General features: G+C 39.0%; 3 protein-coding genes across 5 annotated transcripts; 2 read left to right on the top strand and 1 right to left on the bottom strand.

Moving 5' to 3' along the window:
• Positions 1-14916: 14916 nt before the first annotated feature.
• On the bottom strand, positions 14917-43497 carry MOV10L1 (Mov10 like RISC complex RNA helicase 1). Its single transcript, XM_054177836.1, has 25 exons — positions 43410-43497; positions 40857-41041; positions 40060-40216; positions 39710-39822; positions 38735-38925; positions 36518-36655; positions 35381-35622; positions 35068-35263; positions 33037-33231; positions 32274-32385; positions 31010-31187; positions 30403-30473; positions 29501-29592; positions 28769-28904; positions 25992-26088; positions 24720-24898; positions 24084-24230; positions 23436-23557; positions 22537-22636; positions 21964-22128; positions 19992-20165; positions 19193-19342; positions 17589-17696; positions 15786-15923; positions 14917-15012 (listed from the first exon to the last, which is right to left on the bottom strand). Exons 1-25 carry the CDS (start codon positions 43495-43497, stop codon positions 14917-14919), a joined length of 3570 nt encoding a protein of 1189 aa, XP_054033811.1.
• A 5538-nt stretch (positions 43498-49035) lies between these two features.
• Positions 49036-66731, top strand: MLC1 (modulator of VRAC current 1). 3 transcript variants are annotated; one of them, XM_009903077.2, is made up of 12 exons: positions 49036-49173; positions 49875-50058; positions 52191-52280; positions 54245-54298; positions 54388-54489; positions 58125-58226; positions 59080-59151; positions 59585-59701; positions 60639-60695; positions 61726-61848; positions 63346-63513; positions 65188-66727. In XM_009903077.2, exons 2-12 carry the CDS (start codon positions 49879-49881, stop codon positions 65260-65262), a joined length of 1140 nt encoding a protein of 379 aa, XP_009901379.1. In that variant the 5' UTR covers positions 49036-49173; positions 49875-49878; the 3' UTR covers positions 65263-66727. The 3 variants fall into 3 exon arrangements, with proteins under 3 accessions (XP_009901379.1, XP_054034765.1, XP_054034766.1); XM_054178790.1 differs by lacking the exon at positions 54245-54298 and having other exon boundaries at positions 54403-54489; positions 65188-66731; XM_054178791.1 differs by lacking the exons at positions 54245-54298; positions 54388-54489 and having other exon boundaries at positions 65188-66729.
• Positions 66732-72273: 5542 nt separating this feature from the next.
• On the top strand, positions 72274-118952 carry IL17REL (interleukin 17 receptor E like). The gene is made up of 17 exons (XM_054178789.1): positions 72274-72375; positions 90629-90656; positions 95505-95654; positions 96291-96400; positions 98119-98233; positions 99522-99566; positions 100387-100526; positions 100691-100762; positions 103292-103346; positions 107040-107203; positions 109902-109949; positions 110644-110701; positions 111041-111186; positions 113787-113846; positions 114865-114922; positions 117204-117258; positions 118925-118952. Exons 1-17 carry the CDS (start codon positions 72274-72276, stop codon positions 118950-118952), a joined length of 1434 nt encoding a protein of 477 aa, XP_054034764.1.
• The last annotated feature ends 25227 nt before the right edge of the window (positions 118953-144179 follow it).

The raw sequence follows: 144179 nt of genomic DNA on the forward strand, positions 1-144179 counted from the left end.
AAAATAAATGACATCCACATGTAATTTAAATTTCTCTTTTGAAGCTTGCTTCATTATGATACCATTATTGATTTAATCATATTGATTCTGTGATCTTGCTTGGCAAGATTCTGTCTGTATAGCAAGCCAAACAGACAGTCAAGATGTAACAGTGCTGCCAGACCAAAATGTGGGTAAATAGAAACCTGTAGCAGGGCAGAGACTGGAATGTGGAAAATTTCTATCATAATTTACAGACAAACACCATTACCAGGTTTCTCAGCTATAGCATGCTGTCATGTATGCTGCTGGATAACCTAGACAATAATCAGGCTGTGATAATAATCCTGTGCTAATAAGTATTTCACAAGCTGCTGGTAGGGTCAGAAATTAACTTACAGATCAAAGTGGAAAGTCATGTTATTGAATTGTAATTACCTCTAACAAAAGAGAAAAGAAAGGAATATTATTTTTAGACAGTTTGAATAAATAATGTGGTATTATATGAAATATATAGATTCTTGAAGGTAAAGTGTGTGTCTTTTCAATGCCTTGTTTTCTGAAATTCGGGAAGTTTGGAAATTCAAAAGAGTAAAAGTGAGAGATTGATTGCAAAATCGAGAGATTGACTGCAAAATCTGTCAGGGAGACCTGTAACATCAAGAATTTGCCTTCTAAGCTGAGGGTTCACTATTCAAGATGCACAGTGAGTTTTTTCTGTTCAAACATGAAAGCATTTGGGTTAGCTATTGCTGAGCACTATTCCTGAATCATGTAGGAGGAGAAATAACTAAATGTTACAGTGTACTGCGACCAAATGCCGATATCCACTTCAAAATGAGATAAATAATTTCCACATTGTAGGTGTCCAAAGTTTAACACATGCATCCCACACACTGTCTCTTACATTAGAGCTTGTCCTAGCTTAGCCTTTTCCACATGGGTGACTGTCACTTGCTAGTCACTTGGGAATTGCTGCCTTCTTTTCATCTAGTGGTTTATCGTCAGTCACACTACCATGAATTCTTCATGCAGTGCTCCCCCCCTGATGCTTTTATGGAAAGGATGCAGCTTCCCTGATAACATCGTGGAGGAGCAAAACGCTGGTAAGCAGCTGTGGGGTGTTTCTTGCCTTCAGCCAAAGCTGTGACACTAATCCACGTAATCTTTACCTCATTAGCCCACCTCAGGAGCCACATCACTCACCAAGTGGTGGTGCGGGGGGCAGTGTGGCCCTTGTGCAAAAGCTACTCCATGGTTGCACAGATGCTCTTGCTAGGCTAGGTGTGCAGTTAGTGCAGTCACAGCTCTGCAGGTACTACAGGTCTCTGCGAGCAGCAGTCATCCTTTTGGTAAGAATAGTCATGCCTTTGCAGATGCACCCAGTGAGATGAGACTGTATAGGGTTGGCAATGGGAAATGGCAGATGGCAGTGAGCTGTGACAGTGGAGCTTAGCACTGAGGTTAGGGTTTTGGCAGTAAAGTGAAGTGAGATGCCAGATGATAGTGAAAAGTGGCAGCTGACAATGCAGCCTGGCTATGGCTACTGGCACTGAGATGAGGCTTCGGCAGAAGAGGCTTTATGCTCCCTGTCAAGAAAAAGTGATTCTGAACAGCAAGATTTGATACTCTCGCTCACACTGGTGAATTTTTTTTTTTTTTTCAGCAGTACATATCTCCTTTCTAATGGATCTCTTCTGGGATTGTTTAGAACAGACTATCAAGTGGAAGAGAACTACAATGATCATGTAGTCCAAACTGCCTGACCAATTCAGGGCTGATCAAACACTAAAGCATATTATTAAGGGCATTATCCAAATTCCTCTTAAACACTACAGGCTTGGGGCATTGACCACCTCTCTAAGAAGCCTGTTCCGGTGTTTGACCACTCTCTCAGAAAGGAAATGCTTCCTAGTGTCTAGTCTAAACCTTTCTTGTCACAGCTTTGAGTCATTCCTGTATGTCCTGTCACTGGAGGACAAGACAGAAGAGAATCAGGGAAATTGTGTCAGGGAGATCAGCACCTTGCTTTCCACTTCCCCTGCTCAGGAAGCTGTAGACAGCAATGGAATCAACCCTCAGCCTCCTCCTCTCCAAACTGAACAGCCACCAAGTCCTTAGCCATTCTTCACAGGACATTCCTTTCAGCAACTTTGTTGCCATTTTCTGGATGCATTCAGGGACATTCACACTCTTCTTAAATTGTGGGGCCCAGAACTGCACACAGTGCCACAGCTGGTGAGGCTGCACCAACACTGAATACAATGACATGATCTCCTCTTGACTGGCTGGTCATGCTGGGATTTGCCCTCTTGGCTGCCAGGGCATACATGCGTAACTGCTTTGCTCAGCAGAGACTGCAGTCAGGAAGGTTTTTTCAAATTCCACTCTCAAGCTTGCAAAGCAAAGGCTTCATCCTGCCAGGCAGTGGTATTAAGGATCACATGGAAGGCCATCATAATTCCAGTTCAGTGTAGCAAAAAGCATTTAAAGTTCATGTAAACTTGTCATGCAAATGACTAAGTAAGTACAGATGAGACAATGATGCTTTCCCCCTCCCCCTTTTTTACATTAAACCCTAAGCAAAGGGGTGTAAGAGCCCCATTTTCTGCTGCTAGTCTTGCTTGTTTGAGTATCACAAGATAAAATACATAAATATCATTTGGAACAAGGAACAGAACTCTCCAGGACTCATAAACAACTGAGAGTCCTCATCTTGCTGCGCTACACACCACTGTCCTATTGCTTGTCCCCTCTCTGCAGTCCGATGAATCTTGCACTCTCTGCTGCACATTGGCTCTGCTTCAGCATAATGGATGGAGAACACCACTGCTGTAGCCTATTTTGTAGCATGATTAGGCATTTATTGAGAAGTACAGATTTAGGTTCTTCAGGCTGAAGTGGGCCTAAAGCTCAGATTTTTCACTTCTCAGGGAAGTGTTCTAACACCTAGGTCATCATGTTATCTACTCTGCTACAGGATGTCAGAATTTTCTGTAATGAAAAATGAACACTAATGTTGTAATTTTACAAAGGCACAGAGCAATCGGTTATGCTCAGTTATTGTCTTGCTGTTTCTGTGCATCAGCCTTCAAACAGAGGGTATATTAAGAGGAAGATGTACAGAAGCAGCATCCTTCTCTTGGATGTTTACTAAGGAATTGTAGCTGGTTGAGTTCTGCACAGAGCTCTGAGATCTGGAAGATAAGCTGTGCTGGCAGAAAGCTGAGCATACTTCTGCTGCCCTGCTGTGAGTTTAGGAAGAGAGCTGTGGAAGATGCTGCTGCAGTGGCAAGAGAGGCCACGCAAAAAAACCCAAACATGCAGGAGGAACAGAGCAGAGAACTTCATGCAGGTTTGCAGAAAAAGAAGGAAAGAGTCTGCTGTGAGGGACAGCAATGCTGGGTCACAACCACGGTAAGGAACTTCCAGCATGTTTTCTTGTGGGTCTGTGATTCTGCACAGGGCTATGAGTATACAGCTGTCCTCTCCCTGCAGCATGGGTCAGACCTCTGTCTTGTTCCAGAGCAATGCTCATGCCTTTCCCTGCAGATGATTCACACAGAGTTAACCTGGTCTTTCCAATTTTGCTACTGTACAGTGAAGACAATTCCAGGGAGATGAACAGCTCAAGCAAATGAAGGGGAGAAACAGTTCTCATCCAGGTAGTCTCTGCCTAGCCCTGCATTACATGTCCAAGTAAACACATGAAAAGGAAAAGAGATGAGGAGAGGAGGTAAGTGAAACTCCTGCATTGTTATCAGTTTTTGTTCATTCAGGTTGCAGTCTTTTTGATAGGGATTGTTAATTAGTGTTTTGAATCAGCTATTCTAACTTTGCGACTATTTTACCTCCTTGCATACATTGATAAAATTAATACAGGCCATAATTTTTTTAACACTTGTTTTTGTCCATTTAATTGTAAAGAAATGAGAAGGAACAGCTGTGCTAACATGCTATTATTAATGTATCTGAAAACAGTGAGTAATCTACACAGTTCAATTATAGGGATCCCCATGTCTCCAAGCCAGCAATCAGAGAGATTTACATTTTAATAGGTATTTTTTTCTGTAAAGGAAAATAAAAGCCCTCAGCTACCTAAGTCCTTACAATTAATTAGACACAAAATACTCCATAAAGATTGGCAGTGCCCTCATCCCAGGAGCACTAAAAAACCCCAACCCCAAATGAAAAGAGATGCTCTTTAAAATCAGTACACATGTAACAACAGCTCACAGTCCACAAAGCAGCCCACGCATTTGCAGGAAGTAATTACTCATTAGAACTGTCAGGCGTGGCATGAATTTAAGCACATATGGCATCTTTAATTTCCATTGCCTGCTTTACCCTCAAGTCTGTAGTTCTTAGGAGGGCACATTGTTTGGTTAAAGGATCCATCGGTATGTAGGCTCTGCCCCACAAAACCAAACCAAACCAACAACAAAAAAAATCACCTCTAGTTTTCCAGTTACGGACTATGACAAAAGCAAGTCATAATGTGGTTTTGCAGTCTTAACATCCATAAGATTTTCAAGTCATTGCCATTTTGTTTTTGTGCTCCACATACACAGGTGAAGCCTACCCTGAATCTTTTAAATGTACTGGACTGCTAAGTAAAATTGCTGAAAGCAGTGAATGGATTTTTTTGGTCATGGGCCATGGCCCTAAAAGACTGGAGCACTTGCCTTACAGCCATGGCATCCTCCAGACACTGTGGAGCCATCACTGTTCATCCCATTTCACCAAGGCAGTAAAATCCCACCTACCAAGCTGTCTCTTGTTCTGCTGCTCCTTAAGTGCTGATCGATGGGAATGCAGCAGATTTATCATACGCTCTGTGTTCAGTCTCCATACTCAGTGCCTTCACAGAATGATGAACTGTCTCTCTGATCTAGTGTTCCAAACCACAATTGCCAGTAAAGACAGAACCAAACAGTGTGCAGGCCCTGCAAAGCCATATGCCTTGGAAGACTAACATAACTTCTGCCCTTGAGCTTAAGAAAATCCAGTCTCACAATGCACCACAGGGAAATGTCCTGGGAACAGCTCTGCATTCCCATGGAAAGTGTGGATTTGCCCCTATGAACTGCCATAAGACTGTCAGGCACAGCATGAGCACCATTAACATTTGATTTGGGCCTGTTAGGCAAGACAGCATGCACTGCAGTGATGGGATTTTGTCTCAAGTCCAGCATACGTGTGGTGCAGATGTGTGGCTACTTCCCAAAATGTACCTGCTTCATGAGGTCAATTATTTTTTGCATATTCAGTTACAGAGTCTGGCTGTCTTTGTCACAACTTTTGGCAGATAATGCTGGGTATGAATTTGGGCATTGTCCTTGAGAGATATTCCAGTGTAAACTGAACCAGATAATGGAAAGACCTAGTGTCCAGATGATTTTAGCTGGTGACATTCTTCATTGTTAGAAGAAAACATCACAGAGAAATATAATGCAGAAGTAGAATATGATCTTCAGTGGCATTTTCTGTCTAATGTTTGTAAATGGGCACATATAAATGGGAGATTTTCTGGCATTTACTTCTAGTTGTAGGCATATTTTCTCATGGATGCCAGAACATAAATTTTGGAACAACACTGTATACAACCTCTGAATAAAACCAGTACTTTGCCTAGTTAATAATAAAGCTGGCTTTAATAATAATATAGCAACAAAGGGAATGAGTAAAAATAGAAAAATCATCTGCTTTTACTATGCAAGAACTCATAATCATCTTTTTCCCTTTGAATAAGCTTTGACTATTGCCTATACAGGAATATTTTGTCTAGGTTTCACCTCAGAGATTCAGAAGTGACTGAAGTGAAGAGTGGAGAAAGGAAACTTCTTTCATTATTCCTCAAAAAAATTAGAATCCAGAAATGTGAGAAATTGAGTCAGTCCTCCACAGCAATGATCAGCATTGATGCCACAGACACCACCTTAGGTAGCACAGTGAAAACACTCTTCTGCACCCATCAGGACCAGCTTGAGTCCAGCAGCAGCAGCAGGCAGCACCTGCCTTGCACCCTGTGGTAGGACTGCTGTGTTCCAGTGGTTGCCCTGACAGGAGTGCATGAAATCTGGCACAGATGAGACTCCTCACAACTTGTGTATGCACACTGTGCCTATTACCTCCCATGTCCTGTGTAAGCCAGGTTTACTATGTGCTAGCAGGCTGTCTCTGCACCACAGCAGTGTTTGCACCTGTAAACGCAAGTGTTCCCAGTACCCTGCCTGGGTTGAGGAAGCACAGGAACTAGATTCCAAGGAATTTGGGGTGATGGGCAATGCCACGTAGGGCATGCAGTTCCTTGCTGTCTACATCTCTAGTATCTAGATTCTGGGGCTATCTGTAGTATCCTAGCCTCTTAGGCCCCCAAACTAAGCAAAACTACTGTTGAAAATCTGAGTATTAAATATATTGTCTGTAATTTACATCCTCTGAGTAGTTTTATTGGCAATGTAAAAATGGTGTGCTAATTTGATGCCTAATAGTATCACAAAGCAAACTGAACTGTTAAAAATTTGAAGTAATACTGATTCCATCCTGTTCCAGAGGTAAATCAGTAGTTATCCTCCTGTAAAGGACAAAATTGCAAACAGATCCTGCCAGGTTGTAAGGAATTGCTGCTTGCTTTGGATAGTCCAGGAAAAAGTATTTGGCTTTATTTATTTGATTATCAAAGAAACATTCTTTTCACCTTCCTATGAGAAGGAAGTTTGAACAATAGAAATTCTAATTAGGTGTGAGAAAAAGTGTTGCTGTAACAATGGTCAAACATTGGGACATGTTGTCCAGAGAAACTGTGGACTCTCTGTCCCTGGAGCTCTTAAAAACCCAGGTATACATGGTCCTGAGCAAGCTGACCCTGCTGGATGGGCTCAAAGCAAGGAAAATAGACTAGATGACCTCTAGAGATTGCTTGTAAGCTAAACCTATTTTATAACCTTATGTTACATTTGTAGCATATTATGTCTCTGTTGCATCTGGAAAGATGGCCAAAACTAGAAGTAAAATAGGCCTTTGAGAGCTACTACAGTGTTAGTGCTGTATAGTTGCTGCAAATCATGTCCCTACATTCCTGGCTGCAAACATTTTGTTTGTAAGTGGTATTACCCCTAGGAGCTATTAAGGTAGGATTACATCTCCTGAAGAGCTGGATTTTCATCTATCAACATAACATGGTTTTCTTGTAATCCTCCAAATGTAACTGATGTAGTCTTGAGCACAAAAATTTTAATTCTTGTGCTATTGTTAGTTTTGGCAAACCTGCACGTACTGCTGGCCATGTCCCTGGTTCTGTAAACCCTGACACACTTACTTTATTTTACTGCCCTACAGCCATACTAAAAAAAAGTTAAAATATTCACTTTAGTAAGGCTGAGGCACTGCACATGTGAGCAAACAGTCTGCATTTGTACATCATCATCAGGCCAGTCGCATCCTGGGCTGCATCCAAAGATGTGCAGCCGGCAGATTGAGTGAGCTGATTCTGCCACATTACTCTGCCCTGGTGAGACCTCACCTGGAGCACTTCATCCAGGTCTGGAGCCCTCAGTACAGGAAGAGGTTCTTTACCATGAGGGTAGTGAAACACTAGATTGGGTTGCCCAGGGAGGTGGTTGAGGCCCCATCCCTGGAGATATTCCAAGTGAGGCTTGACAGGGTGCTGGGCAACCTGGTCTACTTGAGGATGCCCCAGCTTACTGCAGAGGGGGTTGGACTAGATAACCTTCGGAGGTCCCTTCCAAGCCAGACCATTCTATGACTCTATGATCATTTGGCACAAGTGGGCTCCAATCTGGCTGAGCTCTTGCTGGGTGCTGTTGTCATCTAGGTGTAATAATGCAGAGGTCTCCAACAGCAGCTTGACTGTACTGAGCTATTTACTTTTGAATAGAGAAGATCAATGGTTGAGTATTTCCCCATTATACAGATTGTGGCATAAGGCTCTACTGCTAAAGTTACATCATGCCTAAAATTATCAGCTACCATTATTGACCAAACCCCTTTTGCTTGTTGAGATAAAGACAACTGGTGAAGTTCCTTATACAAAACTTGAAAAAGATGAAACCTTAACAGCCAAGCACATGAGAGTGGGCAGGGAGGGTAAAGCTGTTAGACGTAATGCAGAAAATGGAGTTACACTAAATTAGAATTTCTTTGGAAGGCAGAAAGTGCAGCAAGGGGGGAATATTTTATATTCCATAGTTACCTACTGGACCTTGTTAAAAGGTCATGTGAAAAAAACACCAAATTAAGGGTATTAGTTAATCTCCATACAGTTTATTGAGGAATTAAAAATAATCTGAATAGTTCTAAACTTAAACAACTGCTTGAACCCTCAAAAAATTCTATTTAAATAGTCTCAAAAACCCTGTAATTTTACCCATAGGTAAAATGGGTGACTGCCCTGACATGGGGAACTGCAGGCATGTTGTCTGCCCTGAGGGGAAAGTGTAGAGAACATGCTATATACAGTGTCATCACTAATGCCAATCAACAAGATGAGGGCAGGCACTACCCAGTATGGAGGCTGTGGAATGGATGTGGCTTCTTCCTAACCCTGCCAATATCAGACCATGGAATATTTTCTGCTGGCAGGATTCAGTGGCTCTGCACAGTGCCATATTGTCTCTGTAGCTTCTTCTAACTGATGGATTTTGCTGAGAAGCCAAATAGAGCAGGTGTTACACTGGGAACTCCAAACCCCACATCTGAAGCAACTTGTATCAAATACAGTTGGATAAGGTTACAAATTTGATTTATAAACTGAAATAACTGCTTGATGTAATGGACTTTTTGAAGGCATGTAGAAGGCAGGAAATATGTACTCTCTTTTTTTGGTACCAAAAATTACAGCATATTAATAACTGTCATGCTGATTCACAAGCTGCTAGACATAGCACAACGACAACAACATTGGATGGAAAAAGCTTATAGGCTTAGATTATTCAATAAAACTTCTGCTGGAGCAGAATTAAATCAGTATATTATATCCATTTCACAATAGAAGAAAAAAATCAAGCAAAAACCAGTCACATCAAGCCAGACAGGTAATATCTGCAGAAAATCTTATGCTGCCCTTTGGGCATGCAGCTTGAGTATCTGTGGGCTGTAGTCATGATCCTAAAGCCACAATATTTCTTATCCGAATGCAATATAAACACACTTTTTTAAATTAGAAAGTGGAAAAAAAAATTAAAGAAATGTCACAGTGGCAACCATCTTTAAGAATTACCCTGATTAAACCTCCAAAGACCTGACAGTTACCTGAAGAAAGAAACAAGGTGCTTGTGTAACCCATGCTCTGCATCACACAGTGGAAAGCAGGAGTGACTCTGCCCAAGTGTGAAATACATGACGTGAAACTGCTGGCTGTGGGAGTCAAATCAGGCTGCCACAGATTTGATCAGTCTGAGGCACTGCAGTCTGTGGGGCAATGTCTTACTTTGCTAGGGAAAGGGAGGTAAGTGCCTCCCCAGGCACTGCTGATGCAGATGATGTCAGTGAGGTGTAAGAATTGCTGAGGAACCTGCCTCATTCTGCCTGTGCTAATGGAAGCACGCGGCCGTTAACACATTATTACGCTGCACAGAAAAAATGCAGGCAGCTGTTCAAAAATTCACAATCAGTCTGTAATACTCTGCCAAAAGGGAGAAGAGATTTGATGAGTACCTGACCACAAGTCACCATTTAAAGGTTTTCAGTCCCATGCATACAAATACACACTGATGTGCATACAATGCACTTTCTGAAAAAATAATATAAAATATTTATTTTAAAATTATATTTACCCCCTGAGTCATTAATGGGGTTATTCCTTTGCAGTCAGTGGAGAGAGGACAATGTCCTTATGCAGAGACTCTATCTGCACTAAAGCAGCTGTTTTTCAAAGCATCAAAAATGCTCACTAAGAACTTTGCTTTCCAGCTGCAAATAGTACACAGACACTTGGGGCGGGGGGGGGGAAGGTAATGGTTGGGGTAGCTCTTAGCTGGAAACTGGGATGATTTCATTTCTCATGCTCTGATATTCAGTTCTGCAATTCATGGTGTTTAGAATGAGTTAAGTAAATCAACAGGCCCACAGGCAGGACTAGCTACACTGAAGCTGTGGGTTTATTAACATTGGGCATACCATTAGTTGCCTACATTCAGAGACACCCAGCACTGAGTCTTCCACAAATATCCCTAACCTACAGCACAAAAAAAACTTGGGGGGGGGGGGGGGGGAAGGAAGGGGGGAGGAAGGAGACTGTAAATAGATATTCAGTTGCCCTTTGCTTCTCAAATCAGTTTCAAAAAGCCTGAAGTCCATGAGGTTACTCACAAGCTTAAGTTATATTAGTCTTTGGGAACAGAGTGCCTGAACTTCAATGACATGAGTGAATTATCACAGAATCAACTAGGTTGGAAAAGACCTCTGAGATCATGAAGTCCAACCTATTACCTAACTCCATCTAATCAACTAAACCATGGCTCTAAGTGCCACATCCAGTCTTTTTTTAAACACTTCCAGGGACAGTGACTCCACCACCTCCCTGGGCAGCCCATTCCAATGGCCAATCACCCCTACTGTGAATGTTTTTTTCCTAACATCAAGCCTAAACTTCCATTAGCGCAGCTTGAGACTGTCCCCCTTCAAATCCATCACTGCTTGCCTGGGAGACCAATCCCCACCTTCTTTGAGTCTGGGCCCTATCTTCAGATGATACTAGGTAATCCCTCGAGGAGTTAGTTTGACAGTCAACTGAAGGCTTGCTGACACAAACTTTATGTGGAATTTTGTCTGAATACAGATACCTGCTACCTCAGGCACTTGAGATTAACAGAATAAAAGCAAGAATGCACTCAATTTTCTTAGATGCTTAAGCCTACCAATGTGGGAGGTGAGAGTTCATTGCCAGCTGATTCTTTGTCTCCAACATTTTAATGGTAAGTTATTCAACATGGTCTCAAACATGTTCCTTTTGTAAATCAAGATGCAGTTCAAACTGCTGCCACCAGACTGTTCACTGCCATATATCCTTCATCATGGTGCATGCAGAGCCAAGTTTTGTTCATCATGTGTTAGGGTTTTTTTCAGTAGGTTATGACTAAAGGTAGCAGCACTTGCTCTTGCTCAGCTAAACAGAGCAATGCAAACACGATGAGGGAGGAGGGGAACCAGGAGGAAAAGCTATCTTTAACTTTTAACTTCCTCTCATGCTAAGGGAACACATTTCAGGTTGTCTCTACAGACATGCCACAGGACAATAGAGATCGGCTTTGAGGTCCAGACCAAATCTTGTTAACTTCAATCCCAGGCAGATCTGTAGTTTAATCTGGATAAAGATTACCCAGCAATTTACAAATGACAGCATTAATCTGCCTGTAATGAACATACTTTTATTTCTACTATTAATAAATTATGCCAAAATTCTGGGGGTTTATGATAATCTCTTTATTCCAGGTGCACTTCTGCAGTGAGTCACTTAAACCCCATCCTTTCAATTTTCTCTTGCTAGATTTTTCTGTGGTGGTAACAATGACTCCACACACAAATGAGGTTGATGTACAGGACACTACCACAAAAGGCACATATTCTTACAGCACATGACCACTTTTAAGACTTAATTTTAGGACATTCTATTCATTCCAAGGTCTCCAGTCTGACTTCTGTCCTTCCACAGCACACTGCGTCCTCACTTATTTGAGACACAGAATGTTAAGGGTTGGAAGGGACCTCCAGCGATGGAGTCCAAAGCACCCTGCCAAACTAGGATCATGTAGGCCAGGCAGTACAGGAACACATTCAGGAGGGTTTTGAAAGTCTCCAGAGGAGACTCCACAACCTCTCTAAGCAGCCTGTTCCAGTACTCTGTCACCTAGACCACTTTCTTTTGCTTTCATGGAGCAATACTCAGGAATCCGGTTCTGAAATATCATTAAAGAGACACCAAATGACACTGTCTGTAAGTACACTTAAGCAGTTTAAAAGGATTATTACACTCCAACTGATCACCACATACTGGAAAAAACACCCCTCACAGCTCGGAGGCATACTGCATTTTCCTTACCACTGCTGTTAAAACCGTTCAATTGCTTAAACAATCAGAGCATATACATTTCTGCAAGCCTGGTAAAACCAGGAAGAATTGTTTCTGAATCTGTGAATAAATGCTAATGTTCTATCTTAGCTGAAAAAAAAAGAAGAGTCTGTTTCTAATTAAGATTGAGATGACACATTATTCTGGTATTAGAGCTTCCAAATGTACAGCACAATGCTCCCTGACACCTCAAAGCTATTTCATTTGAGGAAGAAAAGCATACTGAACTTTCTTAACCTTGTCAAATCAAGGTTGCAGAAGACAGTAAATGGCAGGTGTAGTTGCCTGCACACTGTGAATTCTATTTCTTGCCCTGAGCTGGTGTCCCTTCTAGGGTAATGGGTCTTATAGAAAAAAAAAACCATGATCACACAAGGTCCTGAATACAGGTTGTAGCCACAGCCTCTTTTTTTTTTCCTTCCCCCCCTGCCTTTTCTCCTTTAAGGGTGATGAAAAATAGGATTAACAGAGCTCCCATTATATGCAAAAATACACATATCCTACCTGTGAAGTCTGGTTTGTGAGGCACTGGGCAGCATTCAGCCACACACGCATCTTGGACTGTTGAGCTGCTATGACTTTAGTTAGGCTCACATCATAGGCTCACAGTTTGACCTTCAGAATATTGCTGTGTAGTTGGTAGGGACATAACTTCTTTTTCTTAAAAGCACAGTTAAACAGCTGTTTGGAAAGATATGTGGAACTAGTGAAAATAACAAATGAAACAAACACACTTGCCCAGCAAGTCCTGCATCAAACAGTGACAGTGGGACCTGATCTACATTGCACCAGCATGGACAGTAACAGCAATTTAAGCAGTAAAAATAGTCAATGGAAAACTGTAATAAGCAAGATGCCACTAGTAAAGCCTTCATATTCTAAAATACTATTAGAAGTGCATACTTTTACTTCTATTTGTAATCTAAATGCAGCCACCTGTAAGTTAAGGTACTTCTTTCAAAAAGCAAAGACCATCCACCAAGTGAACACTTGCTGCCACAGCACGGGATTACGCTGCTGAGATCACCACAACACAGAACATACTTCAGAGCTCTGCTGCAGTTTGAAACACTGGTGCAGTGCCACATGCTTTGATTCTGGCAAGGAAATCTCTGGGCTCTTCCAATGGCTTGACAAGTCTTTTGAAGGTATTTAAACTCTTAAGTGCTTATGTTAAATTGGCTCAGGAATTGTCTGCTTTAGACTTCCTCTTTCTCAGTCTCTTGCTTTTCTGAAGATGGCTACGTCTAATAAAATATTTGGAGGGAAGCCAGGGGAGAGAAATTTGTAACAGTGTTCCTGTGTTCATGTACCTCTGGCATGCTCCTCAAGATGGTGCTTGTTTTTTGCAGTTTCTTAGTGAGGCAAACAACTAATAAATCAGAAACAGCCATGGCAACAGTTCATTTAATTTTTTAATTCCTGTAAACAGAACTAGGTAACCGCAACATGTTTTTCACACAAAATAAGACTTAATTTGCATATCTCTTAAAGACACTCTCCAGTGACTCTCCATTGCTACTGTTGCACCCAGTAGCTGATCCTCCCCTTTTTTTTTTAAACCTATCCCAAAAGAAATGTATGAAAATTTTTGTCACTGTAAAAATGAAAAATGATTTTAGCCAATAGTGAGAACTCAATCTGGTTTCTCCCCACTTCCTGACTCTAGCTCATCAGCCCATATGTCTTCATGAAACTAGAATATTGAAGCTAACACCTCTGGGACAACCAACTCTGCCTGCACATCAAGCTGCCAGAAGAAATTGTTCTAAGTTAAGAACACCGTCTAATCCTGTGCAATTCCAATGGGTAGGTCTCTCTTCAAACAAGGTTTTTAGTAGCAGCTGGGTAAGCAGAAAGATGAGAAACACTGCAAGAAAAGGAAGACAAAGTTGTTTTGTATCACAGTCCACCTTCTCAGTCATTAATAGGCAGCAGCACCCACGGTGAAGGGAAAGGGTTAGAAAAACACAAAATTAGTATTAAATGCATAACAAATAGAAGCAGGAAAAGAAATGCCGCTTCTTCCTTTTCTTCAACATAAAGACAGTGTAAGCTCGCTCTGTGCAGCCATCTCAATGAGGCAAACACTCCTCTGGAAGCACTTAAAGCACTGCTCTCTCCAGTTTCTCCACTAGCAATTTTCTTCCCTCAAAAATGTTTACTTGCCCTATAAATTAAGAACTCTTCCAGAAAAATAAATGGCATGTATGATAATAAGCATTTATAACAAAATTACAAAATACTTGGTACAGTCCAGTTTTAGGAGGCCTTTCCCCAAGAGCAAAAGGTGCTGGATTTACTTGGGACTGAATTTCTCTCAAGTATTCATAGTTTCAACACAGATGAGGACTGAATGCATCTTTAACACTGAAAGACTAGTCACACCTGTCAAATAAAAGAAATGAGATAAAAATTTTGCTTACCTTGCCTTGAACAACAATTTTGATTAAAAAGTTTCATCTAGTAGGTAATACCCATTTAACAATGTTACTAGAAGGAACATGTTCAAACCCATCAAGTAAACTTGCTTAATTACAGTAAAGTCACCATAAACTTCTCCCCTCCTCTTCCCCCACCTCCCCAGTTATTGTCCAATGCATAATGCATTATTTAGGGATATATGAAATACCAAAGTCAGCAACAGTTCTTATTTAATACACTCTTCTTATGGGATGGGAGAAAATATGGTTACGTTACATGTTACGTTTACAATACTCAATGTAAAAATCGTATCTACTGTGGTATCACAAGTCATTGTATTTGTCATTCTTTCAAGTGATACTTGTTTTGAAACTGTTGTTAACTGATCCATATCTACCAACATTAAAATGAAGACCAGATACTCACTCCTGCAGGTGTTGCAGTTCTGAAGGCAAATCACAACCCACATAAACTCTGTTCATTACACTGTATTCTAACAATGCACAGAAACAGGGATCCTGCAAAAGAAAGATGTTTAGTTTAAATCATGCTGCTCTGTGAAGTGAATTTTCAAGTAAATTAACACAGCACATGAAGAGATCTTTTCCAAAACCAGAACAAATGGTGAAAGAGTGGTGTGACACAGGAAAAAGATGATCTAAGTTACACTTGCTGCACACAGATGTAAGGAGACTAAGCTCTCTAGTCAGACAATTTCTGGAATATTGCTTTCCTTCTCAACCAGAAAGACAGACATCTTCGCTGGTTTAACAACTTAACCCATGACACATCTTATTAAATATTGAGGAAAACTCACCTTATTCTTATAGCAGGAACTTGCAGGGGGTGAAAAGGAGACCACCTCACTGGCAGGCTGTCGTATTTATTAAGAACAATCACTTCCACTACCCTCTATTTAAAAAGGGGCAACTACATTTTGCGAAGAATCTGATTGCATAAGGTTATTCAGGGCATGCTTATGGGACTTGCAGGCCTCTGAATTTCAGCACTAAGGTTCTGACCCCTTCTAGAGAAAAAGGAGGCAGGACCCTGTATGCACAGATAATCGTTACAATTTTCTCTGCGCTTGAAAGTCTGCTGTGTGGGTGCCTGAACTGTCCATGTTCATAGGAACATATGGAGTTCAGATATTCCCAAATACAGACTGACGACAGCATACCAATTATTAACATTCTAATCTGATGTTCCCTCACATCAGATAACCCTCCAAACCATTCATTTACTGTGGCAAATGCCACTTGCCACTCAACGATCCAAACCCATAACTTACTTTCACAAGAACATGAGGATTTCCCACAACAATCAGCAAAGCTTTTGCTCTAGTAATTGCCACGTTAAATCTCTTAGGGTTAGAGAGAAATCCCAAACAGTGTCTGCCATCACCAAGTAAACCTCCCTGAGATCGCACCTAAAAATAAATAAATCAATGAGTAATTTTAGAAACAAAGGAAGAAAGCAACGTACCAAGTGTAACTAACATGGTATTTGCTTACTGCAGTAATCCATAGCTCAGTGTCAGCAATTGCACAAGTTAGCTTCATAATCCAAATGTCAGATAGCTAGTTATTTCCCACCAGTCTTACACAGGCTTGCTCTGTACTGTACATTCTTGAACAGTCACAAACACCTCAGGAACTCCATGTTCTCAACACTCAAATCTTTTACTTAGAGACTTACTGCACTAAAATCACATTAGCACTGGAAAATGCGAGTATATGCAGACTTTTGCATTCTGAACTGGATTCCATACTGCAGAAATACAGCTGTGTAGAGCCCAAAATGCCCATGAAGGAAAGTCTAAATCGTCAGATGCAGTTGTGTATACTGAACTGGTATCACTTGTAGATGTTCAAATGATGAACAGTTAGCCTTTCTCTAAAGCTTCCCAACTGTCTTTTTCACTATTCCAGCACAGATTTTTACTCCCATCCAGGAATTTAGTGTGCCTACAATGGTGTATTTGATGGATGTTGTCTCAGAACATGAAGGATTAGTATCACATATTCTGTTAGCAAGATGCCATTTGCAATAAGCCTCAGTAGCTATCAGGTGACTTAGCTGATACTTAGCTGACTTACACTTCTCAACTCCACATTGATTCCTCCTTAGAAGCACAAAAAAATCCCATCAAGAGCCCTAGACAATATTCTTACATGCCTGAGAAAAAGGGGACATAAAGAAGCTGTTATGGTTTTTGCCTTTATGGGACTTTCAAGTGAATTCAAACACAAGGGATGTATGTGTACACTGGAGCAGTATCTAGCACTTCAGAGGCAACTGGCATACACCTGCATCTAATCTCTGCATCTTCAGAGGCATGATGAATCAGCTGCTAGAGATGGAATTCCATACTCTAGTCAACTTTCTGAAAACTATGACTACATCTTTGTCTCATCTGCAGATGATCTTTCATTAAAACCCAGACATCTGCTGAAGCATATTGGTTATCAAGTTTGCAAAAAGGTGAGAGACAAGGGCTGCCAGCTTCCAAATAATAACAGCAACTCCTTCCCAGTACTTTGTGACATAACCCTTTTTCCCCTTTGTCAAATGCAAGGGATGGGCTCCACAAAAACCTACAGACATCTTGCCAAACACCTGCATCTTCCCATATTTCCTGAATGCTACCTGTTGTCAGTACTTTTCTGAAAGAAACGCTTATTACAAAAAGTGAATCTAAACACCATTATTTACTAATCTCTAGAGATGCAGTTTGTGCTCTTACACCTTCACATTCACATATGTACTCAGCCAAAACCAGCTTTAAAGCAAGTTAAAATGATGGCCTGTGACTCGTGCACTGCTGCTGCAGAAAACTCAGTATGGATTTTTCCTTTCCCCCAGCCCCTGTTTTTTCAATGTGTTGATAGCTCCAGATCCAAACAGACAGCACCTAGAAAAGACTTAACAATATTCCTATAATATAACCAGCACAGTAGTGAAAGTGCACCATTGTCACAGAAGTATCAACAAAGCTCTTTTTTTTTTTTTTTTTTTAAAGCCCTATGTCAAAAAGGAAACAGAATTATACACATACAAAAACTCTTTAAAGGACCAAACTAAACATACATACTGTTGATAAGATGGTAACTGTGTACTCCTGTCCTTGAAACATTTCTACACTGCCAACTTTAATGTCTGCCAAATCAACACTTCTCAGAAGAAATTTAATTTTTTCCACCTAGCAAAAAAAAAAAAAAAATGTTTGGAGGAATTTATATTTGAGTGAATTATGTGAAAACTGAACATGTACTACGTTGACAAGTATGTGATTTAACACAGATGCCACAGGAAATGCCTACAGCAAGGTTAGCCATCATCTACTAGTACTATTTTAAAACAAAGCTGTAGCTTTCCCAGAACAGTATCCCACCTATTACACATTTAAAAGGAAATCAGATTTTTAATAATCCAGATCTTTTTCCAATGTGCACTGTATTCAAAATCATGATCACCACATATGGCAGGGCAAGCAGCTATCCCTAGCCCCTCAGCAAGTCTCTGCATAGATTCTACCTCTGTTTGCCAGCTGCATCATGCTGAGTGGAAGGCAGAGGTCAGATGTGACCTCAAGTACCCTCCCCAAAAGAGAAAGAAAACAAGGAGTTGTCTCTCACACTACATGCAGGATCAGCATATTACCATGTGCTAAACGCTGCCTGGAGACTGTACCTTAAGTGCTCTTAAGAATTTACCAAGAAAGCATGCCTGGCTAAGCTGAGGATTACAGTCAATGACTACTTTCTGATCAGCATTCCTGCAGTACCCGTTGACTTTCTTGAAGCAGATGTTATCTGTCTTACATGATAGGCTCATCACACCAAATACTGTGAAGTGTTTAGGGAGTATAAGAGGTTCAGTCACATCAATACTGCATCCAGTATTTGGAAAAATAAACATGTAACTAAACATAGGCAGGTGCATACATCTGACCAATAGGATAGGTGAAGGCAGATCTCTAATTTGCAAGTGAGACTTAATCAAAAGGGGTTGGTCTTTCCCACACACCTCAAACTCAAGCATCCAACATCATGATTACTGAGATATGAGCATCAAGAAAACCAATAGGCACATTGTTCAGAGCATCCTCTGGAAAGGAACGATCTAATCTTCTGTTTAAAATGAAAGTAGACATCTCATATGTAACCATTCTATGGTAGTTTTAAAAACAAAGCATGACATCTGAAGTCAACATTCAACATCCTCTAGAGGTTTAAATAGCAGCACAAACTGCCTGACTACACAACAGCTAAGGAGTCCCAATTCCTCCAGTTTCCTCAAAGCCATAACAAGGTGATGCAAGACCTAGTTCACTACACTTCCCTTTTGTTCCACTCCTCAGTTCAGAAAGTGACAGAATCAGATTTTTGTTGGATAATAAATTCTTAACTTGCATCCTTTACTCCCAATGACTAAAAACTCTGCTTCCATCTCCAAAGCTGTAAGCAGATCTCTCTTTTAATAATCTGATTTTTAAAGCAAACAAAAAAAAGTAGGATGCCATTAGTGCTGTCTTTTTCTAGATTTCAATAGAAACATCATTAATAATTACACCTTTCAATATATCACGTAACAGTGAAGTTTGGTGATATGCCTCCCTGCCTAACACCACAGCCACAATATAAAAATCACAAGATGAAATACAGCAACTCTGAAGTTCTTAGACACCAGTTATACCTGTTTATGATATGGTGTAATCACTCCAATATCAGCCACTGACACTGCAGCACTTTCATTTTTAGCAAGGTGGCAACAGTACCGCATTACCTGAACTGCTTCAGTTGCATTAAACCACGAGGGACTGTGGCCTTCACGTACTTCACTGCCCTGTATGAGAGGAAAGAAACAAGACAATGAAGACCATGTGCAGAAGAGACTACATATTAATACATTGCATCCTAAATACAAAACCCCCTTGATTTTATATGATTTCTTTATTATATACCCTGATTAAAAAAAGCATCACCTAACTTTTTCTTTCTAAACTGCGGAATTCGTATGACAATAGTACTTTGAGTGTGCAAAGGAGGTTAATCAGAGTTGAGATTTAGAAGTGCTAGGCAAGTCAGTATCTTGCTTTTGTGCAAGGTATTAGAGTTCAAAAGCAAGCCTCCCCAAAAGCTGGGTATTACCACTTTTTACTGTCTTGAAAAGTATCGAAACTTTTTTCCTTAAGTGCGATTTTCCCCCTACCTGCTTTAAACCTCAGAAATTCCCTTAGTGGCGTGCGTTCATTCTAATGCAGCAAGCTCAAAGGCAATCTAAAAGCAGGTGGCTGTAGCCCCATCTTGGTCAATCTGCTATGAATTTAAATTTCTATCAAAATGGCTCCACAACACACTTCATTGGGCAGCTGCTCAAGTAGTTGGTTTGTAAAACTAGATGATTTTTCAGATCCTTTAACTCATCTACATCATCAGCAAACTTCTGTAAGTCCTCCCTATTCATACTTTCACTGCATGAACATTTTACATACCCTTATTCCATGGAAAATTAATGGAAATCCCTTCCGGGGCAATTTGCTCCAATGCAACAGAGAAGTTACTACTGCATCATCTGCACAAACTTCTAGTTCCTTATCATAAAACAATTTAGATGGCAAGGCAAGCAGTGCAGAATGTGACCTGTAGTTCTTTGTGAGTTTTGTGATCTGGAAAGACAAAAACCAAAACACGTAACTGAAACAAGTAATTATGCATCACACTTCACAGTGCGCAGCTCCCAAGTGATACTATCTTACCATTCTCTAGCACTTTTCTAAAGTTGCTGAAGAAGCAAAAACTGCAGGTGTGATGATAAATACTAAATAAAAGCAGTTATTGAAAGGACCATGTCTTTCCCTTCCAAAGGATAAAAGAAAGAAAAATAGAACTGAATGTACACAATAGATGAGAAACATTTTATCTATAAGCACTTTAAGAGAGTCAGATTCTATTCATGGGGTTTCCATGGATGTAACTTATTTTGAGAAAATCTTGACAGGTGGAAAGAGAGAAGCAGAAAGGCTCATAGCAGGCAGCCTTAGAAATCAGAAGTGTGGTTTGTCTTTAGATAAAATAATGGCTTTAATGGGAGCATTCTGGTAAGTAATAAGCAGCTCAAAAGAGAAACACCCGATACTCAACTCCAATGTGTTAACAGTTTAAAGGGGGAACTTTAGCCTAGTTCCTGATTGCAAAGACTGAAAGTAAAATAAATTACCACTGGATACAAAAGAAAAATAATGATAAGGTTTATATGATTCATTGGATTGCTAACAGGATATAGAGAAGAGGTATAAACAGTTTGCTCACTTTTCTTCTCCTGTCTCTTCTGCTTGCAACTCTTCTCTCTCCCTCTTTTGTGTGGCCTTGCCAGGGTATCTCTGTTTTGGCTACAGTGTGAGGTAACCAGAGGAAGGAGGGAGTGGAAAAGGAAGTGAGTGGGTCCCCTGGATGAATCCAGGGGGGTCTTAGGAGTTTCCATTTTGTTTATAAATAGTAAATCTTTTTAATTTTTTTTTTTTTAATGATGTTTTGTACATATTCATTGCATTTTGTATTCCTAGATTGTAGTTTGCTTGTAAGTATAGCTTCATTATCTTCCATCCCAAACTGACCTAGTCTGGCAATTTTATTTTGGGGGTATTTTCTCCAAACTGGAGGGTAATTTCAACCCTCCACACTTAAAGGCTTAAAGCCCTCATACTTCTCACCCTCAGTATGCCAATTCTCTTTAAGCACTGCATAAAGACGCACTAATTAAAGTCTGCTGTAACAGATTTTAGGAGGAAACACAACAGGTTGAACTCAACCTAAAGCCTAATCCCAAACACCCATAACTCCCTGCCTTCCCTGGTCATCTAGTCATCTTAGTAAGTTTACTTGTAGCCCTGTATTTCAGGTTCAGCCAAAACTTAAAGAAGATGAAACATCTGTGGTCATTTATGTACTATGCTATCCCTGCCACTTTACACAGACATACAAGAGCTTTGGGAAGCTATCCTTCAGGGGAAGGGGTGATAAAGAAACAAACCCTTCCCAAACCACATTTGCAAAATTAATCTTTTGTTTAAACACAAGGCTTTGTTTGTCTTATTTTAAAAGCAAAAGTTGTTCTTGTTTATTTGTGGAAAATTAAGTTATGAAGTTATGGTAACCGTGGACAGAGATAGAAGGGAATTTTACGCCATTATTTAGAACTCTGTGCATCGTATTTGATTTGTTCTGCTTAAGAATAGAAACCCCCTTCAAAGAGGGTATTTAACATACTGTAGGGCTCAGCATCCTTATTATTCAGAGTATATATTCAAAATAATCAAGCCTTCCTGGAGAACTAATGCTCAGGCTAAACTTATCACTAAGCATCAGGAAACAAAAAGGTAGTAAGGGAACTGAAGGAACCACAATCCTTTTTGACACAGATGAAAACAAACAAACAAACAAACCCTAGGAAACTGTTTTACTCACCACCAAAGGATTATATGCTCCAGAGGTACTAAAAGCATCCTCATCTCTCAGATATATCTCTCTTGATGTCAGTCTTTCCAGCAAGGATATATTCAATCCAAAAGCTAGTGCAATTTGAGATTTAATTACAGGCCCTAACTGCTTTGGATCTCCAACAAGAATGATCTGCATATGCAATTAAAAATAAATAAATACATATTTTGTTAAAACAGTTGTTTAAAAAAAAAAGTAGTTTCAGTAACATGCACACTTCATAATTCAAAGGGCAATTTATATCAAGTATTCCTCTTTCCTTGGAACACGTAATCTGTTTGCAAATGAGGGATAGACACAGAAGTACATTGTTGTCTTAAATGCTGTTTTGACATCTCCCACACACCAAATTGTGTCCTACCAGTGCAGACTTGTTTAAAATGCAAAACAATTTATGGGAAATGGATGTTGTGTATGAGTAAGACTACAAGTACACAGAATTTCATACACATTTGCAGGGAATGGCTGCATGCATTCTATGCCACTCACAAAACCAACAAACAACATTAAACATTTTTCCTATCAGTAAATGATAACTACCTGTCCATTAGCTTCTGAAATCAATCCAATGGGAATCAGGCTCTCTGGTTCACTTGCTTGCCCTGCCTCATCCAAAATCACATGAGTGAAGTGTCCAAGTCTAGAATAAAGTAACATGAACCCAAAGCAGGGCTGTTTGCAGATTAGTTCATTCTGCCACCCTGTGGTTGACCTCAGCAATTCTGTTAAATTCCTTGCCAACTGTACCAGGCACCCCCACATACATGAACAAAGGCAGGTGTTTTCAACACAATACAGAAAAAAGCCCACAGTAACTTTAATTTGTAATCTTTGATTTTGCTTACATACTCTGACATACAATATTACTGGTTGCCTTAAAGCATTGTTTATACCAAGGTTAAGACAGTGAGAAAAGCTTTCCTTGTTCTCAATTTGAGCTATTTAATGAGAACAATACAGTGAGTAGCAGAGACAGTCCCCAGGCTTTTCTTCTCACAAACAACTCAGGCTTCAGTGTCCTTTTACAAAGTTAAAATCAGAGGAATCTTTAGGTAACTGCACTGGACACAGCGATTGCTCACAGTTAGTAAAGGTGACTTGAAAAAAGCCAAATACAATGTTAATTTTTAGTGTGACAATCATTATGAGCCGAAGTGACAGTCAACAATATATAATCAGCAAGGCTACTATTGGTAATGGAGAATAAGTTAGTATCAATTTTTTAAACATTATTCAAGATAATTATTAAATTTACCACTTAGAGTGTCTAAGCATTACCAAACCCAAGTGGTTTGCTAGGAAGACAATTTCAAAACGGATGCAGCATATGCAACAAACTGTATTAAACCAGCTTAAGTTACAGCACTAAGGGTATCCAAAAGCTCCAGATTTTGTAGCACCCAGCTATCTCTGCAATAGGAATATCTGTAATATTCTACCTTATTCCTGTTTGATAAAACATCCCTGCACTGCTGCATGTGACAACTATTATTCTGAACCACAATGCTTTCTTAATATCTTCACCATCTCTGCAGTAAGGTTTCACTAGGTCATCAATTTGCTGCAGGGGAAAAAAAAAAAGTAGTGAAACACTTAATACACCAAAATGAACTGTTTGCCTAAACAAAGTAGTCCATATGCAAGACATCTGTGTTTTCTTTGTTGTAAGGATCAAAACTGAATATATGGATGTTTCATATACATATATAAATCTATACATACACATGAAAGGCCCACAAAATGCCTGTGCTGCATAAGGATGACAAACCTACTTGCTTACTTTTCTGTGTTGGAGACAAATGCCTGACTTCAGTAACACATTTTAAGATTGCTTTGTAAGCAAAAGCATTTTACCACAGAGTTAAGCACTGCAGGGGAGAGGTTAAGGTTCTAAGCTCATACAATCTAATTGAGGACCATGATCAGTATTTTCCAGTTCATCTCCTGGAAAAGTTGAAATAGTATGTTTGTACGTTGGATCCTAAAGGCAGCTAACCAGACCAATTGCCACTGACAATTACATTACTAAATCAGTACTTTTAAGATCAAAATGGAAGTTTTAACTGGTAAGTGTCTGTAGTATTTACCTCTGTTGACCTGAAGCTAGCATTAACTCGGACCATAGCTCCTGGCTCTAACATATTGCTTTCGTGCAGACGCAAGCAAATCAGATCTGTTGCAGCATTTGATGGTGCACAAACCAAAATTCGACTATCTGGTAGAGCATAATGTATCTACATTGAAAATGGACACAAAAAAAAAGTTGTTTAGAGAAGCAGCAATAACTCAAACATGACCATTTTATTTCATTGAACACAGAATCTGAAGAGTTTAGCATACACGTAACATTCATTCATCCTTTTGCAGTTCAAGACCACCAGTCTTGGAAGTCATGGCTAAGTAGCCTGAAACCGAGTGTAGGGACAGCAACATTTATTCATGGTTACCACATTAATGTGTGTCTGTGCTTCACTGGTTTGTCTTATGCACTATTTTAACCATGTATTAGATATGAAAGCTTTAAAGACAAAAAAATTTGTAAAGAAATCATTCAGCAGTTGTTAAGTCAATAAAATTTTTTCCTCTTTCATGGAGCTATGAAAACTTATCTCAGAATATTTTGAAAACTCCTTGGGAAGAAGATGTAACAATACTTGCAGAATTACTCGAAGTGTTCCACCACTGAAAAGATTAGAGATGACAGATTTGTCATCCACCATTACCTGTAAAATAGCTTCAATTACTGTTACTGTCTTCCCAGTTCCTGGTGGTCCAAAGAGAATGTAAGGTATTGGACGACATTCACCACTCAAGATTCTTTTCACTGCCAGTTTCTGTTGCTCATTCAACATAGGATTGAAAAATACACCATCTCTCTGTTTAAGTGTCACAGTTTCACCAACTAGAATCAAGATAAGCACATACTAAAACCTCCACATAAATATTTACCATACACAAATTAAAGCAATTCAATTCACATAAAATCATTCTCTGTGGTAACAACTAATGAATTCTCAAAAATTCCAGTTTCATAGACTAGCATGTGGAAAATACACCATTAGCATCTCAGAACTGTATTGGCTCTGTAATAAAACTGAAGGCCAGAAAAGGCCTGATTACATAACCAATCAATCTGTAAAAACTGTGCTCAAAAATTTTAGCATCAAGCTCACTTGTTTTCCCATAGAATAGCAAAGTTTCAGTAACTTTCAGCAACTGATACCTCAAGGATCATACCAGTATGAGATGAACAGTGGTAAATTACAGCTACTGACATTTCTTAATTCTGTCTGAATTAATCTAGCTTCAGCATTCCACAACAGTTTATTAACCCTTGGACAGAAGTGCATTCTAGGTAATACAGTCTATAGCAGTAGGATGCTGTGGTAGGTTGAAAGATATACAAAGTGACAAAAATCACCTTCTTTGGCCATTAGGTAAACTAATATTTGAAGTCATACTTTTCACAAAAGCATAGGAATGATCTGAGCTTTTTGCAAACTGTTCTAAGTTTTGGCATCTTTGGTGGAGCAGCTGTCCCAAGGACGAGATGCAGCATCCCAGTTACAAACTGGTAACTTCGAACATGACCAAAGATTTACAAAAGTAAAGGACTAGGAAATGGTAATTTATTGAGTCCAAAACATATCACTAGATGTTTGCTGGCCTCTCCCTGGAAGTGTTTTGAAGCCAGGCTGGATGGTGCTTTGAGCAACCTGATCTAGCAGAAGGCATCCCTGTCCATGGTAGGAGCATTGGAACTAGATGATCTTCTAAGGTCCCTTCCAACCCAAACCATTCTATTATTCTGTGACCTAGAGATGTTTAAATAGTCTACAAAGAAATCTCCACTGAATACTTGCCAGTACTTTTCTAGAATTTGTCTTTAGAAGACAGCATGAGGACATTTAAAAGGTATCTTGCTCAGCCCTGGCTTACTGAAGTGATTGCAATCTTGAACTGTTTATGCTTGAACGTAAAGTACAGAAGTATACCAGGTGGGTTTCTTTGTGCAGCTACTCCTGTCACATCTGGTATGTCCACATCCCTTGATGCTCTGCCTTTTGCCTGTTCGCTCTGCATTTTTTTGACCTGAAAATGGCAAGTGAAGATAAATGCATTTGTAACCTTAAAGCATTAAAAAGATAGTTCTGTCATTTTTGAGTTGCTAGGTTTACATTTTTCACATAAAATAGCATTATCCCATTTAACAGAGTATCTGCTGTGAAAGGCAGAAAGACTGGTGGAAGACTGTGCTAGGAATTCTCACCTTAAATTTAAGATTTCTAGAAGTTTGGTTTTTGTGAACAGTAAACATTTATTTCTCCAATATTTTGCAGGCTCAGATGAGGATTTTGAAGCCATGGCTAAATAACTCATTTCTTGCCACAAATGCTAACATTCAGACTCTATATCCCTAGGCAAAATGATGCCTCTATCACATTGCAGTATGGGAGAAAACTGCTTGTAAGGACCATTGTGTCTGCAAGGTTCTGGACCAGATGCTTCAATCATCTTAATATTGATCATAATCCAGTGAAGTGGTGTTAGATGTTGATTACTCCTTGTACAGGACAGAGGTATCATCCAGAGATGTTTGCTGCTTTCCCAGTGCCATGACATCACAGAAGGTCTACAAGACTCATTCAGTCCTTCTGAATACTTCCTTTGCTGCTTACTCATGGGTGTATTTTTGACACCTTGAATAGATCAAGAGGAGGATCATATAGCTCTGGGTAAGCATGAGGGGTACAAGTATTGATCTCCACTATCCTTCTAGTCAAACAGAAAGGCCACAGTAGAAGCAGGCATCTTGCAGAACAGTAACTCACTATGCTGCTGCGCCCACCAGCACAGTGGCCTATAACAGGTCTGCACCAGAAGGAAGACCACCTTATGACTGGAAAATAAGAGCGATTAGGAATAGTCAACACCGCTAATCCGAGATGTTTCATGACTAACCTGATTTTATTCTATGATGGAGAGACTACTATGTGAACAGACTGTTATGTGGACAAAAGAAAAGCCATCATTGATTGTAGCACTCCTTGACTTCAGCAAGGCGTTCAAAATAGTTTACTTACTACATCCTAGGGCTACAAATAAGAATGATATTGGCTAGATCAACACACAGTTATACAAGGTGAAAACTGACGGAATTACTTGGGTCAAAGATTATTAAATCAAGAGTTTGATACTCAACTGGAAGTTGGTCAAAAGCGAAGAATTCCAGGGTTGTTCTTGGGATCAATATTATTCAGTATCTTCTACAATAACTTTATCTTGCTAGAGTGAAGGACTTATGTATCTATTATTAAGGACTTATGTAGCAATGAAAACTAATCTAAGGCAAATCTGACAATTCCAGTTATAATGGCACAGGATTGGTGTTGTTTTTTTTTCTTTTAGTAAGTATTTCCCATTGAGTGTTAGCTTAACAAAATCAGTTATCATATTGTATCATCATGCTATCATCAGCATCATCATTGCTGTGCTCAGGCAAACAAAATCATGTAAGAAAGCAGCCGCATACAACTTTGATTCTCTGATATTCCATAAAGCAATTCCTTTCTAACAACAGCTGTACAGGCCACGTTTGTTTCCAATCTCCATGGTATTCAGCATTTTAAGGAACATTTACAGAATAAATACCTTACTTTCTTGCTGGGAGCATTGTTGAAGATCAGCACCACAATACTCAGTAGTATTCTGGGTCTTGACAGCTTGTGGTGATTTTAAGACAAGCTTTTCTGGAAATAACACTTAGAATTTCGAGGAGAAAGAGAAAGTAGATAAATGTGAAAGCCACACAAACATTTTGTGTATTTCATTGACTACATCAATACTGACAGGGCAGGTTGCTCAAGTCACCAAAACCGGTTTATTAGAATGTAAAAGTGGCAAATACCTGTGAAGTTCATAAACCAAGAAATCAGTGGCTTTTAATGAACTGAGGTAACAAAACATGACATGTCACTTTCTGTTATTTTAACAGCACAGATTTTACAGTCCTACTGGCTCAAGCAGTACGCACAAGTTTGTTTCCACTCCTGTCCCCTGTGATCGCCAAATGAAGTAATTCTGATGACACCCAGCTTAGACTTATTAAAAAAACCCAACAAACCAACCCAAAACCAACACAGGAAACTCCTCTTAAGAATAAGCTGCAACACATTCTTCTCCTTATACTCTGATGTGAAAGCAACATAAAACACAAGATTCCTCACAAATTCTCCAGACAGCTGAAGTCTACTGAAGTGTACCTTTTTCACCCAGGTGGACAGCTTGCTCAACTGCCATGTGGCACCTTCTGCTAGGAAGCCTGTTGTCAGAATACAGATTTGTAGGTTCAAGGTCAAGCTTACATTTCCATAAACTACAGCAGCACACACCTACAATCTATCTGGTACTTTTTACTGTGTGTCAGTGTATATAAAAAAAATAGGAGTATTGTATCAAACCTACTCCAACTCTAAGGAAGCATCTATTCAGAAATATGCTGCAGAAGTGTCAAACAACAGATTTGCTGTTCTCTTGTTCTTCATCGAGGCAAAGATGACCTGGTGTTCCAGACTTAAGTCTTTCACAGAATCACAGAATGATAGGGATTGGAAGGGATCTCTTGAGATCATCCAGTCCAACTCCCGCTGTTAAATAGGTTCACCTAGAGCAGGTTGCATAGGATCAAAGCAGGTTCTGAATGACTCTAGAGACTGAGACTCCACCACCCTCAAAGTAAAGTTCCTCCTCATGTTTAGAGGGAACTTCCTACGCTCAAGTTTTCCCCAATATCTCTTTTCCTGGTGCTGGGCACCCCTGAAAACACACTGACCCCATCCTCCTGATACCCATCCGTTAAGTGTTTATAACCATTGATAAGATCTTCCCTGAATCTTCTCTTCTTTAGGCTAAAAAGCCCCAAGCTTCTCAACTTTTCATTACAAGACAGATGTTCTAACCCCCTAATAATCTTTGCAGCCCTTTGCTGTATCCTCTCAAGCAGTTCCCTGTGCTTCCTGAACCAGAGAACCCAGAACTGGACACAGTATCAAAATGAGGCCTCATCAGAGCCTCCCTCAATCTGCTTGCCACACTCTTGATGCACCCCAGGATGCCACTGGCTTTTTTAGCCACAAGGGCACACTGCCAGCTCATGGTCATCTTGTTGTCCTCCAGGACTCCCACAAGAAAAAAACACAAAAGGAAAACACCTCATCGTCTCTACCCCCTCCTCCCACAATTTCACTGCCTAATCATCTAGAGAGGCTTAGGAGAAGAATTCTTTGTACATAGTGACTACAGTTGCACTCTTTTACCAATAAATGTGGTGGCAAAACTGTGTTGATGGAAATAGGTTAAACAATTGGCAAGAACTTAAATATTTGTCCTTCTAGCTGTATCCACCTAGATAACCAGCTGACACTCATGTATATTGAAAAAGCCACTTTACTAGAGGAATCATTAAATGCCAGAGGAATCATTTTTGGAAACTAACAAAAAATACCTGCTATGAACAAATTCTACATCCATGGGTTCCAAGTTGTAAGTCTCTTCAAAGTCTGCATTAAACATCAGAGTAACATCCTCATTACATATCTGTTGCAAAGATTAAAAGAAAAAAAAAATCCAGTTTAAGTGACAAAGGTTTAGCACTTTAAACACAAAGCATCAACTCTGAAAGCATCAAGCTCCCCCATCATCTGCAAAAAGAACGTCTGCATTTACCTGCTATCAACATATTACTGTAATGGTTTAGCACAAGGGCTAAACTCCCTTCTTCCCCAACACAAAAGTGAGGGGAAAAGTAACACAAAATTCAGGGTTGAGATAAAGAGATAAGAGTTTAATATAACATGAGATATCATAAACACAATGCATAATTAATTATATTATTAGCTAAGGTAATTTAACAATACAATTACTTTAGCTTAGCCTATTTGTAGAAGCAGCACAGTTAAATACAGGGAAAAAAAACCCAGCAGCTACCCAACTCCTACTTGTTTTACCACCATGCCTGCAGAAAGAGCCCAACACCCAATAACCCAGAACAGGAAGCCTCCCATGTTGCAATCTGAACTTCAAGCCCCATAAAGCTTTGCTCCAGTTAACACTTTCATTTTTTGAAGCCAGCATGACTGCAGCATGGTATGAGTAACAGCAGCAGGTTCAACTCAATCCATGACAATTACATATCTGGAATGAGTGCTTTCAAATCAGGTAAGGATTATGATCTAGAAAGAATAGCAAAGCCTAAGTCTTAAAATTTTAGAAGCAAAAGTCTTCACAAGTCAGAAATACTAGCAAATACAAACCCACCACTCAGTACAGATAAAACAAATCTAGCTTCTCAAGAGCCAGGTAATCTGTGGACCACAGTGTTTTCAATAGGAGATATACCTTGCTTACCTCAGTAACATAGCCAATGTACTCTATTACATGCTCAGAGTAGACCTGACTTTTCAGTATCACCTTATCACCTAATTACAAAGTCAAAAGACAACATACTGTTAAAAGGAACAGCACAATTCTTGTGGCAGCACTTATTTGTGATTAAACTAGGAATTTGCAGGACGATAGATGTTAACTGACATCACTAATTGCTGTAGCCCCAAGTACCTGTTATGAAATGCCACATGCAGTTGTATACTGCATTTTAAAAGGCAACTACCGTTGACACTGTAAGGCAACAGTATCTTGCACACTGAGTTTTTTAATTTAATTTTAACTATTTTCCTAGATTGTCTGATAAACCTATTGTGTTGTATCACTACCTTGCAGAGATTATTTTTGCTGAAGCCTCAGTTATGAGAATATGCAAAAGAACAGACACATGCAATGCTCCTTGAGACAGCAGCCAGTAAGACTCACACTGAGATACTAAGTGCACTTCACCTGTTTAGTAGCCTACAATAACAACTTTGTGGAAGACTTCTTTAAACAAATGAACAAGGTTGTATTGCACTGAAAATATGGATCAATGTGCTATTTAGTTTTATCTCACATTAATTACTACCTGTAACCAGACGAGGTCTGCCCTCTTCCACTCCTGGCACTTCCAACACCAGGAAGTTTCCATTCCTTTTCAGAGTAACCCCACTCATGTTAAAATCTTTTATTTCCATTTCTGCATGGATCTCTTCAAGCCACAAGAGCGTAGAAAATTTGGGCTTATAATTCTCTAGATTAAGATGCTGAAAAACAGAACAGTACACATTATTGTAGCTTTCACACTGAGATACAGAATCCACTCTTTTTAACACTATACAAAACACCTTTTAAGAGGACTGCACAGCAACTAGATTGCCAATTAATGCACCTAATACACAGATCTATACACGAGCTAGTATTTTATACTCCTCCAGCAGTCAAAGCAGAATTAGCATCATCCCTGGGGCTCAGACAATAGCTAGTCAGCTGAAGAGTTAACTACCTCTGTTCCTACCTCAGTGACAGGTTTCAACATTTGAATTCAGGGCCACTCCACAAACTGAATTCTATGCTAAGCAATCGCAGAAAGCATAAAATCTATATACACTGGGCAGAGAGGTGGAGAGAGTTGTCAGTCTTTGCCCTGGCTGATGATTATGCAACTTATGGCAAGCTGAAAGAATCAGAACCTTTTCCCTCCAAGATTAATGCATCTCTCTGAAGAGGCATTGCCCAACAGTACAAAGGTCTATCTAAATAATGACTGCTAGAGCCAAATGCTTTCTATTTGACACCTCACTTAAACTCAAGGCAAATAAGCAGTGCTTTCTGTACCAGGCAGAGCAAGGTATTGTTAAAAAAGGTTGCCATTAATGACAGCCTATCAGTATAAAATTTCAGCTACTACAGAGTATTCTCATTTCATTTTCGAAAGAGGATCACTTAATCTGCTAGCTTAATGCTGTGACCTCAGGCTTTGTGTGAGCTGTTTAGAAAGCAAATTTCTCAAAAATGTAAAAAATATCAGCCCTTAAAAATCTATGTGGAAAAAACCCCAACCATTCCAATGATGCCTAGGAAGTGAGAATAAGGAATAATTTTTGCTTAGCTTCTGTAATACTCCCCCAGCAGTATATTTCTACTCCCTTTTCAATTGTTCATTTACACTTTCACGCTCTTGTAAGCTTGGATCCTGTGACATACAGACCAAACTCTTCAGTCTACTTGGTAACAGAAACACATCATCTTCTGTTACACTAAGGGCTATATATTTCTGTTAAATTAAGGTCATCTTCAACAGACATGCATACTTAAAATGTATTTTCTCATACAAACCTACACCTGCATACCTCTGCTAGGAGGGGCTGAAAGGTCAGGATGTCTAACCTCTGCTCCACACATTTTCTTAACTCATCTGGTATGGTATAATATGGGAGGAAACTCGGCAACTTTCTGGAAGTTCTGAAAGAAAAGTGCATGACATGCAATTTGAGAAAGCTGAATGACATGTGAAAACCAGCTACTTAACATGCTACATCACCAAGGCTGTAAAATCAAAACACACAAAACATGACAGACCCAATAATTTATTGAAAGTGACAACTGAGGAATTTGCTATCCTGGGAAGAAAGATAAAGCCCTTCAGTTACAGATTATCTCAAAACATTGTGTTTCACTGCATTTTCAGTTTAGGGTGATTTTCCTAACTAAGGAAATACTGTAGGTATAATGGAAGCCTATTTGCAAAAGGGATAGTTCTCAATGAAAGATGGGAAACATTGGCATCTCATAGAAGTTGCTTAAGGAGCTAATACACTAACTCTCAGGAAACAATTTTTTGTGTTTCCACTTTTTTTTCCTTAATTACACAGTTGTTTCTTGTAGATTGCTATGAAAGTGTTAGTCTCACTTATCATATTATACAAATTTGCAAAGAAATCAAGCAGTTCATTACTAAAGCGACCTCTTCTATCAGTAATGTTCACAATTATCTTGTTTACAACACACATGTATGGTCTCCCAGTTTTACAGTCTCTCTCAGCATTACATTGGTATCAATATCAGACACAGCATTAATAGGTAAGTGTTATTTTCCGCTCCAATTCACAGTACCTTTTGTATTTAGGGGCAATCACTGTTGTCTTCTTTGGCTGAGGTTCAGAAGTATTTTTAGGACTCCTCAGAGAAAATGGTTCCACAGGTGCTATTAGTAATTCTTCTTCATTTGTTACAGTGGCTTCAATACAGTGTCCAACAGTAACATCAGGAAAACCAAGCAACAGGAGTTCTTTACTGTACCCAGGATTTCTTCAAGTAAGCAGAAATTGTTCTTAAAACCATCATGTTCACACTTGATTTTCCACACCCATAATTATTTTTTTTATAAATACAACTGTAGATTATTTCAGTAACATGTGAGAAATGGTAACCTAGGGCAACTCCACACACCTACTCTCCACCCTGAGCTCAATTAAGGTATAAACAATTTAAACCAACACAACAACCAACCAAGACACATTCAAAAAAACAAACAGATGAAAAAAAACCCTGAACACTCCAATTTCATCAAAAGCTTGGGTAAAGAGCAAGATCCAACCCCTGAATGATACCAGGTAAAGAATGAATACTTCTACCACATTAAGTACGTTGGAATTACTGTTACTGTAAAAGATCAGCCAAACATTTCCAGAGGAACCTGAAGCGTATCCCTTCACTGCCTGCAGCAACAGCTTTGCTCCACCTTGCCTAAGGCTACACAGAACTGAACACTAACTATAAACATATCAAGTAGAGAAACGAGGAAAGATCCTTTATTTCTGAAAAATGCACTACATATGTAAGCAGTGTTGGGGAGTAACAGAGGGAAAGAAAAAACAATTCAGAGGGAACAATTTCTTCAGACTTCAGATATCCAATAAGCTCTCTGCTCTGAAATCACAAAAAATGAACTCATCTCAGCAGTACCCACAGCCCAGTTGTCTCCTCGGCACTAACTACATGGTCCAACACTTGTTACTATGTGCCTGAAACAAGCACTTCCCAGAAGGATTCCAGTTTACTTTCTCTCTGTCAGTAGTACCACTTTTTCATGTCAGGTTAAAGTTATAGCTTAGATTTCTATGATACACAAATTCAGTACAGACACTGAACTGTCCAGAATTACAGCCTAAATCTGGAGTCTCTGTGGTCTGCGAAGTGGCCAGCAAGCACTTGTTAGCTTCATGCTGCAGCCTCCCACAGAGTTTCCTGTGGAATGGTCTGTATTAGATTTTCAGATGTTATGGCATTTATAGGTCTCCACTGAAATATAAATTGTTCTACATTCAAAATTCTCCACAAAGGCACTCCATGCCTGCAACTTATCCTTCTAATGGCAGCTAAACCATCATGCTAAGAAAATTTCTACCCCCTGCCTCATTATTTAAAATAGTAACAGAATTAGTGTGAAAGTTAATGCAGTCTTACTTTCATGAACAAAATAATTTGACCCTGTTTTCCCCCGTTCAATTATGATCAGTGGCTGTAAAGATACAGCTCAAAGTAATAGAAAAGTACATGAAAATGAGGATCCTACATGAATTCTGAAGGAGCTCTCACAAAGACGTTTTATTCTTAACTGAATCCATGAAGTAATTTGTACAAAGGATTTTTGGTTTACAAGGTTCTTCTAAGATTCACAAACCACTTCCTCCGTAAGTTAAAGCCTCAAGGAAGAAAGTTTTCTTTATTCTTTCAGCATACGTAACCTGTATTTAATGTATCAGGACATGCGAGGTGCTAGAGACCAAGACATGCAGCAATATGAATGTGACATCAAGGTGCCAAGACTAGAAGAAACATACAGATTTCCTGGAAGTTTTTGTCTGACACTAGCTCTATAGTTCATGGAGCAATGAGTTCTGGAATTTAGAGAAGTCATCTATTCCCTCTGTTCATTCCCTCTATTCATTTGCTACTACCATCTTCTTTCAGTAAAAATCAGAATCAAGCAAGGGCCTAATGTTCCCATGTAATTTGCTATTATGTGCTAGGTTATATTTTCCTACACTAGAAAAAATCAACTGTGCCCACAGTAAGTGAACTAAGTCCATTTTTATGACTCATTTTCATTATGTTGGTCAGAACCAATGGTAAGATACTTACACAGCTGTGCATATGATCACTATGGGTATCTTTCCACCTGGTGGTACAACAATTTCTCCAGTAATATCAACATGCTTTACTGGCTGTTCCACATCACCTCTTTGCTCATTTTTTTCATGATGTAGATTTTCACATTTCACCACAGGGAAGTGTTCTTTTGCCCTTGATAAATGTGTGTCCTGATAATTAATTCCTTCTGTAGTAAACATTATAAAAATTTGTTACCACAATTGCTTCACTAACATAAATCTTCTCAAACAACCTTATGGGTGCAAACTTACACTCAGCTTCAAATGGTAACATTTCACTGTACCTGCAACGACTCCATTCTTCATAATGGATGCATTATTCAATGACTCACATGTTGCTTTTCCACTGTCATTACATGAATTAATTGCAGCTTTTGAAAGGGCTTCTTGATTTATTAGAAAGGATGACAGATAGGCCTCTGGTCTGTTCTCATGTTTTTGAGGAATCTGAAAACTGAATTGCTTGTCTTTCACCCATCCAGCTAATCTGCAGCTGATTAAGGCCTGTGGAATAGTCCCTTTATTCCTAGAAGTAGTTATATGATTAATTACATAATTAAATGCATAGTTAATGTTCTTGAGAGGTTTAATTCCACTTAAGTCAAATACAACTGTGTGTAGCAGGTTAGTTCATCACTATTTCCTAACTGGTATCAGAAAGAAACTGTGCTACTGATTCTAATTCGCAAAGATTAGGTCTGCTAAGCATTAGTATTTCTAGGATATATCAATTAGCATATGAAGCATACAGAAATACTGTGTATAAAAACAGCTATAGTAACCTAAAATCTATCAAGTAACTAACTCTTAGAAAAGAGCCTACAGCAACTTCAGTATCTATACCCAGATGTGAACCTCCCCTTTGCCCCCTGCAACAAAACCACCAAGATAAAGCCAACCAAGATAAAGCTACCACCACAAAAAGCCTCCAGGATACACAAACATAGTTCTTCAACATCCATGCTAAATCAAAACAAAACCAAAACCCCCACCACAAATAAACAAAACCAAATCCCGCCAAAAAAAACCCCAAGGCAATTAAAAGCAATTAGAAAAAAATCTGGTCTGCCTTTAACACAAGGGTATGTAACAGTCCTCTTGTTCGAAAATTTTAAAGATGACAGCATATCTGTGGTTTAATTAAATGTAAAAACATTTAATTCTCATTTCAGAATGGATTTTATTGTGATTGAAAACAGATACTGGAATGGGGAGTCTCTAAGCACATAGATGCTCCATAAAAAGACTATCTTAAAAATATTAAACTCAATATGAAACTCTTTAATCCCACAGTATTTGAGGATTACTTGAAGACTATGAACTACAAAACTCAACTATGAGAGGCTTCTTTACTGGAGACAGATTTACATACTATGGAGTAACAGAAAGAAAGCAAGCTTAGAAAAATCAGAAAGGCTTACTCTATCCAAATGATCATTCTTTTAGATTCCCCCTGCTTCAGAGTTCCAAAATCAGTTATTCTTGATACTTCCAATCTTTTGTCTCTCATTAAGATTTCATAGGACTCATCCAGGTCGACTCCATTAGAGTGAGACTGGCTGTAAAAACAATTTTAGCTAGCAATTTTGAAAGACAGACTTCAGTTCAGCACAAATTTATGGAACAGTGTATCAACATACAGTCACAGTATTTAGGAAGAACCAGGTAAGAAGGTTCATCTTTTTCTCAGCCATTTATATTTCCAAGGCAATTAGATTACCTTTACTAACTTAAACAACAAATTAAAAGCAAGACTTTGTCATCAGCACAATAAACCATAAAAAACTGAAACTCTGGATAAAAGATTAAAATTATTAAGAAGTTAGTTAATCTGTGCTGAAGAGCTGAATCAAATGGTGACTGAAGACGTCACGGATCTCTTTGGGAGCTGATCCAAGATGCAATGAAATAGCTCTTTATCAAGAGACCTGATTAGCACTGGAGCTTAAAAGATAGAATGACTAGACTGGAAGCGTTTCAACATGTACCAAGCACTTGTGTTCTTACTGATACAATCTGAAAGCAGGAAACTGAGAAGAAACTTTAAAAAGCTGAAAAACAAAAAGCACCCTTAAAACTCCTATTACACATCCTATTGATGAAAAATGTCTATTAAAACTAAACAAAATGCTCCTCCCTATCAGAGACAGTGACTAGAGCACCAAGCCTCTCAGTGTCAGCTACCGGTAGCAACCATTTGAAAAAATGGTTTCCATTCTACAATCAAGAAAATATTCAGTTGAAGTCACATGGAAATATTTTAAGACTCTTTTCAGTATTTACACATCTTAAGTATCTTAAGATTAGTTATCTAATAAAGTAGAAAATGACTGCAGCTGTTCTTTATCAGCTGCCTCAATTTCCTAACAAAGCCCACTAGATGTCTCCCAGTACAGCTGAAGCTGACTCAATTTTTTTATATGGTAGGAAATATGCTAAAAAAGTAAGACATCAACTCCAAGACCTGTTTTTGTAACGTGGCTTCTGTAATAATCTTCTGTATAAAATTAATCACTAAAAATGGGTTCAACTGAAAAAACAAGGAAACAAAATAAGTGAACAAATTGTATGGTTGTGCAAAGTGATGTAAACTCAAGTTTCATCTAGCTACAATTTCAATCTATTATATCTGTTACCTCCAGTGCAAACCAGATTATCTCATTCGTCACAGTTCCTCTGAAGATAAATGTACTACCCTTAACTATATTTCCTAGAGATGGCACAAGGCAAGTTCTCCCAAAGACAGTATTTGAAGGTTATTCAAAGGCCTTTTTTGTTCGCCTTTGGACCTTCCAGTTACTCAACAGTTTATACTTTGACCTGCAGAATCAGACTTAGTAATCCTAGCCCTGCTAGCACCAAGCCTCCCATAAAATATACAGCCTCAAAGTATATTAAGAGGCTATTATCTGTAAATTCTGTCACTCTCAGTGCTTAAGTCTGAGAATGTCACTCAGGTTGAACTCCATGTCCTTGCAGAACTGCTACTGCCTATTTTACATTTGAGTAGTTATTTACTTCACAAAATTTTGCTTCTTCACCATTCTGCATTATCATTTACTTTTCCCTACCTTTTCTGCAATCTCTTCAGATCTTCCTCTCACATGACACATGCCATCTAAAATGCCTGTAGAACTTCCCAGTTTGATATTTGTAAGCCCAATGAATCTCTGCTATTAAGATCATTAAATCATTGTTTAGGACATATCTGAAGAATCACTACAATTTAAGCAAAATAGATTAAAATCCCATCCATTTTACATCAGTTTTGCTGCGTATAGTTTTCAATCAGTAAAGTCCTCACTAAAAGAACATATATTAGAGGAAATAAGGCAAGAACGTGAGCTTGGCATTTTTCCAAGAAAACCATTTTCTAAGAAATTCCTTCCTTGCCTAGTGATAGCCCTGTGCTCAGCTGCTATTAGTTTTGCTTCTCTAGTAAGTACAGATATCCCCACCTTATGGAAAGGAAGAACAAGCAAGGGATAAGTCAAATCACACACTGATTTTCCAAATGATCCATCAAAATTTCTAGTCAACTAGTGATGAATTCACAGTATTTCTTACTTATGACATAACAAAATAAGCTGCAACAATTCATTTCTAGTTGTTAAGTGGAAAGAATGAAAGACTATTACCCATTCTGGTTGACTGGCACCAGGCAAAGAGCTCTCCAAATGTAACACGACTGATTGCTCTCCACCACAACAGTGTTCACTAGATCATGTCTACAAGGTGAATAGCCATCAGGAAGTTCCAGTGAATCCAAAGTGAAAAATATACTCTCATCTACTGTACCACTTCTTCCCCAGATGCCAGAAATGCGAACCTGTAACAGTTGGTTATCCAGTATTACTTGATATTAAGCTAACACACATACTACCATTACAGTTTCCCCCTGCAAAAGTCATTCTAGCATTAACAGAGCTGAATTCTGAAGTTTCAGTTGTTCATAGGAAATAAGCATACAGCTCTAAGCTAAAACTACCCTGCCTGTCTCCAGATTTGGAAGTATAAAGAAACACAGGTACTTCAGGTAAGTATTAGGTTCCACTTAAGTGCATACTACAATATATACATTTGACTTAATTGTGTTTTGTGACTCACCAACTTATCTAATTTATACTTCAGTACTAGCACTCACAAGTTAAAATTTTTCCTATATTTGACATGCAAATATTATCCAATCTATGCAGTTAAGGCAAATACAACATACCACAAACCTAATACAGGTATTCCTAGAGGTAACAAATTATTTTTACTAAAATAAAGGACAATGGTTGTTTTTTAAACCAACCCAGATAAAATAATAAATTCTACACTCATTAATTCATAAAAAGATTTTGAAAATCCACACATCCTCATTACAACCAGTAAGCATCTAATAGTAAGTGTTATCAATCCACAATCCAGTAAGTTAATTACTCTTCCTGTTCTAACCAAAATGCATCTGCTTTTTTAAAAGCTTTGGTATTTTAGAAATAATCCTATAAAAGGATGACTTCATGTATGTTGTAATAGAAGATCTAGCAATATTAGCAACTTAAACCCACCTCCAAAACATTACCTCACACAAGATTCCTCTTGCTAAAAGCCATGAGCAGAACATTTACCTTGTCTACTTGCTTGTATCTCAAAGGCTTTACAGCAACTGCTTCACTGTTCCATGTTATTGGGTTAATAAAATATTTTGCTTGCACCCAGTCACCTTCATAAGGTTTGAAGCCTAAATGAAGCAGAGCATATCTGAAGTTTAATCGCTACTGATGAAATCTGCATGACTATCATACAGAAGTTATATAAAATGACCCGTCAGAACCATGCATTATTCAGATCCACTAAGCTGAAATTTCCCTTTGCAGTTCTTCCCCCAGTAGGCTATGACAAACTATGTAAGAAATGCTTGGGCAGACAGGTTCAACTACATAAGGGATGCAAAGCAAAGAAGAAAGCCCCTACACACCTTCACAGACGTTTTCCATTGCAAAAAAAGTATTCTGGTTAATATAGCCACCATCCTTAGAGAGAGAGGTAATATTGCCGATTAATATTTTCATATTTAGTTCAGAAGCCTCACAAGTGGAAGTGGAACTTTCCCATGTATTCTGGACAGCATCTACCTATTAACAGAAACCCACATTGAAACAGCTGATTGTTAGAATCTCCAGTTAAACAGCTATTCCTACCACAAATACCAGAATATCAACTGTTTCTGGAAGTTAAACATCTCATCAGACAACTCTACACTCACTGTACCTACTCATTTTTGTACACAGAAAACATGAATAACAACAGCAAGTAACTACTCTTTTAAGAGGTCTGCTGTATGCTGCAACACCAGCAGCTTCTAAATTACATGTTGATTTGTCAAATCTTTCTCATGCTTCCCTTAGTTTAGGTCTATGTAAGACTTTACTTCATATAGACAAGAGGATGCCCTCACCCAGCAACCAGATTGTACACAACTGGAAATAGAACATCACCATTTCAGAAAGCAAAACAATGCTATTTATAAACACTATGTGTTTCAGACTGCCCCTTAGTCATTCTCTAATAATTAGATTAAAATAACACTAAGGAGATACTTTTTACAGACTTTACATATCACCCCAAATGCAAGTTTGCTTCCTTAAAGAGCCTTCTGCAAACCCAAGAATTTGTGTTGTAGAATTTGAGAGGCTAAACTATATTAACCTCCAAAAGAAGGTCTGATAGGATTTACAGACAGTATTTGGACTACCATTTATTTTCACAGCTTACCCTCAAGGCCTTCAAGCCACCTGATGTTTTATCCTCTTCAACAGTGGCAGTAACTTCCTGCCCAACAGTCAGCAGCTTATTTTTTGAAACAGCATCCCTGGTGAAGATGATCATGTCATCTATCATCCCATAATCATGGCAAAATCTAGTCACCACTCCTCGCACAGTTTTTAATGCTTTATCACCTGTATCCAGAGGAAAAGTGACACAAACAAATAATTTGTTTAAATAACTCTGTAACAAGAAATTAATACTACTGAAAGTGCTATCCTTCCTCTCTAAAAGTCATTCTCTTATTCCACTAAGATAACCAACATTTGCCAACTAATTAATTAAACATTTATGCCATTCTTTGGACACACTTCAGCACCTCAATGTCTTTCTTGGGCCCAAACACTAAGCACAATACTCAAGGTGCAGCCTCACCAGTGCCAAGTGCAGGGGAACAATCACTTCCCTAGTTCTACTGCTACGTGACTTCCAATACCAGCCAGGATGCTGTTGGCCACCTGGCCACACTGATGGCTCATGTTCAGCTGGCCGTTGACCAGAGCCCCCAGATGCTTTTCTACTGGGAAGTTTTCCAGCCACTCTTCCCCAAGTGCATTCAGTTGTTGTGACCCAAGTGTAGGATCCAGCACTCTGCCTCATTAAACCTCATACAACTAGACTCAGCTCATCAGTCCAGCCTTTCCAGAATACCCTGTAGAGCCTTTCCACCTTCAAGCAGATCAACAGTCCCTCCCAGGTTGGAGTAAACTGCAAAATTGAGAGGATACCCAATGCCCTCATTCAGATCATCAATAAAGAGAACTGGCCCTAATACTGAGTCCCAGGGTGCACCACCTGTGACAGTCACTCCAGTCACAAACTGTGCCTTGGGCCCTGCCATCCATCCAGTTTTTCTACCCAGTGAAGAGTACCTCTGTTCAAACCATTAGCAGCCAATTTTCTTTGTGCAACAGTGTCAAAAGATTTAGTAAAGTCCATGAACAGCCTTCCCCTGATCCACTAAATAGGTTCATGTTGTCATAAAAGATCAAATTGGTACCTGCAGTACCTGCCTTCCTTAAGTCTATGCTAACTGAGCCCAATCACATGATTGCCCTGTAGGTACTGTATGACAGCTCTCCAAGGTAACCTGCTCCATAACCTTCCCTGGCACTGAGGTCACATGGAGAAGTCTGTACTTGGTTAGCCAGGACTGCTGATAAATAATGGAAAGTGGCCTGGTGAGTACTTCTGCCATCTCTCTCAGTACCCTGGGATCGACTGCATCTGGCCCCATGGACTTGGGTGTGTCTAAATGGTGTAGTACATCACTAATCATCTCCCCTAGGATTATGGAGGTTTCATTCTCCTCACTGTCCCTGTTTTCCAGATCAGAGCCCTGGGTACCCAGCAAACACCCAATTTTACTATTAAAAAGACTGAGGTAGAGCAGGCATTAAGTACCTCAGCCTTTTTCTCAATCTTTGTTATTGTATTTCTCCCCTCATCCCATAAAGGGTGAAGATTTTCCTTAACCCTCCTTCTGTTGTTGATGTATTTATTAAAAAAAAAAACAATTTAATTGTATTTTACAGCAGTAGCCAGATTAAGTTTTACTTGGGCTTTGGGTCTTCTAATTTTCCCCAGGCATAACCTCACAACATACTTGCAGTCGTCCTGAGTTGCCTGCTATTTCTTCCAAAGCTCATAAACTCTCTTTTACCAAGTTTCAGTCAAAGCTCTCTGTTCAGCCAGGCCAGGCCACTTCAGGTGCAGAATCCAGCACTTGACTATATATATTTAAATACCTTGAAAAACTTGAGATTGAAAAATACCTGCAAGCTGAGCAGCTTCTCACAAAAGCTGTTTTCCAGAAAACTCTCAACATCGATTTTATGGAGAATCTAACACAGTCCAGATTTTCACATTAAGAAAGTTGGAGAAGTAAAGAAACTATAACTAATTCTTCATGTTTGCAGAGATGTGGTGTTCTTCTGCTGAACTAGGCATGTTGAGTCTTTTTGATTAGAAGCAGGCTCCACTTACGTAGCACACATACTTTATTCAACAGTGCAGCAGTGCAACTTCAGGCTTAATGGATGCTAGTTAAAATTTCTAACATATTAGCTACACTCACAATCAAGATTATTACTAGTGAAAGTAATTTTTCTTGTACTCTGTATTAAAAAACATAAACCACACTTTTTGATTTGGATGTACACCATTTTGGAGCCTCAAAATATCAGAACTACACTGTTATCTCCATTCCAGAGCCTAAGAAAGATGAACGACAGCGGAAGGCCCAAAGCATTCATCATCGCCCCCAGCTCTCCGCTTGCATCCTACTCCAACAGCAACAGTACAGCAAAACAGTACTGCTAGATACACTCCCACGTGCTCTGTAGTCAAAAAGTCATCTTCTTTACCTGATTTCCGTAAGGAAATAGGCCTTCACACAGCCACGCTCGTGGAGGATGAAACCACCAACACCCTCCGGGCTCTGAAGCTACACACTAGCACTGCACCTGGCACTGCAAACCCACGACGGGCCCAGGAACCTACCCGAGTCTGCCCATCTCTCCTCTTCTCCTTCTTTGTCATCTGCACGCCTCCAGAAATAGGAGAGCGCCTTAGAGAAGAGTCCGAGCATGGTGGAACAGCAACGACACTGCACTCGGCAAACTACCAGAAGCGCCCTTGACGTCCTCTTACAGCCGCGCTTCAAGCTCCTACGCCGCTGATCGCCAGTCCCGCTCCTCGCTTGTGGTCATGCGAAAGAGCCGACGCCAGGCGCCACGGAGAGGGGCGTTGTTAAGAGCTGTAGGATTTTGCGCAGGTTTTGGGTCCGGTAGGGAGCGAATGAGAACACAGCGTCCCCTGTGCTGGCTGGGGAAGACGCACCCTGGCGTGGCGTCGAGCGGAGGCTGCTCGCTGCTTCCCTCCGCCTTAGCCGCTTTTCGGCTTTTCCCGGGTGCAACGCGCCCCAGCTGCGGAGCTGCCTGCCCACAGCCCGGCCGTGAAGGAGCCGCTTTCCCGCTGGCCCTGACCCTGTCCCCGGCCCTCTGTGAGGAGATGGACCTCTGAGGTGTCTCCGGCTCTGAGGAGACGATGTCTGTGGACCGAGGTGTAGCCAGCTCCGCAGCCCTGGTGGCGGGCGCGCTGTCAGCACACGTGGCACAGGTCCCTCTCCTGATTGTGCCAAGTGATGGCACCTTTGGCAGAACGGGTGCGAATGACCTCCTTCACTGGCTTTTAAGGGCGGTAGGGGTTGAAGAGACATTAAAGATGGTGTCATGTGTGGTCACCACAAAAAGCTTAAAACAAAGGGGTGCAAGCCTCTTTTTGGTTGCTGGTGATGCTGTCTGCAGTTGTGGCCATAATGTATGAAAGGTTTTCCATGTTTCTGAAAGGGAGGAGTCCTCAGCAGGCAAACCCACAGGCAGGCTGCCATCTTACCTGGGCTGAGGGCTCTCACTGCACTTGTGTGGCAGTAGGAATAAATCTGACAGGGAGTCCAGCACGGTAAACTCTAGTATGCACATGCAGATGTCATAATGTTAAATTGCTACTACCTCAGTAGCTGCCTGCTTCAAAATCATAGAATAAACTAGAACGTTGTAAACTTGGCTAACAGCAAAAATAAGTTGTGGGTTTTTTGTTTGAGTGTTCTCTCTCTCTCTTTTTTTTTTTTTTTTTAAATTTGTCTTACTACCATTAATGTAATGTACTTAATGTAAGAGCTGCTGTGGCTCTGGAGGAAATAAAATCTTCCTAACTGTTGCTTACTTTTTCAATAGCTGACAATATTGCCGGTACTCTTCACACAATACAGTTTGGGTATCTCGTATAACCATTTTAAAATTTTTGTTTAGCAAGTCTCTTTTAAACACTTCAGAATACAGACTTAACCAGGTTGGAAAAGACCTTTGAGATCACCAAGTCCAACCTATTACCCAACACCATCTAATCAACTAAACCATGGCACCAAGCACGTCATCCAGGCTCTTTTTAAACACTTCCAGTGATGGTGACTCCAGCACCTCCCTGGGCAGCCCATTCCAATGACTAATCTCTCTTTCTGTGAAGAATTTCTTCCTAACATCCAGCCTGAACCTCCCCTGGTGCAGCTTAAGATTGTGCCCTCTTATTCTGTCACAGGTTGCCTGGGAGAAAAGATTGATCCCCACCCTTAAGGTAGTTGTAGACCCCAATAAGGTCTCCCCTGAGCCTCTTCTCCAGGCTAAACAACACCAGCTCCCTCAGCCTCTCCTCATAGGCTTGTGCTACAAACCCCTCACCAGCTTTGTTACCCTTCACTGGACATGTTTGAGCAACTCAGCATCTTTCTTAAACTGAGGGGCTAAGAACTGGACACAGTACTCAAGGTGTGGCCTAACCAGTGTTGAGTACAGGGGCAGAATGACCTCCCTGCTCCTGCTGGCCAGACTATTTTTGATGCAGGCCAGGATGCCATTGGCCTTCTTGGCCACCTGGGCACACTCCTGGCTCATGTTCAGCTGGCTGTCCACCAGTACCCCCATGTCCCTTTCTGCCTGGCTGCTCTCCAGCCACTTCGACCCCAGCCTGTAGTGCTGCATGGGGTTGTTGTGGCCAAAGTACAGAACCTGGCACTTAGATGTATTAAATCTCATGCCATTGGACTCTGCCCATCTGTGCAGCCTGTCAAGGTCCCTCTGCAGAGCTCTCCTACTTGGTGTCATCTGCAAATATACTGATGATGGACTCAATCCCCTCATCAAGATAATCAATAAAGATATTGAACAAGATTGGGCCCAACACTGATCCCTGGGGAACACCACTAAAGCACAATTTGTTGATGAGCTCAGCATTCCAGTAATTTCAATAGGAACTGCCACATAAGACTGATGGAGGATATGATTTCAGGAAGTAGGGCAGAGCAGTACATAATTTTATGGGAAACTATGACTATCAGAGAAAGACAGTGTAGTCTGTGATTAAATTGAGACTAGCAGTTGTCTTCAGCAACCTTTTCTACTCATGGTTACCACATTCAGGCAAAGAAGGAGTACATTGGAGATTGTTAACACTTCTATAGAGTTCTGTACAATTTCTAGACCAGAAGAAATTCTGATTGCCAGTAATTACACTAGTGCCTTGCTGTGAAGTAATTGAGGTGATGCTGTTGGGAGGAGAAATGTATGATAGTTGTCTGTGGTCAGTGATGATTTTAGAAAAAATGCCCAGGGAGTGATAGCCTCCACTTTTATATACATTGATTTAAAACATCTTACCATTTGATTTTTCCCTAAGGGTCTTGTTGAGTGTTGGCAAAGAAATGTTGGTGGGCAAAAATGTGACAGGTAAAGAAATTGTTTTTCTAGAGGAGGGGAATGGTTACACATGCATAAATTCCTGTATGAAGATCTTGTGATTTATAATAGCCTTCCAGGCTGTGCTTCTAGGGAATCTTGCTGCAAAAAAATTGCCAAGGCAGAAAAGATCAGTGTTCAATCTGGATGTCCTTTAAAATCCTAACATGATGTGTTATGAATAAAATTAGAAGTGTTTTTTAATAGTATTCAATACTGTATATACTGATCAAAGCTGTTTAAACTCTTCAGATGGTGGTTCATATGAAGGGCTAAAATCCAAAAAAAAGTTATATTATACTAGGGGAGCAAGACATACCTTTGAAGATATTTGACCTACATTTAGCTCTGGGTTTTAGCTCATGGCTCAAAACATGAGTTGGGAAATGAGGTTTGGGGAGTCAGTTCCAGATAAATAAAATGCTTCAAAGAGCTGATTTAAAAAGAGGTGAAAATATTGAACAAGAAATACATATAATGAGCTAAAATAGTGTAACTAAATATCATGTGAAAAAATATGTAGTTAGTGTAGCTAATAAAAATCTGAGGAAGGGTTGATCATCATGGTAAACAAAACTTTTGCCAGAGCTTCAGATGCTTTTTGTGTTTAGATTTGGGAACATCTAAGGCATGAGCCTGGGTTCAGTGCTAGGGACACTGGTCCAGGAAAAAAAGGCACTTTTTAAAATGAATTGCTGATACAGAAGTAGCTCTATACAAGTTTATACACCTTTTTATTGTATTATCCCTTAGCAGATCCCTCATAATTGTCAATCTGTTTTATATCTTTTCTGCTTACTAGGGGACCATGCTTGCATGGCACTGCCATGGTGAATTACCTAGCACCTGCTATAGCTGCTTCAGGCAGTCTGAACTTGTTCAGTGGTCATTTCAGTGGTAGAAGTAAGTAGTTCTTCATAGCCTTTAATGATTTGATGTGATTTGTCACCCCATGACATCTTTTGGCCAAGCTTAGAGTAAAGCCAATTGATTTGTAAATTGGTAAATATGGAAGCCTTTAATGTTCTCTTGACATTGTTATATTTCCTGTAGTCTTTGTATAGAGTTCCAATACACTCTTTAGAACTGGGAGGAATGTTTGTACTTCAGCTTTGTACTTGAGCTAGCATCATAAGGTCCTGGTCTGTGAATTGGATTCTGTCTATCAGATCTTGCCTTGTGGTATACACAAAAATGACTCAAGACTTTTTATGGAATCAGGAATGTGAAATGAAGGGCCCTTGAGAGTTTTTAGAATGGAAACTGAACTGTGACTGTTGCGGGTTTTGTTGATGGTGAATGCCAAATACAGAGGATACAGGAACTGTGTGGTGAACCTCTGTACAAAAAGCAAAAAGGCAAATACTGAGAATGCACCACAGTGGGGGGTGGAAGAAATTTCAGCATAACTGGAGAAAACACTGTAGTTCCACACTTGGAAGAGGGAGTTTTCAGGTACAATGCTGGATGAAGCACTTGGAATTGTGAAAAAAAAAAAAGTTTGTAGGGTTTGAACCCTGCTTTGTTTAGTGCTGTAGGATTTAATAAAGTAAATGCCTGAATATATCATCAGTTTTATGTAAAAGTTAAGCTAATCTCCATAAATTGGTGAAAAGGGATAAAATATGATTCTGTTTTATATCTATGATATTTTGTATTAGAGCAAACTGGTACCTAGCATTCACTGAAAAAGATGTGAAATGTTACCTATTTAACATTAAATCCTAGTCTTTGAAACATTACAGATAATGTATTTGCATAGCATTTCTTCTGTGAACAGAGGAACAGAAGGGCTTAATTACTTAAGGCCATTTTACTTGGCTACACAGTTGCTTTTTTTCTGCCTTTCTTAACACAGTTTACAGATATGTCTAGCACTGTTTATGGTGTATTAATTTCCATGTTTCAGTCTGTTAAAACAACTGTAACATTTTAATATTTTTTCAGTATTGGCCAGCATTGTGAGAAGAGCAGAATCTACAGTCTCTGCAAACCCAGAAGTAGTGCTGTTCTACATTTTTTCTAGCATGCTTTAAAGGTGATGCCCTTCAAAGTACTGAAGATTTAATTGTGTTTTGGTTACAAGAGTATTTAAAGTTTAGACAAAAGACCCTGTCATTGCTGTAGCTGTCAAGGTGCCAACATCTTCAAGATAAAAGCATTCTTTTTCTTTTTTTTTTTTTTTTTTTTTTTTTTTTCCTACTTTTTTTTTTTTTTTCACTGCTTAATAAGCAGGAGGTCTGGATCCAATGTACGCTGCCCATTGTGTGTCACTGCTGCCTGCTAGATTTAAAATATGTTTAGTCATCATGGTATTCTGTAAGTATGAATGTCAGCGTGATCGAAGTGTACAAGGTTTGTCTGAACACTCTAGAAAACTAGGATTTGTAGGAAAAGGTAATGAAAAGTTCTACAGTGAAGATAATTTTCTTGATGTGTTTCTAACCTCTAACTTTCTAGCCTCCCAGTTTGTTAGGGTACTTGAATACTTGATTTTTTATCTGTATTTTTTTTTCTAGTAGGACACTGCATTATAAGTAGATTCTGCTTTTTTGAAGCAAAAACTAGGTTGTTGAATACTGTTATCATTGGCTATTATAATAAGTAAAGCTGATAAACTCTGAGGAAGGTTTTAAGATGCCAAGTAAGGAGTAGTACTCAAATGAGAAAGAGGCTTGAAACTTTTTCAATTTGTTGGTCTGATTTGGAAGCAGCCGTATGAGAATGTAGTACAGTCGTTTTCTAGTGTGTTCTGTTAATTAAAATTCAGGAGGCATTTTCCTGTTCCCTTGGCTTAACTGAAGTTTTTGCTGTGCTTTTGTTCCGTATCTGAATAGATGTTGTTGAAAGCCAAAGTGTAAGGGAGAACTTTTCAAAGACAGCATGACTCACTGAACGGTGAGAATATCACAAAGTGTACAGGCAGCTGTGTTCACAAGACTGTTTTAAACTGACAGTTAACTTTTCAGTTGAAGGTAAGCATGAAGGTTTTTAATTGTTGCAAAATCTGCAGTAACTTAATTCTAATATAAGATACTCCTCAAGGTATTTGAACAGATTGGCAAGCAGTAAGATGAACAAAAATAGGGCTAAGTGAACAAGAGAAATGATTGATACTGGGTAAATTAGAAACAGTTTGCTATGGCTGGAGTTATTGTGAGTTTATGAGTTCATTGCGCTCTTGTGAAGTCTGTCATTTTAGATACCTGATAAAAAGTGTTAAAATCAAGTGGAAGTTAATGTCTAAAAATGTTTAAATATGTTTTCTCTCTTGCACTTAAAATAAAAAGCAAAGCAGAAAAAAAACCAGAGCAGAGCTTTGATTATAACCTTACTGTCAAACTAAACAACTTCAAAACTATTCTTAGATCTTGAAATAAAAGACTGTTGAAGTATCATAGATGAGAACATTTCCATTTTGTTGATCTTTATCCTGTAGTATTATGAACTGTGTCTAAAGGATGTCATTTACTTATGGTATACCAGGAAGTTCTTAAAATGCTTGCACAGTTTGGAATGTATTTACAGTTCATAACTAAATGCTGCTTTTATTTATCTTACATAGACAAAATACTGCTCTAGTACTGATCTAAGCATACTAAAGAACTATGTTACATATTTGATCTTTCTTCATCATTTACAATTTCATTGTTATTATTTAATTGCCATTGCCAAGTGTTATGACCAGGGAAGACAGTTACAGAGAAGAATTCAGCTATGATAGGATGCCGACTTTGGAACGGGGAAAACAAGAGAATGGAAATTATATGCCAGATACCAAATCCAGTGACCTTCAGCTGTCAAAGAGGCTACATCCTTGCTTTAGTTACAGAACATGGATCTTTTCATTGCTGATGGGAGTAAGTACTTTTAAAGTAATTGATGAAGTAAATGGTACAAAATTAGAAAATGCAGATGAGGTCTTAGTGCCCAGTAATCTGTTCTGTTTCACATAATTTGAGGACTCAGAATTTCATCCTTGAAGTATTGAATATAAATAGTTGTACAGAAAGCATTATATTTAGAAAATGTAGAATTAATTAATTAACACTTAATATACTAATGCTGTTCTTTGGATAATTCTGTACTCAATAATCAAAGATGCTATGTGAAGGCTGATTTTTATCTTTAATATCAATCATGTAGCATAAACAGAGACTAAGAGGTAGAGGTAAATACCAACCCACATGTATGGATAAACAGTGCCTTTTGGTAAAGGATGTAAAGTATCCTGATCATACATGTTCTTTTAACATGCATTAGTACATGTATAGCATATATTTTATATTATGCATTACTTTAACATAGCTAACATGATACTTAACAGCCACATTTATCTTTCAGGGTTCAATAGTCATGTAGTTATTTGGTAGAATCTTTACATGATGAGGTATATACTTGTGTTTCTCACATGAATGCCCCAGTGATTTGACTTTTTGTGTCACTACTAGAATTACAAGACATCTTTTGCATGTACTTCATATGTTCTGAGCCAAACTGGTTAAAGTTTATTCAAGCAATTAGAATCTGATCTTCTTCTGTCGGCTTGTGTATTTTTAGGACTAATTTTTATTAAGAACTAAAAATACTTCACTGTTAAAATGGTCTTGGTTTTGCACAGTGAATAGAAGTATTGCCTTATTTTCATGGAAACAGCTGAACATATTTTTTCATTTCTGGCTGTATGCAGAACCTGGATTTCTTTTTAAGTGTACTATAATATAAAAAGAGAGCACAAGAAGAGCTGTCTCTCTTTGCATTAAAGTTTCTCAAACTTGATTGTCAAAAGGGCAATTGTCTTTAATTAGATCTTTCCTTTAGCTGAGTTGTTGTGAATGATTTGAACTACTAAAGTTTGAGGATCATTTGCTGAAGCCATATCAAGAAGCACAAATTTTCTTGATAAATGAAAACGCAATTTTATTACTTAGCTAATCCGAGGCATTCCATTCAGATTTTCCTCCCAAGTATTAAGTGGTTAAGCTCTCTCAGCTGTTCTGAAAGACAACCTCTGTATGCTGAGCAATCGAAGTTACAGTGAAGAGAACCATCTGCTTCAGGGAGCAGTTGCAAACCGTGACAGAGTGACATCAAAGCAGCAGCTAGTATGAGCTGTTCTTTTGGGGGAACAATTCAGTGTGCTTCAAGCACACTTTCAAGTTGTGTTCTATAAATACTGTTTTACAAGTTTGCCAGAATTTGCTGTATCTGTGCTTACAAACATATGTATGCTATCCTTATTTTCTGTTATTTTTTGACAAGGACTTTTTAAAGGCCCCCATAATTTTGCAACATGAAAAAAAACAGCCAAATAAAACAAGAGTCATTCTGTCTCTGATTCTTCCCAGCTGCTTCCAAGAAATGCCTACTAAGAGAGATGACAAGCAAAAAGAAAACATTTTAGTAGATATGCTAATAGTTTATTGCAGAGAGTGTGATTCAGGTAATTATGAAGAAACCAAATAGTTAGCAAAGGAGTAGGAGGAGCTGAACATTCACATATGTGCCACTGGACCAAAGCAGGAAGAGGGTTTGAAGGGAGGCAGGAATCTAGGTGGAAGAATCTTCATCAGTTTATCTTAATACTACTTTTACTGTGTTCTACTTGGTGACTGCCCTTCTTTCCATATGCATAATGAATGTTAGTGGAGCCAAGCAGAGACTACAAAGTAGAAGCTTAGTTGAGGTTTCTGAAACATTTTTGTCATGGAACACTAATTACCTTTAGAGCATTTTATTAAATATTTGTCGAGTCAAAGCACAATGCTTGATTCAGATATAAATATATTTTTCAATATTAGGCTTGAAAATGAGCAAAACAACTTTAGAGCTCAGAATGTTTATACATTTTTCTTCAAAATTATTAACACAAAAACCACATTTTGGAATGTTCATCAGTAGTTTAATTTGCAAGGAATTACTGGTTTCATTCTGATTAGTAGTTGCTTTTAAAATAGTTTTATTCATACAAATTTATCTTGTTGCTTTGCAGACTTGCCTCCTTATTACTTCTGGATTTTCACTATATCTGGGAAATATTTTTCCATCTGAAATGGATTATTTACGTTGCGCAGCAGGTTCAGTAAGCATTCTTAATTATTTGATGTAGAAGTTTGACAGCAAAGTCAATAGTAAATGTTTGTGGGTTTATTCTGTCTCTCATGCAAAAATTAATTCTGTTTAACAGTTCATTAAGTGGGTTTTCATCCCATGTTCATTCATGTTAAGGGAATAACAGTTGTCATAAAGACAAGTGGTTTGTGCTGCCATTTTTATTCACTGCTTGCATGCAGTAGTTATCTGCTTGAACAGGTTTTTTTTGCTTGATTTCATGAAAATGTGCATTGTTATGTATTTGGAGAATTTGCTGACTAAATGCTATTAAAATATATTTCAGGTTGTACTTTACAGTATTACTTTCTCTGGAATATGATTATTTTTTAGTAAAACATACATTAAAGATGTCTGACTTTTCTAGAGTCCAATATTTTTACTATATTTTCAGGATCTTTATTTTTTTTCCTACTATGGTGTATATTGTTAACCTACGCTTTAAATATATGTGTGTAAAAAGAGTCTGATGTTCTTGCTTTGTTCATACCAGGATTCTGTTCTGTCACTGTTATTTTCACAACTTGCAGATTTAACTTAGGTGCAAGACTAATGCTTTACTTTAACCAAACAAGTCCCAGGAGTTGCTCTGTGAATGAGTCACCACCTTGGTTTCTGCTAGAGGGGTTAGAATAATGTTGAAGCAGCTTTTGAAGTTAATATCTTCACTGATATGTTATTCTCTGCAACAGTAGCATGAGTTACTGAGATGTTTCTTTTTGTGTCCCCATTCTTGCCTCCTTCAACTTTGTATTTGTTGAGAATTTTGAAAGATCAGGTAGATGGAAAACACTATCATATTGGATTTGAATGGCTTGCTGGAATTGAAGATGTGCCCATTTGGCTGTCTGTATTTGCAGCTCCTACTACAGATAAGTCAGTATAGTTGGAAAAGCCTAGAGAGTTATAAAGCCAACTGACCACCAGGTGTCTAGTTTAGCATGAGCTGAATAGCTCTAGGCCTTTTTAACCATCTTGTGTAGTAGTAGGATTCAGTGGCCTAAACATTCTTCTAGGGTATAAGGACATAAAAGGATACTTTAATTATGTTAAATACAGGTCATTTAGATGTTAAGGAAATGCTGCCAAGAATTTTAAACATCCCTATTAAATTAGTTATAATGGCTCCATTGTTAAGCTATCAGTGCTCAGGTGTGTGAAAAGATAATTGGTAAAGAAATGCAGTGTTTGTTATGTGACTCATTAATAACACATAAACATTTTTACTAATTTTAGTTGAGTGTGTTTTTTAGTTATTTATTAGTATGTTCTAACATTAGGCATTTGTGTTAGAGTTGAATCTGTAGTGGTACATTATCCATCGTGTTGGGGAGCAGCTAAGGGATAGAGAAGTTACTTTGTGAGGCTTTTCACGTATGCATATTTTTTCCATTTACACCTGCCCTGAAGTATAGAAAAACAGTTCCTGATGAACATAGTGGAGATCCCTGGCACAATTCTTCAAGTGTAATTTGACTCAACAGATCAATTTTTACATAGTTCTTCAGGACTATGTGGAGACTAGCCAAATTTTAGCTTACACAACCATGACTTTGTCCGTCTAAAGGAATGTGGAGGCCCAGTTTGGGAGTAGTGCTTTTTCTACTCAAAGATCTCAGGCCTTCTAATTCAACCTAACAAAGGCTTGAAATGCCTCATGAAAAGGCTTACTCTCTTTCCTTTACTCATCACATTGTGCTGAGTAGATACTCAAAACTATGGGACGTGGAAGGCGTATTTAAACCTCTTGTAATCCTCAGATACCAGTTGCAATTGATGAGCTCAGACAACAGTAACTTCCTCAGAGCTCCTGATCTTCTGCTTGTCTAAGTTAACTGAAATGTGAATTCAGACCAAATAAAAGACATGTATAGAAATATATATAAAATTATTTGTGCAGAATATCCCACTAGTCTTCTCTTTTAATTTTCCCAGTGTATTCCTTCAGCAGTTGTGAGCTTTGCTATAGCCAGGAATAAAATTAATGTGGTAAGTATAACATTTTATTGGTAATTACTACTTTTTTTCCCCCATGTGATTGAAATGAGAAATAAACCCATTTCAAAACTGTTTTTCAGATACCAAATTTTCAGATTCTGTTTGTTTCTACATTTGCTGTTACAACAACATGTTTAGTTTGGTTTGGATGCAAACTTGTCCTCAATCCATCAGCTATAAATGTAAGTTCCTAAACCAGTTACTAACTAATGCTATACTTACCTTTGTTTAAAAAAAAAAAAAAGAGGGTGAGTTTGATGGAGATCATCTGTAATTACATTGTTGTCTATACCTCTGCATTACTACTTTGTGTGTGAGGGTCTTTGATGTGAGATCATCTATCGGTAACTTTTCTGAGTAAGACAAGACTGGAAGATTGACATAGGAGATGAAAACATATGGCTGAAAGATGTATGGTACTGCTAATTCAGAGGAGAAAATTGAACATGAATTAGCTAATTTGTAGATTAGACAGTTTGTAGGATCTTTTTTAATGTTGTTCAACTTTTGTTGAACATTTTTCTTGTATGTCATCAACAAAGAGAACACAGCAATTGCTCCCTGGATTTGATTCATAACCTTTTTTAACATCCACCTCTGATGGGCTGAGCCAAACAAAAATAGAAGGTAGTTTGGTTTTTTTCCATTTGTTGCAGGAGCAGGGAAGTCATTGTCCCCCTGTACTCAGCACTGGTTAGGCTACAACTTGAGTACTGTGTCCAGTTCTGGGCCCCTCAGTTTCAGAAAGATGTTGAGTTGCTGGAACGTGTCCAGAGAAGGGCACCAAGGCTGGTGAGAGGCCTTGAGCATAAGCCATATGAGGAGAGACTCAGGGAACTGGGATTGTTTAGCCTGGAGAAGAGGCATCTCAGGGGAGACCTAATTGCTGTCTACAACTACCTGAAGGAAGGTTGTAGCCAGGAGCGGGTTGGTCTCCCAGGCAACCAGCACCAGAACAAGAGGACACAGTCTCAAGCTGCGCCAGGGGGTTTAGGCTCGAGGTGAGGCAAAAGTGCTTCACAGAGAGAGTTGTTGGCCCCACCCCCAATCCCCTCCAGAAAGGTCTAAATTACATAGATAACTGGAATACAAGATACAAGCTATGTCCTAGACTGTGGTGGTGTGACTCCACTCCAGAAGGGGTAGTTCTGTAGTTTGTGTGCTATTGACATGAAGGATGCAATTGTGTAAAGGACGCAAGCTGCTGTTTCTGGCACCCTGTTTATTCCCAGCTCTCAGAGTAAGAAGGCTGATGAACAAAAATGAGTGGAACCCTGTGCCTGCTGACCACTGCAGTTCAGGCCTGAACTTAGACATCTCCTTTTTGAAAGTGCTGTGAGATATTCTGCCCTACTGCTGCTTTTACTCTGCATGGGTGAGAGTCCCACTCCCGTGTCATACATCCCATTCATGCGGGCATGTTCAGTATGCCTGAGTATTTCAAGTGACAGTAGTAGCCAGTGTGATTGAACCGCGCCTCTAAGTGATTGGTTGGCCTAGCTGGTTTTGGGGTTCCTTCTCTTGTCTTTATAGAGTAGGTCTCCGCTAACATTCGTGAAAGCATAGGCAATATGGGCATGCACGCATACGGCAATGTAGTAGCTTGATTTGGTTGCCTAATCATAAGCACGTGTCTCCAGTATGCTGGCTTGCCCTGCCTTTGTCCAGCTGCTGGTCTAAGCCCTCCTGGACCTCATCAGTCATCTTTAGGTTCTCTGTCATTATTTGTTAGACCTGTGCAGGTGTCTTGAAACAACTGTAGAATATCTTAAACCATGTTAAAAATATGCATCTAAGCAACTTTATTGAACTTCATATTATTTAACTTTGAAATTAATTAAGCTCTTTCATAAAGCTTCAGTGAACTGCATTTTTAGTAGCTGGTGCAGGTTCAAGAGCAAATTGAGTTAAGGTTGTGCTAATCTTCTACTTTCTACCATTTGCACTTGTGTGTTCCTTAGTCACAGAAGAAGATTAGGGACACAGCTTACTTGGTTCTCTACATCTGGTGATAGATTTTATGTGCAGTAGTAGTTGTAGAGATAGTTTTCTTTAGTGCTTAGAAATCTAATACTGACTTTCCCACTGTTAGAGATGGTATTAGGAGGTACTTCTAGCTTTACCTGTGTTTCAATTTAAAAAGTAAAAACAGCAAAGCTACCTTAGCTCCCAAAACTGGAGATAAGATTTTTTTTTTTCCTTTGGTATAGAGTTGAACTAATTTTATGAGTGGAGCGCTCTATTAAATATTCTAGACATGTCATATTGGATAAAAATACTGAAAAATAAAAGGTTAAATTAAAAATCTAATTTATTTACTGTTACTGTTTGAATTTCTGTTATTTACTTCTTATACCTCACACAATGAGCTAGTCCATCAATGTAATTGCCATGCTTCTGATCTCAGACTTGTATATCCAGTCAGCACTGCACTGTATAGTGTGGCCTTGCCAGCCCATGTCAGTGCCAGCCCTGTGTCAAAACATGTCCAAATCATGGGAATTTACAGGCTGGATTAAATTGTTCTGTAGGCCATATGTTTGGCATCTCTTCTTTTGCCAATAATGTATTTATTCTTCCTGATATCACTTTCCCTAGAAGCTTACCACTATGACATTTATTGCTGTTTGTGGCTCTAGTATAACTGTACAGTCCATTTGGTACTGCAAGGCACAGAGTTCCAGTTAATTATTTTCTGAGAAGGATGAATTTCAGTGCTCAAAAAAGTCTCTCAAATCTGCTTCTTATCATCTTTTTCAAAATACATGTGCTGCAAGATATGTGCTAGAGAAAAACTGATATCTGATCATCTAGAAAACAGGTCTGAGGTGAAAGAACAAAGTAATTCTGTTATAAGTTATTGTATAGAGGTTTCCTATAATTGGTTATGTTCTGAATGGAGTCAGTTGTCCCTAAGCTTTTGATGCTTTGCCAATGGCCTAACCTAAGCACCAGATGTTTTCTAGGAATGCCAGTGATAAAGCATGGTGCTTTTGAAGACAAGTGAGTGAGATCCACTCTGCCCAATCGGTGTGCCCCTAGAAAATGATTCAGCCCATGCGTAGTAGATATCTACCTCTTTTTATGAGGTAATACATAACCAAAAAGAAATATTAAGTATTGCATTCACTTACCTGTCTCTTGAAGATGAACAGTGGCAGGAGGAACGGCAGCATCCATGTTTTTGCACAATAATTTAGTCTGTTAGACTCGAAAGAGTTATGAAACAACACAGGCTGTTCATCAGTGCTCTACTAGCACTGGGTAGAGCACAGAGCTAGGATTCTCAGCCCAATTCTTTGGAGTGTCTTTTCATTCAGCATTAGACATTGTATCACACCATTTGGATTGCAGCATAGGGGTTGGGAGCCTGGGACCCTCCTTCTCCCAACAGTGACTTCTTTTAGCTCTTGGAGTAGTCAGGCTTGCTTTTGTTTGTCCTCCTTCTATTCCTGTGAATATTCCATGATTTGCTGCATCATTGTTTCACATGGGAGGTTCTGCAAAATGCAAACATACCCACTAATTATCCCTTTGTCATTTACTGTTTCTCTGGAAGACAGTGATAAAAATCTTCAGGCAGATGATTCCCATAAGTGAAATAAATGTTTCTTTCTTAGGTTAGGAATTCTCAGCCTACTATGTAGACAGGTAAGCATTATCTTAGAACTCCATAGAGAACCAAAGCAGTTAACAAGGTGTGTTATTAATAGATATGCCTTAAGTTTCACAAAAATTAGCCTTTTTAGATCCTGCCCCATCCTTTATTTTCATTATGGAAGATCTAACTAATTTATGTCTGGGATTTTACTGGCAGATAAATTTCAACTTGATTCTACTTATTTTGCTGGAAATCTTCATGGCAACTACTGTGATCATTTCAGCTAGATCTACTGAAGACTGCTGTACGAGAAAGAAAGTAGGTACCCTTAAGGATTGAAACTGCCATTTTTGTGTGAAATGTTCATTTTTATCTGGATTATATATATTAAGAAGTTACTGGCAACGCCAAGATGTAGCTTCATACTACAAGGTAAACCATATTTGAATAATAAATACAAATACTGTAATAAACAGTAATAGCCTCTTTTAAGAATGCAGTGAGCCCTCTGTAAAATGATCTGTTGCAATTATACAGCATAAGGTTGTTTGAATATCTTATGAACAGGCAAATGTTCTACCTCTGTTTTGTAGGACAAAACTAAATGACGTGTGAAACATTACAATACTGTGACCTGCATGTATGTTAGCAATGTGTGTTGAGCCTGTGTGGAGAAAGTATTTGTCATTTTGATGATATCTGGACTCTTGATTTCAGGCTTTGCCACTATAGATAAAATTTTCTTTAGTCACAAGTACTCTCCCAAATCCTACCCTCATTTTTTCACAAGAGTATTTCTTTTAGGTAGCAGTGAAGTAAATGTGCTGTGCCATTTTGTGTTACAGAGGAAGTGCTGCTTGCTAGATAAAGTATAGTGTACTGTCCTCAGGTACTGCTTACCCACATAAATAAAATCTGAAAGCTCAGGAAGAATGTATGTGGAAAAGGGAAACGAGATGACCACATGTTAAATGGTGATTGTGTAACAGCTAATCTGAGACTACCTCACTGGTTTTTAGTGTGATTGATACGGTCTGACTCTGGTGAAAGCTGTAATGTGTCACTGTGAGCTCTGACAGCCCAACCAAACACTGTGTGCCACTATTAGAATCTGTAACAGGTTGTGTATTGCTTTGTGTTATTTTTTTGATCATGATTTTTTATTCTTTAGAATGCTGCATATGACAGTAGTGTCATTTTGAGCAATATCAGCTTTCCTACTCGAATTCTAAAGTCATATTCGGTAAGAAAAGTGCTGTTTCCTTTCATTACATCAATTTGTTAAAGCCGGGGAGAGATCAGTGTAGGTAAGAGCTGGAAGAATAAAGACAGACATAAAGGATGTATCTTAAAATGTTTCCTTTTAGAATATTGCAGGATGAATGATAACTGCCATATAGAATACGAAAGAGACTACTTAATGATAAATGGTGTAAACTGAACTGTTGTTCAGTGGAGCTAATAAAGGAGAGCATAAATCTGTATAGTGAAGCTGATCTTGTTTTCACTTAAGCCAGCTGGAGTTTTGCTAAATTTTAGATCTGAAAAATAATGATTTCATGCATAGCTAATAACATAAACATGTTTTTTTCCTTCCAGTGAGTTCCTGTCTCTATACAGATAGGAAGTTTGGTGTTTAGCTGCACTATGAATAACTTGATTGCTCTTTGTTTTAGGTAATTGAGGTGATTATTGGAATTTCATCAGTATTTGGTGGAATAATTGCTTTGAATATGGATGTTCTAGTCTCAGGTCCATATCTTTCAGTAACATTCTTTTGGATCTTAGTTGCTGTAAGTAGTGCAAAATGAAGGTACTCTTTGAAAACAATGTATTTGATTTATACCTATATAATAATAATAAATTATTTTAAAAAAATTTCCATCCCTACTGGAATACTTATTTGGCACTAATACTAATGACAGTTCTGGCTTGGCAAATGAATTAGGGCTTCAACATACTTAATATATTTATGCAATATGTTGTTCTAATTTGAATTACAATACTTTGGTTCTTATGAAATGTTCTGATACATTTCAGGCCTCAGTTCCATAAAATGGAAATGAGTAATAAAGGTATTAGAAGTGAATTGCTTTGTAAAATAAGTCCTAGGTTTTAGAGTGTTTTGGACTGCAAAACAAAATGTTGAGTTTAGCAACAGCATGGTAGAATCCTTAGAATATCATCTTTAGTCTGTTAGCCTCAACTGTCTTGAGAGAGCCTGAAACAGTAACTGGTAACTCCTGTGTCTGGTAACACTGTACCTAGGAGCAGTGGATTCATAGAGGGTTTTCTGTGCTACCCTTGCTTACCACAAATGGAACCAGCTGAGAGAGAAGACAATGAGCATTATATTTATGTATGGCTCCTATGTCTGAAAAATCTGTCACCATGAAGTGGAAAAAGATCGTGAACAACTTTTTCAGCATTTGGAATTACCAAAGATCAGTAGGGTCCATTAGGTTTTTATGTAGAAGTGTCAAATTTTGATGATAATCATATTGCAGTGTGTGTAAGTTTAATACACACTAATGATTAAATGCAAATCAAAAGATTAGTTTTATCTCCTTCTGACTAGTTGATTCCTAACACTGTCATAATAAGTCTCTACAGTTTTACCTTTTTAAAACAGTATGTGTTCTGTGACTAGTGGGAATCACTGTAACTCAGTTGTAATTTTTGTAATTTTGAAGTAGATCAATATTTGTTTTGTTGTGCTTTTTTGTTTAGTGCTTTCCAAGTGCTATTGCAAGTCATGTAGCTGCTGAATATCCAAGTAAATGTCTGGTAAGTGTGTAAAATTCTTGGATTTTGTCATTAGAGTAGAATAATGCTAGGAAAGTGTGCCTATGGTACTTGGTACTACTCATATTTACTTTTATTTAGTTAACTGCTGCAAAATGTGACAGAAATATGAAGCAAAATTTTAGGATGATATTCCTGAAAGGAAATCCAGTTTTAGAAAATAATTGAGGGTTGTTTGTTGGGTTTTTTGTTTTGGATCTTTGGGAATCGATATTCCTATAGGAAAATAACTTCTCTCATATGGTATGCCCAGAACTGCTTTCATGCTCCTGAGCTGAGGTCCTTTTCATTATATTCTCCTTTCATTATGAGGTGTGGCTTTTGAAAAAGGAAAATTAGATGTGTAGGCTGCACTGGACCTGGAGCCAATTTTAACCAAATTCCTGATTGCATGACTCGCAACAAGGACTAAGAATATTCAGTAGAGTGCATTTATTCCTTGACTGTCCCAGACGTGTAGTTAAGGCTCCTTAAAACATCTGTTCTGCGTTATGGTCATGCAACCATATTTAAGTCTGTAATGATGCATGACCACAACTGAAGTCAGAAGTTGATCCTGTAGGGATGATATTTGAATGAAAACTTGGCTGCTATTGTATGATTATAAATTCTCCTCAAAGCACTAATATTTATTTGCATAGTTATTTTAGGTTGTAAGCCTGCAGTATCTGCTGTTGGCTCTTGTTACTTCATACAAACTGAAGAATAAGTGATACTTCTGTAGTGACCCTCTAAATTGAGTATTGGTTCCTCTAACTGCATATGAAAAGCACTTTGAAAGTCAGATAAAATCCCCAGCATCCATATTAAATGGAAAATCGATATCAAGCCAGTATTTTGGACAGGAAACAACTTATTAAAGCTTTTGCAGTGTGGATGGCTCTCAATATTTTGTCTCGTGTATGTAATCTTAACCACTTTTACACACTTTTTATGCTTGCTTCAGGTGGGTAGAGCTCACAAACCAGTGTTGCATTTTTTTTTTCTTATTCAACTTTTTTTTTTAATATAGGTTGAGGTCCTGATTGCCATTAGCAGTGTTACCTCTCCATTGTTGTTCACTGCTTCTGCATACTTATCCTTCAGTATCATGCAAGTTGTTGACATCTTCAAAAATTACCCACCTGCTGTTAAAGTATGTATGTTCATGCAAATGAGAAGTTAAGATCTATCTGTTACACTAGCAAGAATGAGTAAGTGTAAGAAGACAAGGTGCTGCATTATTAAGCAATGTTAATAAAATGTGACAGAAATTATTTAAAAACTCTTATTTAACTTAAGATAGAATTTAAAATGTGTTAAATCTATTGCCACCTTGGAATTTTAGTTTTTAAAAAATCACAGAATGTTAGGGATTGGAAGTGATCTCAAAAGATCATCAAGTCCAACCTACTTGCCAGAGCAGGATCACCTAGAATAGGTCACACAGGAATGCATCCAGGCAGGTTTTGAATATGTCCATAGAAGATGACTGCACAACCTCTCTGGGCAGCCTATTCCAGTGTTCTGTCATCCTCACAGTGAAAAATTGGATGTTATTCCAAATAGTAAAAATAAGATGTAATATGCTGGACTTTTTTATGTTTTAATAAATCTGTAGTATATGAATTAAAGATCCTAGGTTTACTTGAAGAATGCTTTGCCTGTTTCTTAGGATTTCTACCAACAGTTGGGATTGTAAGGTTACACCTGGATTCATTCAAAGCCTGGATTCAGGCAGAGAAGAAAAGGGTTTACAGATCTTAGATCATTTCAGTATGAAGAGTTTATCAGTGCATTGCTGAAGAGCTTTCTAGGGCTTTACAGTCCCAAGTGTTCAGCAATCTGTGATGATGCTCAAATGACCATTTATGGTGATTAAAATCAAGCTTTTGGGTGTGAGTTCCTGTTCTGATCTGTTGTTGCACCTCTGGAAGTGGTCACAGCTTACATGTACTTTTTACATAGCATCTCCTGTCACACAGATGGGAGACTGGACTGTATATAGACAGTTGGTGTGACCCTGCAGAGTGTTTCTTACGTTCTTATGCTCCTGTGTGTCTGCACACAGCAAGAGTGGGTTGCTCTGCAGAGGAGGGTGAACAGTGGAGTAGAAGGTGGCAGCAAGGCAGACAGTGTCCTCATTGGCAAGGAGAGCAGTACTACAGTAGCAAAAAAAAAAAGGCAGGTCTGGCCATGGTAACCAGGTTCAGCCAATAGTTCAGTGGCTGCCAGACAAGTCCATAATAGTGAGGCAGATTCAAGGTCAGCCAGGAATTCAGGTCAGCAGGGCAAGGTCAGAGCCAGCAAGGCAGAGGGCCAGATGGAGGCATAGCTATGACATTGCTCAGGTCAGAACCAGCAGTGAGGATCTGTATTTTAAAGGATAGTGTCCTCAATTCTCTTCTATTTCTAGAGGAAAAGATCATTTGTGAAATGAGCATTTTGTTTAAAGTTACTGATTTGTTCTACATTGAGGAAACTCAAGCACTGAAATTTTAATTCAAATTTTAATTCAAGCTTCATGCTGATGTAAACTCTAAATTGTAATTTGAGTTAAAAAGAAATCTAGATACAAATCCCAAGATTATGGGGGCAGGAACTGCAGAAAATATTCAAGTAGTTAACAATGTATTAATGTCTGTATTTTCAGCAATCTTATGATGTACTCCTATTGCTTCTGATGTTGATGCTACTAATTCAGGCATGCCTTACTATTGGAACTGTAATACAGTGTGTAAATTACAAGACAAAAATGAAACTACATGACTCATCATGGGCAGCATCACAGGTTAAAAAGCAGGAATACAGAACAACAGAGGTATGTATTTATACCCAGTATAAAATTTTTAAATCTGTATTTTAAAAGATTTTTTTGGTTAATGTTTCATGTTACTTGATTTAGATTACAATTAAAAACTGCTCTGTATAACTGTGAAGAGGTTAAGGCACTGATGAATTTTGTAAGAGAGAATATTTTGCTGGTTAAATGGTAACTGGGGCATAACAAATACAGTATCTGTAAATCTGACATGACCTGGTAAGAGTTATGAGGTTGAAGTCGTCTCTGGTTCTATTGGTAGCATGGGCTCTCCATCACAGGCAAGGTTCAGCATTATGCTAAGATAAAATGGTACTCCACAGGATGCTAATCACTGTTTCTATGTTCGAAGTTATAGAAATGATAAATTAATTTACTAAGCTGAATTAATCCTCTGAAGTTCCCTAAACTTTGCAAGGGAAGAGTTAAGAACCTGAAGTGCAGGAACAGCACTGGGCAAGCTGAGTGGGTGCCTGTGCTGGACAGTGTGATGTAGTGTGAAGAGGAGGGTGCCTGGAATCCCAGGTCTCTCCACATCCTAACTACACTACCAAAGTTGCTGATAAAGATCAGAATTGGTATTTGTCTCCTACTCTTACACATTCAAGCGATCCTTTCAGATACAGATTTGGCATATATTTTTTTAGAGCATATTGATGCCATTATTACTAAGAGCACTTTTCATATAGTCATTCAGGGCTAGAGTGCTATTTCAGGGTCTGCATTGGTTAACTACATTCATCTGCTATCACAGCCCTGTAGTCCTTAGGCTTTCCTCACCTCTGCTGTATAGAGCAAAGTCCTGTATCCTTAAAGATAATGAGAGAGTAGTTTAGATTAGCTGGATTTAGGCCCTTCTCTAGAAAGAGCATCTGCATTGAAACAGCACTGGGAGCAGGGACTGAAATTTGGTCAAGTGATTATGTCCCCTGCTGAGGGTACTTGGCTTAGGTTGCTTATTTTCTGAATTTAGGTCTTTAGAGTTACATTCTATGAAAATAGTAAAGTACAGCAGCACTTCACTCTGGCAAGTCACATTTTGGAGCATAGGTCACAGCATGGCTGAACAGATCTGTTTTTTCTTTTTCTTCACATTAGTATTCCTAGTTTGTGTATCACTGAGAAACTGAGTGAGTTAAATGGTAAAAAGCAGCACTTTGTCCAGAAAAGCAACTCCTTTTGGCATACTTTATAGTATTTGAACACACAAATAATATTACAGGTGAAGTTGTAGGTCCCTTTGGATTCTTGGAAGTCTGTGTCCTTAGGAAAGACCTTAGTTTGCTTGAGTGTATGTGGACAAGTCTTGCTTCAGTTGCACTGTAGGGGCCTACTTCTGCCTTAGAGATTTAGGCGCTAGGGTTTTCCGTTGCATTTTAGCAAAAACCTTGAAAAAATATCCTAAGTAACATGTTTAAAATGGGAATTTGGCCAGGTTTCTTTGACTTGTATCTCAAGTGTTGCACAACTTAATTTTTTTTTCATATCATTAATATATACTATTCAATATACAAACCCATACAATTTACAGAATAGAATATTTTAATAGGTCTGACTGTAATTATTCATATTCATGTTCTCTTAGCTTTTCTCAGATATGTATTTGCTTGAACATAATTTTTTAACCAAAACATTGTTTCACGTTTCCATTGTCTGAAATTTGTTTACTTTCAGGTTTCCAATAACACCTTAAAGGATTTTGACAAAGACAAGGCCTGGAAAGCAGTTGTGGTACAGATGGCTCAGTAGTTTGGATTATACAAACACAGCCAATACAGTAAATCAACTGTTTGAACTAAGGCATAAAAACTGTTCAGTATATAAACAGCAATATAGAAGGAGCTGAGGAGTAACACAGTAAATAATGTGTCTTTCTAACACTTTTGAAGTATACTGATAATATTTTAACATGTCTGTCTTTTCTTTTGGTGTCTCTATTCTGGTGTTGCTACTAGAAGAAACCTTCAGAAAAAAGTTAATGAGTCACATGGATTTATGCTGATAGCAAAGTAAAACATGACAATATGTAGTAGGCTTCATGTGTTTGCAGGAGATTGTTGTAACTGCAGTTATGCAGTCAGTGTAACTGATAAATGCTTTTGTAAAGTTATGAGTACAAGTCATAATTGATATTTTTGCTTATACTTCACTTTTGTAGGAGTTGTAAAGTTGGTTTGTGTCTTATTGCTTTTATATAAATAAAAGTCTTTATTATGTGGAAACTCAAGAATATGGATTAATATCCTAATTGGAGAGGTGAAACTAGAATATTCTTTCCCATTAAGCTTCCATTTCTGGGCTGTTAAAGGGGAAAGGGGCTTTTTTTTTTGAGTGTGCAGGTCATTCTGCCCCTTTACTCTGCTCAGCTAAGACTTGGAGCAATACATCCAGCTCTGTTGCCCTCAACACATGAAGAACATGGACCTTGGTGAAGCCATGTTGGCTGTCTTGAATCACCTCCCTGTCTTCCATGTGTTCCAGTGTAGCTTCCTGGAGGATCTGTTCCATGATCTTCCCAGGGATGGAGGTGAGGCTGACAGGATGGTAGTTTCCAGGGTCCTCCTTTTCACCCTTTTAAAAACTGGCTGTAATGTTTCCTACCATGTATCCAGCAGCTGCAAAGGAAGATTTTTACAAGGTGAATGAGCTGATTTAACTCAATTGTGAAAGGGATTGTCTCCTCCAGCCTGTATCCTTGTGCTACCTGTGAGTGGTATCTGATTAAACTGGCAGAAAATGTTATCTGTTACAAAAATTGAATAGTTTCATGCTGATTAACTAGATTAACACACTGCAAACTTATAGTGGTCCTCTCAAATAATTTCATACCAACTGGAGGTAGAATTGGATTTCTGCCAGACTGGGCATAGATCAACAGAAGACAGTACTTGTCTTTCATTAGTACTTCCTTTGTCCTTTACCATCAATTTCCCTGCCTATATTTTGGGTGTTATTCCCTTTCTCATCTTCATTCCTTGTTTGAAAAAGTGCACTTCTACATGGTCTGTGCCGGGATTTACAACTTCAGACTGACCACGTTATCAGTTGGTTTGTGTGTAGATCACTGTCAATTATAGTTGGAGTTAAATGAGTTTCTCAAATAAAAAACTGAGTGTTTTGTGATCTGAGTCTTGTGTTTCTGAAGAGAGACCATGAGATCAAAATAATAAAATCTAAATTAGTTTCAGAAACTGGAGTAGTCAGTCTTCCCTGGCAACTGATTTGGTTTTATAATGATTTCCTGTTTTTTTTTTTCAAGTGATAGAAGTACTTTTGTTTGTTTCTGAGTGGGAAGTCCCTCAGGGAGAAACTGACAGAAGAAGATGTTTGTGCCATTCATTTTAGGTAGAGTATCTTCAGAAATTGAGATTTGGATTATTTTTCTCTTCCTTTATCTTGTGTTATCTGTCTAATTCTAATATGAGTTATTCCACAGTAAACTGTTTTTCTGCCCCTGTATTTGTAGGAAAAATAGCCAAGGAGTGAAGTAACAATAATACAACTGAGTGTGTTATGATGAATCAGATTCATGTGAGGGGAAACCATGTCTGCTAGCTTTAAGCAGTGTAGAAAGGAATGTCCATGAAAACAGGTTCTGTTGGCCAGTTAGTTTTAATCCGTGTTTTGGCAATATCAAGTTATGACCATCAAATATAAGCAGAGATTGCTTTTCATACTTTTTCAAGAAAAGAAAGGTCTACAGGTATAAAATACCCTCACATGATACTTATGGGAGTTATTCTTGTACTCTTTTTTTTTTTGTTTTGACATTTATTTTCTACATAACATTTCTGTTTCATTAAAAAAAAAAAAAAATCCCTTTAGTGAGCCAGTTATGATTATTCTTTTTTGTCCAGTAAACATAAACTGTTTCTGGAGAAAAAATGTAAAACAGATAACAATTTAATTTTTTAGAAACTATTTTCCCCCTAACTTACTCAGTTTTTAAAATCTGATGTATCTCCCAATCCAAGCTACATTTCTGTATAGATTCTTGGTAGTAGCTGTTTCTTTGAAGGGCAAAGTGTTTAGGTTTAAAGAAGCCTTATTCTTTTCTGCTCTGCTGCTTGTGAACCATGGAGGGTGAGATCCAGATGTGCAAAGTTTGTTAGGGTTCTAACCACCTCTATGTTCTTGAAAGGAAAAATAAGAATATTAAAACACTGTATGCGTTGGATGATTTTCTTTTATATTGCATATTGCATAGTCTTGTGATTTATGCCATCAGACTTAAAGCATCGAGAAGGAACTTGGAAATGTGTTCTGTATTACCAGCTCTGCTTTCCAGCAACTACAAGATGCCAAGTGCTTCTGCGAGGGCCGAGTTGCTAGAGGGTGCGCCGACATGGCTTGTTTTCAGAAGTTCCACTAGAAGGGAGATACCTATGGAGTGTCTCCTACCTCTGTACCTCTATGCTATGTGTATAGGGTGTAGTTTCTCTTTCCTAGTGGCCTCTATTGACAGTGCAAGGATCCTGACTGCTTCTTGGTTGGTCCCAGGCTTGTCGTTTAACAAATAACCAGGAATAATAACAACTACTCCACTCTTATTTTTCTAGGCAGAGGCCTTGACTCACTCAGGCTGAGTTCTGAGGATATGTTCTCTTTGCCAACAGTCGTGGTTTAAATTATGCATCATGTTCTGCTGCTCGTTAACCCATTTCCATTGAAGTCTGTAGAGTCTCACTTGTTTCAATATGGTTAATCTTAGATTTGCTTCTTTTGTATTTATGGTCTTTCCAATGTCTGATTTATATAAAAAGTTATATAACATCAGAGTGATTTTATCTGCTCTATATAAACACTGAAGTTCAATGCTGTAAAGAGAAGTTAAAAAAAGATCATTAAAACTGCAGCCTACTCCATACTGTCTGCTACTGCACTGATTTCCATTAGGACACCTGTGATACTTCAGAATGATCTGCCTAAAAAACTCCAAGTCACACAAAATTGCTCTTTGCATTACTTTTTAAAATTCAGTTTAAAATGTGGGTACACATGTTCAGCTGAAGGATTGAGATGGTACAGCACAGGACAGCAGATATGTTGTTATCTTAACAGTGCTGGTGTTACTGCCACTTAGAACATTTTCAAAACGATTTTATGAGGGCTACATAGCATCACTTTATTCATTGTAAAGACTGGCACAGTGTCAACTAACTTCCCACTTCACTGTCATTTGCTGGTTCATGCTTTTTAAGGAAATGGTTTTCCTAGACATGGTCTCACCAGAGTGGAGTAGAGGGGGAGAATCACCTCCCTCAGCCTGCTGGCTATACTTCTCTTGATGCAGCCCAGTATATGATTTGCTTTCTGGGCTGCAAGTGCACACTGGTGGCTCATGTTGAGCTTCTCATACACCAGCACCCCCAAGTCCTTTTCTTCAGGGCTGCTCTCAAGCCAGTCACTGCCCAACCTATATCAGTGCTTGGGATTGCCCTGACCCAGATTCAGGACCTTTCATTTGGTCTTGTTGAACCTCATGAGGTTGTCATGGGCCCACCTCTCCATCCTGTCAGGGTCCCTCCAGTGGGAATTTGCTGAGGATGCACTCAATGCCACTGTTCACGTCGCCAACAGAGATGTTGAACAAAACTGGTCACAGTACTGATCCCTGAGGGGCTCCACTTGTCAATGGCCTCCACTAGGACTTGATACTTAGCTGTTTTTTCTTTTAAAGTATGAGAAATACCTTGCAGTAAGAAGCACCTTGTGTTACCAACTCATGTGGCATTCATGATTTAATGGTAAGGTCATATACCTGTCGGTTTTCTATTTTGAAGTATATGGTTTTTACTTCTAATATCTGTCATGACAACTCTCTTTAATTTTCTCCCTCTTGTAAAAGTTTTGGGGTTTTTTGCTATACAGTCACAATGGGCCAAATTTTCACAGAGTCATAGAATTGTTTCAGCTGGAAAAGACCTTTAAGATCCTTCAGTCCTACAGTCAACCCACCACCACCATGGACATTAAACCAGGTGCCTTTTTGGAATACTTCCAGGGATGGTGACTCCACCACCTCCCTGGGCAATCTATTCTAATGCCTGACCACTCTTCTAGTAAAGAAATGTTTTCTAATATCCAGTTTTGCTGAGATGAGGCTATCAGATTGGTGAATCCATATTTACCACTCCTGAAAACCTTCTTTTCCTCTGTGTGCTTAGAGGATATCATTTGTACATGGTTTGGTCTTAATTATTATTAATGACAAATGCCCTGCTTTGTTTTTGTTTTACTTCACAGTGCTCCTAAGGTGCTACTTACTGTTTAGATTTTGGCTGGTTTATATCATAGAATCATAGAATCAATAAGGTTGGAAAAGACCTCAAAGATCATCAAGTCCAACCTGTCACCCAAGACCTCATGACTACTAAACCATGTCACCAAGTGCCACATCCAGTCCCCTCTTGAACACCTCCAGGGATGGTGACTCCACCACCTCGCTGGGCAGCCCATTTCAACAGCTAATGGCTCTCTCTGTGAAGAAATTTCTCCTCACCTCAAGCCTAAACTTCCCCTGGTGCAGCTTGAGACTGTGTCCTCTTGTTCTGGTGCTGGTTGCTTGGGAGAAGAGACCAATCACCTCCTGGCTAGAATCACCTTTCAGATTGTTGTAGACAGCAATAAGGTCTCCCCTGAGCCTCTTCCAGGCTAAACAACCCCAGCTCCCTCAGCCTCTCCTCGTAGGGCTTGTGCTCGAGGCCTCTCACCAGCCTCATTGCCCTTCTCTGGACACGTTCAAGAGTCTCAATGTCCTTCTTAAATTGAGGAGCCCAGAACTGGACACAGTACTCAAGGTGTGGCCTAAGTCTAATGTCCTTATATCCTTGACTAGTGCGTTAATAAAGCTTTAAAGTGCAAAAGGTCTATATCACAAACGTGTAAAAGGAAGTACTTTGTCTTAAGGGTTTTTTTTAAAAGGTTTTTTTTTTTCCCCTTAAGATGGAGGGAACACTGGGAGAAGCAGGATAGTACATAATTTGTCATCATCTGTTCTTCAAGAATGAAGTAATAAAACCATCAAACACAAGCCAAATATTGCTTAAAACATAGGTAAGGTGTTGTGAGGAACAAGAAATAATAAAAATCTGTTATCAAGAAATTATTTCCAGTAATTATTATCAAGAGTTAGAGTCCTATTTGAGCAGGGAGCCTAAGAGCTACATTTCATATGCATAGATGATAGTTTTCAAAAAATATGGCATGGGATACTGCCCAGCTTTTAGTGGGAATATTAACCTGATGGGGGTTCTCTAAACTGATATAATAGAAGAAATTCCAGGATATAAATCATGTAGGAATGGAAAAGTAGGTTGTGCTTGTTTACACATGAGTTTTAAAAAAGCTTATTGTCAAATAAATAACAATAAAGTTGTTTAATTGTGTATCTCATTGCTGCAATAAGTTTTGAAAACCAAAAGATTAAATAGGTGCACAGAGTTGCACAAGTTCATGTAAGCAAGGTTCAGAAACAGATGTTCAAACCAGTGATGTGCACATGCTTTTTAATTCAGAAAATCCTTAAGATACGTGCTGTTAGAACTTGGCAGCATATAGGTTAAAAATAACTCACAGAAATAGCCTATTTAAATGATTTCATATTTTTCTTAAGCATATACTACTGATTCTATTAGGCACGGGAGAACGGACTGGGTAGACCTTTGATCTGGTGTACCTTTATTTATAGATAAAAAAATAGGTTAAAAATTAGCCATCAGCAAGTAGTTCAGTACCATGATTGATGCTATTCTATATGTTCTGACAATAAATTCTCATAACTGGACTCACAAGTAAGTATCTTAAAATACAGGTGTAGTAGATACAGTCGCAGAGCAGACATTGTCTATTTGGTAAAGCCACATCCTAGCAGGTGGTGTGAAAGGTTTTGTGAGGGCTTTGAGGACTTCAGTTCTGACACTGTCTTACTGAAAGATATCCCTGAATTGTGAGCAAGACCTCTCTATGAAGGACTAACCACAGATACTCTGTAGTTCATATGGAGGGTGTTTTTTGGAATACTTGCTCCTTGTGATGGATAGTGGGACGGTGCAAGGTAGCACCCAGGAAGGTGTTCCTGGGCATTTTGTTATGGTAACATGATGATTTGTTGTGACTCACTTGTACCCTGCTTTCAGATCAGATGATGTACAGCTTGTTTAGCAAAGTGTGAAGACTTCCCAAGTGTGTTTCAAATCCCCAAACTGGAGATAGTCTACAGAACCAGAGGCTTCCATTGATAGAAACAAATAAGTGAATTAAGTTCAAGGCACAGATTCCTGCTCATGATAAACAAGAAACCAGTCATCCAAGACACCCACCCCAGCAAAGCTGATTTTTATTCAATGCATTAGAAAACCAGGAAAATAAGTAGACATAAGAACGCATTTGGATTGCAGTGAACCTTCTTGCTGCATCATTGTAGAAACAGTTCCCATGTATACATAGAATTTAAAGACAAGAAATTTGCTAAAACTGATCTGAAACTGACATAAAATCCAGAAGAAAGAGGCTTTTGACTGTGTTTGTCAAAAATTCACATTTCTCATTTTTCACTGTGAAACATAAGAAATGAGCTGAACATGCATTATGTTTCCCACAGCTAACAATTTCCAGTCCTTGGAAAGTTTTAGAGGGAGGAGCTCAGAGGTGCTGTGGGAGGGACTAAAATTCATATTAAAGTTTTGGCACGAGAGGGAGAATTGTCAGAGCAGAAGGTTTCTTCCGAGCTTTTGCCTTTTTTTTTTTTTTTTTATTAGGATGATAAGTATTCATGTTCAGATTCTGCTAATAATTCTTTTTTGGCATTCTGATTGTCACATTATTCCCAGGATTGAAGAATGTGGGCTTTCATGTTCTCAGGTAATCTTATACTTGTTCCTATTTGCTATCTATTAATACAGTAGTTGTATGCTGGCAAAGTAATTGCCAGAAGAGTAAGAAAGCTGTTCTAAACATTATATTCCTGTCATTCTGAATTAAGTATCCAAAGCAGCAAAGATTCCTGTTAGGAATGGAGTGAGAAAATGCATCTTCCATAATTTTCAGCTGCTGTTGTTAGTACCTTTTTAGATCAATCTTTTGCATTTGAAAGAAAAAAAAAACCCCACCACTTCAGTTAATATTCAGTACTTTAGAGAGTCAGTTTTCACAACAGCAGCAGTGTTTCACAACAGCAGAGGAGGGAGGAAGGGAGGTTTCAGAAATTGCAAATTGTGGTAGGAATATACAAAGTACTGACCTTCCCTGTTAATAAATGAATTAAGCTTGAGAAAGAGTAAAACCTGTCTCTCATTTTGTGGGATGAATGTAACTACAATAATACATTTAATGACTTAGGTATGTGCATAAAAGTGGAATGTGAACCATACCATCTCTTTAATAGCTCTGAATTTTGTATGTTTCCAAATATACCCACAAAGGGGCACTATGGAGATATGCTGCTTCTGTTGGCATTCAGAAACGGTAAGAATAAACTGAAAGATAAAGAAAAAAAGGTTAAAATAATAGGGAATCTGACTTGCAGTCTTAGTAGAGGGTAACTATGTGTTTGCTAGGGAGGAGTGGAATTGGTGGCATGAAAGTGTTTGACTGTCTGTACAGACTTCTGCTTGAAGATGTCAGTGTTGAGGACAGGCAATGAGACATACTAAAGATTGTCTAAATGTGGTGGTGCTACCCAGATACTAAGTTAATATCTAAGTTGCAGTAATTTATTCTATATTTTATATATGTAACCTAGAAAATATCAGGAATAAAGATATTTATAAAATACTAGATTGAAGGGCAAATACCTCCTCTATATTTAAAGTTGTTTAATATTCCCACATTAAATTCTGTAGTCTATCCACTTAGATAACCTTTTCAGAATAATAAAATAAATAGTCATAAAAGATTAACCTCTTGATGTACTTTCCTGAGAACTTTTCAAGAATTTTCACGTGCTCATGTTTATGAATGCCAGCACAGGTGTGTTTAAAAAAAGAAGATGCTCCTTGGTGTGCTGCAGTGAGAGTTTAAAATCTAAATTATTTACTGTTCTAATTTATCCCTCCAACGAGTCGATGACTGTCAGACTCAGCATGTAAAAAAAAACAATATCAAGTTGGGGTTTTTTCAGTGGGATTCAGTCTAGGGTAGAATTTACCTCTGGACAACTTAAAGGGCACTTTTCTCTGTCATATCTTAAGTATATTCTAAAGAAGAGTGATTCACAGGATGCCTAAAATATTGACAAACCCCTGAGGTTTGGTGGACTGGCTCCCATTCTTACAGTTTCTCCAAACCTTAAGGTTGGATAACTGAGAGTTCTTTCTTTCTTTATTGATTGATTTATTTTTAATTTACATGGGAAAGACATTGTTTCCAGTATAATGGAATCAATCAGTCAATCAATCATTTGTGATGGTAAAGATGGGATTCAGTCCATGTTTTCTATGTAATGCTGCTTCTAGTTGTATTCAGGGAAATCTTGAATGCATTAATGACTTTTTAGGACAAAAATGTTTTCTCACTGGGAACAATAATGATCTCAACAGGAAAAATTACTGCCAGCAGAGCATTTTCAGTTTAGTGCAAATCATTGTAGCTGCATGAACTTTTGAGTCTCATGACTAGCTTGTCAGAGAAAACTTCTTCCTTTTCCTTTGGAAGTACCTTCAGTTTCCCTACATAATTGACCAGAATTTGTGGCCTCAACCCCATTCCTCCATAAGCTATTTAAAAATTGTGATGTTTATCTTCTCCATTATTTATATCTCAGTGACCTTTATAGGGGCACTAAGCAGATGTTACAGTTTGTCTGTGTGCAGTACAGGTGTGCTGCCCTTGGCAATGGCACATCGGATCACGAAGTAAAGAATGAATATAGGAGTTTTCCCCTAGCAATTTTCTTAGTGTGATAATGAGATATTCTAATTTGTGAATTATAAGAAGTTTTCTGTAGCTCCTATTGATACATGTATTGCAGAGAATTGTTTCTTTGCTTATGAATTTCCCCTGTAAGTTTTTATAGCAGATTTCTCTTCTGCCAAGTGAGCCCTGAAATTATGTGGTTCTTTCTAAAGCAATATGGGAATAAAGCAATGAACTGGCCTTGTTTTCTTTTTTTCCTTCCGTGCCTCCCCTCCCCCCCCCCCCCCCCCCCCCCCAACTGTTGAGTTTGAGCAGCAAACTAGGTATTAAGGTGGCTATGTCCCCTGAATATTTTTAAGTAGTGTTGACCTCCTTTGGTACTCCTTATCAGAGCATTGGTTGTACTTAAGAGGGAAATAGTGAACTGAATGTTTTGAGATATGTAACTTAAAAGCTCTTCACACTGACCTGTTTAGCTTTTAGAACTTACTTCAGCTTTATGAATCATTCTTACTTTACTGGGAGTATTCAGCAAAACATCGCTGCATTCCTTTGTATAAGGCCATATCCAGGCTTTGTTATTGTACGCAAACTCTACTTTTGTTCAGTACAGGAAAGGAAAAAAGCCCAAACATTAGATGTTTATGAAAGTACTACACAAAAATTCAAACAGCATGAAAATATACTATTGCAGGTGGAGTGATGGTGAAGGGACAACCAAGCCTTTTAATGTAATATGATTTAGTTCTTGTTCCTTATTTTAATGACTTGCCTTTGCAGCTTGTGTGATATTGTGGTATTTCATGGTTGAATACAATGGGCTTGGTCTCCTTGCCTCACCCAATAGCAAATATGGTTATCAACCAAGTTTCCCTGCAAAAGCCTAGGGGAATCCCAGCCTGCAATTGAAATTGGGTTTGTGCCCTACTCATTTTACAATCCACATTGTTTGCAGACTGTACACAAAAGAACAAGCTTATGCTGAATTTGACTCAACAGCTGGTAAAGATCAAGAGCACTACATTAAAAAAAACCACCCCAAACAACAAACAACCCAGAAACTATTAAATTATATTTGTATTGTCTACCATTAAGCGTAGTAACATTTTCAAAGTCCATTGATAAAGAAGGAAACCCTAAACTGAATCTGGGGTTTCCCTGCAATTATGAGAGTTATTGGCAGCAAACTCTTGATATAGCTGCTGCCTGTTCATGCTATGTATAGTCCCAGTATGTGGTGTTTCTATACTGGATATTTATGCCATAGATCAGTCCATTGTTACAGAATACTACACCAGAGGTAGAATGCAGCCCTTAGGCTACTGACTCAGCTGACATGGATTGGCATTCTTTGTTCATTGTTAAGGTGATCAATTTGTATCATAAAAGTGATTTCCAGCCTCTAAAAAATGGTCATAGTAATCTAGGTGAAATTAATTTCTACTCTAAGATCTGTTTAAAAAACTAGTTTTAGACAGGGAAAATGTCATCAGATTGATCAGAGACCTGGATTTCTTGAGTGAGAGAGAGAAATAGTGTGAAGTCTTGACACAGAAAGATGATTCACCACAGACTTTCTTGTGTATACATTGATATACCCGGTGACTGGAAGAGATTAATAAAAATAGAAAACACACCCTTTGCTAATATTTGCTGAGATGCAATACAATCCATGAGAGCATGCCCTAGACTGAAGGCCTGGGGTTTGCATCCCTACATGTCATTGACTCGCTTGTGTGGCCCTATTCAAGTAATTTCCTTTCTTCCGTTTTCACAAGTACAAAATAGTGCTGACCTTTCTGTATTATGTCTTAATTATGTGTTTTAATTAAGTGCTTTGAATACTATAATTAAGTGTTAAGTATTCATTAGTCAAAGCAGTCATACTTAAAGTCAGGAGAGCTGCAGTTTAGCAAGTTTTGTTGTCTTACCTCTTGGACTGTGTTTTACTTTTGCTCTTATGGTCAAAACCAGCTCATGACAAGAGACACTTAGCTTCTGTTTTTCCTGCTGTGTCCTATGCCACTAGTTGGGTGCCATCCCATTTCCTCACCCCTGAGAAAAATGCAGCCAGTGACAGGTACAAACAGGAACTTAGAAAATTCTCTAGTGTTCTTCATTATAGAGCATCTACCACCACTTTTTTTAGAAGAGGTGGAGATGCAGAGAGCTCTGCAATTCAGAACTTGCAAAAATTCAGCAATAACTCTTAGGTTTTTTACTTTGTCACTTCTGCCTTCCTCAAAAGCTCTGTAGAAAGTTTACAAAGTCTGGGAAATAATAAGCCATTGGAGTAGCAAAAGCAGGGGCACTATAGACAATCATGAAAGCTGGTAGCACAAAATTAGAAGATGTTGGAATTGGCCCTGACAAAGCATCCCAAAACTGAAACACAACGCAAGTGCTAGAAGCTTCACCACCATGAGATTTCAAACTGTATGTGCAATCAGTACCCATAGCAGGGGGGAGACACAAAAAAAATGAAATGAAATAAAAAAAAGTCAGTGAATTTTACCTCATGATTCTCTCTGAGTGCTGATCTTGCTGAGGGAGGATGTCCTTCAACTGCATTTAGACCCAAAACTTGGTGGTGAATATTGTGTGGGAGTAGGTGCTTTTCACAGCTGCAGAATATTGCTGTGTGACTGACTGATTTTCAATTGGGAAGCTGCTCGTAAGTTATCTGGGAATTAATTAATCTAGAAAGTACAATTTTTTTAGGACTGTTAATAACCTTAACATATTAGCTTAATTTGTACATTTACTGAAGCTGGCAATGCTGTACCTATTACTTTCTCATGTTGATTTATATTGCCCCATTCTTCCTTTCTTGACAGAATGCCTATGCATGGGAGAGAACCAGGAATGATCAGAGATAAGCAGGACCAAAGAAGCGGTTTAAAAGACTTCTTTCTAAGGATAGCTTTGGATACTAACCTTTCTTTTTGGCTCAGCATTGAGATGCTAAGCCTCAATCCCAGATGTGTATGTAATATGGATCTAAGAAAGGGGTTTCTTCCTATCTCTGACTGTAATGAATTTGATTTCTGGGAGCCATGAATTCCCACATGGAATGCTGTGACTTCCAGGCTGTTCAAACCTGAAACCAAAATTTGAAGTTCTATGCATTGCATTGCCATCCTTCTCACAGGAGATCTCTAGATTTTATATATCAATTCTGGCAGATATCTTTGTAGTAGTTTTCATACTATTGGAAAAACAATTCTCCTTCTGATTTTTCTAACCTTTATTGGGTCTTTGTTTGAAAACCAGGAAATTGTTTGCCATCCTAAAAGACACAAAAGAGAAAATATGGCCCAAACAGCAATGTGTTGCATAGGAAGTTCCAGACTAGTTCTGAGCTACTTGGCTAGGAATGATTGTAGAAGCAGTACATTTGTATATATTCAGATGTGATATGGACACATCATAGCCCTGACCCTGCCTTTACAACTGCAGGAATTCACTGGGCCAGAATTTTCTGAGGTCATGAATAAGCTGGAAAGACACAGTAATTAATGATGCTGAGCACTGGAATAGATTGCTGTAGAGCTTACAGAGGTCTCTGCCTAAGAAATCTTTCGTATGTCTCAGATGAAGGTCATTCATTCTTCCTAAGACAGAAATGCAGAGTAAAGGGCATCTTGAGTTATTTTCTATCCATAATATCTCTGCTTTCATTAATAATGTTTTATTTTTGTGGGATCTAAAGGTGGACTGTCAAATCATATTTAACTTATTCCTTCTGAACAGTTAACAGATCTGCCTTGCTGTACTGCATATTTTGCCCTTTCAGCACGCACAATATGCACTGTCAAAACTTCATGGAACATACAGTCTCATTCAGTCTGTGCAAAAAGGGAGACAGTTTTAGTTGTACTTTGCAAATTCTCTGTGGCTCTTTCTCTTGCAAGAAGATGTTTCAAGTAATTGTTTTGAATGTGTGGTAAATTTCAATAATTTCTGGAAAACTGTTTGTCTTGGAGTTGCCTCTACTTGCCTGCATGTTTTCAGAAAGTATGAATCACATAAACAGCATTGTACAGTACCAGATGTACATTCATTGTCTTTTCGTGGAAAACTTTAAGGAAATAGAATTTATTGCAGTTAATACATTTCACTGTCTCCAGTTCTGTTTTTCCCTTTCATCCCTACATATGCAAACTTCCTTGATCTTTTTCCTACTTCCTCATCTCCTTGAGCTGCTGTTCTTTTTTCCATGACTACAATGGCAGTTTTCTCCATGAATTTTCAATTTTGATATTTTAGTATTGTAATTTTCCCCATCTATTAAATTTACATTTGCAAGTCTCATTAGATCATGCTTCATGCTTAGTTTTTGTCAGTGGTATGTGTTCTCTTAATTTTTTCACCATTATTTTAAATGTAAAACTTTTTGAGCATGGTCACATCTGTGTTACCATTCAGTCTGCCTTTTGTATCTCATTTTCTCTTCCACTTAGGGGCAAAAAACCCTTCTTAGGTGAATATGTGGCATAGGTGGTTTTCAGTGAGTAAGGGCTATCATTAAAAATGAGACATAGGGTGAAGCAACATATAATCAGCCTGTGAAGGTACTAACAATGATGGATTTAATAAGCTGAGGCCATGCCCAGGAATTATTGATGCCTCTAGGGACAACAGCATGATCAAGAGAGTCAGGTGAAACAATGCTGTTGTTTTAAAGTTAGTAGAATCCTGCCTTTTTGGAACACCTTCTTTTGGACATCTGCCTGCTTTAATTGGACTGTGCTAACTTTAGCAGCTGCAGTATGTAGAAGATACACAAGATAAAGCCAAATATATGATTATTCCATAATTTTTTTTTTAAGCTTCCCTCCCAAGCCCTGAAACATTAAAACCAGAAATAGACTTTTTTAGTAATTTGTTACATGTTTTGTTTTATATGAATTACTGTTCCTTAGCAGTTCCACATTTATTCAGAGAAGTGCAACAAAGCTTGTGAGGGGTTTGGAGCGCAAGCCCTATGAGGAGAGGCAGAGGGAGCTGGGGTTGCTTTGCCTGGAGAAGAAGAGGCTCGGGGGAGATCTTACTGCTCTCTACAACTACCTGAAGGGAAGCTGTAGCCAGGTCGGGGTTTGTCTCTTCTCCCGGGCGGCCAGCACCAGAACAAGAAGACACAGTCTCAAGCTGCACCAGGGGAGGTTTAGGCTGGATGTTAGGAAGAAGTTCTTCATAGAAAGAGTGATTTGCCATTAGAATGGGCTGTCCAGGGAGGTGGTGAAGTCACCATCACTGGAGGTGTTTAGGAAGAGACTGGATGAGGCGCTTGGTGCCATGGTCTAGTTGATTAGATAGTGTTGGATGATAGGTTGGACTTGATGATCTCAAAGGTCTTTTCCAACCTAGTTAATTCTAATTCTAATTCTAATTCTAATTCTAATTCTAATTCTAATTCTAATTCCAATTCTAATTCTAATTCCAATTCCAATTATAATTCTATTGTAACTAGCTTCTGTATCAGTTGTCTCAAACTGCAATTTTTTCAGCTGGAATGCACAGTGTAGAGATTTTCAATAGGGCTTTCCTGTATAGTAGGGAAGGCACTTATGTAGGGTCTGTTGTAAGATTTCTGATGTAGGATTAAATACTTTCAGATGTCATAATAATAGAAGTGTGAATAGTTAGAAAAGAATTCTTTCAACATTTTTCAAGCATACAGCCACAAACCCTGATATTTTTCATCTTCATGTACTAGGTTTTCCACATTTCACTGTGGCGAGATTGTTTCTGTAGCTCAAGCAAGCATGATCAGAGTGAGTTGGGCAACTTTATCATTATGTCTGTAATGGAAGCTGTTCTTTAACCAGTACTGTTGCACCAGGAATGAATAAGGCCTCTAAGGACATACCACTGCTTCTAGCCTGGCCCAAGGGATCATTTCTATAGCCTTGCATCCTTACACAGCAGCATAAAATAAGGACAGAATAAAGCCAGTCAACATTTAATAATATTTCTGAGCAGGAAGAACTATAACCAGGGTTAGTTCCAAGTTTACTTAGATTTGAAATTTGTTTACCAAGAAGGGGGAGAAACATGATTTTTTAATGGGATCTGCGAGAACCAGAAGCATGTGCTCCTGAATTTCTCTCCAGGGCTCTGAAGGGTATCCCGCCCCTGACACATGGCCTCCGATGTCTCAAAACTGTTACAACAAATTATTGCCAAGTTTGCTTTTCGGTTCTACATTTTATGTGATCCATTGTGGCAGGGTTAGGATTAGCAATTTCATTTTTCTTTTTAAACCCCTGTGCCCCTGACTTCTCAGCATAGCATCTGTGCAACATTCACCCATTCTATGAGCCTGTTCCTTTTGTGTGATTCTGGGCCATTAAATGGAGAAAATGAGAAAGCACCACCGATTTGTCATGGCAGTATGAGAAATCTGCATGCTCAGTGTGATGCTGCCTTAAGTTAAGCAATGGAAAAATTAAGTACTGGATTTGACAGGTGGTGTGGAAAACCCTCTCATTTACTAGGCAGCATGGCAAAAAGACAACTTATGGTTCAGACTGCTTGAGGTTAAGGAGACTGTTGCATCTGGCTGTCCCTTGAGGTAAGGACTTGAAAACTAGCGTGCAAAAGCTGGAACATGCCTGTATTCTGCTTTGCTACTATTGCCAGTTTGAAAGAAGCAAGGCTTGAGCTTTGTTAATTTAACCTCTGTTACTATTAAATCTTCTCCGACCACCTGCTATATAGGGGGATGTGTGAGTCTGACAAGCGAGTTTATACTATCCCAAAGAGCTCTGGCATGAGCTAGATGTCATTCCAACTTCATTCTGGTCAGGAACTGCAAGCATCCAGGGAGCTTTAAAATCAGAAAAGGAGGTGCCTAATAAGGTTAAATACCTCTGGTGTTAGGTGGCAATTAATAGTGTATTATGGATTAGCTGAGGGAAGTGGGGTTGTTTTTTCTGCAGAAAGGAAGACTATTGCTCTCTACCTGAAAAGGGGTTGTAGCAAGGTGGATGGTGGTCTCTTCTTCCAAGTGACAAGAAGAATGGCCTCAAGTTGCATCAGAGGAGGTTTTGATTTGGTAGTAGAAGAAACTTCTTCACTGAAAGGGTTATCACACACTGAAATAGGCCCCCCAGGGAAATGAATCCCCAGCTCTGGAGGTATTTAAAAGACACATAGATGTGGTGCTACATTGTAGTATAGTGTTGTTGTTTGTGTCAGCATTTGTTGTAATATAGGTGTTCAATCACCCTGAGCACAGCTTCCAGGATAAGCAAAAATACCAAGGCCAGTGAAGGAGCGGGAGGAGGTGCTGGAGCAGGCTGGTTGCCCTGCAGCCTGTGGTGAACACCATGGTAAGGATGGCTGTCCCTCCGCAGCCTATGGAGGACCATGTTGGAGCAGATATTCACCTGCAACCCATGGAGGACCCCATTCTGGAGCAGGTGGATGCCCAAACCAGGGTGTGACACCATGGGAATCCTACACTTTAGCAGGCTTCTGGCAGGACCTGTGGATCTGTGGAGAGAGGAGTCCATGCTGCAGCAGGTTTGGTGGCAGGACTTGTGAGCCTGTGGGGTACCCATATTGGATCAATCCATTCCTGAAGGACTGCACCCCATGGAAAGAGCCCATGCTGGAGCAGCTGATGAAGAACTGGTGACCATGGGAAGGACTCACATCGGAGATATTTGTGGACAACTCTCTCTTGTGGGAGTGACCACATGCTGGAGCAAGGGGAGAGTGGGAGGAGGAAGGAGCAGCAGAAACGACAAGGGATGAACTGAGTGCAACCCCCATTTGCCATGTGATTTGCCATCCCTCTGTGCCTCTAGGGGAGAAGAGGTAGAGAAATTGAGAGTGAAGCTGACCCCAGGAGGAAGGGAAGAGTGGGTGAAAGGTGTTTTAAGATTAGGTTTTATTTTCTCATTATTCTACTGTGATTTTGATTGGTAATAAATTTTATTAATTTTCCCCAAGTTGAGTCTGTTTTGCCTGTGATGGCAACTTGTGAGTGACCTCTTCCAGTCCTTAGCTCAACCCACAAGCCTTTTGTTGCATTTTCTCTCCCCTGTCCAACTGAGGAGGGGCATTGATAGAGTGGCATCCATCCAAGGTCAACCCACCACAACAGGTAAAAAGTTTTTCCCCACCTAATTCCAAGTTCATTTGAATCAGTGGAAAATTTAAATAATTTATTCATTTAAATCAGCTCACTCAGCTGTAGTCCTCCACAATTTGTGAATGTGAGCAGGGTTGCATTTGTCATTTATAAATGTCACAGTGTACAGTAGATCACTCTTCTGTTCCTGGGACTGGCTCCAACCATAAGTAAAATGAGTAGTTGCCTAGAGCAAAATGATGAGGGGTTTGCTGTGTATGCCAGAGCACTGGAAAACCAAGCCTGCAATATCCCCTCTCTTTTGCTGAGCAATAGTGCTAGTGTATGAGAGAACAGCAGCTGGAATAGAAAAAGATCTTCAGGAAAAAAAAAAAAAAAAGAAAATAAAGGAGATAATTCCAGTTGCCTCTAGCAGCAGCAGGAGGAACAACTCTTTTCCTAGAGGGTCTCTTCTCATAAATCTTCAGTTCTTGCTTTGCTCTTTTTCCTTTTCTGTAGCAATCTCACTGCCCACTGGTTCCAGTCACTTTTGAGGTGGCAAGTCTCAGTGCTGTTAATGTGGCTGAGGGATCATGACTAAGTTTTAATTGGAACCTCTTTTATGCGACAGAGATAATGCTACCATCCTAACCTCAAAGCATGGGATTATCTGTGATTGTCTAGAGAGCTTGTGGAACCTATGTTCTCCTATTTTTCAAGAAATGGTCAAAGAAGTGGCTGACCTCATCTGTTGGTGGTGACAGTGCAGCTTCTAGCTGGAGGTTTGACTTAGTGACCTCCAGAGACCCCTTTGACCCTAAATTTCTTTAATTCCATTTTGCCATCCTCTGTATGAGATCTCCAGTCATTCACTGAAATAACCTTTAATGGTGTGTTAGAATTGTTAGACTAGAAGTGCTGACTTGGTAGACTAGTTGTCCTTTCAAGTAGCTGAATGATCTGAAATTTTTGACACTCTGTGTATGGGATGACTGATTTGTACCAGCTGAGGGTATGGCATTCAAAGAACATTTTAATTATGCTTTGTGTATTGTATGCGATTCTGTTTTCTCAACAACCTCTGTTAACATTTTAGGAAACATGACATCAAAATAATTGATTTTTAAATTTTATTTTCTTCTTTTATTAAAAAAGAAAAAAAAAAAGAAACTAGAGCATATTGTTGCTTCCAGCAAATTCTGCATCTACTGCTGGAGTTGAGGCATACAATAGAAGAGGCAGCTTTTATTTCAGCCTGTCATAGCTCCCTTTGGTCCAATAAATTTAAAATCAAGTGTTTTTTCTGTAAGCCCTATTTGTGTGGCAGCATTATTTTTACATACAATTCACTGACAAAAAAATACTAAGGAAGAATATTCTTCCCAGTTGTGAGAACTCAAACAGTATTGTTTTGACTGGACATTTGCTTAAAGAGTAAATGCATGTCACTGCAAAGGGTTCCCAGAAATATAATTACTATGCTGCCAACTCTTTTACTTCTTCTGCTCCATAATTTGGATACTGGACAGTCCAGTTAAAATATGGGAACAGGATTCCTCTGTATTCATACAGTGCAGGAGGGAATACATACTGACTTAAAGTCAGAAATCTGTGTTATACCTGAATAGTATCAGGTAAATAGAAGGGAGAGAATTTAAAGGGCATGAGTGTCTTGTGCTCTGTGTTGCTGAAGTGCTGCTAAACTGTTGTGGAGGTATTGGCCTTGTGATAAACAGCAGGTTGTGAAGAACAATGTCCATACTTCAGCATGTGCATGTGCAATGGCAAATGGCACAGGAAACAAAAATTGGTGCAAGTCTGTGCATTAGCCCACTGTGAAGTCTTGCTGAAGATTGTCCAATAATTTTCAATAAACCAAATAATCTCTCCCCTGTTTGTTTATTGTCAGTTCACTATGTAGTTGAGAGCACATTGACATGGAATTAAGACAGGCAGATGTCATGTTACTCTGTGGGACACAAGCTAGCTCTCATCCAGAAAGTGTATGACCTTCTTAGCACTGTTGCTGAGCCTGAGTTTAATATCCCACTTCTCAGCTGCATTTATCCTCTCAGATTCAGCACTGCACTGATGTGACAAAATGGGTTTTGCTCAGCTTGGAACAAATGTGGAGAAACTCAGAGCTGGATAATGCACAGGCATGACTCAGATGTTTTGGTTTTAGCATTTTGTAAAAAACCCTAGCAATGCCCAGGCACTCTTGCACAAGTGGTAGGTCAAAGCAGTCCAAAATAATGCTTTGTCCTAAGTTCAGGTGCCTATTTCCTCTCTGCATGGATATCAGTCCAAATGTTTCCTTCTGTGATTTCTTAGTTGATCCTATTGCATACTGTTCGCGTTTCTAATCACTACATTGTCGGTAAAAGTTGAAGAATAAATTTTTTTGACTAAAATTAAAAAGGATCATCAATAAGATGATCAAAAAGGATCATCAATAATACCTCACCAATGGAAGTAAATATATATGACATCAGAGCTAATACAGATACTCCTTTTGAGAAAAGTTTATTTGGGACTCTGTTATCAGCAGTACTGACTATGAATTTTTAGCATTTCTAATTTTATATATTATGTGTATTAGTCATTATAATTCCTCTGAGTCTCAGTAAATATAACCACTTTATTATTTTTTTCTTTCAATTGCCAAGTGTCTTCTGTAGGGCTACTATTTTTCCTTTTGACTTGTTTCCAATAACATGGTTTTCTGCTATAAATGCCCAACCATGATGCAGTTTGGTAAGATACACTGGTGGCCTTTGTAAGAGTACATTGAGAAAAGTCCTGTGAGCTTCCAATACCCAACAGCACCAAGGACATATCCAACTCAAAGCCATTATCTCCTTTGCCTGTGAAAGTAGCTCTGGAAAAAGCTAAAGTATACTCAGCTGTTTCCATTTGTGAAGTTCTTCCTAGACAGTCTCTGAGGCTGAATATCTCTGTGAAAGAAATTACAGTCATTTGTTGATAGTTTGAGGGGCTTTGAATCCTCTCTGTTTCCATGAAAATTTAAGTTGCACGGACCCGTATCACTTTGACTGTAGCTGTCCATGGCTCAGAGAACTTCTGTCTTTATGGAGGTGATTGAGATCACATTAACATTGTCAGGTTTTTCACTAGAGGCCATAAGAAATAATTTAGGACTCTGCAGGCTCTGCCCTGCATGAACTGAAGGGAGTTAGCAGATGTAGAAAAGATGACTGCGGATGGACTACTTATACAGAAAGGAGTGAGTAGCGCTCTCTCTGATATGACATGCTTGTGGTGCTCCCACTTTATGAGGCACCAGATAAACCCTACTAGGAAACTGTCCTAAGAACTGTGTGTGGTTCTGGTCATTCCATTTGGACAGATGCATTAAAGTAGAAATACTTGCTGAGAAGGGCGGTGGTAAGGAAGGAAAGCCATTTTTATTGGAGAGGAATAAAAGTGAAGAGTTATATTACTGCTTGTAGATAAATGGAAACCAAATTCCAGGATGGAAACCATTTATTTAAATGAAAATATCACAATCAGAAGTCAATACAAGCTAACTCTTATTGTGTTTGTGTTAAAAATGAAAATATTTGTTGCTGGTGGAGACAAGGACTTCTGGAATAGCACACAAAAGCCTGGCTGATTTCAAAATGAAGCTTCCCTAGTTTTTGAAAGATGATGTGGTACCTGTAGTTTTTAGGTGACTAGGCCTGGTGATCTGGAGATCCTTTCTAACTGTGTGCAAAATAAGATGGATTTATGCAGAGCATCTCCTCTTGACTGGGAGTCAAAAAGAACATGAATGAAGTCATCTTCTTTATCAGCCTTTTGGTATAATTTGAGCATCGGTTACTGCAAGATTGCACTTTCCCTGTGTTGTAAGAATATGTACAGTCCCATGCTTACTTTTAATTGTGGTCAAAGAACAGAAATTGCTGAAATAGAGGGAAACATCAGAATATGGTTGTGTTCCTTTTTGTCTGCCCTGACAGTTGGACCTGAAGTAGGAATGTAAGTGTTAGCTTTGCCACTGAGAATCTCTAAAGGGGGAAAACTGTTCACTTTACATTCACTGACTTTAATGTCTCTAATTAAGTGTCAGTCTAATTCAGTGACTAATTCACTCACTTTATTTAATGAATGCTAAGTGTGTCCAAATTAATAAATATATTTTAAGGTTTTTCAGGCATATTACTCTTCCTTATTGAGTTGTGGAAGAGCTGCCACCAACTCCATTACCAGCAAGGTACAATAGGGCTAACATGTAGACTATGAAAACAAATTTGCCTCAGACTCTTTCCTGCATGACAGAATATTCAGGGGAAAATTTCCAGAATTCTGCACTTGATTCAGTGCCTGGGCATCCTAGAAGAAATAGAAAGCAGGTCAAATATTTATTTCTTTTCCCTGGCAATTTTAATTCATGAAAACACTTTCTATGCCCCCAAATCCAAGTCTTCCTCTACTGATCTCACTTTCTTCTCTGCAATCCTTAAACAAAGCAATATTATATTACAATTGACTTACATTGAGTAGAAGTTGCTGTGCTAGCTAAAAAGTTGGCACCACACCTTCTATTCAGAATGCTGCATGTTGGTGGTGTCTGTTCAGATAACCTCTAGCTACAGTTGAGCAATACCTCGAGTGGGGAAAACCCTAGAGAAATAGGAAAATCCCTAACTGTTTGTGCATTGTGTAAGGATATTTTGCTTAGGCACTTCGCCAAAGCAGATATGAGTCAAAGATGCTCTCTGCATAGGAGTAAAATGTGCTATCATGTTCAGAATCTTATTTTTGCATAAAAGACACCCACGGCATTTGTGAAAGAGGAAGAAAATTTCCATTCTGGTTTTAATCTGTTATGTTTTTCTATTGCACTCATCACTGAAAATTCCTGAAAACAAAAGATAAAGAAAGTGGGAGAGGAACTTGGTTAATTTATTTGACTTCTTCTTTGAGACAATTGGTCTCTGTCAACTATTCTGCAAAATTATTTTAAGAGAAAATACCACCCCATGCCTCCTTGGTAAAGAAAAGAGGGGGCGGGGAGGGGGAAGGGAATTTAGCTGCAACCAAATGGCTATTGTAACTGACAAGTGTTTGAGAAAATGTTTGATTATTTATGTAAACCTTCCCAAAAGCACCTCACCCACAGCAAAACCAAATGCCCTAGAATGAGAAAACATCTGCCTGCCAGAACAGAAATCACTGATACGTCTTTTATACCACCATGGATGAGAAGATAAATGCAATGTGGTACTGGAAGGTGGTCAGGTGGTAGGATCCATCTGAGCAACAGTGAAAAACAAAAATTAATTAGGATAGACTGGAACCTATAGGAGGATTTCTGCATCATCATACAGCAACACAGAAGTGAGTGGGTTCTTTCATGTTTGTAACTTAAGAGAATTTGTTCACATACAATTTGCATTTTCCAGGTGTCATAACAGGGGCTCCAAAGCACTGGCCTTCTGTAACTGAAATGCTGAATCCTCAGAGTTTTGTCAGATTTTTGTTGTCTAGTTGAATGGGATCCTGTGGTTGTAACCAGAAAGAAAGATTACAGAGGTTCAAGATGATGTTTTAAAAAGTGTTTACTGGCAATTGGGAACTCTCACAAGCTACCTTACCAATCTGGCTGCAAAATGGAAAGTTAAAATATGAAAGGATTCAGTAAATTATCAATCTTATGAGAGATTAATTTATTCCAGTAAGCAGTGGCTCAAAAACCAGTTGGTCCAACAGTTCGGTTTTCTAGAAAACCATCTCTCTAAGTCACTCACTTTTTGCAGTCATTTTGTGTATTTTCCTATTCCACTCTCTAAGACCATGGAGAACCTCGAATAAAGAGACTGATATCAAATTGTCCTTCTGCATAGTCTTGCAGAGTTTGATTAGAACTAATTATAAATTAGAGCTTTGAAACAGCAGTTAAAATTCTAGTAGTGTTATTTGAGCTGGCGTGTTCCACTTCTATTGATTTAGTGCTGCACTCAGTTATTTAAGAAAGCTGTAGTTTTCTTTCTATTGATGAGTGTGCATTGGGAGAATTGGCAAACCACCAACAAAGCCTTTTGGGGCTAGGCAGAAATGAAAAAAATGACATGTAATTCTATGAACATGTTATAGCAGAAATGAGGTCACATGAGTTACATTTTTCAGTCCTTCAGAGGGCTTTGAGGAATTTATGAAACTGTTGAAGTACCCCAGTTTTAGAACAGTTATGTAAAGAAGTTTGATTTCTCTTATGGGACTGTGGAATAATTTAGATTGGAAGGGACCTTTAACAGCCACCAAGTCCAACACTCCTGCAAAGAGCCAGGACATCTTCACCTAGATCAGGGTGTTCAGAGTTCCATCCAGCCTGACCTTGAATGTTTCCAGGGAGGCAGCATCTACCACCTCTCTGGGCAACCTGTTCCTCTATTTCATCACTCACATTATAAGATTTTTTCCCCCCTTATATCCAGTCTGAATCTACCCTCTTTAAGTTTAAAACCATTATCCTTTGTCCTGTTGCAATAGGCTCTACCCTGAGTATTATTGTGTAGAAGCAGCCAAAGCAATGCCTTCAACAACATCACAACTAATTTTTATGATCTTCAGTCTATGAAAGTGTGTGACCATCTCTGCCTTTTTATAAGTGGTTTAAAATTCCACCTTTTATGTATGTGCACTTCTATGAGTCACAGTGACAAACTGCCTGTTGTAGAGGATTGCAACTTAGCTCTGTAAGTGCTTGTTAAAAATGAAAGTCCCAAAAGGACAAAGCAATGGAAATGAATCCATGTTAGATACTTGTCACTGTCTTTTTAAATGTCTTTAAACCCAAGCATATCTAGCTGAAGATGAAGAGCAGCAATGAAGGAAAGAAAACAAACTTCTAAGCCTAAGGTGGAAGCTGCCACAGGGTAGTGACCATGCTGTCATTTCTGACCTGTGGCAACATGATTTTGCTCTACAGCCGTGTTTATGAGGACAGCCGTGTTTATGTGGATAAAAGCGTCATGGAAGACCAAGCAAAAGCTATTTTATGATATATTGTTTACCTAGGCTTCAGTCCCTGTGCTTGTCTACAATTTGAGAACTTCCAAAGGTGCACTGAGAGAATTTTACTGGCTCTAAGACTCACAGTGTGTTGGCTTATTGACAAGACCCTAAATGACTTAAAAAGTCTAATAACTGGCAGTCAGTTTGAGAGCAGAGGAGATAAGGTGGTGCCTGCTCCTTCTGCGGGTGAGATCAAAGTGTCTCTGTGAATGACATACTGATTTTGAAGAAAAGCAGTGGGAAACATGTATGGCATGTACAAAGGAATACTGGTCTAAGTGCTGTGTCAGAAACTTGAATGCTGGAACTGCAGAAAAAAGTATTTGCTGGATATGTAATGGCCTTTATTTAGAATGTCATGGATAGCAGTAAAAATATGATTTGCTATTTTCATACCCTGCAGAATTTTAGTGTGTGGTTAAGTATTTATTTTACTGTGAAAATAGGTGTAGGCTGTCTGAAAGATAGCTGGAAACTTGTTACAATCTCAGTATCAGGTTCTCTTTGACTCTGACAAAAACAATTCCCACTTGAACATGGTCAGTACTGTGCCTCAGTAATTTCATTTTCAGGATTCTGAGCCAGATAGGTCTCAGAAATATAAAGGGAAGTCTTATTTCTAAACTTCATTGGCAATTACTGTAATATTTTCTTCCACTGGCCTAGTGTGATTTTTAAAAAGCATAATAGTTACAATGTCCTAGATAGCCTCCATTTAAATAAATAACTTGGTTTCTTTGCCTTGGTATGAAGCAGTCTATAGTAAAATAAATAAGAAGAAATAAATAAGCTTTTGGTCAGTGTGTGTAGCAGTACCTCATAAAATGATGCATCTATTTGATAGGCTTGTGATAATTTTTATAACAATTACACCTCAGTAGAAACACATGAAAATAAAGATAATGCTGATCCTGTGTCCCTATAGGTATGAGGCTGTCAAATGTGGTAGAGATGTAAATTTTCACAGTATTTGAATTGTTTTTGTTGTTTTGTTTTATCTTGAAAATGATTTCTGTTGTGGAGTGTGAATATGTTGGCTTGTTTAAAGTATGTTCATATTTGTGTACAATGACTAAGCTGTATTTATTTTTATTGTTACTTCAGCTTTTATAGTATTTTTGTTTCTATTTGCAGGGGATTCATTGTAAAAGCAAACCTTCCAGTGAGTATACTTCATTCACATTTTTATTACATTTGTTTTTGCAAGACGAAGATAATTTATTGCAGATAATAAAGCCACTTTCCTGGTGACATCAGATCCCTGTCATGACAGGGTGTCTGCCACCAGTTTCCTTGTACAAACCACTGATAATTGGTAGCTTCTGATGATAGGTTAATAATGACTCTGCATTCTTGTTTTATGATTTTCCTTACAGTAGAGGGTCGATGGGAGAATTTTCTTAGTTGTTTCACATGTTTTTATTGTTTCTAGTTATTATTATTGCCTATGGTAAATAGTAGAAGCTCTTCAATTACCTGAACCCTGAAGCATCCATCAATTACTCCTCCGACGCACACAGTCTCTTGAGAGAGAAGTACAAGGCAGCTTCACTGCAAGCAGTCCTCTCTGAGAGGACTCTGCATCAGCATCTCAAATGCTTGTGACTCAGCATTGCAGCTGCTCCCTGTCTGTGAATTCCACGGCATGCAGGTCAGGAAAGGCACAGTGGAAACTAGCAGTGCTTAGAGCTGGGCCTCTGGCTAGGACTGTCAAGACTCAGCTATCACCATTCCTACTCTGGAAGGATGGCATTCATGGGCTTTATGTTGAGGCAGAGAGAAAGAACATAGTAGTGGAAGGGATGCAGTTAAAAGGCCCCTGTGGAAAAGTCTCTAGTGTTCTGCTGGTGAGTAGAGTGGACCAGTGGTGGCTAGTTCAAGGACTGTGAATGAATCTTCTTGGCATTAGGCAGCTGAGCTGCTAGTTAGACAAACTAAGTGGAACATAGAAGAAGAAACAGAGGTGTTGACCTTTGCTCTACCTAGCTAAAGCTTGTATTTGTGCCCTCGGGCAGCACAGGCTGAAAAAACCAAACTCTTCAACTCTGGTCCTAAAGGGAAGGGCACCTGCAATACTGTTGGTTATGAGTTAAAATCTTTGCTGGATGTTATACAATGCAGATCTAGATAGTAGAGACTCTCTGCAGGTACCATGAGGTGGTGATTTGTTGCACCTATCTTACGACAAGGTGATTTATGTGCTGGGAGAGAGGAAAGAAGGGTTCTCCTTCTCTGTTGGCAGCCAGAGGTGCTTAGATGATGCTCATAAAATTAAACTAGATGGTCTTCTCTTAGCTGAATATGGACTTTGAACACGGAAGAATTTAAACTAGTAATCCTTATCTTTCAGGATGATGTATGTGAAGCAGAGCTGGTTGTAGGTTTTCAGTGCTGCCTGAAAAAGACTTATCAACTATCTTTAGTGCAAGTGACATGTAGAATGACTCAGCCTTATAAGGGTGATGAAAAAAATGGGTTTTTTTCAGTCTTCATTCAAATTTACTTGGTAGCAAAGTGTGTGTACTCATTTTCATACTTCCTTTTCTGTAGGAATTTTAAAAATTATTTACTATTTGAGATAAAATTACCCTAAAGGACCTTAACTGTGTAGTAGAGCACTTTTGCAGTAGTTGTTGATTTTAGCTGCAACAAAAAGATTGCTTTATTTCCTAGACTTTTCACATATCAACTCAGTAGTATTTGACAACATAGTTTTGCTCTGCCTTCTTCCTTTTGCACTTCTAGATTATGTGTAGTACAGAAACAAACAAAGCCCCCAACATAGAAGATTTTCTGTTGGTTCTGGACCTGTTATTAATGGAGTTTTTTCTGCAGGATTCCCCCCCCCCCCCTCGGTTCTCCAATATAATCTTCTTGCCTGAGGCTTTATATTATCCATCTAATCATTTCTATGCATCTTCACTGCTCAGTTCTGGCTCCTGTTACCCAAGTGTACATAAGGTGTGATTTGCTGTTGTGACAGCTCTGGGATCATTGCTGCACCATCAGATTAAAAAGTAATCTGCTGTGGTTGTGCTGATGGCAGAACTACAAGGAAAGTGCTTACATGTTGAATAATAATCCTTATCTTCTTTATGCCTGGGTTTATATGTGTCCATAATACAGCAATATTTTATTCGAGCAATAATTCCTCTCTCATGCAGGGCTAATTACAGTTATAATTCATAAACATTAAATTTAGGCATGATTTATTCAGCAGATGGTTTGTGTAGCAAGGTGTCTTCTGGGATATAGATCAAACTACTTGGGAGAAAAGGAGAGAGGTATGTATTCCAGAGAAAATTAGGGTGGTGGTGGTAACTGATTAGGTAAAAGTTCACTAAAGAATTAGTCAGAAATTAGTCTTATACTATGATGATTTATAGAATGAGAATTATTTTTGTTAGCTCTTCTTTGTATCATGTTTGAACCAAAACAAATAGTCTCATGCATGATACTGTCCATTCAAATTATCATTAATGAGTTTTGCAGCATCTCATACAGTTCTGAGAATGTATCATAAAATTCATATAAAAAAATCCAAAGTGGAAGAGTAAGTTAATTTTATCCAGTGCATTATTTATTTGCCCTCAATTTGAAGCTAGAGACTGTGATCAAGAACAGTGTCCCTGTTTATGAACAGAGAGTAGTCTCTAAAACTGCATCTGAGTGATACTAATGCTAGGGTCAGAGCAGCTGGAGGGACCTGGGGATGCTGATTGACAGGTGGCTGAACATGAGCCAGCAGTATGCCCAGGTGGCCAAGAAGGCCAGTGGCATCCTGGCATGCATCAGGAATAGTGTGGACAGCGGGAGCAGGGAAGTCATTCTGCCCCTGTACTCAGCACTGGTACTGTGTCCAGCTCTGGGCCCCTCAGTTTAAGAAGGACATTGAGACTCTTGAACGTGTCCAGAGAAGGGCAATGAGGCTGGTGAGAGGCCTCAAGCACAAGCCCTACGAGAAGAGGCTGAGGGAGCTGGGACTGGAGAAGAGGAGGCTCAGGGGAGACCTTATTGCTCTCTACAACTACCTGAAGGGAGGCTGTAGCCAGGCAGGTGTTGGTCTCTTCTCCCAGGCAATGAGCACCAGAACAAGAGGACGCAGTCTCAAACTGCTCCAGGGGAAGTTTAGGCTCAAGGTGATGAGAAAGTTCTTCACAGAAAGAGTGATTGGCCATTGGAATGGGCTGCCCAGGGAGGTGGTGGAGTCACTGTCTCTGGAGGTGTTCAAAAAGGGATTGGATGTGGCACTTGAAGCGATGGTTTAGTAGTCATGAGGTGCTGGGTGACAGGTTGGACTTGATGATCTTTGAGGTCTAAGAAAATATTTTTTAGAGCAAAGAGGCTAAAACTAATAATTGCTTATCACATTATTAATAATTATGAAAGCATTCTGCAATATAATAACCTCCCAATTAGCTGTTGCCTCTCAAGATGCTTAATGGCAAAAAAATAGGACCATGGAGTGCAGAGTCAGGTGTGAAGCATTTCTCTTTTCTGACTTTTTATACGTATCATGCAGGACTTATTTCTCCTGATACTGAATGTGAGGGCACCCTATGGTCTGACAGATTCAAGCCAAGATATCACATTTATGTCAGCCTTTCTTAATGTCCTGCATGTATTAGTATCTGATCCTTGACACTGTACTTCAGCTGCAAGTGGATACTACAAAAGTGGGGATTTCATCATATAGAAAGAGGTCCTGTACAGGTAATACACATTTGGTCTTTAAATTTACAGCACTTTTTCTTCATTGGAGGGGTAAGTGTGGATGAACTTTGCCCTTACTTCTCCATATCTTACCTTTCCTTTGTGACAACTGTGGATTTGTCTTCCATGTAAATCAATGGACATACATGATCGACAACAATCCTTGGTTAGACATTGAGGGATTCACACTTTCCTGATGAATAAAATGATGTGTTTTAGGGTAAGCTCAGTATTGTCACACTGCTATTTCATACAGCTCTTTGCCATATTAGTTAACTCTTTCTAGAGGCATGTTAAGTAGTATGGCTAATAAGAGTCAAATGTCTCTCTGTTCTTCCAGCCTCTCCCCAGGGGAATGTACAGGGAGATAATTTGTTTTATTTATGTGTCTTTTAACTGTCATGCTATGTTGCAAAGTGAGAAGGATAAGGAATGTTTCAAATCTACTTTACCAACATAAATTCATAAATAAGAACTGGTTTTGGTGCAAGCCAGTCTAAGAAGTTAAAAAAAAAAAAACCAACATGAAAAATGGCTGATGAAATTTGGGGCCTTAAGAGGTTTTTTTCTTTTTCTTTTACATTATCCTACTGTTGGCAGCTGTTCAAACTGGTATCCTACAGCTTTGAGATGACTAAATTTCCATAGGGAAATAAGACCAGACATAGTAGCTCTGTTCTGTGCCTGTTATTTACACCTTGAAGGAGTCCTGGTTAATACTCTGGTTTTGCTGTTCTGGTATGAAACAGAAGGAAATCCTGTAGGCGTGAGGGACTTGTCCATGACTAGGAATGCAATAGTGCCCTCTTGTGTGAAAGTGATATTTCAACAGCAGTTGAGACCATCAGTCAATCCTGAAATGAAAATACTGCCCATAAGAGTGCTCACAATATACAGATAACAGTTTTGAAAAAAAATAAAAAGAAATAAACCATTAGACTAGCCATGATCTAACAGATTGGATTATTTAAAAACACTGTTAGTCTAGGTGTGTCTGCTAGCCTTGACTCTTAAAAGTGTGATTCCTTCCTCTTGTGAGTTAACACTTCCCTAAGCTAGGACTTTATTATCCAATCCCAACTGTAATGTAGTTCTTTTCAATTCCCCCCATTGCTAGTGAAGGCAGCTAGCTATGTTGACCACATGAAAGTCTTATATAAAAGTATTCTCTTTGCTGAAATTTATGGTGACTTTCCTACTGATTTTGGTAGAACTGGAACTCCATGCTTGGTGTTTTCTCTTCTCCAGATATCCTGTGCACACTGAGATTTCGCTGTCTTTCTATTTGTGATTGCAGGTGGAATTTTTAACAGTTTCTGTCATGATGCTCCAGCATCTTTATCTTCTGTGATACTGAAAAGTATGAAGATCTCAACAGTGATGAAATGTGTCCAAGGAAGCCCATGCACTCTTCATTTAAACATTAAAGGAACTCTGAGTCTAGATGGTAGGAAGCAGATTTGCTACTGAAAAATTTCTGTTTACTTTTTGTTTTATATTTTGGTCTGTATCACAATATTAGTGTCCAGTTATACCAGAAAGGTATTTTTTGGTGAAACCATTTTACTACAAGGCAGGATAAAACTGTGACCTTTCTCAAGGGAATGAGAAGTGAGATAATTAATTTAAGACAACTGAATTTTTGCTTCCAAAGTAATGTTCTTAATTTGTTTTCTACCAGTGCCCCAAGCATATTGTTGCCCTTTTCTTTCTTGCTCTGACATGTGTGCATGTACATGAATACTAATTCTGTCTGCTCTGGTAACTCAGACATGAATGACTGCCTCAGCAGAACGGGAAACAGTTTATGTGTCTGAACTTACAGTTCTGCACTAAAATAAAATGAAAGTATTCAAACTTTCTGGGCATAGTCTATGATTATTAATACCCCACCATTCAGGTGCTTAGTGTGTTACCATTTAGATATTTCCTGATGTGTATTCTGTATAAGGCCCCAGAGATAAAATACCTATGCCTTCCACTTATAAGAAAAATGTCTGATAAGGTATATTTTAATTTTTATTTTGTTTTTCTTAAAGATGATGAAACCAGATTTTTGAAATCTATTCCTAACTCATTTCAGAGAATATCCGTGGGCTGGAAATATGCACGCTTTCACTGGACACACAGCAATCGCAGTGCATAAATGTGAGATTTGCTAGGAAAAAAAGCAAGATGCTTAATGGAAAGAAGGTAGGCTCCTCTTTCGGGTTGTTTTTCATTTAAATGTGATCAGCCTTTGGAAAACAACATACTTTGTGTCTCTCTTATTTTCTTCTTTTATTGGTTTTTGTGGAAAACTGCAATGAAATCTATGCTTTGGCGTTGTTAATTGAAGCTCCATAACAAAATGTATTCTTGTAACCTTTAAATTCAATTCTCCACCGGTTTCGTACTTCTTATGTTTTTGCAAGCAAAGCCTAAATAAATCTCACAAGCTTTCTTTTTGTGCCCACTAAATTGTGGAGAAGCTTTTATAACTCAGATTGCTAGGAATCACAATGACACAAGACTTAAGTGCATATGTATGATTTATATAAGTATAGCCATGTCAATAGAGTGTATACATCTAGAAGAAAGCTAAATGCCTGAGCACTTGTGCACCTCTGCCCTAAACTCATGTTAATTATTGCAACAGCAGAGCACAGCTTTTTACTAAACTAAACTCAGGAGTATTTGTTATTGAAATTTGCAAGTGGTGGGAAAAACCCCAAACACCATCCTTCATCAACTGTTTAAAAGACATCCGTTTTAAATTCCAATTACTGGTGGATAGCAGTTATTAATCCCATACAAAATGTGTTACTTCATGTGCTGTGTAAATCTTATATTGATTGCACATGTGAAACAAAGCTCTCCCAAACTGCAATTGCAGTTTATGCTCTGTATCACTTGATCAAATGCTCCCAGAGGCCAGCAATGGGCGATAGTCAACATATATCACAGAATCACAGAATGTTAGGGGCTGGAAGGAACCTTCAAAGATCATCCAATCCAACCCCCCTTACCAGGGCAGGATCACCTATACCAGATCACACTGGAATGCATCCAGGTGAATTTGAATATCTCCAGAGAGGGACATTCCACAACCCCACCTTGGGCAGCTTGTTCCAGTTTCTGTCACCTTCACAGTGAAAAAAATTTTCCTCGTCTTTACGTGGAACTTTCTATGCCTCAGCTTCCACCCATTGCCTCTTGTCCTGTCATTGGGCATCACTGAGAAGAGACTGACTCCATCCTCTTGGCACTCACCCTTTACATATTTATACATTAACAAGGTCACCCCTCAGTCTTCTGCAAGCTAAGGAGCCCCAGCTCCCTCAGTCTCTCCCCCTAAGGGAGGTGTTCCACTCCTTTAATAATTTTTGTGGCTCTGCACTGGACTCTTTCAAGCAGCTCCCTGTCCTTCTTGAACTTAGGGGCCCAGAACTGGACACAGTATTCCAGATGCAACCTCACCAGGACAGAGTAGAGAGGGAGGAGAACCTCTCTTGACCTACTAACCACAGCCCTTCTAATACACCCCAGAATAGCATTTGCCTTCTTTGCCACAAGAGCACATTTTATGTACTGAAATTTTCTTAGTTTCAGTTCAGTGACTAGCATGGTGATGTAAAATATCATTTACTCTGCAAATACCTTGTACCAAATAGGAATATACCCAACATCAAAGCATGCATAGAATTTAATAGTTACTGGTATCAGTGAGAGAATGACTTGCTATAACTGGACCTCAGTTTTTGTTTCCTAAATTATTTTTTGTCCCACAAACTGGCTCTGGAGTGAATACATTTGCTGAAGTTGCCACTAGATGTGTAAACAAATATTTTGTTCCCTATTCTTATAATGTTTGTGCTTGTAAAATGCCTGGAAGTTACACACAAAATTGATGTTATAAATGTTTTAAACAGGTACAGATTCAAACCAATTGCTTTGAAGTCAATGTAGCACAACACATCTATGTGACCATGAAAACAGTACCAAACTACTGTGAAGTCAAGCTGAGACAAGAATACTATGTTGAAGGTAGGAAAACATGTTAAGCCAGATGTTTTTCAAGAAATATCCTTGTAAAGGGAAAAAAAAAACCAAATCAAACCTAAAAATACAAAGCTACATCATGTTCTGGGATACAATGATCTAATTGATAGTAGTTCTTATTCTAAATTTTGATGTTTTGTTTCGTGCATATAAATGTCTGAGTTGCTATAATAAAAACACCAAACCCCCAAAATGAAACAAGAGACCAGACTCAAAAAGTGCATGGGAAACTGAACTATGCTTTATGGTTGTCCTGATTTGTGCTCTTGTGATGGGCATGTGCTCTTCTGTGCCTGCAGGTTGAGTCCTGCATGCTCTGTGTGCATAAGACAGAGCCTCTGCTTCTCCTCATAGTTAGGCTAGGTAGTTTCAGAGATTAAGGAAAGTTTGATAAGAAACTGTGAAGAAATTTCTCCTTTCTTTCGTTAGATAACTCTTCTATTGCCTGTTATCACTGTCCTACCTCCCCACTTCCAGAGCCTGTGGGCTCTTGCCCTTGCTCCTTGGTGCAGGATCATGCCTTGCACACAATATTGGACACAGTGTGGCTGTTTCACACTTTCATAGCAGTAAAGCCTTCTGGTAGTTAAAAATCTTTTTGTTTTCTTTATAAATCTTGATTCACCATTGAAGTAGATATATTCTTTGTGAATATAGAGGAGGGAAAATAAGGTTTTATAAAGCCCAGACTGAAGGCACTTTACAAGGGTGAATACACAAACAAAAATAGGAAATATTTCTCTGGGGAAAAGAACTGTGTGGGGAAATGAGAGCAGAATGCTGCTCTAATTTTGGCTTAAGCATGGAGAAGAGAAAACACTTGGCAGCACATTACGAGCTGATTTAGTGTGCTTAAATCAAGATTTAAGTTTTGGGGACACAGATTTCAGATGTTCTGAAAATGTCACCTAGGGTCTACTCCCAGGGAGCTAAATTGGGAGGGTGTATTATTCTTACTTAAGATACTGTTAGGTACTAGGTAATGAAGTGCAGTGTTATATCCTAGCTTGCCACCTTAAACCACTGCTGAGGTTTTCCAGTAGAAAATCCACACTGGTGAGATATCTCTCTTAAGGCAAGCTGTGATATCATCTCTGTGTGTGGTTAGTGTACTTTTTTTGCTTTTTATCTACAAGTGGACGTAAATCTGCCTTTAAAGAAGGGTATAAGAGATAGGTTGCCCCTTGGGAAGCTATTGGATAATTTGGCAGCTTATTTACACAGTTCTATAAATAAAGCAGCAGTGAAGAAAACTCTGGCTTCTATTTTGCAGATTGCAGGAACAGTGATGTGGGAAAATATATTCCAGCTTGTTTGGGTGAGCTGATCTTCTATAAAGCTTAAAGCTGTGAGATATTTCTGGTGACCAATGTAGTATTTCTAATTCTAATTACTGTGTAGTTGATAGATAATATCCTGGAAAATATGTACTGACTTGGAAATGCTGGATAACAGACAAACCTATTGATGACCTGTTTAATATTACTTAATACTTTTGGAAGTAGATTTGTACCTTTTTATGCACTTGGATGGCTGTCTTTATTATTTTTTTTCCCTAAGGCAGATCTCACAAATACATTGACATTAATTTGCCAAACTGCTGTCCAAGTTTTGGTATACCCATGAATAAAACCCCTCAATACTACCCATCCACATATAGTATTTCTCTAACATAGTTGCATATATTTTCTGTGTAATGAAATTGGAACCTTGGGATAGTTAGTTCATGTTGTAATGTTACTGTGTATTTCCAGTATTTTTACATGAACATATGTAACATTTCAAGTTATAAGGCTGAGGTACAATCTGTAGGTGTCCTGCCCTCTTAATTTAGCACTGCCAGTGCTAATGTAAAAACTGAATAATATTAACATTTCTTCTCATGAAAACTGTCCTATCTCATAAAAATATGAATCCTTGTAGAAATACCAGGATAATAAGCAAAGTAAACCAAACCAAAACCAACCAACCAAAAACCCCACAACCAAACCCCCCCCAAAAACAAACCCCAAAAGTCAAATTTAATCTCCATCAAGTTATGAACTGTATTTTGTACCTTTCATAAAGAAATAACAAAATCAGAAATAATGAAGTAACAAACAAACATGATAATTTCATGCTTGAATTTTCTTTTTCAGCTGGAAAGTTTGAATTTAATGTAGATAGGGCAAGGAAAATTATACTGGTGAATGTGTCCAGCTCTCTTCAAGATCAAGATTATTACGTTCGCCTGTGCCACAAATGGTTTACCTGTGAAGATGCAGGGGCGTTTTCTGTGGTGAGTTAAAGCTCAAAGCAGTTTGTTGAACTGGTGGGAGATATGACTTGTAGGTAGAAATATTAATTGAGATTATAGTCATAGGAAATGCACTTCTATATCTTTATTTAGCTTTATTAATGTAATTTACTGTCCTGGATTAATGACTGTCTCTTTCATTTCAGATAAAAGGGAAAGAATCTTTAAAATCAGTTTCTCTGAAATATTCTCAGCTACTTCCTTGTCTTTGCATCGAGGTAATACAGTCTGGAATTGGTGTATACTTGTTCCCATTTAAAATAATATTGTCTAGTATTTGTGCTAAGAAAGGAGGAAAAATCTGTAGAAAAAGGCTCCAAACCTAAGATTTTTAGTAAGACTTCTCTGACCTTATGATTATGCAAATGTGGAAGAGATTTCTTTTAGGAAACACCAATTAAAACATGGAGATAAGAAGAAAATGTGATACAATTTACATTCATTTATGGAAAGCATTGTGTAAGATTAATTTGATTCTTTATAAACAATGAAAAGACAAAATTTAATCTGACTGAAATTTCATCATAGTGTTTGATACAGTAATGCATGAGAAACTGAAAGAGGAATTGAGGAAGCTGGAGATGGGAAGAAGATTTGCATGGTAGATAATACCAAGTCAGAGGGCTAATTTCAGTAGTCCTGTTGAATGGGGCTGTGCTAGTAAGAAGGTTATTTAAGGACTACACTTAGAGCAGTTCTTTTATAAGTGTTTTCATCAATTACATTGGCACAAAAGATGGGAATGTGTTAATGAGATTTAATGATAATACAGTTAAGAGGTGTAATCAAATTTGAAAAGAGTCAATATAGTTGAGATCTTCATATGGGAAACAGCCAAAGGAGGATGAAGTGCATGTTCATGCACTTGTTCTAATAAAAAGAGGATTTTCTGTAAGATGAGAGTTCTCATTTAGAGATAACAATGAAGGAAAAGGGCTCTGAATGTAATAGTTCATCACAGGGTGATTAAAATAACAGGATTACATGATGTAAATATGAACAAAGATGCAGGAGGTTAGACTAGTTTAATCTAACAGTGAAGGCTTTCTTTCAAATACTGTAGGTAATTCCTGCACCCGTTTCAAGAAAGATTAATTCATAAAATGTCTAGAATGGTTGTGGAATGGAGAGATTGGCTTATAAAGGGGATTCAAAGAACATGTCTGCATTAGCCTGGTAAAACACATGCAAATAGCAAATATGTTTGTTGTCTAAATACACATCAGAAGGGTCACTTACAAGGAAAAAAGACAGATTTTTTAAAGCTAAAGTCATTCTTGCCACAAGAATGAAGGGGTATAACGTTAGTTCTATTACTATATTCAGTGTAGGTACAGATTTTTTTTTTCCCTGATAATATGTGAAGTGAGATTTTGAAATACCTTTCACTAAAAAGGAATAGAAAGTTACCAAACCAATTAAAAATGATCTTGGCAAGATGTAGAGATAATATGTGACCTAGTTTCTCAGTGAATTTTGGAGTAAGATTTTCCTTAGGGTTTAAGATGCCTTACTGTAGATGTCCAGATGTAGATACCTACGTGGAGAATAAATCTTATGAGGAGCGACTGAGGGAGCTGGGGCTGTTCAGTTTGGAAAAGAGGAGGCTGAGAAGAGATCTTATTGCTGTCTACAGCTACCTGAAAGGACATTGTGGAGAGGCTGGTGCTGGTCTCTTCTCACAGGTAATTAGTGATAGAACAAGAGGGAATGGTCTCAAGATCTGACTGGGTAAGTTTAGACTGGACATTAGGAAAGAAATTTTCACAGAAAGAGTGGTCAGGCACTGGAATGTGCTGCCCAGGGAGGAGGTTGAGACACCAACCCTGGATGTGTTTAAGGGTCGTTTGGATGTGATGCTTGGGGATATGTTTTAGGGTGAACTTTGCAGAGTAGGGTTACTGGTTGGACTTGGTGATCCTGAAGGTCTTTTCCAACCTGAATGTTTCTGTGATTCTGTGATTTGAATTGAATGTCCAAACACATATAATCAATGGAGATCTAGACAATACAGTTAGTTGGTCAACTGCCCAAATATAGATGGCTATTTTGGGAAATGCCGGATGGCACTGTAGCCTCCATTGACTGCATTGACTAAAATCTTAATATGACTATTGTAATGGTAACTTGGGTACTTTAATCACATTCAGATGTGTACATTGTAGACACCTAAACGCACATACCTTAATATACAGTTTGTACCACAAGGTCTCTTCCAAGTCAAGGGATCTGCTGAGCAAACAGATGGCAGCTGTAAGTAATAGAAAGATTCACCCCTGAATCTAAACAGTTAGGTTATAGTAACAGCCATGCACATATATTTGTACATTGGGTTGTGTTATTCCTCAAATTTTAAGGATATATCTTTTATCATAACAAAGTCCAGGAAATCTGATATGATTCCTGAATGTCTTTTGATACCCCTTTAAAGTACTGATACTGTAAGAAACTTAAAGAAAATAATCTGGAAGTCTTTCCAAATTAAATCAGGCTAAATCTATGAATCAGAAATAGTTGGAATATAGTACCAGAAGGGATTACCTTACTGTGTCAGCTCCAATCCCCCTAATGATGAACAATAAATTAGATATCTAATGCAAAATAGCCTTAAAAAATAGTACTTCTGAAGCTTTCTAATAAACACAACATTTTTTAACCCCTGGAAAGTTTTCTGTCACATTATGTCTGAAATGCTAAAAGCTGGTATATCTGAGAATCTGTAACTAATGGCCACTTTTGGGTTGTAGGGTTGGCTGGCAATTCCAGATGCAAGGAGGATACAACTTTGCCCCTTTAAAAATGGCAAGTATTGTGTGATTACTCTTTATCTGAGTGATTTTCCACAGCTCCAATGGTATGTCATGATTTGAAATTCACTTAAGGTCAAAACCATACATTGTGAAAGTTCAAGGATATTTCATATTGGTTTGTTGTACTGTGGGCAGGCAAAATAATTTACTTTCAAACCAAATTGTTCACCAGGATTATGCCACTATAAACACTACATGACTTCCTAGTGATTTCCCACATTTTGGTAAGAGACACACAAACTGGCCAGAAGGAAGAAAAGCCACTGAGACCAGCTTTGAAATACTGATGTGAGAAGGGGGCTTCAAGGAAAGATTTGAAGAAGGTGTCTGATACTCAATTTAAAGGAGGGATCGGAGAATTGAAAATGAAGACAGTTAACTTCATATGGGAGTACCCATACTTAATGGGAAATTATTCACAGAAAATGTTCCAGCAGCATCAGGGTTTGTTCTGAGATGACAGCTGAAAAAGGAGTTGTCATTTTATGTAGGCATGGGGTGAAATCTTTACCAGGCAGATAGAAAAAAATGTAGCACAACTTTTTTCCCCAGGCTATGCTAAGAATCTCATTAAGGGATTTTAGTATTTGATAAAAAACCACAACTTGAGAGAGAACCACCAAGTCACAACAGTGCATCCTTATGAAATTCAACAAGGGCAAGTGTAGGGTACTGTACCTAGGGAGGAATAACCCCATGTATCAGTACAGATTAGAAACCGACCTGCTGGAAGCGAGCTCTGTGGAAAAAGACCTGGGAGTCCTGGTGGACAATAAGTTGTCTATGGGACAGCCATGTGCCCTTGTAATCAAGAAGGCCAATGGCATTCTGGGGTGCATCAAGAAGAGAGTGGTAAGCAGATTGAGGGAGGTTCTCCTCCCCTCTACTGTGCCTTGGTGAGGCCTTATGTGGAGTACTGTGTCCAGTTCTGGGCTCCCTAGTTCAAGAAGGACAGTGAACTGCTTGAGAAGGTCTGGCAGAAAGCTACAAAGATGATTAGGGGACTAGAACAACTAACTGTCTTGTGAAGAAAGGCTGAGGAACTTGGGGGCTTTTTAGAATAGAGAAGACTGAGGGGGGACTCTTATAAATGGTTTTAAATAATTTTATAATATTAATTTATAATAAATTATTTAAATAATTTAAAGAAATTAAAAAAGGATGGGTGTCAGTCTTTTTTCAGTGGAGCCCAGTGACAAGACAAGAGGTAACAGGCACAAACCTGAACATAGGAAGTTCCATCTAAACACGAGGAGGAACTTCTTTTTTTATGAGGTCAGTAGAGCACTGGAACAGGCTGCCCAGAGAGGTGGTGAAGTCTCTGTCTCTGAAGTAATTCAAAACTCACCTGAATGCTGTCCTGTGCAACCTGCTCTAGGTGAACCCATTCTACCTGAACCTGTTTTGGCAGGGCTGGGTGATCTTCACATGTCCTTTTCAGTCCTCATAATTCTGTGATTCTGTGATCCAAGCTCCATTAATTAGCATAGATATTCACTACAATTCTTTCACATTCTTGCAAGGCTAATACATTTGGCTTGTGAATCCCATGATTCCTTCCCTTTGTACCGTGTGTCTCCTCCATCCCTTCGTACTGCGGTCATTGTCCTCTCTGATGCCATTGAATCAGGGCTATGGGGGTAGCTGAAGCATAGATTACAAAGCTTTGTATTGTCAGAGGATAGGGAGCACAAGTTTTGGCACGCTGAAGCTCTAGATACTTATTTCTGTCCACACAGGAAGTTCCAAGGGAGAACATTTGAAAACTCTGTATCTCTGTCTATCTATACCATCTATCCTGTCAGTGAACAGACCCTGAAACAAATGCAAAAAATCTTAATTGTAGTGCAATTCTCTTAAAGATTAGGGTTATACTTACATTATATCTATGTTGTTATACACTCCTATCACATGCAAAATGTAGTTGTGAAGAGAGACAGGGGAAGTTTAGGCTTGAGGTGAGGAGAAAGTTCTTCAATGAGAGAGTCGAAGGCCATTGGAATGTGCTGCCCAGGGAGGTGGTGGAGTCACCATCCCTGGAGGGGTTCAAGAGAGGATTGGACGTGGCACTTGGTGCCATGATTTAGTCATGAGGTCTGTGGTGACAGGTTGGACTTGATGATCTTTGAGGTCTCTTCCAACCTTGGTGATTCTGTGATTCTGTGACTTCGCAGTCAGGTTAATAATTCTCTAAACATTACCCTTACAGTACATGTCCATTTTAAAAAATGAGCATTTAAAAAAATGATTCAGATTTCCATAAAAAACACAAGAATAAAAATTTCCACTTCATAGAAAGTTTCAGTATTTTAACATCAGTGTAGGGATGCAAAGTTAAGACAGCAAGAGGCTTGTCAGAATTAAAAGGTCTAGAAGACTTTTTTTAGAAAATATCAAAAGTGTTTTTTTTTTTCAGGACATTTCTGAGAGAAGAAATGTCAACAGGAATTGTTATACTCAGCGGGAGCTGACCTAACACCACCATGGCCATTACACTGTGACATGGTTTAGTGGCCATGGTGGGGCTAGGTCAGTGGTTGGACTCAATGATCTCGAAGGTCTTTTCCAACTGAAATGATTCTGTGATTCTATAATTTGGACACATAGTGTTTCCACTGTGCTTTACTTTGCTACATTTTCATTGTCTGTTCACTTGTTAATCATCCAACTAGCTACATATTCAAGTTTTGCTTCACAAATATTTGCAGAAATGGATTTTTCTCCTACTTCAAACATTTAAAAGGAAAAGGTAATCTTTCCAAATGGCTCCATTAAGTATAATAAAAACCTGCCTGGGTGTGTTCCTGTGCAACCTGATATACGTGAACCTATTTTGGTCAGGGGTTGGACTAGCTAGCCCTCTGGAAGTGCCTTCCAACCCCTACCATTCTGTGGGGTTTTTTTGTGATTCTTTGAACTGAAATACCAGTTTGAGTTTCATGATGAAAATTCTTTCATCCACATGTAGTTAAATTGAAAAGAAAGTCAATACACATTGACCAATTTGACCAATCAAATAAATAAAACAGATTTTATTTTATAATAGTCTCTGTTTAAGATATTCCTCAGTATAAATGGACTACTTCTGAAATTACCATGTGCCCAGTACACATAGAAAGAAGACTTGTATAAATGCTTTAGAAAAAATATTATGAACAACTTGTACAGCTTTACTATTGACATTCTCGATGTTCAGCTAAAGGCTTGACTTTATCTCTTACTTGTATGTTGTGTGCATGTAAGTGCTACACAAGACACATAGAGTCTGAGTCTCCAGTCAGTAAAGTATGGATTCATTCTGTTTCACCATACACAGCTAAATGAAGGTCCTTGATTAGGAGTTTTCTTGTTTTACACTGCTTCTGTGATTAATGCACTTCCACTGCAGCCTGTGTAAGAGTGGAAAAGGAGTCATTCCCTGGTGGTGGTTATCCATCATGTGGTGAGAAACTGGTAAGACTAAGCTCTCAGGCTGAGTACCTGTGGTAAACCCCAACACTTTGATGGGATGAATTCAAGTATAACACTGTTAAAATGTGAAACACTTAATTTCTGATTGACAAAAATGAAAAGGAAATGGAAAAGCAATGCTTTTGGTTTTAGCACTTGTATAGGTGCCAGATTTATGGAGTATTTTGATTTGTTTTGTGACATCCTGAATAATGTTTCCACTCTTTATGCACAGATACGGAGATGCTGTGGGATAATATTGTTTACAACCCATTGACACAAACCCTAGCTTGGGAGCCAGCCTGTCCTGTGCTTGTTGTGGTTAACCTGTGCAGGTTAATGAAGTCTAACAACCACTGTGAAGACATACAAAACACTTCCAAACGTTCTCCTGAGAAAGTAAGAGCTATGCAGATTTATTCTAACTCAGACTAAAGTCCATGATCAAAAACATAATGTGAAAAGTTAGACATTGGAATGAGAGTAGTTGCCAGTTCCTCTCTTATTTGATACTTAAAACTATTCATAATCATGATCTGTTCTTGTACACTAACCACATGATTTATTCAAAGACCTCATATTAACTGACTCACTATTAAGAAATAAAAAGTGGAGATGACTGTGAAGCTATTAATGTTTGCTAAATTCTTTGGTGTAAATAAGGTCTGCTTTTCATCTATAGTACAAGTGTGATTCATCTGCCTTGAATTTACTGTCTAAAAGGTAGGTGTTCAAATCTGTGCTGCTCATCTCAAGATTCCCTATAAAATAAGTAAGTGAAACAGACATTTAGAGAGGACAACTCTTCTCATCAGAAGATAGGTGTATAAGAACGATTTATCTATGAAAATAACTTCCTTTTTCTGACTATAACAAGAGACTATTGTGATTAGATCATATTTGGCTATTCAACATTTAGACACCTGAAATGTAAGTGAGATGTGTTTAAATTTGACTGGAGAGATAACAATACCTTGGTAGGTCATGATTGTTTTGTACTCTATTCAGATCTCTTTGAAGTCCCTCCCACAAACTAGTTCAATATCTTGAAACTGTTGATGTTGAAATAATTGGGTTCCTCAGTTCTTCCAGCACTTATGTTCCAAAGTTGAAAGTTTTCATTGCATGTAGCTTGATCTGTTTAATATTTCAATCTGAAGTCTCATGATACAAAGTGCACTGGATTTATGAGATAGGCTTTCATCTTGAAAAGTAGGATTCAGGCTCATTTTCCAGTAAATGAGGCAAAACCAGGAAAAACAAGTTAAAATACTAATTCTTAACTTTTGAAACTCTATGAGTATTATTCTGATAACATCTTTTTCAGGGGTTGGGGATGATGCTGACTAAAGCCTGCTGAATGCTTTTTTGATTAGGAAGTCCTAGCCAAGTGTTTAATGATTGTTTAGATTCAACATTTTATGGGTTTTTAACAAAGATTTGATTTGCAAAAGCAAAAATATTTAATTTTATTCATGTGACTGGTCCCTGTGGAATTCCTCATCTGCTGACAACAAGCACAACTCATTGCTTACAGAAAAGAAAAAAATTTAAATGGGAAAAGAGGAAAAGAAAAAAAAATAAAAGGGAAAAAATAAAATAAAAGGAAGCCCAAAATGAGGTTTGGCTGGTAATGGTCATATCTATTGCACAATCCAAGAACACAATCCAAGATTAGTTTATTACAGATGACAAATATTTTCCTGTATTTATTAATATTCATGGACAGAATTATTTTTCCATTTTCCCCCCTAATTCATCCTAAAAGGTTGTGCTATAATCCTTAAGAAGATCTCTCTAGTGTGCTGAAGACTACTGGAGATTCCTCACATAGTACCAGCTTCCACACAATAGGACACTCTCTGGTACCATGCACATATGAGGAGAGACTGAGGGAGCTGGGGTTGCTTAGCCTGGAGAAGAGGAGACTCAGGGGTGACCTTATTGCTCTCTACAACTGCCTGAAGGGAGGTTGTAGACAGGCGGAGGTTGGTCTCTTCTCCCAGGCAGCCAGCACCAGAACAAGAAGACAGAGTCTCAGGCTACACCAGGGGAGGTTTAGGCTGGATGTTAGGAAGAAGTTCTATACAGAGAGAGTGATTGCCCATTGGAATGGGCTGCCCAAGGAGGTGGTGCAGTCACCATCATTGGAGGTGTTCAGGAGGAGACTTGGTGCCATGGTTTAATTGATTAGGCGGGTTGGATTGGTTGATAGGTTGGACACGATGATCTTGAAGGTCTCTTCCAACCTGGTCTGGTCTATTCTATTCTGTTCTGTTCTGTTCTGTTCTGTTCTATTCTATTCTTGCCCTAAAGCTACATAATTCTTCTTTCTAGTTAGGGTGGGGCTTTTTCTGTTGATGACAATGCTGTCTCCATATCTGAGACTCACCCATATTCATACAGAATTACATTTTGTGACCCTCTTGTAGAAATACCCAAGGACATGCATTCTGTTCTTCTCAAAAAGTTGTAGGAAAGAGGTATTACTTGGGTCATGATACTGTTTGTTGTGTGTAGCATCCATTGTGGTCTGTCACTTGAGCTAAGTAAGATGACTTACATGGGTAGTAATTGTTTGTATGAGACAAAGCTTTTTATCGTGAAGCCTTCTTGGGTAAACATTTGTTAATCAAGAAAGCAACATTTCATAGTAATTACGTGTATGCCTAAAATTCAGTCTATGTTTAAATCTTTTCTGGAATAGAAATATGTAAAATTGGAAAATTTATGCACTGAAGGAGGAATAACATGTTTAAATGTTCTGCTGAGTTGTTGGTGAATGGTAAATAAGGGATTGAAACAAAACAGCTGTGTAATCAGAATTTTGCACATAAGCCACCACAGAATCAATTAATGTAGCTCTAGTGGGTCTGAGTGAATTTAAAAAATGCTAAGTTACAGATTAAAAAGAAAGCAAATTGTTTAGTAATCCAAAGTAGTGATTGTTTCTGTTCTTATTATTACTTTATGTCATTAGTTTCCTGGGATGTTTATAAAGTAAACAAGCTTATTCCTTTCTCAGTAATCAAACTGTGAAAATTTGAGGTAATTGACTTTGTGAAACTAGCTAATGCTGAGTGTTTTCTTTTTCAAGCAGGTAAAATATTCTCGTGTGGACACTCACCCAAGACTTTGCATGAAGGTAAAGGGATTTGCATCAGGAGCTCAAAGAATAACACATAGAGTTTTGAAACTAAAATTTCTCTCAATTCTAGAGTTAGTTTTTTGAAATCACAGGTTGAAAGGCAAGGTTGAGTTATGTTGGTTAAAGATGGAAAAGAGTTTCCATTTCCCTGTAAAATACCTATTCATACCTCTGATGAATGGGAAGTAAGACTAAAGGAAATGTGAAAGATTAGATCAAAACCAGGTTCTTGGAAACTGCAATATCAATGATGACAGAACACAGGTCAGATGCTACTCTCTGTTTTCTCTATTTAAGAAAAGCAGGGAAAAAAATACTGTAGGTCAATGCGAACTCTGAAGCATTCAATAAAGTTGCGGTATTTCCATGTCCAATATTTGGTAATGAAAATTACATTTACTGAAGTACCTTTTATAACTCTAGTTGAGCAAAGAATGCCACATTATTATTTTCTTTTAGATTACTTTTAAGTCAGTTGAACTACAAGTTTCTGTAAAATATGCATGTGCATACATATCTGAAGAACTGGGGGATCTAATTTCAATCAAAGGTTGGAACATACCATAGACCAGAAAAGCTGTGACTTCACCTACCGCTACTTTCTGGAATTTTCTGATCATCTCTAGTTGACTCTGTAGCCACAGATTGAAAATTAAAAATCACTTTTCCTAACAGATTTCTCTGCTTTCAGTTTACAACCAACCAAGGCTCTTGGGTTAAATGCCCATTTGCTCAAGGAGAATTTCCAGGTAAATATATATTGTAAAATGGAGTAACATTAAATTGTGAAAAATATTTAGAACAGTCACAAGACATGAACCTTCTCCAGTAAACAAGCAAGAAGAGTTCACATAACTGTGGCTTCTAGATTATGTCAAAGAGATTTGTCAGTTTGCTGCTTCTGTGTATCCCCAGCAGATCGAGTGCTTATCAGTGTAAAAAGTAACTTTTGAGGATCAAAACAGTTACTTGCATATCGTTTGTTGACACTTAACTAATTAAAAAGGCATTTATTTTAAATATAGCAATTCAGAATAAAAGATATAGTTCCTGTACATCTAAAGGTAAATCTTTTCCCCTAATATCAGCTTGGAAAATGAGAACTGATGCAGTTGAAGGAAAAATACGAGTTTTCTTCACATCCCAAACCAAGGCACAGTTCTCAGTGCTTGTGTGTAACAGGACGCAGCTGGCCTCGTGTGAATCAGCTGGGATACACCATTCAGTCTCTGCGGTTTGTATATATTATTTCTTAAGCATTGTTAAGAGTTTCAAACATACCTAACTGCATTTATTTTATCATTCCACTTACTGCTCTGCAGCTTGAAAGTATTAATAACCCCATGCATGTTCATATTGAAACGATTACTGGAATGTTTTTAAAACATGTAGTTCTAATTCTGATCTCACACTGAAGCAATAAATAAATGAAGATGCTGAAATCAAATGAGTCACAGCCAAGGAAGTGACTGTTGAGTGGAACCTTAATGTTCTTTTAACATCATTTTTGTGGTGTAGTATTTATGTTCTGTATACAGCAAATGCTAGTGTTGGTATTTCATATATGGGTTCAACTGACCTTGCAAATCTTATATCATGAAATGTGAGACTTGAGGCATGAATCTGTGATGGTTTTGACCCATGCTAAATCTCACAGCAGCCAAAAATAACTCATCACACAAGTAAGGTAGGTTTTCAGCCAAATGAGCTTTTTGCTTTAGCAGACTGTGTGACTACACAACTGCTTCTTACAACAAAGCTGGGGAGAGAGGAAAAAGATGGGTGAGATTTCTGTTTGCCTCATTCCTCTTTGAAACTGGTTCTTGTACATTTTGGGTGCAGCACTGTGGATTGCCTTTGCTCTCAAATCTTGCCTACCAGAATTACCTTGGCCTGACCTGAGACCTGCTGAGAGGTACATCTGAGAAGTGGGTCAAAGAGCAGAAGAGTGGCTGTAACATTATTTTCAAATAGATGAATGTTTGCAGGATTGTTGTGAAAGGTATTTAGAACAGTCACAAGACATGAACCTTCTCCAGTAAACAGGTGAGAAGAGTTCCCATAACTGGCTTGTAGATTATGTCAAAAAGATTTGTCAGTTTGTTGATATGAGCTACTAGGAGAACCATGCTGAAGGATCCTGCTTGCTCAGCAGGCAGCTTGTCAGTGGTCTTAATGTTCACCAAAAATGTGTGTTCCTTCTTTCTGTTCCACTGATGTGGTATGAGATGCTATATGATGGATATTGAGAAAGGTGAGAAATCCAGATGTGTGATTTCTACTGTTATTCTAGACTGTGCCCATTGACTTAATTCTTCTTTAGTGAGATGTGCTTTAGAAGACACAAGCAGGAGGTAGCTTCTAAGCTTGTCCTCCTATTTAGGATGTATTGCAGCTGTACTTCTTTCTTTGCCATTGCATGCCAGTACATGCTGCAATGGTGACTTTTTCAAGTACCTCTGATGCTTTTTGTGTGCTGGGTGAACATACCAGGGCTAACTGACAAGGAGGACTTCTGAAACTTAAGAGAGTAGACACTGAAAACTGAATTTATTTTCTAATGAGTTGGGTGAGGCCTTTATTACATCTCTGGTGCTGAATATAACAGAACAGCGGATAAAAACAGAGGTTCCCAACTCAGATTTGCTGTTCAAGCTGAACACGTGCTTAAGGAGAACATCACTGCTCTTGTAGGAGATCCCAGAGCTGAATAATAATGGGTGACAGCCTAGTGGGGAAAAAAAGAAAAAAGCTATCCTAATCAACATAGATGACAGAGAGCATTGTTGGTGCTATCAAGATTCTGTTCAAATGGGGCAAGGTACTGGGGGAAATACTGTATTACTGGCAGTGATGGAGATCTGTGTGGTAGGAGAATTGTCCAGTGTTCAGTGAACACCTACAGTGACATTTCCCTTTAACTGGTTTATAGTTCAGGCTTTCAGGTTTTAAAGGCTCCCTTGTGTGACTTGCTAAGTGGGAAGTGTAATGTTGGAGCACTGATAAATTACATCTAGGTATTGAAGTGTGTGTTTCATGAAGGACACTGATGCATCTAAAAATGCTGTTTTCTTCCCTCTGGTACAAAACTGTTATGTCCTCTGCTACTATGACAGGATGGGAGCCCACATAAATTACATACAGTTCCTATCTTAACATAATAAGCAATATAGACAAAGTTTGCAACAGGACTTATCTCTGTGTTCCCAGAAACCAATATTCATTCTCTATCTGGTTATCTCTGTTCACACACGCTCAAAAAAGTATATATTCACCTCTCACCACCACATTTGCCCTAAATTGTTTTAGGAGTTTGTCACACTAAAGGGAGTGGTGTAGGATTTGTAGCTATTATTGGAGTAAATAATATTATTTTGTGAATGAACCATAAACAATCAAACATTAAATGTCAGAACAGTCATTTAGGACAATTCTCCCCTAAGGCTGAACTTGTTCTCAGCATACAATGTAATGGGAAATCCAGAAGAACTCTGAAGAAAGGGCTATTCCTCCAACTTGCGTACACCAGGGAAAAGAAGTGAAGATGCTCACTGGCTAACGTGGTATGAGCAGCCATTGCAGGGATGGAGCTCTGCCTCATGGTACTTCATAAAATGCAGGAACATTAGCCCTCCTACTGTTCTGTCCAGGTTGTGCTTGGCAAAACTATGCCAACTGCTTATGGTCGCTGAGATCTGGGGATAGCTCTGCAAATAAACAGTCTTCCATTATGAACATATCCTTTTTAAATTTTCTGACACAGGAGAACATGTAGCATTATTGGTAAGCAAACAGAAAATGATTGGGGGTTTTTGTTTGTTTTCTTTTCATTAGGGAGATTCTGTATCAATCACTATGTCATGGGAAATGTGTGAATCAATGATTTGCATTCAGGTACGTGTTTTAGTTTTGCCAGGTACTCTGTTAAAAAACAAACTCAAATCATTAAAAAACCCAAAACAAACCCAGCAGTCACTCTCACTGCTTTCTCCTCCCATACAAATCTGATTACTGCACAAATGGAGTTGACAAAGAGCATTATTTATATCTTGATGTGCTGCCACCACATCTTGTTGAGATGACTTTAATTAACAGAGAAGTTGCTCTCTATGATCCTGCTCCTTTGTCAGTGGGAGATAAAGGGGTAGCATAATGAAATTCTTAACCCTGTCTTTATATATTCCTTAGTAATAAAATTTCCAAGGTGTCAAAAGATCCAAGTAAATCACAGCTGAATTTTTCAAGAATTGACACTATCAGGAAAAGGTTATTCGGGTAGAAAATGGCACAGTAAGTGTATAGTATGCTAGAATTAGCACTTCTGAAAGCAAATTATTTCTGACATTTTTGCATATTATTTCTGTAGCTGAACTTTATTAAGACAACATTAATAGACTGATATGTTTATTCCTCTCTGAAGTTAAGGTTCTCAGCAGAGACCAGAAAGAGAGAGACTGACAGATGGTGCTGTGAGGCTGCAGCAGCTGCCCTGGAAGGCCCTTGTCAGCTTCACTTCCTAATGTTAGAAAGAAAAGGGGAAAGATAAAAGTGACATTGGCAAGTGCCTTCTGCGTAATAAGGATTGTTCTTCTTTCTCTAGTGAATTTAGTGGTAAAATTGACATTTTCCTGCATAAATAGTTTATTTTGTAACTAAGATATTATCTGTCAGTATACAGTCCCCCTCCTCTCCTCCAGAATAATCTGCAGTGCTTTATCATTTAGAAACCTAAAATTGAGTTCAACTCACTAAATACAACTAGACCAGCAGCTTCCATATGCATTTATTTAAAAAGAGATTAAACAGTATAGTAATTTGAGTAAGTTAACAGAGCAATCTCATTTTGTCAGCATAAGTGTTTAGTAACAGTTCTGCTGGAAGGGGAATAAGTCTCAATTCTTTCTTTTAAAAGGGCTGGAGGACAGATGTAGATTATTCAGTTCCACTGCAGATCTGTGATATCAACTGTGGTAAGTATGAATGATAAGAAAAGAAGAATTAGGTCTTGACTGTGTAGAAGAAAGCATCTCAGGTGAAGTCTGTTTTCCTTGGAAAACTGAGGGTGGATTCACCAGACTGAATGTGGATACCTGCTGATGAGCTAGATATGCTTACCCTCCTTTGTAGACAATGAACTCATATTACCTCAGCCAGCTTTTAATTAGCTACTGCAAGGGTAGCTTGTGTGGCTGTTTTCTCTGCTTCCTGATTGACTTTTCCATCCTGTTCAAAGTTTTGCATGCCACACCTGTATTTACCTTGCTGTTGGTACATGATGTAACTGGTTAAAAACAATCCTTGGTGAGTAGGCACATGGTGCTGTCATTGTAGCGATTGCAGCACAGCCCTGCACTTAATTCCCCACCTGCGTAAATGGGACAGCAGTTATTCCCTCCACTGCAGAGGTGTGGTGAGGTTTGAAGCACACTCAGATATGCTCATGGAGTCAGAATATTCCAGAAACTCCCAGCCCTGAAGGTAAGGTGTTGCAGAAGCTACTGAGTTTAGAATGAACTAAGGTTGTAGGGTTTACAGTGAAGAGCACAGGAGTGCATTCACTAGATATACTAAGTCTGAAAGGTGTCAAGCTGAGAGAAGGCTCAACCTGAGCATTGCCAAAAGCACCTCCCTAAACCTATCCACCCACCCAACCTCCCTTCCCAGTTCATTGTAAACATAATGATTCCTATGGCAGATTTTCTCTGCTGTCTAGAAATACCTGCCACTTAACTGTAGCTTCTGATTTGGAGGTTGGATATTAAAGAGGAAGGGGCTTGAATGTAGTTATCTGTGCAACCACTTGCATAATGCTAGTTCAGGTTTCTTCTCCACTTAAAAACTCATAACAAGCCCACTCAAGTGAATCAATTAAATAATCAGAGTGTTGTGATTCATGTAGTCTGTATGCATTTTCCTTATTTGCATTTTCCTTTTAAGAAATGTGAAGAGTATGACAAAAGCATGCAACGTAGTGAAAGGCTTCAGAAATGGCATGCTGGGAATTCCCCTCTACCTTACAGTAGAGAGAATGGTTCTGTGTTTTAAATAGTGGAACAACAAAAACTGCCCTATATAACATTTTGGGCACAGTATTTGATTTATACGAGGGACTTTTTGTCAAAAGGTTTTGATAAAGAATTTCTGGAGATTCAGACAACAATATGAGAAACTGTGCACGTATCAAGAATATCAAATGTAGTTCATGATCACCGTGGTTGTTGTGTAGAGGATATTAACCTCATGCTTCATGGATTCTGCCATGCTTTATAGTTTTGGGATAATGCAGCCACATCAGTGAGTGGATAATTCTACCTCTATCAGCTGACCAGGAGGGGGTTTGTGAAACCACCCTCTGAGGCCAATGGTACCATTCAGTGGGACACTGAAATGGGTGGGTCCCACTTATTGCTGTAATTTGTATATTCTTAATGACTCATCAGGAGTTATCAACTGCTTGTCGCGTGTGTAATTTTTAATGCAACAATAGTAGCAATACTACTAAGGGCTTTCACATTCTTAAATGCTTATTTTCTATAACCAAGTTATTTCTTCAATAACTAGCTTTATAAAATCAGGAGGTGATGAAAATGGAAAGTTTCTTAATGTCACCAAGGGTGACATCTTACACTGGGATGCTACTGTGTTTGAGCTAAAGATGTTAAGAAAAACAGTCCACATAAAGGTGAAGGGAATTTGGATTATACAAAATGTCAGTAAGAAATAATCTTATAATGGCACAATGAAAATATTTAGTGCATTATGTCTTTGTAAAATAGAAGTGTATATTAAGTGTCACTGTTAAAGATACCAAGCAATGACGACAGTATCTATTGTATATACAAAAAAATAAATCAGTGTATCTAACCATCATGGAGGTTACTTACTCTCCAGCTGCAAGAGGAGTTTACTGGCATGTAGAATGAATTATACTGCAATGTACTGCATTTTTCAATCAGCAGCTGTGCTTTGGAATTAGAATGGCTTAGCCTTGTTTGCTCCACCAAGGATGGGAATGGGAAAATTGAATGTGTTGTTTTCATTTAATATTTTCTTTTTTAAGTTTTATTTTTCTGTTGGCCACTTTTCTGGATTCCATGTAATGTAGCCAAACATTCTGAGACATAATTTCACCTATTATAAAAGAGACTTATTTATTCTGAATGAAACAATAACTCAGATCAGTTAATGTGACCATTATGTGAATCATAATGAAAACCAGTTCAAATGTAGATTGTCATTTTGTTTCTTCAGCTTTTCTTGGTCGCACATATGGTGATGGAAACTCAGCAAAGACCATGACACACAGGTATCTATCCAATGTATAGTTTAAAACAATCTCTGAGCACTGATAGAATTTTTAATCCTGAGTATCAGATTCTGCTTTCTCCCCTTTCTTTGACTCCACTGAAGACACCTTTTGCTCCTGCTACAGAATCACAGAAACATTCAGGTTGGAAAAGACCCTCAGGATCACCAAGTCCAACAAATAACCCTACTCTACAAGGTTCACCCCTAAACCAACTCCCCAAGCACCACATCCAAGCAACCCTTAAACACATCCAGGGTTGGTGACTCAACCACCTCCCTGGGCAGCATATTCCAATGCCTGACCACTCTTTCCATGAAATTTTTTTTCCCAATGTTCAGTCTAAACCTACCCAGTTGCAGCTTGAGCCCATTCCCTCTTGTGAGAAGAGACCAGCACCAGCCCCTCTATAATGTGCTTTCAGGTAATTGTAGAGAGCAATGAGGTCTCCCCTCAGCCTCCCCATTTTCAAACTAAACAGCCCCAGCTCCTTCAGTTGCTCCACATAAGATTTATTCTCCAGGCCCTTCACATCTTTGTTGTCCTCCTCTGCACTCACTCCAGCACCTCCACATCTCTCTTGTATTGAGGTGCCCAAAACTGGACACAATACTCAAGGTGGCCTCACCAGAGCCGAGTACAATGGGACAAACACCTCCCTACTCCTGCTGCACACAGTATTTCTAATACAGGCCAGGATGCCATTGTCTTTCTTGGCCACCTGGGCACACTGCTTGCTCATATTCAGTTACTCGTCAATTAGAACCCCCAGGTCCCTTTCTGCCAGATAATTTTCCAGCCACACTTCCCCAGCCCTGTAGCATTGCATAGGATTGTTGTGAACCAAGTGCAGGACCTGGCATTTGGCCTTGTTGAAGCTCTTACTCTCTGCTGTACCACAGTGCAGCCTGGCATCAGAGGTAGCTGCCTTTCTGCCAAAGAGAAAGGACAAAGGGAGACTAATACATAGGAGGAGTGAGAAGTTTGTAAAGTAATAAGACAACTTTCAAGAGCCTCAGAACAATCTCAAATTTGCTGCATAAGACATTCACATTATTAGCATCTGCCCCCTGCTTTCTCCCTGATATTTGTGGCAGATCAGACCCTTCTGTGCTCTCACTCATTAGATGTATCTTCTCAGCTGTTCCAGTGCTTCTTTTCATTCCCACAGCCCTTTGCAAAACACTTATTTCTAGATTGTAAACAAATCAGTAATTAATGCAGACCATAGGTATATGATTTATTGGACCCCGAGCTCTTAAAAACAGTCTTCCTTTCCCAATAATCTTTCAGAGGCAACCTAGAAGAGGGGAACAATCTAGAACTCCAGAGGGAGCAGAGATGCTCTGAAAAGCTCTTGTTCAAAGACAGGAAAAAGATGCTGCCTTGCAGAAGTTCTGCAAGTCATGTGATCTGAGAATGGGCTACCAGCTTTGCTTCAAGGCAGTGTGTAGCTTTCCCTTTGTCAGAAGATACCGTTCAGAATAAAGTATTTTGGGTTTGTACAACTGTTCATGTAACTGCTGTTTGGACTGTGATAGTCAAGTCCAAACTGCATACAAATGGTTAGATGTGTTATTTAACTCAACTATGTATGGGTGCAATGAACTCTTTCCCATGCCAGTGAAAAAAACCAAGGTTTTTTTCTGTTCTCTTTTCCCCCTAGAATGAAGAGTGTGCATTCCTTGCATTGAATTTAACAACACATTTTCAAGGTCCTTAGTATCTTCTCAATATCAGGTTGTATTTTGGTATAACTTGCAAATCTTGTTTAACTTCCCATGTTGTTTTTATTGTGCCTGTTCATTACTGTGAGATTATTCTCATGAGTGAAGAATTCAGCAAGTTAAACCTATTCCAACAAGTTCCTAAGAAGCTAGATTATGATTCCTCATTTGACAGTATTTCAAAACAAAATATGTCTTAGTAAGAAGAAAAATGTGAACATGATTCTCTAATTATCTATCTTGTATACAGTATGCTACAAATGAGTACTTCCATAATAGTGTTGTGTTCCTATAGAAAAGTAATTCAGGTTTTCTTATTTGTAAACTTTACTTTGAAACTGTAAGTAAAAGTTTTGGAGAAATGAATAGAGGAAGTTTTCTCAGCTTTTTCACATTATCCTTCTTTGCAATTTCTTCTGTTCTCTGATGCCATCTTGATGATTTCACCATGACAGACCATATTTCTTAAACATATTTAACAACTGTTTTCTGTGCTTGCATTTGTGTTTGACTTGGAGATAGCTTTCCTATTTGTCTGAGCAGGTACACGTCTTTGGTTTGATAGCTATTTAAAAATGTCATGAGGAAATACAGCCTAGAAGGAATTATTTTAGTGGAAAGAATCAAAGTGTTTTTCCCCCCCATTATATCAGTATTTCTACTCAGTTGTTGAGAACATTACACACTGTAATGGTTATCAAACATTTGGCCCTTATTTCATTGAATACTCCTGTCAAATGTTCTTGCTTCCTGTTGTGTAACAAGGAAATAAAAGCAACTGAAAGATCACAAATCCTGAAACCATGTGGAATTGCTCATATGGGAGCAAGAATATGGGTGGGGGTCTGGAACAAGAAGCTGATCAATAAAAAAATATTTTCCATCTGAATGTGGGTTTTTTGGGTTTGTTTCAAGACAATTGTAATGTAAGAGATACATCTGTTATGTTGTAACACAAGCTTTTTTGTGGTGCCCTAAAGAGGATGAATTCTTCTTGGCTCCTTTGATACCGAAGCTTCATTCTGTAGATTGCTGATCCAAGCAGTGCTACAACTGCAAAAGCAAAGGTGTCAAGGTGGCTTTCCAAAAGCATTTAGTTATTTGATTTAGCTGTGAAATAGAAGCACTGATCTGTTCAGACATCTGTTTTTCCTTTAATACACTCCAGACTGCAGCCAGAAGCAAGACATTCAGCCATTTAGCTGAGACAGCTTCATAACACTACTCTCCACTTTCCTCCAGTGGGAAACTCTTTTTTTTTTCTTTCCAGTGAGAAAGGTTGATTTGTACAGTGTGCTTTTTATTGCAGCAAAGTCTAAGATCAACTTTTTGAATATGTCCTCAGACTGAAAATGAATTAAATTAGACAGGTGTAGCAGGATCTAAAAACTTAAGCGTAGTAAAGACAAAACACCACCTCCAATGACAAGTTCATCTGAGTTCCTAAAGCAATGGTAACTGTACTGATGATGGATTCTTTCGAGGATGAGATGCTGTTTCAGCTGCACAAATATGAAATCTCTAGCAGTATATCTTCTCTTACTAGTTTCACCCATGGACATACCAAAGAGAAGGTGACCAGCCATGGCCCTAAACACTTTGGTACTGTTTTACTGGACAGCCTGAATGGTGAACATAGCCCACATGTCACTTAAATTAACTGTCTGAAAGGAAAGTGTTCATTCAAAGGCAGTAGTCTAGGCTTCCATTATGGCTGCTGCTGAGATAGGTATTTCCTGATCATTTTTCATTCTCCTTGGATACTTGTTTTAGAGGGAGCCTGGGCAACTTAGCCTAAGTGACCACCAGCAAAACATTCCTGCTTATGGCAATTTTTGCAAATAATCCCCAACAGTATTTCCATATGTTTGCTCAGGTCTGCCTGTTTGCATTTTGTGCACTGAGAAAATTGCTGATCTTTAAGAGTCCTATTTCTAATACACTACTTCAGGTAAATATTGTCACTTCTAATGACAACACTCCTGCTCCAGAGACCAGCTCTTCTTGCTCTCTCAAGTACCCTACACATGAAACATACTTGAAGCAGTTCTACTCAGGTGATGCCTTTCCTAGAGAAGCTGAGTTCTGCATTACTAAGCTACCAGGCACTACTGACCTTATGACACTACTGCTACAAAAATAGTGGGTTTCCCCCTGTTTTTACAAGGCATATTATACATTGGTAGGTCAGTCCTGAAAGAAGGTGGTATGAAAATCTTTCCAAGTGCTAAAAGTATTCATTTCACTCTGCCCACTTAAATGTTTTCTTTTTCTCTCCCAAGCTATGCAACAGTTTTGCAATATTGACCAATGCACAAGTGAAATTTGTGGTTCACCAACAGCTTTTGTGTAAGAGGTTCTCTGATGGTATGTGTACTGAAAGAGAAAGGTAAAAGGCTAAAGAAGGCCCAGAGATAGGACAACTAGATTAAAGATGGGAAAAATGTATTTTGAGCCATCTATGGGCACATGCAGGGACAAGTTTTCAGCAGGAATCAATGTATATGAAGCCTGCAGAAAGAAGCCCATAAAGGGTGATGGATGAAGTGAACATGCGAAAGTGGAGGAAGAGATGATAGAGGTGGGGCAGGAGAGGTAGACTGGAGGCGACAAAAGTGTGTGAGACAGGGAAAGGAGTGGGGAGTTAAAGCCAGCCAGCCAGCCCAGGTGTGATTCACATTGCCAGCACAGATCTACTCCTTACTCAGAATCTCCAGCTAAAATGGGAGTGTGAGTGGAGAATGACTGGGCAAGTACTGCTCTGTATCAAGTGTATCTTACCTAGGTGCTTCTCATCTGTATCCCTGTCCTATGCTGTCTTGTCCCCTCCTTCATGGAGCACAATGTCATGGTGAGTGGGAGGCAAACAGACCCAGAACCTTCTTGTGTGACAGGGAGTCCTCTTCAGTGTGCCTATGGGCTTCTTAGTCATAAGAAGGAACCAATTTGCTGGGTCCTCAGCAAGTTACCTTATGCCTCAGCTTCTAAGCGCAGAACATGGGTTAGAAAGGTATGGAAACAGCCTGTCTATTTTTTTCCTTTCCTTTTCAGTGATAACAGTCCTAACAGTGAGGAGAGAAAGCAAAGGTGTGATTCAAATGAATGGAGTAACACTGAGTTACACAACTTAATAGTCCTTTCACTGATTATTTCCCCCGTTAAAAGTATTGGAACTTGACAGAGCTCTTTCTTTCTTTATTTTTTTCATTACTATAAGTTTATTTTTAAAAGTAGAAATTTTGCTTTCTTTAGTTACTTAAGATTATAATGAATCTTTTCCTCTCTTGCAGTGTTGGACTTCAGTGGCAGACAGCTTCCTCTCCAGTGGCTCTTTCTCCTTTGCTCTCTATTCACATTCTTTGTGAAATCAGGAATATCTTCCTACTTCTCTAGTTTCTGCTCAATTGATCTTTTTATCTGCAAGACCTCAGCCAGCTGAGTGCCTTCAGATTGGGCAGTTGCCAATTCACCCTGGAAGACTTGGTTCTCTGTCTGCAGATATCAATCTCATAATAATCCTTAAATGCTGTGCTTGTTCCATTGATGTATTTTTTTATCTACCCATTTTCTTATCTGTGCACTTCCTGGGTTACACTGATGAACCTTTCAACCATGAGTGTCTGAATGTCTCAGAATATTTCTAGGATGTGCAAGGTTCTTCCGTCTGTGCTCTGAGATGTCTGTGTATCTGAGTCCTGGAAAACATTTAACTGTATTTGTATGGGAATATGTCTAAATTAATAAGATTTACTGAAAGGCAGGATGGATCATTTTGAGCACAGCACTAATATGGTTTCCAGACTAAGGTAACTTGCCAAGTGAGAGCGCAGACAGCAATCTGGTATCTGTTCTCACCTTGCTATACAAACTTAACTTCAGCCTTTTTTGTGGATATATGTCCCATAGTGTTATTTGAGCTGTGTTTCCCAAATCTGCTCCTTCTGTCTTGGCTTATTGCAAGTATGAGACTGAGCTTAATTTGTAAACTCAAAGATGATCTGCTGCTACTGACAAGAGAATGTTCACCAAATAGCTAGTTGTTGCTGGCCAGGTCACTTTCAAAAATAAGTGCTGTAAATAGGGCTTCTCAGCCTGCCTGTAAAAACTGCAGTCACATCCACTCACCATTTTTCTTCTCCTTGGCTTCATGTCCATGTTGCTGCAAAACTTTCAGATGAAATCTTATTCCATTACTTTTTAATTTTGTTTGCTGATTTTAATTCCTGGGAGCTGATCCTCTGCAGCTCCATCTGGCCTCCATGTGAACATGAGCTCACAATTTTTTGTACTGGATACCTTGGGGGAGATTTAGGTCTTTGTGGCATGCCTAAAGTCCAGCAAAGGCCAGGGTCAAATCAAGAACCTGTGCCTTCACAGCTGAAGTATGTATTAGTTCCTTGATGACAAGCAATCTTCTGACTTCAGTGAGCAGAACTCTTGAAGTTCAGTGTGAGGTCTTTTTTTTCTCTACCTTTCTCTAGTCTTGAAATGGCTGTGGAGATCTGCTCCTGATTAATGAAATTATTGATGAGTTTACCTCTTTCTCACTTGTCCTCCTATTTTTCCTTGTGTCCCATGAGGTGGCACGCCTTTGAGGAGGCAGCCTTTTAAGTCACAGCCAGCTGGAACTAACTTAAATGAATACTTTGGAGTGACAAACACCAACAGACACCAAGGTAAATGTGTTCCAGTTGCTGCAAGGTCTTATCAGGTACTTGAAAGTGTACAGAGCAAACTGTCAGGAAACTGGGTCTGAAAAGACATTATGAAATGACCCTCAGTCTTTGGGGAATACCAAACTCTGATATTTTGTTATTTTCTCTGTCTAAAAAACATTTTATAGTCCCTAGGGTGAAACTTTGTTATTCCAGTTTACTTCAGGGTTCTGATCATTCACATTACATACACATTAGTTCACTCCTGGGCTTTCATTTGGAGCAAACCAACTTTTCCCAAGACAAAGCACGAGCACAGCTGAGGCTTCAGGGTATTTTCCCTCCCTTTGGCAGTTGTGGATACAGCCAGTCTGCTCTTGAAAGAGCCCTGGAACATGATATATACAACCTAGTCTGCACGAACTGATACTGCAGACTAGGGTTTACTCCATGGAAGAGATCACAATGATAATAAAAATACACTTGGGAGGCTGTTTATCACTTGTCATTGTCTCTTTAGTGTGGAGATATTGGTTAACATGGGACATAGATGTACAAAAACTGCATTTGAGTCACTGCTGCAGATGAAGGAGCACCCTGGTTCCTGAATGGATGCTCCACTATACTTCAGCTTGGCAATACTCTTTTGTCATCATTACAGGTGAAAAGTAGTGACTGTGTTTGAAGAATGTAAGCCACCATTTATGTTTCTGGTATTTTATAACATTTAAACTACAGGTTAATTTGGTTTAGATTCTCACCAGATTCTCTTTCTCCATTAAATATTCCAGTGTTTTGTTTCCAGCTCACAGAAATGAAGATCCATTGCATTCAGTCTTTCCTGGAGATATGTTTGTGCAAGACTCAGCAACTGGATAGCAGCATTCACTTATCTATACATTACAGTCTGTAAATAAACTGCTTTAAAATGTAATAGGCAATTTGATGGAACTATGAAAAACGCCAGCAAAGTGGGAGAGTCACTTAAAGAATGTTCATTGTAATGTAGTTCATGAGCATTCCCATCCCATGTCTAATCTGGTGGTTGTGAATTTTTGTGAAGGGTGTGTATGTATTCATGTGTGTGAAGTGTGAGACAAAGAATGAACATCTCTTGATGAAACTCTTTTGCATTTTTACCTGCCTTGTGAACCATTGCTTGACAGAAGCAATCACTATGCCTGCCAGAAACAACACCGCTCACTGCTCTCTTAGTATTATCACGAAGAAAACATTTTGTTCTGCCCAAGTAACGTGGGATCTTACAGACCAAGTCATCTGTGTTAATTAGTAAATCCCAGTCAAATACAGATTCCATTTATCTTTTGTGCTGATTTTTGCTTGGCAGTATATGCATACTACTGGGTTTCATTTCCCAGAAGTACAAAAGCTCTTAATTCTCCTGCGAAGTCCAGTGATTCATTTCCAGGTTAGCAGAAAGCAAGGTTTTAGACTATGAATCATACAGAACTGATTTTGAAATTTGGGTAATTAGAGTTATTGTTCAGAGAGTACAAATGCTATATACGGTATCCAAGCATGAGAAATCACTCTGTTTCTCGCTAGGCAAATTTTGATGGGTCCCAGATCAGGAAATTATCAGCTTCCATGCTTTTTCTGTCATTCTTCCTAGTTCCCCTAAGGCTTGACTTTAGGTCTCCATCAGTATGTCAGGGCAGGATTCAGTCCTGATATTTTGTGGGGGTAGTTACTTTTTTATAGTTGCCAGGACTGTCCCCTCTGACACAGATGCTCCTCCTTCAACAATATTGTATCACACGAGGAGACAAGTCACTTCCCTTAATGCCATCTCAAAATCAAGTTCATCCTTGGGGGATGGGGTAGAATTATGGGGCTAGAGCTAGAGGCATACATTCCCTTTTTACCATACAACTGCATTTTCTCTCCTGTTCTTGAAGCCCACCTGACTAACATTGAGAAAGCTGAGGTTGAAGAGCCAGAAGTGAAAAGTATTGTCTGGGGAATGTAGGAAATCTCATCCTTCCTTATTTGTTGCAGAGTACTCCAAAACCATTCTTGACAAGTTAGCCAGAATTTCAGTGCACACTGTTAGCAGAGCTTCTCTGCATTGTTACTTTTTCCCCTCCCCCACATTTCTAGCAGTCACCTCAGGCTTCCCTGACTATGTAACAAGGACATTCAAAATTTCATACTGAGTTAAATCAAAGGTTCATCTAGTTTGTACTCTGTTTTCAACAGGTACATCTGCAGATGGCCAGGACAAGCAGAGGACAGTATCCTCCAACTTCAATGCCCATTTCTTAAGAGGTGTATGAATGAATTTGTGTGTGTGTTTTTCTTGTACAAATTTGCCTAACTTCTTTTTTGAAGTCACATAAACTTCTCAGATTTTTCTTTCTTTCTTGTGTCAAGGTACTCCATAGCTTAAGCATATGATACGAGAACTATCTGTCTTTGCTTGAAAACTGTCATCAGCCACTGTATCATTCACACAGCTCTATTTGTCCTCTAGCTTTTGTGTTGAGAGGGACAATGAACATTTTCTCTGAACTTATTTTTGCACAGTTCTTATGTGTTATTGACCTCTATGTTATCTCCTCCTGATATTTATTTATTTATTTATGATTTAGGTCTACATAGAATCACTTGAACTGTGCACAATATGTAAAATATGAGTGCCTCATGAAGTTATACAGGGGTGTAGTGATGTTCTGTCCTGTTCTTTGTTCCCTAGCTAATGATGCTGACAACCACACCCCTGTTTTTAACCAGGAGTACAAAGAACTGAACTGTCAACAACAGAGAACTGTTAGAAATCTTAGATCTCATTCCTTAGTGCTTATGGATAAATCAGATTTTAGGACTATATAAAAAAACCGCAGTTTTAAAATTTGTACATATCCTGCTTATTGTAGACTGGACAGGGAGAAGTTTTGTTATTACTTTACCTAAGCAAAAACAGAAAGAAAAAAACCCCAACAACTGCTGACACTTCTTTTGGTTTTTGTAATGCTTCCATGCATGTTAATATGTCTCTGTGCCAATCTGCAGTGAAAACATAGAGAGAGGTTGTTCACTCCTTACTGGATGTTTGTATGGTAAGTAGGTTGTTGTTTATGGTGGCATCCATGCACTGTATTCAGTGTTATACTTCTGTGCTCTTTATTTAGTCAGATTTTAAGGGAAAATAGTCCTCATCCTCCAGTTCGAATCACTTCTATTTAGAGCAGGCTGTATGTGACTATCACATATGGAATATGATTTGTATTTTTTTCTGCCAGATAGGTACCTTTAGAAAAGTTTTGCAACCTACAAATTCGAATAGCTTCTTCTTATTCTTCTTGATTTTACCAAGTTACCATAGGCCAGCACATCAGGGGTTAAGACTCGGCTGGCCACTAGATGAATGACAGATACTCTCTACTAACTCCTCTCCTTTCCTAAAGGGAAGACAAAAGGAATAAGGGAGAGACACTTATGGGTTGGAAAAAACAGCTTTAATGAAACAATAACATTAAGTATGTATAAATATATAGAAAAACAACATCAAACCTGACCCCACTGATAGCTGTTACACTGCCAGTATCACTGATGCTGCTGAGCAGGCACTTGGGAAGTCCCAGACTAGATTCAGCAGTAGATGAGACTGGATTCAGGAACTGGATTCTGCAACTGGATTCAGGAACTCATGGACTGGGATCAAAAGGAGAGTGGACATAGTCCTCCTCAGATGCCGGCCATTGAAGAAGAGAGCTTGACCCTTGTGATTCCTGAGCTTTGTACTCAATATGACATATAGGGAATGGAATACCTTGTTGGTCAGTTCAAAGTCACCTGTCCTGTTCACTCCTCCCTGCAGGTTTGACCTCTTACTTACTGCATCCCCAAAATGGCACACAGGTTTGACAGTGACCTTGGTCTTTATAGAAGCAAGTATAAGCAGGAGCCTTTCTGCATACCAATCCTTAGTGGTAACTATAAACATCAAGAATTACCACTTCTGGAAGCTGACATTACATGCAAAAATACTGTGATAAATTCAGAAAATGCAGGTACTTAGAAAAGACTTAGCTGAAAAGTACAGTCATTAGACAGAATGACCTGTTCTAGCTCAGACCAGGACAAAGCACAAGATACATTCTGCATGTAGTTAAGGTTTGGGTTTTGAAGTGATGATGGTGATGGTGGGGTCAATGGTGCTTTTCTGTAGCTGTGCAGCTAGGATTATTTTTTCCTATCCACATAATTTTATTTATCAGCATCAAATATCACTTCCCAGTTTATCACCAACTGCTCACTGTTGCAAAATCCATATTTGTCATATTCATCTTGAATGGGTTAGATTTGTCAATAAATGTTTTATGTAAGTACCTGGATAATTTATGAGCATATTGAACCATTCAGAAACCAACAGATGCTTCATCTATGACAGTAAACATTTCCATCAAAATTTCTTCTTAATTTGCTGGATACCTTGTCAATGCCTTGTATCTCAAGCTCAGTTTTTGAAAGACATTCTTGTCTTCAGACAGATTGCTTAGTAGCACAGATGGGGCCAAAAATGAAAACTGTAGAACAGAATTGCACTGGTTTGCAGTTATCCATGGAGTGCTCCAAAGGAAAATGCTGTGCAGCGAATAATATCTTTCTCCATATTTATTCCTTAATTTGTGCTTGCTTTGTATTAGTCATTCTCCTTCACCTTCTCAGATGTGATTTTTATCAAGCATTTCTTAATGACTGCGTGGGTTTAGCATTTGTTCGATTACTTGTGAAATGCTGAACACAGCATTCAAACCACAATGACTGATAAGGAAAGAATAGACTACCTGTTGGGTCTAGGCTCAAGTCTTTTTGCATTTGGGAGTCAGGTAGGGGTAATTTCTATCTGCTTTGAAATGCACTTCCACAATGGCATCTCTCTTCTGAAACTGCATAGTTCTCCATGCAATTTCCATGACACTTAGTTATCTGATTGTTTTTGGTTTTGTTATTTCATATTCATTCTTTGACATCTGCCAGTCTTTGATTTTGGAGACCATTTGGAAAACTCTTTGGACACCATTGCCCTGTGTGTTATCAACATCCAGTGGTACTTCTCAGGAGCAACTCAGCTTCTCTTTACTCTTTAAAGTGACGCAGAGAGGAAAGAGCAGAGGCCTTCCCTCTCTTGGTACTCTTGACTGCTTTGAATTATGGTATGATGGTTTGGAATTTACCTTATCCAGTGGCTTGATCAGTAGGGTGTGAAGCCAGGTGATTACTAACACCATGTGTATCTGAGCTCTCATGTTGACTTTTTGTACTGCCTCATTTCCAGAATTGGAGAATTAGGTCTGACCGAAAACAGGAGGGGAGAGAGCAATTCACATCCACATGTGCAATAATAAATGCAAAGTAGGGGCTTAAGGTACAGTGAGGAGAACAATCAGGGCTGAAAATTCCCTCTGGGGACTGATGAGACTGAACCTTAATGCAAACTTGTTATGACCAACAGCCCAACACTGATGTGTCTCTAAGATAACTTTTCCTGGCATCTCAGTAACACATGGGATGGAATGGGAGTCTCTTCGTCACAGACCAAGATCTGGCCCCTAAATATATGCCTGTGCCATGGTACCTGTGAAGGCAGAACTGCAGCTTTGGTGGAAGTGCCTCTCAGGCAGGTGAGGAGTGCAATATTTTTGCTGAAAACAGACTGCAAAGCCTAGGGGCTGGGCCAACTTATAGGTTGAGAGAAACTACTGTGTATCAGGAAAACACCTCTGAAACATTTATTTGGAAAAAAAAGGACATGAAATGCTCTACCTTCCTATTCTACCATGTGTTTCATAAAGTAAACATATGTATACAATGTTGATTAACATGAGGCTGGGGTGAGGCTCTGTTTGGGCTGTTGCTCATTCCAGCGGAGAGCTGCTCATCCTGAGGTGGAGGGATTACTCTGAAGATGGCTTCCCTGCAGCTTCATTGGAAAAGAAATATGCACTCATAAAATCAAACAAAAGTTAATTACAGATTAATCTATTATACAGTGGAATGATTCTTCTCATAAAAAGTAGTGGTGGCTTTGCCATAATGGCTGCAGGGCATGGTTGCATTCTCCATAGATATAGCTCTTCTGGTTTCTCTAGAGTTCTCTACAGTCAGTTTTCACAGGAATAATTGGCACATGGACATGAATCATTATAAAATGTTTTTTGCAAAGCTTGAAACCCATATTTTCCCAATATTTTTCTGTTAAGGCAGCTAAGTAAATTTTTCAAGTCCCTTTTGCTTCTCATCTTTCTTCAGACACCTACTTCCCATCCACTTCTATCCACTGTAAATCACCCTCAGCACTTTTTCACAATGCTTCTGTTTCAGCTCCAGGGTTCCTAAAACATTCTTCCAATATGAACATGAAACCACATCTTGAACAGCAAGCAATGCCATTTTTACCTCACAGATCTTAAACTCCAAAATTTTTACCCACTTATTAATATAGCAGCATCAGACTGCCTTTCCCCCCCCCCCTTAAAAATCTCATTTCCACTTAGAAGCAAAGGGAAGAAAAGGAAATGCTAAAATAATATATAAAACAGAGAAATGTGCATGAGAGGAACATGCAACCCATGACTAATGCAGTACCTTTTGAAACAAAATACAAAGGATATATCTGCTGTCAAATTACCCCTTCCTGTGAGGTAATGACTTGAGACATCAATGGCAGAGCTAAGTCTTCAGGGACCACACATGCACACATTAAGAGGTAATTTCTAGGAAGAACTGCTTGATTGTGAATTCTGACTTTGATATTGACTTGACTTTACTGCCTTGGTTTTCCTTATTAAAGAGGTATTAATTTGCATTAATACTTCTCCCAGTGTTGCACAGAGAAGTGTCTCCTGGTCAGTTCATAGTGTCCTTGGATTCAGCCATGCAGGTCAAAGACTGTTTTCCACCTCTGTACCCTCTCTAGCCCTTCTCTTCTCTTAGCTTCTGTTGGGAAAAAAAAAGCAAAAAAGCCCTTAGACATTTTATTGCATTGTGATGACACATCTTTTCCCCTACTTTATTTTGCCAAAGATGTTAAAATATTTGTTTTGCTCTGCGCCTTCCTTGGAGAAACTGACTTCAGAAGCAGTTTCTGCATTTTCTTCTTACCACTAAGTTATCTATTTTACTTTAGTATTTTGTTATCTGTTTTGCTTTAGTCATTTGCTTCCTCCAAATGTTTATGTGGATCCCATCTGTTCCCAGGAACTTCTGAGTATCCAAGTGGCTCAGAAGTCTCTAACTGCTTCCACCTGGATTTCAGGGGAACTATACTGCTCCCTGACCCCATCTACCAGTTCAGGAGGCTAGTTATCCTGAAGCCCTCCTGTCTTACAGTTGAAAATTGAGGCAAAGAAGGTATTTAGTACCTGGGCCTTTTCCTCATCTTTAGTTACAATATTTGCCTCTGGGTCCAATATGGAGTGGAGGTTCTTCTTGCTCCTCTTTTTAGCATTAATATATTTATAAAAATGCTTTTTATTATCTTTTTACAGAAGTGGCCAGCTTAAGTTCTAACTGGGCTTTTGCTTTACATTGCTTTTGCTTTACATTGTTGGGCTTTTTTTGCTGTCTACAACTACCTGAAGGGGGATTGTAGCCAGCACCAGAACAAGAGGACACAGTCTCAAGCTGCACCAGGGGAGCTTTAGGCTCGAGGTCAGGAGAAAGTTCTTCACTGAGCGAGTCGTTTGCCATTGGAATGTGCTGCCCAGGGAGGTGGTGGAGTCACCATCCCTGGAGGGGTTCAAGAGGGGATTGGACGTGGCACTTGGTGCCATGGTCTAGTCATGAGGTCTGTGGCAACAGGTTGGACTTGATGATCTTTGAGGTCTCTTCCAACCTCGGTGACACTGTGATACTGTGATGATCTAACAACATCCTTAAATATATCTGGAGTTACCTCCCCTGTTTTCCACAGGCAATATACCCTCTTTTTTCCCCTTAATTCTTTCAAAAGATGCTTGCCCATTCAGTCCAGTTGCCTTCCCTGCCAGCTCATCTTTCGGTACGTGGGCACAGCCAGTTCCTGTGCCTTCAAGAGTTCCTGTTTGAAGTAGGTCCAGCCATCCTGGACCCCTTTGTTCTTAAGGGCTGCTTCCTAAGCTGAAGTCTGCCCTCCAGAAATCCAAAGTAAGGGTTGCACATGAGGATACTTTAGGGTGATTCGGGTGCTCTCTCAAGAAGACAACATGAGCAAGGAAAACATACTAGAGATTTCAGAGGCAGAATTAGTATAAACAATGCCTATGCCATGGTGGCTGTGCCCCCATTGCAGGGGACAGCCTATTACTGTGTTGAAGTAATTATGTTGCTTCCTTGGCTCCTACGGCTCCATGTCATAGCTGAGCCTCAGCATGGAAATGATAATAACCAAGATTATGATCATATAACACAACCGATTACAAAACAGCTTATCTTTGGTTTCATTCCAGTTACCACAAAGCTTCTTTTCATTTTCAGAGGAGGGTAACTTAGGGACAGTAAACCAGCTAATTCTAAAAGCACAACCTGTCCTCGGTTTCCTCTAAGGAAACTAAGCAAATATTATACAGACTTAGAATCTAAGTTTTTTCAAAGTTGGTGATTGCCACTTGACAAGCAGTTCTGAAAACTGGTGGAATAATGGCCCATGATGAAGAGTGACAGGAACGACAGTTTCCAGTAAGACCGTCGTGATAAGCCCAAGCCAGACAGTGCCAGGAACAGTGAGAGGACAGAACTAGAGAGCAACATGATGTGACAAAGGGAGAAAGTACTGCAACACAGCAAATGCCATTAGTGTCAACATCTTTTGTGTGGGTGTGTGAGGAAATCTGACTTCCTTTTCTCTGCTGATTATGGGTTATTTCAAATGAGAAAACCCCTTGGAATTTGCATAGATAACAATGAGAAAACTCTTGCCTTTTCAGGCTGGGATCTTCCTGTGCTCTCCAAGGCACTGCCGCTTCTCAGGCTGTGCTCATCTGAATGATCCTAACTAGTTAGTTGCAGAACCAAGAAGATAAATCACTGCACCTAAGGAGTCAGTTGGGAAAGTCTAAATCAGTTTTTTTTTGCCATGCTAACCAATTCTGTCCTCAGCTGGTTAGCAGCTACTCATATTGGAAGGTACACAAAATTAAATGAAGAAACACTAAAATCCTCCACAGATCTCTTTTTCTTAATACCTCTTAACTCCCTGGTATTTGGAACATCAGAAAGAGGAGGAGGAGATTTTTAAGTCTAGCACTGTCTAGCCTATATCTTGCTGTTGGAAACTACTCCTTGCAGTATGTTGCTTTCTGCAGGAGGTAGGTGGAAGGCTTTGCAGTGGCCAGGCTGATGGCTACCCACTTGCATTTTACGTTGCTTGGGTTTTGTATTGGAAATCTTGGGTTTGACAGTGGACTAGTAACACATGGAGTTGCTGCTCTTAAGCTGCAGCAATCAGGAGATACTCTAAGAATTTCATTTTCAGTAGTGTTCCAGGGGTCTTAGAGGTCTGGGCTGCTGAGGACAGTCATGATGAATGCACACCAAACTGTGTTGTTTATCACCACTCTTCTCCACATAGGTGTTGAGGGAATGAACCAGCATTTTCACTTTTAATGAGGCTTATTAAGTATGAAAGTTGAGAAAGAGATCGATTACAGGCTGGATAGACTCCATTTGTTGAACATGTTTGCTCTTTTGCAGGCTAGCTTATGCCAGATTGTTGGATGATGACACACCAATCTGAACTATGGAAACACTTAACAGGAATTTATTGCTGATATATAGTAAGCCACAAGAGTGTAAGTAAATCAAAGGTGATAAGAAATGGCAACTTCCTCTTCTCAGCTTTCACATGTAACCTGAGTCAATTATTCACTCCTAGGCATTAAAATGTTATTCTTCGGCTAATGTACTGTGTAATGACTTTTTGTTTGTTTGGTTGGTTTTTTAAATAATTACCTATAACTGTTCATTTGAACTGTCTGAAATATCAGTAACAAATTTATGCTAAAAAGGAAAAGGTAGAATTTTGTTTCCCTGTTTTTTTGAATCATGAAAGAGATGATTCAAATTTGATTTAGAAAGTGAAGATAAGATAAGATAAGATTGACTGAAAACTCTTTTGGGGTATACTTTCTGATCAATTATTCTGGTCAATAGTCCTCTCTGGCCCAAAGAAATTTTTAGGAGATCTTTTAATACAGGACTGTGCCTTTTAATGCAATTTGTTATATAGGGTTAAATATGTGTGATGAGTTATGTCTGTCCTGGAAGCAGGGCAGGGAGGGCTTGTGAGAGCATTGCCCTCCCTGCAGGGGGTTTTACCCCTGGGAAACTAAGTTAGTCTGGTCCACTCCCCCTACCTTTCCAGCAAGGCTATAAAAAGGAGGACACTGAAGCCATTAGCTCTTGGCCCCTGCCTTTGCCTGGACGAGGACTGCCGCTGGTTTCCCTGCTTCTCTGCCACGTGGTCCTCCCTGCTACACCCCATGCCTTTGCAAAGGACTGGTTTTGTATTTCATATTTCTTTTTTCCCATCCATCCTTGTTCCTTGCCCTTGTGAACCCTACCTGTTATTATTATATACATACATATATATATGTACACACACACACACTGTTTAAATAAAATTCTTTACCTCTCTACTTCCAAGCCAAATCCAAATTATTTCTTGGTGGATTTGCTCCTTTCCTTTCTTTTCCTCTCTGTTGGGAATGAGGAGGGGGGAGTAGGGGAGGGACTCTCAGCTTGGCCCCCATCTGAGCTCTTAAGTCCCAGTTAAGGCTCAAACCACCACAATAGGAAGACTATGCATCTTGTGAGCTTTTTTTTTTTTTAAGCAGGAGCAGACCCAGCTTAGCAGCAGCAGAAACTTTATAGTTTCTGTGCAGATACAAGCAGTGAAAAATCCTCAGAGGACCAGGAAATAAAAGTAGAGAATTAGGCCATATTAATATAATAAATTATCAGGCTCTTTAAAATCCAAGTACAACATCCTGGTGTTGTGGTATAGAAAGAAATGTCCATGAAGTGAGGAAACACATGCCTGTCTGAAAAGGCTTCTGTAAAGTGAAGTACGTTAATAAGCAGGGATAGACAGGCACAGGCTTGGAAACCAAAGTGTGGGTATTATCCCACTCGAATTGCTGGGAACACTCCATTCCTGCAATACCAGCCATGTGCTGTCTAAAAGCTTTTTAAAGGATGGCCTCAGGCAGCCAGTCACTTGGCACGTTGTATCTCTGCTCTGGTTCTCTCTCCCTCTCTCTCTCTGTAACTAATTCCAGTAGGAAGCTGCCTCCTGCAACTGGCATTTTCTCACTAAATGACAGGGTTATTTACAGAAATTCTTCCTTCTGCTCTCTCAGGAGCACAATATCTTCACTTCCTTGTTTACTATTACTCCTTTCCATGGAGTAAAAGGAAAGATGATCAATTTTTGCCTTGTCAAGACAAAAAAAAACCCTTAAAAAACCAGAACAAAACAAAACAAAACAAAAAAAAGGAGAGAGAGGAGCCCTGGCTTTATAAAAACCAAATGAAACCAAACAACAAAAAAACAACTCCAACCAACCAAGAAAAGCAATAAACGCCCCCATTTTCATTCTGAGAACGCTGATTTCAAGCTGTTCTAAGTAATAACTGTGATTTAGTTTAAATAATGAGAGTGGTTGGTATGTGGGCTCAGGGTGATAAAACTGAACTACAGAGACACAGTCATGTATGATTGGTAAAATTTTTCCATGTAGTGGGATTACTGGGATGAGGAAGAGGTGAAAACAAGTTACCTAACAGCACGATTGTTACTTATATAATGCATTGAGGGGTGTCAATTTTAATATTAACCATAGGCTGGGTCTTGCCCATACCACTAGAGGTTAGCATCCTTCAGAGCAGATCTCATGCATCAGTGAGTAGTACAGTAGTCATTCTAAGATACTGCTGCTCTTCAGTCTGCTGCTTTCAGTTCAAAGTGTCTAAAATAAAAGTGTTTTGCAGTCCATCAGGATGTTTTCATAGTGAGTGATGCAGGGTATGTATTGCATACTCAAGGATACACTATAGCTGTGTGTGGAGGTGAGTAGGACAGCAAAAGATGCTAATGGAAAGACTGTATGGAGGAAGAGAGTCAAAGTCAGGGCACTCCCATACATATTACAAGGTAGCACCTCTTTAGGGGAAAAAGCCTGAAGTGAACTGTCCCCAGAACTATGGCCTGGATAGGAGAGGGACAAACCAGAGCCATGGACTGAAACCACAACTAAACTCCTTGTGCATTTAGCAGCATTAGTACCTTGAGGTTGTAATAAAATGGTTGATAATTGTCCATCATCACCTTTGGGAATTCCCCATGGACTGGAGAACTGAACTCCAGAGTCAAACCACACAGAGCTGTTGGATTCTCTAAAGCCAAAACTTTTCAATATCAAAATTTTCCTTTCAATTTTAGAACACCTTGACTTGAACAGATTGTGCAGTTTCCGCATGAAGGATTACTTAAACCTTTGCTGTTCCCAACTGGAACATGTTTGTGTATTTTTTGTGGCCAGGCTTTGAAAAACACTCTGCTGCATGGTAACAGTCGAATTGACACTACCATCTATTTTGCAGAGATATGATCTTATTACAGTGGTGCCCAGTGAAGAGTCCCCTTTAATAAAAGATTCATAAATGTCTATTTTCAAAAGGCCTTATCTGAACCATAAAATTTATCTTCAGGCATGTGCTATAAAATAAGGCTGTGGCACTCAAGCATAACTTTTTATTTTTGGCAGCAACATAGACAGCATGTTTAAATTTGAATTGGTTTGCCCCAGTTCAGTCTTGTTTTGGTAACTCAAGGGCTGTCACAAATTATATCACATTTTTATAGTGTTAGATTAATATTCTTTTTTTTTAACACATTTTATGAACACCCCAAAGAAGGCTGCTTTTATGCTTGTAATTTTTATGGACCAATAAATCTGTGAGCTGGACTGGTGTTTCACAGCCAAATTTCAGCTCTGTACAAGCATGTTATTTTCATTGTCTTTGTAGAAACACTAATTACTATAACCAAGACACAATACAAGCTGTTGTAGATACAGGGTTTTAATCTACTGGGAAACACCCTGAAGAATCCCTTTTTTTTAAAAAATGCACTTTTGTGTTTAAAGATTAGTTTGACTGGTGACTCCTCACAGAGAACCGCGGTTCAGAGCAATAGCAATAAACAATGTAAACGTCAAATCGTTTCAGAACTGTGTGATAGCATCTGTCAATTACATGAAGAATTCTTCTTGGTCTTGTGCACAGCAGGAAAGACCTAGCTGACTTCCCAGGGCTGGGAGGTAGTAGGGCAGGGACTCTGCCTGCCAGACCAGGAACATGTAGATGTTCACCTCCATCACTTCCCTCTTACGCATCACTCAAAATGCCTATTGATCCTGGGCCCTCTCACTGCCAGCTTAGCACTGCAGACACTGCTTCTCACCAGTCATCATCTATTTTAATGCCTAATCCCATGATCTGTCCCTCATTGTAAACCCTCATCTGCTGCCAGATCTTCTGCACTCAGCAGCAAAGTTTTGTGATTGCAAGCTAGAGAGCCACAGAACTCACAGAGTCAATCAAGATCATGGCCACCACAGGACACCTGCTGGCCCTGTATTGACTACTGTTGCTACACTGTGTGCTTTGACCTCAAGGTTTCCTTTACACTCAGTGTGGCGTGGTGAAGAAGGCAACCACCAGAAATACACCAAGAGAATTTTCAAGAGATGTGCCAACTTGATGGAATAACCAAAAACAAGTTTGGGGAAGTTCATAGGAGGAATTAGGTAACAGGAGTACTTCGGTTTCTAGGAAGAAGTGATATTGCAAGTGTAATGTGAAATGAGGAATCTCCCAAACGAGTCTGTAGGGTAGAACTGAATCTGGGTATTTTAAAAAAAATTAATAAGCAAGGAAAGTGACTGACTAGGATACAGTTCTGCTGGCGTGGTATCAACCAGGAGCTACAAGAAAACAAATACGAGAGGCAGTTTCAGTAAGATCCCTTGGCTCTGAGCCAGGCAAACACCTAGTATGACCATGCTGTGAAAGAGGTCTAACTATGCTGTGGCAAGGAAGCCAGGCTGTCCCATTCATTTACATGGTAAGAAAACACATCCTAATTGTTCAGCTTAATAATATAGATGTGGCCAGTATTAAAATTGCAATGAGTACCACGGTTTATTACAAAAAATTTAAAAGGAAGACATTACATAGCTGTTTAAATTCTGTAGGGGGTTCTTTGCTGTAGTATTCTTTAGGAACTTTGTGAGCTATTTGGCTGACAACTGTAAGTTTTTTATGCTGTCAGTTTCAATTCCAAGCAAAACTCCAAAGTTGCAACATTTGTTTTTGCTACACACGAAGAACAAAACGTGAGTATGTAGTTATTCACAGGACAGATGTTCCCACAAAAGTTAATTAAAATTCTAGAAGTTTTCCTGTTGTTCTTAAAATCTAAATTAGAAGTTATCATAGTCCACAGTCAAAAAAACCCCCACTTTGGTTCCTGAAGTGAGCCCAAATGATTAATTTTCAGAGTGACCCAAAATAATGAAGTAATATGACTATGTGGTCTGATCAAAAGAAAACATATCCACAATGAAAATGGAATTAAGGGACTGAGAAGCCTCTAAGCTACTAGCTGGGGCAACAATTTGGTTGATGATGGGATTCATCTGATCATCTACCACCGAGCTGATTGTCCCCTCTGTAATAAGAGTCACCGTAAAGAAATAAGCACTGTTTGGAAAATGAACAAGGTTCACTTTCTGAATGTAACTTAACCACACAGACTGAGCAAATGATCTAATTATAGGTATTTTTAATGACTGGAAACAGGCTTTTGCCAACATTTACTGCAGAAGGAGATAGAAAAAGAGCCAGGAGCAGGCACAAAACACATTTAATGTGATTTTTCTATTTTATCATATCTAGGTAAGTTTCTGTTGGGTATTTTACTGCCTGTATTGCCTGAGAGACAGACGTGCACTGTAAACTCCTCCAGCACTGGTGTATGAAGCAGCCCAGGAAGCCTGAGAGAGAGAGGTAGTGACAGTGGGAAGAGCACTTCTTTAGACACTCAACCCTTCTCCTTGTTACCTTTCATACAAACGACACCAAACTGGTGCCTTGGGAGCATCTTGTGACCCAGGTGGAGGACTTTGCCTTGTTGAACTTCGTATAATTAGTCTTGGCCTATGGATCAGACCAGTCCAGATCCTGCTGCAGAACTTCACTACCCTCTAGCAGATTGATGCAGCCAGCCAGCTTGGTGTAATCTGCAGACTTACTGAGGGTGCTTTCAACCGTCTCATCCCAATCATAAAGTCTGGGTGCCATGCTGCAGCTACTGCCTTTCTTCCCTCCCCTCCCCTCTCTAAGTGTCGCTTCTTACTTGAAAGAACAAGCCCCTGCGCTGTCGCGGCAGCCCATCCAGCACATCCCTCCGGCTCTGGGGAGCAAACAACCTGAGCGCTCGGCTCGGCCCCGCGAGAGCCCAGCGCCGCAGCCCTCTGGCGCCCCCTGGCGGCAGCATCCCTGACTTGCACGTACTGCTGGAGAGCGGCGGTGAGGGGAGCGGGGAAGACGACAGCCCTGGGGCACAAAGGCACCGGGCTGGCACCAGAGTGAAATCAGCTTTAGTCTGCCCTGCAGATAGCTATCCTATGGGAGAGCTGCTGCACTCCACCATGCGAAGAGATCGGTGCATGCCTGCTGCTGGCGTTTCCAGCTTCCCAGCGGGACTTTCTGCCCAAATGGATAACTGTGCCTTTGCTCTGCAGCCCGAGCAAGAACCGTGGCAAATCATGGCAGAGAGTGAAGATGGATTGCTGAATATTGCCCAGGGCTTAGTGCTGTGATCTGCTCTCTTTCTTTATTAATGATCTGGATGAGTTCTAAATTTACTATATTCTCAGTAAGTTTACAGGTTACACCAAGCTGGGTGAGAGTGTTGATCTGATTGAGGATAGGGAGGCTTTACAGAGAATTCTGCACAGGCTGGATTGATGGGCCAAGGTCAGCTGTATGAGGTTCAACAAGGCCAATGCTGGATCTTGCACTTGGGTCACAACAACTTCATGCAACACTAAAGGCTTGGGGAAGAGTGGCTTGAAGAGCTGCCTGGTGGAACAGGACCTGGAGGTGCTGGTCAACAGCCACCTGAATATGAACCAGCAGTGTGGGTAGGTGGATTGTATCAGAAATAGACTGGTCAGCTGGACTAGGGAAGTGATTTTCCTCTTGTATTCATCACTGGTGAGGATGAACTTCAAATACTTTGTTCAGGTTTGGGCCTCTCATTACAAGATAAACACTGAGGTGATGAAGTGTGTCCAAAGAATAGCAACAAACTTGTTGAAAGGTATAGAGAACAAGTATTATGAGCAGTGGCTGAGGAACCTGGGGTTGGTAAGCTTAGGAAAAAGGCGGCTGTTTTTGCTTTCTATAACTATCTGATATAAGATTGTAGTAAGATGGGTGTTTGTCTGTTCTCCCAAGTAACAAATGATAGGACAAGAGAAAAGGTCCTCAGTTTGCATCAGGGAAGATTTAGATGGATATTAAGAAACAGTTCTTCACTGAAAGTGCTGTTAAGCATTGGAAGAGGCTACCTGGGAAAGTGGTGGAGTCACCATCCCCAAAGATATTTAAAAGATGTGTAGGCATGGTGCTAAGGGACATGGTTCAGTGGTGGACTTGGCTGTGTGGTTAACGTCTGGACTTTGTCATCTTAAAGGTCCTTTCCAACCTAAACAGTTCTATGATTCTATGTATACTATCCCTTGCACATTTACTATGAATGAATTAACTAAGAAGATTGAACAAAAAGTACTCTGAAGTCTCAGGGTTCAGCAGAGAATTCTATTTTTTAATGACTTGTTAAATAAAGGAAGTTGCATAACAGGACTATAGTATCTTTCTGTCCTGGTTTCAAAGAGTCTTTGTGGCCCATCCTGTCCCAGTCCCTCCCACCAAGATTGGGAGGAAATGTAACACAAAAGAAGACCTGAGTTGAGATAAGGAATGTTTTATGAGATGATGTGATGTGCAATTAACAGCCTATATGTCACAGAAAAGCACAGCAAAAGCAGAAGCAGCAGTAGAAGCCAGTGATGAAATGACTCCCACACCTCCCAGGTGCACACTCAAGCAAGTGAAGCAGATCAATACCCTAAAACTGGAAACCCAAAGGATCAATTTGAAACAGGCTGCCTCTCATGTTACAATCTGAACTACAAGCCCCATGATACCTTGCTTCAGCCAGCACTTTCATTTTAAAACTGTCATGACCTTAGCTTCATATCAAATGCTCATCAGTGGTTTCAACTGGCTAAACCCATGACACTTTCCTATATACTCTTGACATTGTATGCATCTTTCATGGTACAGTGCAGACTGATGGTCCCCAGGACCTGGGGGCTGGGACTGTTGAAGGTTGCCCATGGATTCTGTCAGGGTAGGAAAAGTAGAAAAAGTTTCCATCCTGGGCTTTCACTTCATTACTAACTATGTTGGTCTGTCTTGGTGGAGGAGAGGGAGGGCAACATGAAGGCATTTGTAAGACCCCTGACTGAGTAGGGGGAAATTCTAGCAGCAGAATTTTTGCTTGCTACATGAGACAGACGAGTTCCTTTGCACCTGCACAGCTGGGGGCTGACAAGCTGGGTGAAAATATTGCTAAAAAGGACCTGAGATGCAACAAAAATTGTTAGCCAGAATTACTCCTGTGTACAAAGGTGGTCAGTAGCATCCTGTTTTACACTAGGCAGTGGCACCAGCAGGATGAAGGAGGTGATCCTCTCCCCTCTCCCCTGACTCAGTTCTAGTGAGAGGTAGTGGGTCCTGCACTTGGGTCACAACCCCACGCAATGCTGCAGGCTTAGGGAAGAGTGGCTGGAAAGTTGCTTGGCATAGAAGGACCTGGTGGTGCTAGGTGAGAGCCAGTGGAACATGAGCCAGTGGTGTGCTTTCTTTCTTGTCTCAAATATGGACATGGATAGCAAGAAAGCCACTGGTAACGGATCCATGGCACATGTATTTGTTTGTAATGCATAAACAAGATCACATCTACTGGATCACATCTGTGTCAGGATGGCTCTATTTCAGCTGTTGAGATGCAACTGAATGGCCACCAGCTTAACTGAGATTCCTTTGAGACCTCACAATATGCCTGGACAAAACTTGCAGATAGAAACAGGTGACAGATCTGAGAACTCAAAGGGATAATACCCTGGTTTCCAGGCAGTTCTAGGTTATACCTGTGGACCCTTCATTGTCAGGAACTGAAGAGACATCTGCTAAGTTCCAGAAAAATCATGAGACAGACACGTTGGTTTTTTTTTTTTCTTTCTTTAATTAGATAAAGATTTCTTCTTCCTCCCTACCCATTTTTTTTTCAGTCTGTTTCCATTGCCTTGAGGCTTTTGTGCTTTTCAAGGTTTTAGTATAAATCTGCACATTCTTCAACAGAACTGACTGGCCTAGTTTTATGTTGGCCCATTTCACATTAATAAAAAGACACCATAGAATGAAATAACTTCTAAATCTGAGAAGCTGAAAATGCTACTGAAATTTACTGTTTGGAGGACATTTCTGTTTCTGTAGTTTCAGCTGTAGAGAACTATAGGCAGAAAACTAGAGAGAGAAAATCTGAGACTCAGCTTTTCACCTGTGTGGGGAGAAGAGGGAAATGGCTTTTGCCTGACTCTCCTTCAGCTGCTTCTTAAACTAGAATTCTTTAAGATTTTATTTAAACAGAAACACTCTTGTACACTGTATCTGGAACAAAACTAATTAAATTTGCAGGCTAGAAAGCTCAAGTTAAAATTTGTGGGAATTGCCAGAATATCCAAAGCTGTTCTTAAGGATATGGATATTCAGCTAAAGAACAATTTTGGAATACGTTTCACTCAGGCACAAAAATTGTTTAGACTAGGATTATTCAAAAGTACTTGAAATTAGTAGGTTTATTCCACAGAATCAGAGCATCACCCAACTCTGCTCTGTCCATTTCTCTAAGTGTGTACACTTGTAACACCATTCCTATGAAGTTTGGAAATATTCAGGTATTTTATTCAGCAAGGCCAGTGGAAGTAAATATTCATAGATTAGATAAAAATAAAATTTATATAGAATATGTTTTGTTGAATGTATCGTTTGGCTTTCCAAAATGCATTATTCCTCTTGAAGGCAATAGGATTAGGGTAAAGTTGGAAGATAATGCTCTCTTACTCCTAGAGAAGATACTTACAGAATTCTGCCTTGCCTGCAGTCTGTAAAGGAGTTTTCTTAGGTGTTAAACCATAAATACCTTTTGGAAGGCTGGCACGATGTGTGTGATACATATTTATAGTTAAAATGCCTCAGGTCTGTATTTTAAACATGTAGTTCTGATCTAAATAGTGTCAGTAAGCTGACTGGCTTTAAATTGTATCTTGGTTTGGAGGTGAGAATCAGACTGCAGATGCAGAGTTGATGACTGTGTTTTATAGTTTGCTACCTGTTCTGCATTGTACTATTCTGACATTTCATATGTGCCTTGAGTGGAAAGCTCAGCATTAACACCTCTGACGTGGAGCCGTGCAGTAAAGCCACAGCTCAAGGATCTTCCTACTTAGAAACAAATCCACTAGATGTCCCTCCAGCTCTTTGTGAGGATAGTACATGTCTGTTTTACTCGGAACAACTGGATCTAAGAAGAGCACTGCATTTTATATCCTATGTCTTGCATACGTAGCTCTTTCTGGGTTCCTACAGAGGTTATGAGTCCGATAAATCTATTTTCAGACGGTGAAGGTAGGCAACTTCCTTCCATATGTATACACACATGGTTTTGATATTTCAAATTATTTTTGTCTTTCTAACTTTCCTTTTAAAAAGAATTTTTGCAGTAATTCAAATGGAAGGAAAAGTTAATCTCTCACTGTATGGCTAGTAAGCGGATATGATACTGTGTGGAAAAGTGAATGCATTTGTAGATTTTGGTTGGAAAAGACAATTATCTCAGTCTAAACACTTATACTCTGCAGGTAAACTAGTCTAGAAGTTAATCTAACATGGTAGTTTAGTTAGATGGCCTGATCAGTGTGGTGGGTTGAAATTACCCAAGCAAGCAGAAGCAACAGAAGAAGAAAGAAAAAAAAGAACTCTTTATGCCTCTGGTCTATATCCCATTAGCAAATCAATGAATTATGTAGACTTTATAATTATTTTTGTTTTACACCCAGTGGTAATTTATTTTATTTTCAGTCTTTGCAGTCATGGACTAGGCTAAAGTTCCCCCTTCAAACTGTAACAATCAGCCACTCAATTTTACAATAAAAGTGACCAGCTTAGATACCTCAGAAATTTAAGACACTTTTTCACGAGGCTCTGAGACATGAAGATTAATCTCCTCTGAGATGCTCTTAACTCTTTTCCACAATTTCTTATAATACCTCTGAACATGTAATCTCCTTTTCCATCTTGCTACTGTTTTGATACTTGTGACATCTGGCAATGTAGTTCC

Source organism: Dryobates pubescens, chromosome Z, assembly GCF_014839835.1.
Source record: "Dryobates pubescens isolate bDryPub1 chromosome Z, bDryPub1.pri, whole genome shotgun sequence".
NCBI lineage: Eukaryota > Metazoa > Chordata > Aves > Piciformes > Picidae > Dryobates > Dryobates pubescens.

Bases quoted from the DNA above. Each gene is read 5' to 3' on its own strand.
- MOV10L1 (XM_054177836.1), bottom strand. From the start codon at position 43,497: ATGCTCGGACTCTTCTCTAAGGCGCTCTCCTATTTCTGGAGGCGTGCA. The intron at 32,386-33,036 runs GTACTGTGAATT...CTTTTCTTTCAG, and splicing joins ATTGCCCCTAAATACAAAAG to AACTTCCAGAAAGTTGCCGA. The intron at 30,474-31,009 runs GTAGTAATTAAT...CTTTGTAATTAG, and splicing joins CAGACCTCGTCTGGTTACAG to GTGATAAGGTGATACTGAAA.
- MLC1 (XM_009903077.2), top strand. From the start codon at position 49,879: ATGACCAGGGAAGACAGTTACAGAGAAGAATTCAGCTATGATAGGATG. The intron at 59,702-60,638 runs GTAAGTAGTGCA...TTTTTTGTTTAG, and splicing joins TCTTTTGGATCTTAGTTGCT to TGCTTTCCAAGTGCTATTGC. The intron at 60,696-61,725 runs GTAAGTGTGTAA...TTTTTAATATAG, and splicing joins AATATCCAAGTAAATGTCTG to GTTGAGGTCCTGATTGCCAT.
- IL17REL (XM_054178789.1), top strand. From the start codon at position 72,274: ATGATAAGTATTCATGTTCAGATTCTGCTAATAATTCTTTTTTGGCAT. The intron at 72,376-90,628 runs GTAATCTTATAC...TTCTATTTGCAG, and splicing joins GTGGGCTTTCATGTTCTCAG to GGGATTCATTGTAAAAGCAA. The intron at 100,763-103,291 runs GTAATACAGTCT...TTTGGGTTGTAG, and splicing joins TTCCTTGTCTTTGCATCGAG to GGTTGGCTGGCAATTCCAGA.